Below are 144,179 nucleotides of genomic sequence, written 5' to 3' on the forward strand. Positions count from 1 at the left end.
AATATTTTTTTTTCTTCTGTGGCATGTTACATCATCATTAATTACTGATACTCTTACGCAAGAATGGCCACACGGTTAAAACTATATATTCAGTTTATTCACACACTGCTTTCCAATGTAATGAAACAGAAATGCATTGCAAGAAGAAAGTACCGTATGAAAAACTTCATACATGTAGTGTGCGTTTGTAAGTAACGTCTCGTTTTGATATACATGTTTTAAAAAAGGATTTGCTGAATACACTACTATTTATTACATTTACGCTGAAAGACAAGCAAAACACTCTCCCCTACTAAAGGCCTCTTTCAAATTGCAAAAACGGGAACAAAGTTGCTGAACTTGTCAGGGAGGGTACCGTTTTGTAAGATAAAGAATACCGTAAAACCGAATTTTCATTAGAATTCACTGGCATGTGATATTGATGAGAAGGCATTGGTGTTCCTTTTAACCAACATACAGTACAGAGGGTGCAAAAATAGATACGATTATCAGTTCTTGATTTCTTTATTAGTATTATGCAATGAGTTCTTGGTTATGAAGTCACAATCAAGATGATATAGAAATTGTAAGTTAGTACAATCTCAAAGTACCGGTCTTTCACTAAGCACATTTCTACAGAGTAGTTTCTACACTCAAGCACACTTTGGCACAGAAGTTTTTGTTTAAAATTCCTAAGCACGCAAAAATTATGAAGTTCGTCAAGACATCAATTGTATGTAATTTCCTCGAAACTCCTTTATCCTTGATAACATCCCAAAAGAAAAAGTAAATGGGTTGAAGTCTGGTGATTGTGGTGGTCATTCAACTGTACCTCGTCAATCTATCTAACGACTGGGTAATTCGTTATCAAACTCGCGCACTGTTACAACATAGTACGGACGAGCTCCATCTTCCTGTGAATAAAAATTATCATTATCATGTTGCCGTAATTGTGGAATAACAGTATCCCGTAGCATGTTAAGATAGATCCAATGACCCCTTTACCTGAAAGATTCACCCAAACTACTGTATAATCCCAGGTTGACTCAATTGTTATTTAAGAGTTACATGATCTTTTTTTTTTCTGTTGTGTAATAAACACAGTTATGCCTATTCACAGCGCCTGAAAATTTTGTCTGACCGAGACACTTTTCGAATAATGCAATCACCTTGTCTTTCTGCATTCAACTTTATTTCGCAGATACAAAATAATAATAACATAATTACCAGCCATAATATCCAAAAAATAATCAAGTGTATACTAACTTTTATACCTCCCTGCACATCTATCACTGTCACAAGAAATATTTGATTTTCTTCTAAAAGAAGTATTGATTACTGTTTATGCATTCAAAGATTAGATTTGTTTTATTCTTGAATTGAATTTATAGATATAAAAATTAAGAACTTTATCACATTAATTCTTACATTTAAGAACAGGGGAGGTTGTGAGGCAAACCAATTTTGACATTCCACAATGTACTTTTTTTTTTTTTGTTTGTTTCAAAGAAGGTAGTTTTTTCTATTAGAATACTTACTTTTCAGCAAACAAGCAAAGCCATGAATACACACACCTTGATTTCCACAATCAGTGGTGCACCCACGGGGGTAAGGGTCTACTAAGTCCGGACTGCCCCAAACTTCCTACCTCAACATATATTTGTACATTTTCTCAATAAAACTATACTTCTTTAACAGGGAAATGATTTATGTAGCATGAAAATTTGATCTTACATTTCATCTGAACTCTTTATCTTACAAAAACAACTTAGTTCTGCCATTATATATATATATATATATATATATATATATATATATATATATATGAAAATGTAGGTGGAAGTATTATACAATTACTTATCGTTATTTCGGGTGTGGAATAACACCGGTTCAATACTACATAGACGTAGTGGCTTATAGTATTGGACCCTCACAAAGCTTGGACTCCTCCTAATAATTTCTGGGTACGTGCCGGCACGCAATAGTACTACACGTAAAATTATAATCGATGCACACTGCATAACTATTAACTGCAGTAAAAATATATATATTAAATACTGTAGCGGGTGTGTATGGAAATTCAATATGTTTGAAGATATATTTCGAAAATACACGGGAGGGATAACCTTGTCTTGAACTCCGCTGCAGGCGCCCATGTGTAGCGTGTGTACAAAATGTCGTATGAATTTACAGGGTATAAATATTATATAGGCACAGTGCCAGTCCAATATAAATAAATATTTGCACTACAGAATATTGTAAGAAATTCTAATGTATATCAATTTGTTGCACATTGCATATTTAGTGTTCAACGCAATTGTTGCTAACCTTTATTTCACATTTCACTTTACTGAACGCCCACGGGAGGGGGGGAGCGATGGCTCAGTGGTAGAACGTTCACCTCCGGTGCTTGGGGTCCCTGGTTCGATCCCAGCTCGTGCCGTGTGAACTTTGTGGTGGACAAACACCGTGCTTGTGGGTTTTCCCGGGGTTCTCCTGTTTACTCCCACTTTCTTCATTCCTCCATTTCATTCATTTCTCATCATCACCATCTCCTTAGCCTAACTGGCAAACGTGGGACGTAAAACAAAGATTTCATTTCATTTTTTGAATGAACACGACATCGCAAAGCATCTGTTTCATTTTTAGACTTCCAAATTATGCTATACATAAGGTTGGAAGTATTATAGAATGACTTTGTCCGTCTCTCTTAACAGGTGTCAGAGCAAAAACTGTAAGAGATAGAGGTGCGGTTTCCTGGAATCGATTCAGCGCCCCAAGAATAGGTTCCATCTTCTTCATTAACTGTTTATTCAAACCGGAAGTGGTTCAAATCAACTATTTCCGGTTTTAACACTTATCGCCATAGAACAAAAATAGTAATAGATAGCGATTTTTTTGCAATCGATTTAGTATCTCAACAGAGCATATAATTACAACTTGCAACACACTAATCAAAGCCGGAAATTGATTTTTTGCTACTACTTCCGGTTTCAATACTGACTTCCATAGAGTAAAAATGGTAAGATATCGAGATGCAGTTTCTCCAATCGATTCAGGTTCCCAAGAGTAGGTTCTATCTCCTGCGTTAACACTCTCTATTCAATTCGGGATTGGTTTAAATTAATGAATTCCGGTTTTAACTGTTATCGCAATAGAACAAAAATAGTAAGCCAGAGTGAAATAATGGCTTTTTTGATATGGATTCACATCCGAGGAATAGTTTTTATCTTAGATCTTATTAATTTATTGCTACCAGAGATTATAGATACACTATTTCAGGTTTTAATATTGAATTTAGATAGATTGGAAGTCGACCATAGTTTCATGCCGTTAAACTAAACTTACTTTTTAATAAGTTTCTATAAAATAGTGACCATGCAGTGTTGAGTGGCTGCTGCCGCTGGGAGAGATGGTTGGAATATTCTATCTCAAAATTTATTTTAACTAATTATTATTGAATGCTTCATGTTTTTAAATTCTAAAATTTCTAGACACACTGATTGTTGGGAACCACTGGTTGAATGACAAGGATTCACGAGTTGTAGTTAAATAATAATTTAATGACAATAAATCATAAATAATAAGTTTAATACGAAAACATCTGTTTACTAAAAGGGTCAGAAGATGCAGGTTATTTGTAATCATTTGAAGTTGTCGTTATTATATTCCTGTACTCAGTATGCGAATTAGATAATCTATATTGGGGGAGGGGGGATAAAATTAGGCCAACAGGACGTCAAGTCTGAAGGTGAAAATTTCAAAATGAGACAATAATGCCTTAACCCCCATATTGTCTGACATACACCCCCCCACCTAACCGTTCTGAAGTGTTTAAATGTTGTACTCTTGTCCCCGTAGCTCAAATTTTGAGCTTGTGCTTCTACTACCCGCTAAAGCTGCACTCTTCACGCTTTTTCCTCCAAATATCGATTCCGTGATGGAGCTTAGGAAGTCAACTCTTACAATTACTTTACTGTTAGGTTACAGATGAGTTGATTCACTATGTGCTACGTTATCCAAATAAAGTAAAACATTACATTGAAGTTTTTCAAATAACATTATTGGCGTGGACAGCAAACTGTACAGTGAAAAGATGGAAAAATGAAAGGTTAACTTTAAAAAAACCCGCTCCACTTGAAGAGCTTATACAGACACGGACAATGACATGGAGAACTAGTCGTATTAACAAATGCTGAAACAAATCTTCAATTATGACCTTATTCACCTAAAAATCACCTTCACTAACATGTCTACTCACTAGGAGTGCATCCCCAGCGTGTACGTTAACATATCGTTACGAGAGAATACCTATATCTCAGATTTTGAGTACAGTTTCAAAATTTCATTTCCGTAAACTGTAAAAGGCAGTGATTACTATGCTGATTACCACAAATTAAATGCAACTTTTGAGTTGCATACACACGAACTATTAGCACTGGCGCAAATCCCGAGGGGATGAAGGGGACATGTCCCCTCCAATTTGAAACTGAGCGGGACTGTTCCTCCAATAATCCGATTTGAAATGTGCAGTTGGGGAGAAATTTAATGATTTTGTCCGATTGCCACAACGGAACGTAAGATGAAATTGCCCCCAGAAAAAGCCTCAAATCTGCCTCCCAACGTTGAAGACAACTCTTCTCTGATTCTCTACAACATTGTTTTTCAACTTCATAAATATTTTGGACATTACCAAAATAAATAAATAAATAAATAAAAATAAATAAATAAATGAATAAATTATGGGAACGGTCTAACCCCCCCCGCCAATGTTGAAGACAGATTTGCGCTGCTGACTACTAGAGAATGAGGACGGATAGGTGCTGACTGCCACGGGTGCTGACTGCCACAGCCAATTATCGGTGCTGACTGCCACGACTGTGGCTGATTGTAAATATGAAGGTGCTGACTGCCTCGACGGCGTGCTGACTGCCACGAGCCTGGGAGAAACTGTATTTGGAAAGAGAGGAATTAATCCCTCATACTAAATTTATGATTATTAATTAATTTAGTAGAGAATAATTAGGGATTAATTTAGTAATCATCACAGCAAATCTATGTGGCATCCTATAAGTTACAAAGTTGCTCACTAAGTGGAACGACATACGCTTGGATGTTTATAAAGGAATTGTCTTTTCTGTTATATGTACAATTTGCACATTTCATTGTTTATATTAATTGTTTTATTGAATTATTTAATGGATATGAGGGTCTGAAGCCAGCTGACAAGGGAAGTTTGGGAGAAGCACTCGCCTGCAGAGAAATAAGCATGTCATTCGAAGGACCAATTCATGCTGATTACAACAGGTAATAAAACTCCTGTACGTTGAGAATTGTTCGAGATATTCAGCTTAGAAGTTTATATGAGAAAATGAGTGGATGCACGTTTCAATGCGTTAAGTATTTTCTCCCATGGCGAAGCCTGATGGTTTGAACTTGCTATTGCTTGATCACTGGGGTTCATTCACAGACAAATTGTCAATTACAAGTTGCATGACGGATGGCAAAGACCTAATGGTTGAGAAGATACCAAAGAATTGCCCACAATTTGTGCAACCATTTGATGTGTTTTGATTCCGATCAATCAAAGATTATGGCAGATTTGTACATAATATGAAACTTCTTCATCTGGACGCCAGGCCCGTATCCACGGGGGGCAAGACGGGGCCGGTCCCCCCTAAATTTTGGCTGGCCCCCATAAAATTTCACGGTAGGCTTTCAAATGAACTTTAATATGGTGATGAAGTGTAATATGATTGGGTCGGGCCCCCCCTAACTTCTACCGGGTCCCCCCTAATTTTTTAGGCTGGCTACGGGCCTGCTGGACGCTATAATGTACCAATGAAACAATCAAATAAAGTTCGTGTCCATACGAAACACTTCCAATCACCGCTATACATTGCATTGTTTCAGTTTGCGTTCTACAAGGCAGGTTACGAACAAATTATAGGCCTATAACTTTTGAATTACTTGTCGAATTTGCTTTGGTCTGCGAACTGTTCCTTTGACGGATGCAACGCAATTGCACATATAAAATGTTCATAGTGCAAGAGAGTCTTTTGCCTGCGTCATTTCTTCATAAAACAGAAGAACAACAGTGATCAATTTTCATCTCTAACCTATGATTATTGTGAACAATGTAATGACTAATTGTATCTAACAAACCCGTTAGTTATTGCGAAACACTTTTTTTTCTGTTACTTCCGATAGCTTTCAATTCGTATGTCAATATTCGTTACTAATTATGTTGTACTTAACGCGCATAAATGCGTACATCCTCATTTTCTCATGTAAACTTCCAAGTTGAATATCTCGAACCGTTCTCAACCGTACAGAAATTTTATTAGCTTGTTGTAATCAGCATGAATTGGGACTTTAAATGGTATGCTTAGTATCTCTGCAGGCGAGTGCTTTATCCTGAACTTCCCTTGAGAGGGACAGCCAGCAGTGCTTTTTTGATGGAACTTTCAAGAGCTGCTCGAAACAATTTGCGCAGCTGTACACAGTTCATGCTGACATAGGGAGTTTAAGTGTGAATACATAAATCGTACCAATTTTGTACGCACCGCTCCCTTACAAAACTGAAGTACACTCATGTCCAAAATTATTGTCGCATATCTATAATTGTCTTCTTGTAAGAATATAATTTGACAATTTTGCAGAGTACTTTTAATACTGATATGTGTATAATCAGGAAATGTATATTTGTGGTAAATTTCATAGGGAAAGAATTATAAATGCGACAATCATAATGAGTAAAATAAAATGTAACTAATAGACAAGAAAAAAATATTTTCGTTTTATTGTTCTTATTTACTGCTCTTTTGACATGAAATTTACCATATACTTGTCTTTGCCGATTATACACATACTAACATTATAAGAAATATCGGGCGAATTTGTTATCAAATTATATTACTAGAATAACATATTTATAGTCATGCGACAATAATTTTGGACATGAGTGTACATACAGAGACCTGTTTACCTTTGTTAGGTGTTGGTCTGAACAACACTATCCTAAAGTTCGTCTAGTTTCTTTCATGCTTCTTGGCGTCCGGTAATGTTACGTCTAGCAACTTTCTCTCAGGCTCGTGGCAGTCAGCACCTTGATATTGGCAATCAGCGCCAGTCGTGGCAATCAGCACCAATAATTGGCTGTGGCAGTCAGCACCCCACCATAAGGACCATGTGCTAACAAAGAATACACTGGAAAATGAAATAACATGTTATAACAAAAATTAAAATAAGATGATAATTGATACAAATGTAGAGGATGAATATGACATGTCCAATCTTCGCCAAGTATGGTGGAAGAAGCTATTTGTTTACTTCTTCTTGGCCAACCGCTAAGAACATTTATAAATCCATATGTAACTTTGTTAAATGCAATTAGTACATTCAAATTCACGAACGATGACGAACTGAAGGGTATGAAGGTAGAGTTGCAAGTAACAACTGTAGTCATAATAATATATTAAATAGTTCACCTAAACAACGTTTAAAATAGTGGGTAATTAGGTGGTAAGTAGAAATGACCAAAAGTGAATAGTTTACATCGCTCGTTTCGAAATACAGCTGGAAGATTAACCTTACAAGAAATGATAAAAATCAGTGAAATTTGGAGTTACATTAAGCATAGATTGGAGGGGAAAGCGAACTTCCCCGGTGGGGATACTTCAGCTGACTTCTTTGGGGGGGGGGGAGAAAATGTGATTGAGGGGTAAAATCCCCCTCATCCTCCCCGGTAATTCGCACCCTGACTGTAGTTACTTCACCTGTGCAGATTGTACTTAGTTTTAAAATTTGCTTTCATGAGCTCGTGTTCATATGAAATTATTATATGAATACTGTTTAAGCCCACTTCTAAATCCAACTCTGTCATCACTTGTCATTCCAACAGCGCCTCACAACCCCTGTATACAAAAGAAACTATAAATTCACAACCACACTGAAAGAGGTATTACTTATCTAAATAATACAGATTAATGCAATAAAGTGCTTAAAATGTACACTCATGTCCAAAATGATTGTCGCATATCTATAACTGTCTATCTGTAAGAATATAATTTGATAATGAATTTGCAGGGTACTTTTAATACTGATACTATTGTATAATCGGTAAATGTATTTTATATTTGTGGTAAATTTCATAGGAAAAGAATTATAAATACGAAAATTAGAATAAGTAAAACAAAATGTTGCTAAATGGACAAGAAAGTTTTATTTTCGTTTTATTGTTCTTATTTATTGCTCTTTTGACATGATATTTTCCACATACAAGTCTTTGCTGTTTATACACATACTAACATTATAAGAGATACCGGGAGAATTCGTTATGAAATTATATTCCTACAACAACACATTTATAGACATGCGACAATTCTTTTGGACATGAGTGTACATGAATGTTATTACGAAAGTTACACTTTCGGATACATCTAAACATTCATGTGTGGAGATTGATGATGATAGAACACAAATATTTACTTTATCGGAGGTCGTGAGAGTGGAGTGAGGGACAAAGTTTGTTTTCACTAGATTCGGTGGATTAAATAGTAGATTATGTGTTAATTCTCTGTCCCAGTAGAAGAGTGAAATCATTCTTACTCATCACCACTCTGAAGTCGTTGTGTCTAGGAACTTAAAAGTTTGTATAAATGCTCTTAAATCCTAGTTACTGGACAAGGTGAGGTTTTAGCAAAAATCGATTCCTGATGGAAGAATGGGATTACGAATTTTATCGACCTTCACCAGAACTGCGAAGTCGTTAGACCCACGTACGTAAAATTTTGTTCAAATGTCTCTTCTTTTTGACACAACGTATTTAAGATTAAAATCCTGAGACAATATTCAGACACGGAATGGGGGGGTTGAAACTTTATGGGGGATGGTTGAAACTTTATATTGAGAAACGGCATAATTTATACCGTTTATCAAACATTGTTAGGGTTATCAAATCTAGGAGTCTCAGGTGGGGAGGTCATGTAGCCAGAATGGAAGAGTAGGAACACTTTCTAAGTTTTAACTGGAAATCCAATGGGAATGGATAAGCTTGCATATGTGCATTATTTTTATTCATATTAATTTCATTTTTTGTATATAGTTTAGTGGTTTAGTGAATTCTTTGTCATTCTTTTAGTGATTTTTCTGGTGAGTTTTAGTGAGTTGTGTTTGCATTGGATGGCAACAGTGCCTTCAGTGTTCTATTCAAGTTGTGTCTGTGCATTCGACAATGTGCTGCGAAGTGCAACTAGGCAAGCATATTCACTCATAGTTTTAGAAAAGCATATTTATTCACAGTTTTTAGAGAAACACTCATGTTCATTAATATACAAGATTTACATGTTCTTAACGGTGTTTTAGAGTGCTACTCAGTTTATGTGTGACCGAAGACAAAATATGATGGTTTAGCAAGCAACCATGTGGTTTAGCAGCAAGCAAGCAACAATTACTGCAGAAAGAAGTTAAGATAAGTAATTCATTGTACTAATATTTAAGTATTATATAATTATATTAACATATGAACAAAGCATGTCATATTTATCATATTAACGCATGTACCTTTAAATAAGAATTGAATCAAGTAACATCTAAAATATTCGTCAAGTCTTATGTCTCGTTCCTCCATGATATCTGGGTGAATCAGTAAAATGGGTTTAATCACACAGTTCATTAGCTGTGGATGTGATATGCGTGATTTGTAAATAAAGTACATAAACATATCACCCCTTTATACATCATGAGGGAAAGCGTCCATTAGGAGGATCTAGGTGCAGATGGGGGACAATATTTATCAAAATGGATCTCTCAGAAACAGGAATACAAAGTACAAAGTGGATCCAGTTCGCTAAGGATAGAATTGAATGGGAAACTTTCGTACTGCGCACATTTCACGTTTCGTGCGTAGACATCACCGAAATTACGAACTTCCAGAATTTGGGGCTACGATATGAAGATTTATAGGACGCAGCAATATACATATCATCTGGGCTGTATTATAAATGAAATTTGTGTGAACAATCTGTTCACAGGATTGTGAGAGCATTCTGAGAAGCAATCTACAATCGGAAACCATTAATGAAACTTTGGGAATGCATCTTCACAAGAAAAGACGAGGAAAATACCAGACTAACATGAGAGTACATACATTTCAGAATCACAGCACGCCGAAAATTTGTTAAAACGATAAAATGAACAGTTGTAAGTGTGGGAACGAAAAATAACATGAAGAACGGGTGAAAAAAGAAAGGAATGTGCTCATTTCGAGCGTAGATACCAGTGAATGCGGAAATAGGACTAGCGGCGAGATTAGCCTCAAAGCATATATGAGATGCACGAGGCCTTCTAAAAACGAAAAATGATAGATCCGGGACGGAGAAACGGTACACATTTCTTATCAGTTGGTACATTCATGGAATTTAGGCGTAAAGTAGTAACTGGGCATACTATGACCTTTTATCTGACCTCCATTCGGTATTTCATTCTCAAGCTATTATTTTTTTTCTATCATTCCGATTAATTTTCCGTAAGACAGAAGTAGAAAATAACACACTTTTGCATCTATGAGTATAATTTTCCTTATATTTTCAAGCGAGAATTGATTTCCCAAAGAGTAAGTCGAAAATTATCCGCAATTTTGACAACTCTTCTTATACTGTTTGTACTGACTTGTGTCCTCGTTTATTTTATCGTACGCTGTTGTGGTCGTTCTATGGAAGATGGATCTTAATTCCTTCATTTGTCTTCCTTCTGTTGCAGATAGATCATAACCTTTCGATTAGAAGTTTGCACCAGAGAGGAACAACGGGCAGCGATCTGGTTTTGTGGTCGGAAGGTGTATCAGGGTTCGCAATGCATCAAACACTTTCGGCACAACACGGGAACAGTGTCTTGCCGCAACGGAGTGTCTACGAATGGACTGAGGAATATAAAAATTGTCGCACAAGCGTTACGCACGAGGAAGGAGCCGGATGACTATCTACGGCCAGAAATGATGACAGCATGAGAGCGTGCACGTAACATGCTTCTGTTAGACGGACGAGTGACTATTGATGAAGTGGCACATCTGGAAACTAGTCATGGTTCCTGATACACCTTCCGACCACAAAAACCGGATCATTGCTCGTTATTTGTCTTTGTTGCAAATTTGTAATGGAGCAGCCATGATCTATCTGCATTAAAAGGAAGACAAATGGAGAAATTAAGATCAAACTTTCATAGGATGATCACAACAGCATAACAATAAAATAAACGAGGACAGAGGTCCGTATGAACAATGTAACAAGTTTCATCAAAATTGCAGATAATTTTTGACTTACCCTCGTATTTTGGTATTGTTTCCAAACATGATACCTTGTATATAACAATGCCATGGCATGTGAAAGATGATTTTAAAGATAGAGGATAGAATTTCACAATAGTGAGCGTACGGAGAGTGACGTAACTCAAAGAAACAACTTTTCTTTTAATCTGTTGTGAAGCTAACTGATGTGTTTTATCCCTTTGTCTTACGCAATCAAATCCCTTCAAAAGAGATTCGAGAAAAAAAAAAAACACATTTTCTGGTTCCACAAGCTACAAAGCAAAGGCCAAACAATAAGAAGAGGACGTGGGAGCATACACAATCTCTGGCTGTTGTGTATATATAGTTAGTATATGGGGAAAAGAATGTATATAAAAGCAGTGGCAGAGAACAGTCCGAAGAAAGGAAAAGGCTAAAAGGAAAGAGCTCGCAGGCGAATGACCACTGAAAAGGATTGGAAATGCTATTGGTTTTTCTGTGTTGAAAGTGGTCCACGTGGAAGCTAGTGTTTCAGAAGAGAGATAAGAGAAAAACGAGAAACGTCGCCTGAGAGTAGATGGCAGCACAGTGGATTGATTATCCGATTGGATTGGATGTTTGCTTATCACGTAGTACTTGCCTTCATCCCCCGTAAGGCTACCGTGTTATTTAATCAATCTCCGCTCTATGTTGTGTGCACAAACTATAGCTAGTGTACTTTGTTGCGTAATTACAATATTAGTAGATGGTTCTAGTCACACATTCTATTTCTGAAAGTAACTGGAAAGTAGTACGCCTCTGTTTGAAATATAACTGATCCACAAACTTTTAAAGCATTAATCTCAACAAAGAAAATCTTTGATGTCTTCGAGATAATAGTTCTTGTTGAGAAACTTCTCTCGAGGGAAGGACAATGTTCAGACACTAAGACTACATTAGAGATGGCGTGGGTCAATGAAAACTTGACCCACCACCCTGTATGACTCATTCCGACCCACCACCCACCAAAACCCATAGTCATCAAGTCTGACCCATGATCCAAGCTCTTTTCTCAACTGAATAGAGTTTACGCTTGTAATAAAACAAGGCTGTGAAATTATCACTAATCGGAATCAGAATTTCTACGATCAATCGTTCAAGCACCGCCATGTTACGGTGGATCTAACTTTCACGATGTAAATTAGTAAAATGTTTGAAATTTATCGTAATACGACCCATGACAATTTAAATAATCATATACAATTATTTCATTTTCTTATTGAATAACGGACATTTTCGCTGAAAAATAGGATGAAATTTGAGTCTCAAATCAACGTAAAGTAGACCAACGTAAACGTAAAAAAAAAAAAAAAAAAAACTAAAATTCGACTATGTATCAAAAGTCCAGTAGTAAGTCCTATTGCTATTATTACAAATACCAATATCCAAAAGTGACTAAAGTTCTTTTTTCACTTAAATATACTCATCTCAGGTAAGTGAATAGAAACAAATTAAAAAGGAGTTCAGAAGATGATGTTTACAATGCAATGAGCAGGGGGATCACGGTGGGTGGTGGGTTTCAGTGGGTCTCTGGCCTGTTGACTTACGACCCAATGATCCACTCACAAATCTTGACCCACGACTCACTCCATCTTTGGAAGACACAACGAAACGAATTATTGTTATCACATTGACTCTTTCTCAACACGGTGACACTGTATGAAATAAATTCTTTCATTCTGCTTTTCAGTGCAACAAAACATAGTTCCACTTAATTTATATTATATATATATATATATATATATATATATATATATATATATATATATATATATATATATATGAAGTTTTTATACTTCCAAACTGTCCTATCCATATGAATGGGAAGTCTCACAGAGCAGTCATGTCCGCTTGTGTCTGTCGGTAAGTATTAGGGCCAAATTTGTAAGAAATAGTAAGAAGAGGATTCCGAAATCGATTCAACGCTTCAAGCACAAGTTCCATTTCCTCCATTAAAAAAAAAAAATCCAAAATGGAAGTGATCAAAATTAAATAATTCTGGTTTCAACCTTGATCCTCAATAGAGGAAAGAAAGGTAATACATAGCGAGAAGCTGTTTTCTGATATAGATTCAGCATCGCGAAAATAGGTACAAACTCCAACTTTACAATTTTACGGTAGCAAGAGAGGAACAGAATAGACATCTACTATGATTTCCGGTTCCAGTATAAATGCCCTAGAGCGAAAACAACGATACACTTTTTTAAAATACGAATTTACAATTCCAAAAATAGAGTTAGTTTCTGCTTTTCAGCAGTTAGCACTGAACTGGAAATAGTTAACATTAGTACAACTCCAAACTTCAATATTGATTCCTCTGTAGTAATAATCTTAAAGAGATGGCCAAATTTGTTTTTGGTACTGGTTCTTTGTCCAAATGACGAATTTTATCTTTGAATTTATTAATACGAGAAACTGTGTGTCATGCGACTGGTGATCACTTTCTTAACCGTAGAGGCGGAGGCAGAAGGTGAAAGCTGAGGAGGCCACCAAATAGGTATATTAGATTTGTCACTAAAAATCTGGGGGAGGGGGTTTCTAGGCCTCCCCGGGAGTAGATTCGCCAGTGCTTAACCTGGAGATGCTATGTGTGGAACGAGCCCACGGTGGGTGCTTCACCACGACAACGCACCAGCTAACGCTTCATTTTTTTACTTTGTATTTTTTCGGGCCTAAAACAACACCTGTCATTCCCCTCCGATCTTACTCATTTAACCTTGCGATTTCAGTTAATTGCAGAGACAACAAAATTAGATGAGGTTACTAGGGCAAATCCAGTTAATTTTGTTTTAAGAAGTGTTTCACTAATGAAAGACATTGCTAGCACTCTGTAGCTAGTAGAGGGCCTGCTTTGAAGTGGACAAGATTGATTAACATGTCACTTATCAATACAGATTTTGCGCCACCACTCCGGTCTTTTATTGAATTTGGTTTAGTATTCTCCCGATGTTTAAGTAATTTCAGATAATTACGTCACTTGGCAAAATTTACAGGAAAATAGCGTAATTACATTCAAAACTAGTGAAATTAGGATTCTGTGTCTAAAGTATGGAATATCCAGATCCTGTTTTTATCAGCAGGGGCTGATAATTTTCTCAAAACCAAAATATATACTTTACACAAACATCTTGAAAGAGACAGTTTTATGCTGTATTTACAACTTAATTTTTTCCCCGTTATCTCCTACCTACGGAAGTCAACAAGGTACTAGGACATATAATCACTTTAGCTAGAAGACGAACAAAGGAAACAATAGAAGAGGCGCCTTGTTGAAAGCACAATCAATTCAATTTAAGCTTGTTGCTTGAACACCCACTTTTTACCCAGTACACTATAAACCTACCACTTAACGCACAATTCAAACTACATGAGCTATACCCGAGAATCGGACCCGGTTCTCCCTTACCGAAAACTCATGCTAACTTAGAATCACGAGGAAGCCCAGAGCCAATCAAATCTCTGTACTTAATTGAAAATTAAGTGTTGAGGTGCTCTTCACAAAAATAATTTACAAGGAAGAACAAAACTACATTTGACTCCAAATACTTTCGTGTCGCATTTACTTCAAGAGTAATCATAAATTCAAAGGGTATTGGTAACAATACGGTATAACCTCAATTTTACGTTTCTACATTTAAACAAAGATTAGTTTGGTACCGAAATGCAACGCAATACTCATAATACTTATAAATCCCTACTTAAGTGAAAAACAAATGTTCGTTTTTTTTTTTAACGAAAAACGCGGGAAAATATCACAGTAACTAGAAAGTATTCAAATACAGGCATGTAGGCAGGTACACTGAGAAAAATCCGTTCTCCGGACAGCGGTATATTGTACAAATATACGGTATCCTCTTGCTTACTATAGAAATCAATACGGAGCATACGTTATCCGTATGATACATAGGCACTGCCGTTTGATGTTACATCATGCCGTTGCAGGATGTATGACATCTAACAGTTTTCCGTATATCACATGTATATACTTATGTTACCTTCGTCAGCTATATGCTATATACGTCCATTTATATGTGAGATCCTGACCGCCTACATTGTTTCATACAGAAAGTACGTATAGATGGAACACTTATACAGAAAGTATTATAAAACATGCGTTTTCAGTTATACGTCTGGTGTACGTTAAGTCCAAAAACTACAGGAATTACGCATGTAACCTATCTTTTTAAGTATGCCACCTACAATTTTTTTTCTCAGTGTATTTATTTTGGGAGAAGTCCAATGCTTTTGGGAGGTCCAGACTCAATATCAAGATAACTACTTTAAAATTTGCAAAATCACCCCTAAAAATATACTAAATTTACAGAAAAGTTGGAATTTCCGAGGGTCAGGACCCTCTGGGCAACTCCTATGCAGTCCCTGTTCTTATAGGGTCTACATAGCTCAAGGGACGTCACGTCATACTTACTATGATCAGTAAGTCCTGTTATATATAGGTATTTTGGTAACCATCTATATATATAAAAGAGAACGTACAAAATCCTTTGTCCGCTCATCACGCTAATACGGCTGAACCAATTTCTTTCATTTTTGGGGGGTTATTAGGATTTGGACCCTAGATGGTTTTTATCATATCACTTTAATTTTCAATTACCAGTGTCTTGAGATAATTGACCATTCAGGTGTCCACAAATCCTTTGTTAGTTCATCATAGGTAAAAATAAACGTATTTATATGCAACCCACATGACCGTGTCACTCGGCGGGTTAACATAAATGACAGGCGATGTCCATTGAATTACTATGGGACCGAAATACCATTGTTGCAGCAAAGCGCGAGCGCGTGCAAGTATATCTCATTGTTGCATTGTTGATCATTACGATTCACACATTTCATAATTTTCATAATAAATAAAAACTTTTTAACTTTTTGTAGTCTATGCTTGATTAATAGATATTTAACGCAACTTTCGATGCTAAATCGTTTGGTGACCCAGGGCCAGAGGGGCAGTTTCGCGCTCAAATTTCAAAGCGAAAAAGTAAAAATTATCTAATTAACAAGGTTTATTGCGTTCCGGGGTGACCCCAGCGAAGCGGGGTGAACGCTGCTAGTTGATAATAAGTGGATCAATATTTTCATTACTGGCACTTGGATTTATATTCTTCTGAGCTCAGAAATATTACATTTAGCAATTATTTTTCTTCAGATTACCGCAGTTTTTACTTTATATTTTTGGTACGGTACTGTTCCTTCTTGGGAAGGTAACAGTACTGATACTGCAGCTATTTTCAGAAAAAAGAAGGTTAGATTCAAAAATTTCCCATTTAATCATGAACGTAATGGGGCGTATATGAGAGTACACGATGTATACCAACCTAATACTTTATGGTCCAGCGTATACTCATCTTACAAAACTAGCATATATGGAGTGTATATAAGCACCATGGTATCCATATGAAGATGAAATGTCCCTGATTACAAATATTAATTGCACGGAAACTATTAATGCCAGAGAATAACTGTTTGCGGCATCTTGAAGAGCAACTCAAATAGTTTTTTGTTGTTGTTGTTGATTGTTAATTATTGTTATTTGTTGCAGGTGTTCATGAACGAAGATGACAACAGCACAAGAGCGCAGTGTGTGGTGTGGATGGTTGCGACCGAATGACCAATTACCGTAAAAAAGGAACTTCAGATGAAAGCAATACCGTGCCGTGCCGTGGAAAAATCAGCGCCCGGGGCGAGTATACGAAGAGGACCCCATACATTTATTCTAAGTAATTTTTCCTCTTTTTCATTTTCTCCCGAATTTTGCGCCCGGGGCACGGTACTGGATGAAAGTACCAACGGGACCCACCAGATGTCAAAACCATTAAAACATGGTCTGAGAAGTTTTTAGTCACAGTGTCAACCGACAGCCTGGCTCGGGCAAAGCACAAACGTCTGAGGAAACTGTGGATAAGGTCAGGGAGGCCTTCACTAGAAGCCGAACAAAGTCAGTTCGCAGAGCGTCACGAGAGCTGAACATCTCACGTTCAATGGTCCATAAGGTGTTCCATAAAAGACTGTGTTTGTATGAATATAATGTGCAAATCGTTCAGGCGCTACAGCCCGATGACCTAGCGAAGTGAACCAGATTTGCAATGGAGATTCTGGAATGGATTGAGGATGACCCCGATTACTTTGGGAGGGTAATTCTCAGTGATGAGGCAACCTTCCACACATCAAGCAAGGTGACTCGTCACAATGTGCGCATTTGGGGATCCAAACCCCCATACTTCGTTTGTGAATCTGTGACAGATAACGAAAAAAGTGAATGTGTGGTGTGCTTTGGGACGCAACGGAATTTCGGACCATTTTTCTTCATGGAGCACACAAGAACTGGTACCGTTTATCTGGGCGTGCTTGAATACTGCTTTTCCACAGCTAGTCACTTTGCAACCAAATGTGATATTCCAACAGGATGATGTCCCACCGCACTGGAGTTTAGATGTTCGTAGAGTTTCACAGCGATGGATTGGACGCGATGGACCCACTCCTTGGCCATCGCGATTTCCCGACATAACTCCTATGGATTTCTTCCTATGAGCCTATGTCAAAAAGAGTCTACGCCACACCTGTACTTGATATTCCTGCTCTTAGACACAAAATTGAAGAATTCATAAACTCGATAACACCGGACATTCTACACAACACATGGCGGGAGATTGAATATCGACCGGACATTCTGAGAGCTACTAATGGGGCCCATATTGAAGTGCATATATAGGCAAAAAATTGTGAGTTGCTCTTCAAGATGCCGCAAATCGTTATTCTCTCACTAACAGTTTCCATGCAATCAATATTTGTAATGAGGGAAGTTTCATGTGGACACCCTGTATATTTTTGGAAACTGTCGAGCGTATAAATAACAATTTTCTTTTTATCATTACATCACTGCATATGAGAACTAGTTTGAAGCAAAATATTTTATATGCTTATTTAAAAAAAGTGTTTTTATGTAATATTTTTAAATGAACAATTCTTAAAGACTCAAATTAAAATCATTCATATTTAACATTAATATCTCATTCAATGACGACGCTAGAAGAGGCAAGAGGGGAGCCGGATCCCCGGAGGCATTATCTGCCTCCAACCGCTTCCCAGACATAAGGTAGGACAAGTAATATAGAACTACTATTTTCGATTATTATTTATATTGTAAGGATTCCCACATTACAGCATGAGCACATATTTACAGACAAGTGCTATTGTTTATAAACAAGCAATCGATACACAGACCAGGAAGACAACAATCAACACGATGAGAATCGAAAGAGGACGAGACACCTGAAAAGAGCCTATAATAGAGGAATCAAAGAAGGAGTCAGCCATCAGTTAACCTTAACAGCTCTGGAGGTCGCATTGGACGAAGGGGCTCTACCTTTCCTAAAATCCGTGGAGGTTGCCTCGAAGCAAAGGGGATTGCTCAACACAAACCGTACCTCGCGAGGGTGCCATGAACGGAGGATGTTACCTAAGGACCATAACTAAGTCGTTACAAGACAAGGATTCCCATATAAAACATTACTTTGTTCACTCTGGTCGTAAGGAAGAATAAGATACATCTACTTTGTAGACACTAAGACTATTTTGTATTTTTTGTAAAATAAATAGGTGAAGGGCTAGAATCATTGTCTCTACCTACACAAATTATTACAATACTTTACATTATATATATATAAGCTCCTTCCCCGAGAAATTATATATGAAGTCATCATTGTTATTGGTGATTATTTAAATGATGTGTACTTCTTTTCTACCAAAGCCATATTTACTGCACCCACCCACAATTAAAAAATAGCCTCAGCAACTAGTTAAATCGGAGTTATGCTGTAGTTGGGTTACAGTCTTCTGAATTCAGGGCCGAAGAAATTACTGCGTTTTAGTCCCTATGGCATCATTGAAAACGAAATGAAATGGACTGTCTATGAAACCAATATCAGAATTGTTAGGTATTAAGCATGCACACCAATACAGCCATATATCATAGTGATTAATCCCTTTTGGGTAATTTTTGTGAAGAGGGACTCCTTCGAAACAAAAGTTGGTATAACGTAAATGCACCAAATCTATATTTCTATGGTTGAAAAAGAGAGCTATTATCATGAGAACTGTTTTCATGTAAGCATTTATTCCCAACAAAACGAGCGAACTGTAGAGCGCACTTGACACAATGCGCCTATTTTCCCTCCTTTTAGATGATCCCCACAGCCAAAAACAATACCCACTAGACTTGTCAACGTTACTTAATGGTTGGTTAGCAGAAACGTAATTGTTGTGGTCAACGTGGTAGGAAAGGACAGAAATAGCTCTCGGCTAGAGCATTTGTAAAGTTTTCCCTTTTTTCCTTCCTATTTTTCAATGAGAGACGCCCTTGTACCGCCCGTTGCGAGGGTGTAATTAGTGTACAAAATGGGTACAGAATGACTCCCAAAAAGGTAATTCCATGGCTTTTATTGGGAAATTGCTAACACAAGAGAAATTCTAACAATAGTTTCCTTTCGCCATCCATTACAGCAACCACAAATCTCTTCTTCACAAGAACCCTAATTGTGCGTAGATAACAAATGTATTGATTCAACAGTACTTATACGAGAAAAAAAAAAAAAAAAAAAAAAATACAGCATATCCAATGCCACTAAAATTGATGCAGAATTATTCCCATCTACTCACAATCTCACATTGGTTCTATCAAAATTAATACGTGTGGGCTGCTATTATAAGACTGCCTGACAACACTGAAGCAATGTTGCCAATATCAGAAAAAAGTCTAGTAAGAGACTTAATCCGTTTCTTACCTACAACTGCCGTTTTTATATTATACATACATACCGGGTGTTAATAAACTGACTGAAAGAGGTGATTCCTTACACCAAAGTAAGTTCAGATGAACCTATGAGGAAAAGTGCATAGTTTAAGTTAGGGCCGTCCTTGAGCATGCAAAAACTAGATTAATACATTATTTGTAACTCGAAAAACCGTGGAGTAGCGATCCATATTAGCATTAAGGAAGCCACTACGCCATCCAAAAATGCATGTTTAAATAAGGTGCAATGGCTGCACAATGAATTCCTCTAGAAGGCACAATTATCAGACATGCTCCGACAGGAATTCTCAGATATGTTCTGATTTCAATGTTGGTTCAAAGTAGGCAGAAGATAAACCTTGACAGCAGTGACATGGAATGCTTTGATGAGACGTCACAAGTGTTAGGAATTGCCAGCTCCACTTTTACTCGTATTCCAAATAACGTGTAGTGTGATGTATTTTGTCACGGTATATTTCAAGTTTCCTTTTTCACATGTAAGTGTGAAACAAAAAATTACAACATGCGTTATTCCGAACACGAGGGACCGTGTAGCTGGCGATTCCTAACATTTCCGATTTCCCGCTAAAGCATTCCATATTTACTGCTGTCAAGGTCTACGTTTTGTCTACTTTGGACTCATTTTTAAGTCAGGACATATCTGAGAATTCTGTTGGGAGCATACTTGCGAACTAATTTCTTGCGCACCCATTACACATGGCTGAAATTGCGTTTCTGGATGTCATGTGTGAGATTTCATTTACATTTATATGGACCACTACTCCATGGGTTATCAAATTCAAAATAACGCGTGCTGAAATGTAGCTTTCCAGAATTTTGGGCAGCTCTAGCTCTGAAATTATGACTTTCCCCAAACGGGTCAGTATGAACTTTTCTTATTTTGATGTGAGGAACCACCTATTACAGTTTGTCCTTACAGGTCACTAAGACTGTAGTATATTATGTCATGTGACAGTGTAGGCCATGGACACTGAAGTAGACATCAGGACTCGATAACTGCACATCTATTCGTAGGAAGTTTCTTCCGGTTCATGGTGTTCACATATTGGATCGTGCCAGTATCCAACGTTTAAGAGCCCTTGACTTTTCAGATCAGGCCACAAAATGATGGACTCCTTTTTCGGGATCGGTGCAGTGTCATTTTCATAGATTCCTTGGAATATGGCTCCACAATTAACAAGGAGCGTTATTGTATATCACTGGATAAGGTACGGCGTCTTCTCCAGACCAAGAGACCGAAGCTGTAAGGTAATCAAACTGGATCATGACAACGCCAGTCCTCACATAGCCATGGTGACACAGCAGACAATTATGAGGAACGACTTCCTATCCTATTTTCAGACTTCCTATAGTCCGAACCTGACTCCTTCGGATTTCTTCCTGTTTGGCCGTCTGAAGGCCCGGAAAGAAAACATTCGACAGTGTATCCATCTGCAAGGAAAAGAACATTCGACAGTGACAAAGCTCTCATTTTTTGCATGAAACAATGATGTAAACGTCAGCCACCTGAATTTTACCAGAATGGACTCAAGGCATGATAAGAACGTTGGACCAGATACATCACAGCAGACGAAAGCTACATTGAGTGACAGTCTTGTAGTGAAAAATTCAAAGTATGTTCACTTACAATTTCATAATCATATTGCAACTAATAATAATAACCATCTGTGCAAAAATTACTGAACGCTACTGGCACAAGTTTATATTAAACTGTATTAAATTACATTATCAATCGTGTAAGTACCGTCGTGGTAGGTTAAGAAAAGCCCAGTTTATGAAAATGAAATGAAATCTAAGTTTAACGCCCCACGATTATGCCGGTTAGGCTAAAGGAGACGGACCCAGTTTATGAAAGTGGCAACGTAAGAACTGAGAACATTTTCACTGGTAACATCACAGGAATTTAGAAACAGGAATGAGTAAGACTGTAAAACTCAATTTATTTGTGATAAATCTTTCTTTCCATCGGCGATTTGGGAGTACCAATACATATGTTTTGCTGAAGTTCAACAGAAGAGTAAGGACATTTTCTTGATACACTTTAAAAATTCTATCCATTTTTCTTCTTTCAAGGTATCCAAATAGAACTTTATTTTGTTGGCTTACTTCTTCTTGAAAGATTTTTTGTGTAAGCGAAAAAAGAAGAAATTCTAAGAGACGTTCAACACAAAGTTATCAATTACCGAAACAACTTCGATCAATCAACTGCAAAACTGGTTACAACAAGAAACTTAGTCAAAAGCATAAAGAAACTTTCTTCGAAGATGTCCCAACTTTGTCATTGCCTCAAGTGTGTAAAACCATAGCGGCTTCGAACAATGGGAACTTTCTTCAAGTGCCCAATTGATCCTCACAAAACAACGCCTTACTCTCGCGGTTTACCAAACAGCTAAAAATCAAAATTCTTCTCACCTTTTCTTATTCAAGGTATTGTTCTGCTTCATTAACAAGTACAAGGAATGTAGACTTTACGCCAAAGTATCCTTGCACTCTTTCAACAGGATTAATTAGGCGTTTATTTGACTACAATGATAGTAATTCTAATTATTTTGTTTACACTGGGCTTAAAAGGGGAAATACTGATCACTATCACTAGCATTGAAGGCTATGTATATTAGTAAAGAAAGTGATTACCAAAGTGTTTGTTAATCAGAAATCAACAGAAACGCTTTCTCATTGTTTAATGGAAAAAAGTAATTTTCTCACTTCCGATTTCAACTAAAGTGTAAAGATTAAGAAGTGGTATTTTTTCGGATCCTAATAGTTGCATTGTCCTATGCTTTGTTTCATCGAGAGAATATAATAATGTCTACAAGTCTGATTCTACAAAAAACCTATATGCACCTCACTCTCTTCCGATCGCACGCTATGGCATAAGTTTGCACGAATGGGTTGATCTGTTTATACACATCAAATCAGTGGTTCTCAACCGATGTGTCGCGACACAATGGTGTGTTGAGCAATTCCATAGGTTATTTTGCGGAATTATAGAACTTAAAAATCATGAAGAATTTAATAATAATCAGTTAAAATCGAGACAGGACAGTACCAGTCAACATCTCAAACAGTAGTAACAGTGCTCAGTGCTATATCAAGTCATAAGAACTAATTAGTTTCATCAACATAGTATTATTATTATTATTATTATATTATTTACAATAAAAATATGAATAAATGTATCGCAATGTCCCGGACGTTCAGTAAACTGGGTAGTCAGTCAAAAAGGTTGAGAACCACTGCATTAAATTAATAGAGACCAGAAAATGCTTAATGGGTATACTACCTTCCTTTTATTAAATACATTGTCATAATCACACGAGTGACATTTTTGGCTATACATTTTTCTCCAACTGCCTTGGATTAACTTTCAGTGTAGCCATAAGAAACAAAGTTTTGTTACTTCTTTACTTTTGAGCGATGAAAAGTGAGAAGTATGATGATCGTGGAAAAAAACTACTTCGAGATTTCAACGGATTTATACATTTCATGACCCCTAAATGCGGAAAATGCGAATTTTCGACATCTGTCTGTCTGTTCGTTCGTCCTGATGTACCAGTACATTCACCTAAAGGCCCTACTGTTCAACATATCGAGAACAAATTTTAAACTTAAGGTTTTTATGTAATTCTCCATGGCTATTTTCTAATTTTTTTCCTACTTCTAAAAATAAAAAGGTAGTATACTTAAGTTCAGAATCAAAAATTCCAATTTTCTCAAAACCGGCTCTAACTCTTTTGTTTATATTTCATAGACCAATTTCTAAATAACAACATTCTGTGGTGTAAGTCAGTTGTCTGTAAAATGATCGACAAGGGGTACTTTCTTGGAGTGAGTTTTTAAAGTCGATTTTCTCAAAAATATCTCAGGCGATTTAGTTCATATTCCATAAATGAATGTTTCATTAAACACCCTAACATATAACATAAGTAATTTTCTTATGGAAAAAATCAAGAGAGAGTTTAATTCTGACTTCGGGTGAGTTTTCTTTGGACAAATTTTTCCGAAATTGCCTTACAATTTAGTTCATGTTTCACAAGAAAATGTTTCATTAATAACTGCAGCGCAATGTTGTCAGTTCCATATTAAAATAAAACTGTCCTTTTTCTTGACATTCGCCTCGTAGAAACGGGCAGAACTAGGTGAAACCATAGGTGAAACTATGTACTAAATATAAATTGTGATAATTTGAATCTCTTAGACCATAGACCGCATAAACAAACAAACTAACTAAAGGAGGACACCTGGCAGGTGACAAGTGGAAATTACCGGAAAGAGAGGTCTGTGTGAATACCTGTATGACACGAGTAAGCAATGATCAATTTTCTGTTGACTGCAAGCCTCCAGTTAGCACTATAATTTCACTCTACAGAGTAAAACGTTTTGCCAAAATTGTTGAGTTGTTGCAGTTATGTGATTGTTGGAGTACTCTACAGATATTTAAGGTGTAAATGTGTAGTTGAAATGAGGTAATTTTCATGAGTATAACATATTACTCTTCTAAGACTAGGAAATTCCCTCAACTTCACAGAAAGGACACACATAAGATGGAAATCTATATTCAGGGCAAGCATTCAGGGATACGGCTATGTTTACTGGTACACTGACCTACCATGCACACAGGGTGGCTAAGACTGGAAACCTCAATAGTAATGTTAACAATATTAGTTTCCAAGTTGAATGAATTCCAATACCGATATTTATCAACATAATGGAAAAATCCTATGTACTACGAAACGCACTTTTGTTGGGTTAGTAACAAACATTCAGGAACTGTAATTTTCGTGTGCTAATCAGTATTAGAGATACTGAGTAGTATGCGAGGCAGTGTAGTACAGATTCGTGCATCCAAAAAGCTGGACAGTAGTACAAGATTGGAAACCTCTCAAGACAGCAAATTGTGATTGGGCAGTTAGTTGGAGCAGGGTATACACAAAACATAAAATGGTATGTATACTCATGTCCAAAATTATTCTCGCATGTCTATAAATATGTTGTTGTAGGAATATATTTTTTTCACGAATTCGTCCGGTATTTCTTATAATGTTAGTATGTGCATAATCAGCAGAGACATGTATGTGGTAAATTTCATATCAAAAGTGCAGTAAATAAGAACAATAAAATGAAAATAAAACTTTCCTGTCCATATAGTAACATTTTGTTTTACTCATTCTAATTTTCATATTTATAACTCTTTTCCTATGAAATTTACCACAAATATAAATTTCCCGATTATACACATACAGTGGTGCCCACCCCCCCTCATGTCCATGACGCACCCCCCCTCAATTGTCTATCCGTAGGTGTTCTTCCATGAAAAAAAATCTTTTCGATTAATTTTTACACACCCTCAAACATATTTATATAGATTTCCCCCCCCCAAATATTTCAATGACGCAGTTTGCGTCATAGCCCCCCCTTGTGGGCACCCCTGTACACATAGTATAAGTATTAAAAGTACCCTGCAAAATCATCAATTTATATTCTTACAAGAAGACAGTTTTAGATACGCGACAATCATTTTGGACACGACTGTACATCAAAAGAAACATTGCTCAAAGTGGTGATAACATACAGAAAACATTACAAGACATCATTACAGAGGAGGAATAGTGAACAGAAAATGAGTCTAGGTGAAAGTAGATGCAAACCATTGAAGATTGTTGAAATGAACCATGGACTTAATGTGGCACAATCAACATGTGAAACGACGTGCTGGTACAGCGGTGGACACTTCTAAATGGTACACCTTAGCCGTAAATCTCCATATGGCTGTACCATTTAGAAGTGTCCACCGCTGTACAATCATAGCTAGATGACTAATGTTCAACATCCATGGTCAGGCTGCCGTTTCAAAAATTCTGATCTAGGGATGGCCCTAATTGTCCGGTGTTTTCCGGAATCCGGAAAATTTACTTTCCGGATTTCAGAAAAATTTCGGAATTCAGAAAAATTTCGGAATTCAGAAAAATTTCGGAATTCAGAAAAATTTCGGAATTCAGAAAAATTTCGGAATTCAGAAAAATTTCGGAATTCAGAAAAATTTCGGAATTCAGAAAAATTCCGACATTCGGAAAAATCCGGAATTTAGAAAAAAAACAGAATTTTTCCGATTTTACTTTCCGGATTGCGGAAAGTAAAAATTCTGGAATTGGCCATCCCTAGCTAATAGCTGTTAAAAGAAAAACACAATAATGACTTGTAGTTGGATATGTCTATCACTTACGTAGACAATTGCTATTGCAGTTATTTACTGCTTTATGAGGAAGGTCTTATTTTCACACACAAAAAAGTCGCCGGTATGTCTCCAACATTATCGTGTTCCCACCTGCAGTTGCTCCAAAGCACTGCAAACTACTTTTTAAGCAGACGAAAGCAGTGACGACGCCAGCCGTAAGTTCCTAGGGGGGCAAAGGAGGGGCAGATACATTTTCGGAAGAGGGCGGCTATTTTCCACACCAAAAATGTCATTTATTATGCTTGACTACATTGTGTATTTCGTTGTTGTCTTTATATTAGGCCTATATGATAAACTTATTTCAAGTAAAATTCATCTAGTACTATATGCAACGTATATTATATATATATATATATATATATATATATATATATATATATATATATATATATATATATATATAATTTACGAGGGGCTGCTGAAAATCTCGTAATCCAACCCAGAAGGAGTATAGGTACTAGGTGGAAAGATGAAACTGTAGTTTTGAAAAACATGTTTTCAACAAATTTTCATATTAATAATGAAATTCTTATTGCTTTTTCAGGCCTCTGAAGTGATTATGTGCGCCCAAACAGCGAATTTCACGAACATCGAGATCACAAATATTATAATATTTTTGTTCCAACAAGGATAGTCACCAAAGTAAATTAATGAGAAAATCAGTGAAACACTACGGGACTCTCCCCCATTATATACAGTGGTGAAGAAGTGATAGCTTAGTTCAAACGTGGCGATTTCTCAACAAATTATGCTTTACATCCAGGATGACTTTACATCTAGTGACTGTTCGCGAAATCATGGATGCAATTTGTGACATTATTCTTGAAAATTGCAGCATTTCAGCCAGTGGTAGATATAACCTGGGGCTGGGGTTCCTACGCCACCCCAGTTTTTGACTGTCAAAAAGAATTTAAGCTATTATTTATACACTTTTTAAAGTGTATAGTAAACTCACGATATACTTATTATAATCTGAGGTTTGGCTGCAACCACCTTCCCCAGTTTTTACCGTCTCAGTAAAACTTGTGTCAGAGATTGTGGGCATTTCTTTGGAACGCGTCGGTAGTATAATTCAGAATGGCTTGGGTATGCGCAAGTTCTTAACACAATGGGTTCCCAAAAATCTGTCAGGAGAATAAAAAAGTGACGGCATTAAGAGAAGTCTTCTTCCAATTTGAATGTAATGCTGATAATTTCGCTCACGAATAGTAACCATGAACGAAATATGGTTGTACCACTATGATCCTGGAAAGAAACAACAGTCAATGGAGTAGTAGCACTCATTTCTCCCTCGCCCCAAGAAGTTCAAGATATAGAAGTAGGTTGAAAAACTGTTTGCAACATTCTTCTGGGATAAGTATGGAGTCGTACTCATAGACTACCTCCACAACGGTCAGATATTTAATTCAGAATCTCTACATTACTCACAAAACTGACAGAAAAATTCAAAGTTCAACACCGCGGTAAATTAAAAAAGGAATTGTGTTCCTTTAAGGGAATACACGTGTCCATTTAACCCCTGCGAACACAATTAGCATTGCATAATCTAGGATTTCAATATCTAGATCATCCTTATTCCCCAGATTTAGCTCCGTCTAACTATTACGTGTACTTGTTTCCCAAACTTAAAAGGACGCCATTTTAGATCTGATAGGGGTAGTGCTACGAACAGTGGTACGAGGAAATCTTCAGATTTTTTAACTTTTCTGCAAAAACTGGAGCACTGTACAAGTTAGTATATTGACTCTCGAGGGAAATGTAGAAGTAAAACTTCACCATTCCACGTGCACTCCTGGGCTGGGCTACGAATTTTTCAGCAGCTCCACGTACATTTCTAGTCAATATGGTCGACGTCATGTGAGTACTTTGAAACAAAATAAGTAAGGGAGCACTAGTGCATACCAATTACTAACTAAAGATGAACACTCTGACAATACGTTTTATTGCGAGCTAAATAAATAATCGATTTAATTCCATACATTTATTATTATTATCATTTGCAGGAAGGGAAAAAAACAACCTTTTTTTTTTTAGAACCTTTAACCTTTAAGTAAAACAAAATATGAAACTGAAAACTTCAAAACTGGATAAATACAAACAAGGTATGTAATTAGTTTTACCTTTCTTTTGTTTCTAATCGAAGCTGATCCAATGAGAAGAAAACAAGTCGACCAAATCTACTATTGTTCGCTAGGAACAGTAATTAAAATTCATAAGAAAGAACTGTAACTAAAATTCACCGGAAAAGGCGCTAAATTATAAAATAGAAATATGCGTGCATACCCAGACGCTCAAAGAAGAAAGCTTGAGGACTAATCTGGCACATAGTAAATGTATAGATAGTACGATCTGACAATGAGATTGGTTATGATACTGATATAAAATACTATATGTAGAATGTTTTATGATTGTAGGAGTCTGGGGGGGGGCAGTCTGGATGGCAGTCAGGGGGGCAGGAGTAGTCACCAGGGGGACGCTCGCCCCCTTGCCCCCCCCTCTGGCGTCGTCACTGGACGAAAGGCAGTGAAGGAAAAGAAATCTCAACAAATATTCTAGCATTCGCTTATTGTCCACATACCTATGTACAGTATATACAAATTTATAATTTTTGACTTTACGAAGTATACAATGTGATTGTTCAATAATTAACATAAGCAGGCATTCATTAATTTATATTAATATAATAATTAATAAAACTAATAAGCGGGTGATTGATGACTCAGTGGTAGAGTTTTCATCTATGGTATTCTAACCCAGAACATGTGGGTTTTCGATAGCTAATTTGGTGTTCGAAAATTTTCCCGGTTGTACTCTTGTTCCCTTTCTTGTATTTGTTCCATCATCACTCATTAACGAATTTAGTTTATCAAAACTCTATAGCCATATATTCATTCTGTCCGTCAGTGAAACAAACAGTCTCAAGACCTATCTGATGGATTACCATCAATTTTGGCCACGATGTACAGAGTCAATAGTTAAGAATCGAGTTCCCTGATGAATGTAATATTCAAACAGGAAGCGGTACAAATCAACCATTTCCGGTTTTAACGGTAATCATTATACAGTAATTATGGTAATCGATAGCGAGAAGCGGTTTCCAGTAATCGACATATATAACATTCATGTAGATAGAATGTTACCCAATTTGTGCATCTGCTGAAAATAATGAGCTTAGGTATTTAGAGAGCATTTTCCGCTTTAGAAAATATGTGCTTGGTAAAGAATGTAGAGAATTAGCTGAGTCAGGCACGTAGCTAGAATATGGTAATAGGAAGAGGGGGTCTGTCACGAAATACTGTGGTTATTTACCAGGGGCTCAATCATTCTAAACTATTTTATTGGCAACATATATTGGTTCGTTTAGCCAATATTTCTAATGGGGGGATGACATGAAATACTGTGGTTACACACCAGGGGCTCGATCAATCTAAATATTTTACTGACAACATACCCATATTGATTGGTTAGGACAATAAAATGAGGATATGTTAGTAAGTATTTTAATAAGAAGCTATGAAGAAATCTCGGGTAAAAGAATATAAAAAAGTATTGAAAAATATATAGCCTTCCGAGGTCATTCGAACGGTGTCGAGAATTTTGCGTCTGGGAAATTTGCGCCCTACCTCAAGAACAGGGAAAATTGCGCCTGCGATGTATCTCCACCGGGAAGTTTGAGCCCTGAGAAATAAAATAACCTATTGGAGCTTACGCATTTGCTCGGAGGGGCTGACATTACAGCATAGATAATCCTCCCCCCACAACCATGCCATTTGTGATTTATTTTCATTGTGGCTATATAAGGGGAGAATAAACTTCAATATAAGCCAAAAGAAAACAACGAATCAACCCAATCACTGCTTCTTCCAGAGATGAATTTGGGGGAAACACTGGCCTCCCCAGAGCTCTCAGAGTGCCCCTCGGAGGAGACCAAAATAATACGTCTATAATATAATAATAAATAGAATAGTACCAGCAGTGACCCCTCCGGAATACTAAGTGTGCCCCCCGGAACATTTTTCTGAAAGAACGACTGAACGCAATTGTGTGTTTGAAGTGTAATTCCAGCAAGTAAACACATTGTACATAGTTTTCTTGATAATATTACTGAACTGATTTTACATTCACTTTACATTTTCTTTTCTATATTTTGTGCCCTAAAAAGCCAAACAACCCGCAAGGATTACGAACAGAGATATCTGGGTAGAGCCAAACAGCCTTTTGTAGATTAAATTATACTCTTTGATTATATTAATACATAATTATATATCAGTCATTTATACTTTTATTGTAAATTTTGTAGTATAGTGAAAAATTGTATTTGTATGGATTGCCCTTTAGTGAACTAAAATGTTTTTTTTTTCATTTGTTCGGAATATTATAACGGATGGAGTAACTCACTGAGACGATGAGAGGCAAGCCTAGTTCAAGTGTGAGTGGAAGTTACTTTACACAATACAAAAATAAGTTGAATTGTAGGGCGCAAACATCCCAGTGCAAATATATAGCCGGCGCATTTTTTTCTCTTTTTGTGGTAGGGCGCAAATTTCCCTGGCGCATAATTCTCGCATTCAAGGAAAATATAATGTCCGTAGTTGACAAGCCACTTATGTCAGTCCCCAATTTCGACTTTAAACGTCGCTAGTGCTACGTTAGTGTTCGATAGTGACGCAAATCTTTAGTACTCCGCAGATAACGTCTGCTTTTTAAATAATGGATATAGGTCTTCTGACTGCATGCCAACACGCCCACTTTTAAGAATAATCTCAAAAATGAGGTTAACCGTTAGAGCAAGTAAGTGCTCATTAGTGCCATTAATATTAACATTAATGCCTCCATCGTACGGCTCTTGGAGTAATAATATGACTTTAACAACTTTATACATCAGGCTCACCTTATTAAAATTAGCCAAACGAACATGATAACACCACGCTCTTTGCTAGAGTCTCAATGCGTCCCTATATTCTCGCGAACATAATGCGCGATGTGGATGTCCCCTGACGTGCCCAACTTAGTTACTTTTTTTTTTTTGCAACTATTGTTTTTCTGTTATTTATTGCTAGTCTGCAGAGTAGTCCTTACATTAATATGCCAGTGTCCTTGATAATCATTGCGTATTTACAAGCAGTTTGTTATTACTGTTAGAAGATATCAAAAAACAACAGATAAAATATACTACTTAACGGTTCATATTTTTCCTTTACAGTACATAAACGATTAATAATAAGACTATTCCAGCATAAAAGTTATCAATTGCATCACAGTGGCTTCAAGCGACGCATATTTTAACTTCATAAAAATTCGTTTCTCACGATTTTCTGGAAAACTACGTATGACAACATCTTCATTATGCCAAGTTGTTTATCTCAGTGTGATATATATTTCTTACCTCTGGACAATATCACAGTAAAACAAAAATTAAATATTAGGAGCACATCGTACTTTTGGACTACATCTCAATTAACCATGGAAAGATTGAGTAGTGTATACTTTAGGATGTAAGTTTCAGCTTAACTTGCATCATACATTCTTAGGATTACAAAAAGGAAATTTGTTCGTTTGCATTTGAACAAAATTCTTAGGATTACAAAAAGAAGAAAATATTTTTTCCGAAATCCGGATTTTTCCGAAATCCGGAATTTTCCGATTTTACTTTCCGGATTCCGGAAAGTAAAAATTCCGGAATTGGCCATCCCTATTCTGATCACAGTCAACAAGGCAACGAAAAAATAAAGATGCCGGAAAGAAGAACCATGGACTGTTCATGGTTGACCACTTTAGGATTGATTTACATAAGGTATTGAAGTACGAGGGCAGTTTGAAAAATAACCTGATTTGTGCACTGATAGATGGCGCTAATCCATCTGTATATGCAGTAAAGTTTCGTTTCAGTGAGTGAAGTATCTATGGTCTCAAGTCATTCTAACAGTAAATCGTTGTTTGGCAATTTTTCAACTGGAGTGTTTCCAGCAACAGTGAAAACATGATAAAATTGGAATTCGTGGTATGATTTCTTTTTCTGGAAGGGAAAACTACGAAGGAAATTCATGAGAGGATCTTACCTACATTGCGAAACTCATGTTCTATGGAACTGTTCGATTTTGGATAAATTAATTTAAGCGTGGCAGAATAAGCAATGAAGATGCATTACACGTCATGGAGCTCCGAATTCAGCGGAGACACCGAAAATCTGAGATGAAATCCGCGATTTGATTTTAGTTGATGGACAAGTCAAGGTGCGCAACTTAGCAGAAGTCGCAAATATCTCAACCGTGCGGGCTGTTTATTTTGCACAATGAATTGAATATCAAAAACTCTGCGCTTGATGTGTGTAGCGTTTACTAACTCCAGAGCAGAGGAAGCCATATCGTTGAGCAAAAATTTGGCCGAACTGCGATTTGAATTGCTTTCGCATCTTCACTAGAGGTAATAGATTCCTCTAGATAACTGGAATAAGCAGTTATCGAATTTCTTCGCACAGAAGGAGTAAATGCTTAAGAAATTTATCGTAAGATGCACGAGGTGTACCTCGTACATTGCACTATAATTCATTAATGTCATTGTTACGAAGGGAGTTTCCTCCCAAAAATTCAGGAGTTTCTCTATACTGAAACTATCCACTCCCTTCCAACGCACTAGTATCGATACATCAAGAACAATTACAATTATCTGTAGGTGTCATGTTACACATTAACTGTACTTCACATATTCTGAAAGTAACTTCTGCAATAAACTATTCTTATACATAACAGTATTATCCTTTTCATTTGGGCAAACTTCATACATGATAGGGATTAATACTGAAACCGGATGTTTCAACAGAGGAATAATGAAGGAGACTGAAAAATAATGTGGAGGTTTGATATGATAGAGAAAAAATTGAATTTTTGAATACTAACATCTGATTACGAAACGCTTGCCAGTAGATTGTGATTTCTGACGCAGCATTATGAAAATACGCTAATTACTTTTGAACTTTAATTTTGATAACACCCGTCATATACAGCTACACAGAAGAAAAAAAAGCTGGTTGTGAAAAGGGAGGCAGAGAAACTTACTTTTAACATGTGTTAATTGGTAATCGTGTCTCATTCTTTCACACGTACACATTATGTACTGTTCACAAGCTAGACGTTAGATTGAATGAATGGACGAAACTTTATGCCAAGTCACAATTCAACATGCCATCTACGCCTATGAAATAAATTCAGCACAGTAGGCACGTGCCTCGCTACGCTGATGAGCAAAGTTACGCTTTTGCATAGAAATAACGGGCTTTTGTAATACGGATACTCATACAGCACCTGAAGAATGAGCTTGTTCGGTAATGAAGTTAAGCAAAGTTGGTAACAAGTTCTCCCCGGCCTTCTCCCTTGATTAAGAGCGAAGAAAGAAAAAGAAATATAAGAGGAATGCCACATTATTCTCACGAGAGTTGTACATTCAATTCCACAAGCCTCGATGTCGACATTCTTGTAGAGGAAAAGTTTTCTACAAATAGAAGAAAAAAATGAGGTAATACGAGGAGAGGGGAAAGAAGCAGAGTAGAGGAGGAGGTTGAGGTAACGGAACGGAAAGCCTTGGTGAATTGAAACGTTTCCTCATTTGCTGAATTCCTTGTGAAGCAATTCTCTAACAAATTTAAAGCAGACTTGGGACACAACCTCTCTTTTCACATGCTGACGAAAGCCCTTTTCAAGATACTTTTAGACATCTTTTCAAATTCTGATCACTAAGTACAATGAAAGCCTTTCCTTGAAAACCACATTGCTTCAGTTCTCGAATTGAAAAAAAAAAATCATTAAGTTAACACGGGATACAACAGGGCGAGAAATTTCAGGTCTGAATTCAACACAACCAGATCAGACAGTAGTGTAGTCTCCATTCTTTCTCTGCAATTCAAAGATAAAGTAAAAATTAAATATGCCTATGGCCAAACTAAAATATTTGGCCACCAATGGTGACCTAATGACTGGAAAATTCGAGCCCTGAAATATTAAAATACATTCATAATCGACATTATTATTATGTTATACCGATAAGTAGCTTGGGATCTACCGGGTTGTGGTCATGCCGTGAGATTCGGTGCCTTAAGGTGTTTTGATACCAAAATAATGTGGAGAGAGCTTGGCTTAACGCTTCGAAACTGATGCTGGAAATAATGGTGGAGTATTCGCTATGGGAGTTTCCTCAATCAGTAGGTGTAACTGAGAGATGAACAATGGTTCATCACTCTAATTAGCATACCCAATTTTCTTTTCGTTACGTAGTGGGGGCACATCTTGGAACGAGCATACCACTACAGGCCCTTGGCAACTACAAGCCGGGTCTCCACTTCATTCTACCATGCAAGAACTGAACTGAGAACCGCACTTCCTCGAAGTAAGATGTCATTATTTAGGTAAGTTTGCCTATGAGACAAGACAATTACAGTGACGAGATATGATACGACACGAAACTAGGTGAGACTAGACAGCTAATCCAATAGAAATATACGAGGAGCGTTCAAGTCAATCCGGGACATTTCGTATTAAAAAAAAACTTTTCGTAAACAGCAAACTGAATTGATTTTTCCTATATAATCTTGTAGGAATCTCATTTTAATTTTTCTCAGTGTTAATTTTTTTAACAATATCTTTTGTTGTAATTTTGTATAAGAGAGCGAGGGGTAAAACCGAACGGCGGGTAATTCCGAACACTGCGATTTCCAGGAACTGGCAACACTGCAAAGTGGACTGAAGTGCTCATTTGTTTCTTCACTTGACGAATTTGTAAGAAAAATGATTAAGTGTGAGGACGCTCTGCATGTGTCCGAAAAAAATTCACAAAAAAACAATTTGACACCTTCGTCCGTAGCCACATAGCACAATAATATTTTATGATTGACATTGCTGAGATAGTTACTAATTTGTAACATCATATCCATATTGCTCTGCTTTGTTCAGGCGGGAAGTGGAATATTCCACAGAAGTACAGAGTGGGGTAAAGTCGAACAGAAGGCTTCCAGTCCGTTCGGATTTCCCCCACTACAAAAGTCGATATTGAGTTCGTATTTTAAAAAATGAAATGACGCAATAATCTAAGCGTTACAAACATTAGGACAACAGATTTACGTATATTAAATAATTTAGTAGCAAGTGCCATGGTGTAACCTGTTTTTCATTCACATGTTAATATAGGCATTTGTCAGTCATATTCGTATTCCTATTGTCAGTCATATTTATAATTTGTCACTGTCCTATTCTATACAGTATCATTGTATAGTGTAAGTGTCATTTTCAATAAACTACATTACTATAAGTAGGTCGGTCGGACTTACCCCACTAGTGGGGTAAATCCTAAGTTTGGTATGTCTTCTATATCATGTACTCTCTACTATTTAGAATAATGATCAAACATTATGTCCGTTTAAAGTACAAAAGACTATTCTTTCATTTACCCTAGAAAAATTTTGTTCGTGATTTACGGTCTTCCAGAAAAAGGTCGAAATTCTTAAGTGTTCGGTATTCCCTCTCTCTCCCTTACTAATAATAATTATTTAATTTTTCTAAGTATTCGTTTACGTCAATCAGTCGAAGTTATGTAACAAGCTTACATGTAGGTGTAGTGACACTAATCATCAAGTTCGTTACCTATCAAAATGCAGATATTTAGGCAAAACTCTTTTAAATTATGTGAATTTATATAATTTTAGCATTGTCGTACTCTAAATATTGGAGTTCATTAATAATCATAAATATTTTCACAATTATTCACTCACAAACTTTGATGATCACTAAAAATAGGCGAATTATATTCATTGTCTCGTGCATGTTTACATTTCCATGTGTTTCAATGTAACGTTGCCATAAAAACGGGCGTGTGAACTCTCGATTTGCTGAATGTCACGAGTTGAGACTAAGTAGCTGATGATGGTTTTAAACAGAGGTTGGTAGTATGTAATTTTTGTTCCTGTTGACATCTTGCAATTTTACTGATTTTAGCTAAAGTAAGGTATGTTAGATACCTGAAGTTTACCTGGGTAATTAATAAAGCCCAAAAACAAATATGGAACTGAAATTGTAAGATAATAACTACTAAATAAAGTAACTGGAAAAATACGGTATCTCAAGTATCAAATTACATCTACATTATTGTGAGCAAATAGGCTTTCATTTCAGGGACTTGTTTCATATGCTTGATGATCAGTAAATGTTGGGCAGTACCGTAAGCTGAAACATTAATTTTGAAGAAACTCGCAACAAAAATAATGTAAAACTGGATGTAACAACGTTCTGGAGGTTTTAATAAGGGGCAGCTCAAATTACTTTTGCTGGGCAGAAGCTGAATTTTGAGAGCATGATCAAGGTAACGAACATGATTTGAGACTAGTTTTATATTAGTCCCTCCTTCTAGAGTAAAATGACTATTTCCGAGTATTACACAATATTTTACTACGTATTTAAATTATTAATTTTGGGCATAATGAAAAGTCTTGGTGAATATTATATATCATTTCAATGACTTCAAATTTATAGTACTGACAAGATTCTTCAAACCAGTTTTGTTCCCTAGAATACTCGTAGTACTTATTATTGCGAATCTAATCTCAGCAGATAAATATTAATGGAATAAGTACAGTTTAATGGATACTTTTATTTTATTTAGGATTGTTCTTTGCTGGTGTTTACAAAACTAATTCCAACAAATATTTAGATTTGATTACCTTTCAATTTTGATTCTGGTACAGATGCATGCTTAGTGGCCCAGAAATGATGGTTAGATTGTGTTTTAAAAATAATTGTTAAAAATAATACGACCATTGTTATCGTAAATAGTGAATTGTGAATTACACAAGATGAACAGTACACGAGATTTCTATTTACGTATGGGCCAATATTAAAGTAGCGATGTATGTTCTAATACGTGTAGAAGCATGCAAGGCTATTACCATATTTTTGATATTATATAAATTTATTATTAACATTGCATGTACAGAAAATAATTAAATATTTAACAAAATATGCATGTACATAAATACCTAAGCACATTGTATGAAAATGTGTATTTTTTAATTTAAAATTTAAGAATTACGTAACTGTTGAAAACAGATTACAGCAACAACTATTAAAACAAAATTGTGAATCAATTCAGATCAGTTACCATTAGTAGTTCGTTGCAAATTTTCTATTTCTTCTAAAATGTCCATAAATGATATGCTGTGAATAAAGATTAATCTAACTACTACGCAAATCAGTTTGTTCAGCTCAGTAAGATGTACCGATTGATATAAAGTTCGTCTTTGGATATTTTTTTCTTTATTCGCCAACAGTATTGAATCATTTCAAGATCGTGTGCAGAGGTGGATCTAGAAGGTGAAGACTGGAAAAGGGGGGGGGGCAGAATACAGATTATGGTATGTATATCATGAGCTTACTATAAACTTCTAAATATATATACATAATATCTTTAATTTTGTCACTCAAAAAAACTGGGGGGCCTAGGCTCCCCAGGCTAGAGCCGCCAATAATGATATTGCAGAGGAATTTGCTATTTTAATTCGGTTTATAGTAATGGCAGAGCGCATTATGATACAAATAGATTTATGCCTGATGGGACAGCTTACGAAATATTAGATATGTTTAAAAAAAATGAAATAGCTCTAGAGGATGTTGAGGAAGCCATAAGAATGTTGAAACCCAAAAGATCTTGCGGATCGGATGGTATACCACCGTACATTCTTAAGGGTTGTATAGACATTCTTAAGCATCCTCTGCGTACAATTATAAATATGTCATTAAAAACAAGCGTGTTTCCGGACAAGTGGAAAGAAGCCATAGTTTGTCCTATCCCTAAATCTTGTGATGCGAAGAATATACAGAATTTTAGGCCTATTTCTATTTTATCAGTATTTGCCAAGGTGTTTGAGCAAGTAATATTCAATAGGATGTGTCATGTAAAACCAGTCATGTCAGTATATCAGCATGACTTCTTAAAAAATAGATCAAAATTCACTAATTTAGCCATTATTACAGATTTTATTGCAAATGAATTGAATAGAGGGGGTCAAGTGGACATGATCTATATTGACTTTTCAAAAGCCTTTGATTTGGTAGACCATGATGTACTGTTGCAAAAACTAACGACTTTTCATTTCCCTATGCAAGCAAATAGTTTTTTCGCATCCTATTTGCAAAATCGTCAACAGGCAGTCATGTACAAAGAATATGTATCTAAAAAATTCAAAGCCTTGTTTGGAGTCCCTCAAGGTTCAAATCTTGGTCCACTCTTATTTCTATTAGTGATAAATAACATACCGACTTATATTCATTATTCTGACATTCTTCTATTCGCTGACGACCTTAAAATATTCTCCAAAGTTAATTCGCTTGAAGACTGTGCAAAACTGCAAATAGACTTGTGTAATATTAAGAACTGGTGTGACAATAACAATTTTAAGTTGAACATAAATAAATGCAAAACTCTTTCCTTTACCCGCAAAGAAAACGTCATTAAATATGACTATTCTATTGAAGGAACTATTTTAGAGACACCTACTTTAATTGAATATCTAGGACTGCTATTTGATCCTAAATTAAGTTTTACTTATCATATTGAAACAATTGTTAATTCATACAGAAATCTTTGCTTTGTTATGAGAATAGGTAAGGAGTTTCAAAACGATGCTACGTTAATGAAACTCTACTTTTGTTTTGTGAGATCGCAATTAGAATATGCGACTGGCTTGGTCACCAAAAGGACAAAAACACATAGATATGATTGAAAGAATACAATCAAAATTCTTGAGATTACTTGCTTATAGAAAAACTGGGATGTATTCAAAATACGAATCGTACTCACAAATAGTACAAAACTTCAATATGAACACGTTGAAACAACGGGGAGAACATACGGATCTTTTAGTTTTATACAAATTACTACATGGTAAAATTGATAGTTTTAATCTTATTTCGAAGGTTCAATTGCATGTCCCATCAGGTAAAACCCGCGTAGGAAATATCAGTACATTTTACTGCAGAAAAGCAAGAACAAATATCCTCGCTAAGTGTCCTATATGGAGAATGTGTGCTTCCTACAATGCAATTGAAAGGATAACGGCTATAGATGTTTTTGGAATGTCGGAGACAGTATACAAGAATAGTATTAAAAATATGTGATAACGAAAATATATAAATGTATTTGTAAGAAACAACACTGTAACTGGGCCTAGAGCCTATTGTGTTGAATAAATAAATAAAGTAAATAATGGTGTGATAAAAAACAGCATTCTCGTTTGAAATCGGAAGGTTAGAATGTTCAAATACGATTACTACATTGATTAGTTCATAGTGTGTTTGAGTCCTTCCGTTTTGTTATCATGGGAATCTGAACACCATACTGGAGTCCAACACGCTTTGGATAATTGTTGAACGGTAGTACAACTGTAGAATCAAATAGTTACAGTAACATTAATCAAGAATACATACAGAATTCCAGAATTGTTTCGTAGTACGTAACTTTAGTTGTGGTAATCTTATGCTCAGCTTAGGAATGATGCTTAATGTTTGTAGCATTTTACATCAGTTTATATCGTTGCTGTTATCGAACCAATGTATATAAAGCATCTTAAAAATTTACTAGGTTAATTAGTGAAGCTAGGTAGTAAAGAGGGAGCGAGTAGGCACTGATTGACAGTGTTTGGACGCTGATGCCACTGATATAAAAAAAAATGACCGGTCTTCTGCAAATTTCTAATTTCACTAGTACTAATTTGAGGGCGCGTCGCTCATTTGGGTCACGAGAACAACAATCTCAAAAGTTTGGATCTTTCAATTACTGCTTATGTCAATGGTAAGTAAACACGATTAGCACATGCATTTCTAACTGCGCCTTTTATACTAACGTAAGGATGCTGAATCCAGTAAAACTATATTTAAACATATCCGTCCATGGGATCATGAGAAAAACAACCTCAAAATAGGAATATTTGAGGATCCGCTTATGCCAATAGAAAAAGTATCCACGCTAGGATACATTTCTACTTGTGCTTTTTATACTAATTTGAGGATGCTGAACCCGACAAAACCATTTCTAAACATATTTGTTCACGATGTCATGAGAAAAATGTCAAATCTGATATATAAATAAATATCCCAGCTTCGAGGACATTTTTGTCGTGACCCCATGGACGATTATGTTTAAAAGCAGTTTTACTGGATTCAGCATCCTCAAATTAGTACACAAAGCGCAATTAGAAATGTATCCAAGCGTGAGCACTTTTTTCCGCCAGTGGCATTACCATTAGTTCTGTGATAAGTCTACTTTTGTTAGTACACCAGAGTCTATAAAATTTCAGTTGTTTTCTCCCTTTTTCATTTCTCCATATACCCTGTATCACTTCCCTCAGTATACAGTTGTTTCTCAGACAGTGTTCTTAACCAGTTGCTCTTCCCCTTTTTAATTTACATTCAATATTTCCTTTTAGATTTTATTTTTGGATCTCATTTACAATTATCTTTAGCACTTCCTCATTAATTTTCTGTTTTGACTCAGTTAAGGACTGTGCCTGAGCTTACGAACCAAAGCCTCACGGTTCTGCTTACACTGGATTAAGAAGGTTGGAAACGCCTACTTAATTATCGATGAGTGGGGAGCAAGACAAAAGAAACTTTCACGAGAGATTATGAGAGTACGCGAAATATTTTAACGAAGGCAACTCCAAGAATGCGGAACAATTACTTCTTGAGTTCTAAAGAGATAATGAATACACAAAACTTCTTATTCTACTATAGTATTTTAGATTAACATTATTGTGTTAAGAAAACTAACATTTTACCCATAACATTTTTCCGTCGTGACGAAAGTGATTATTTCCAGCATTATTTTATAAAACCAATATGAAATTGCTGAAATCTCCGAAGAAATTCTATATTTTAATTATATCAATTTAACAGCCACAATTACGTAGTTATAACAAAAATAATACTCAATGTTTCCGCGGATTTTTTTGGGGGGTGGGGAAGCAGGTAATTAAGTCTGTTACGAAGGAAACAATTAGTATCATGAGAAAAGTAAAATCTCTGCGGAAATAACATTAAAGAATAACTATATTGTTAGCAGGACTACTATGGACGCGAATACCAAATTTGCCTTTGTGGATGTTCTAGAGCAGTGGCTGCCAACCTTGTTTATCTTACGTCTTTCATAAACCTTGCATACTTCACGCCCCTCTTCCTTGTCCCTTTTGCTCGTTGTTAAAACTTAATTTTCGGCTGACCCATTCTGCAACTGAAACTTCGAATTTTCAAATCTTCAATAATAATAATAATAATAATAATAATAAATAATATCCTGTTCTCACGAGTTTTATGTTTGCTTCCACTTCTGCATACCGCTGTAGAGCAGTATTATTAGTATTACCAAATTTCGTCTTTATGAAAGCACACTTCTTACTCAATAATTATTTTGCGTTTATATTACATTTAAGATCACTAGGTGTTCTCTTGTCTTCTTCACCGTTATCGGTGTTATTTAATGGAGCATCAACTTTAAGCCAAGTATGCTAAAAATGTATTTAAATTGAATTACTTGTATTGACATTGTAACTAATATTACAAATGGCGGAAGCCGCCATTTACATTTTTTGGTCGATTTTCTAGTCGTATTACCTGTTATATATAGTAATAAATATGTATTTAAACATAAATTGTTAGTTATATGGTTTGAAGTATAGAAAAACCTCCTCGATTTTGACCATTTTCACACCTGATCAAGACCTTACAATTTTTTACCTGGATTTGACTAATTGGAGTTCCAGCGGGAAGAAGAGGGCCAGTTACCGAGATGTTCCGGGCTAAAATGTTGGATAAAGTGAAAAATAAATGAAATGAGTACGTGTAGAGTAATTGTGAATGTGTGTAAATATTTTCAAAATTACGTGTAAAGTGTGTAAATGGTGAACGATGAATATTTTCCACTTTAACCTTTTCCTCTCCGGCAGCTCACTATCGGAGATGTTTACATTCAGAACCCCCCTTGGTGTTCTCGGTGATATGCTAAACGCTGCTTGCATAGTGTGGCGTTGCCAGATAGTGTCGCGTGTTTACTTATGCCAGATAATAAAAGAAATTATCATGGAATTCTGCTTGGATACTTACTGGAGAAATTAATTTTCGACTCTTACCGGAATTCACAGCTAAGTTTCACTTCTCGAACTGCAACGCAATCAAGGATTTTTTTTTATTGTGACTATCACAGTAAACGTACAAATTTGGCAACAACGCATTATGGCGTTCTGCACAAGTTTCTTCTCAAAATTTCTTCCTTAAATGTAAATTAATATTTAAATAAAATGTGAAACATAATATGAGAAACGGTCAAACAATATATCTATTTCGTAATAAGATTGTTACTTTAGCATACTTTACATTATATATACACAAATAAACGTTTCATAAAAATGAGCACTTCTAGTAAGATCTAACAGCAAGTGCCACTTTGTTTGCTCATTGTAAAACGAATTTAATATTTTCTCTTATATCAGAAGACACAACTAAGTGAATCCTGTATTGTAGTTGAAACAACTATCTTGTAGCACAATATTTATAATATGTAACTTTTCATTGCGAAGTAGTTAAGGAAATGAGCTAAAATATGTACCGACTTCCGGGTGGTGATCCACCTTAACGCCGGCTCGTTACATTTTCAAACAAAACAACCATTTCGAAAAAGAAAATAATGTAATTGTTAAACAGCTTTATAAACGAAGAGTTGCTGGTAATGCCAAAAGAAAGCAGAGCAGTACTTATTTTCGGCACTGTTAGTAAAATCACTCAGTTTGAAGCTGATCAATGATCGACTGATAACAGGCTCTCTTTCTTTCTTGTTTCAACAGAGTCACTGTTGTGCTTCTGAATAATAAACCTAGCGTGGACTGTTTACGTTTGCAATGTGGAACCATTCATAAGCTATTGTTAGTTTCATTAATTTTTCAGGCTGGTGTTCAGATCTGGAAGTTTATTCTGTGGTGTTGTGAATGTTGTATTGACTTTGTAATTTCTGTTATATTATATTATACAGTATGGCGCTAAATTCGTTGCACAAAAGCAGAGGAGTGACTCCTAGGAGTAAAACAAACAAAAAAGTTCCAATAAACATAGGTCGAAAACCCCATCGTTTACGTGTTATAGGCTGCCGAAATGATGAAAAAATGAATTTTAAAGGTCCATAGCTCCAAAACTATGGCACCTACCTTGGTCGGGTCAAGACTTCACTTAGGAACTAGTATGTGCTCTATCCAAAAATACATGTTTTAGAATCCTGAAGTGCTTCCACAACAATTTTTATAGAGGGAGTTTGACTACGGGCCTATGATAATAAGTACTCTTCAACTACCTCCAAACAGAAATGCCACTGTTCATCTCAGCGACCCCGAAAATTACGGACTTGATACGAATATTGGTCATTTTGTATCGTTTGAAATATATTCTCCTCCTCTAAATTGCACAGTCAAAGGAAAACGATAAAAGCCATCCCAGGCTAGCAGCTCCTCTAAGTTGAAAATTTGATCGAGATCGGTCATGTGGTTCAAGAGTTAAAGTCACAACCGTAGTGACTTACATATTAGGGTTATTCAAAAAGCGCGCCGTATTTGGATCCTCTGGCAAATGTTTGTTTCTATCTACAAACATTCCGATTGTCGCCTTAGTCTGAATTTCTCGCATTTCTCTGGTCTATATCTAGCCGTGAAGCAGTTCACTATAGCGCAACATGTGCTAATTGTGAAAACTTTTTATCAGAACGGAGCAAGTTATGCAGCAACTGTCAGGTGGCTTCGAGCGATTCTAAGGTGAAATGAGGCACAGAATAAATTAACAGTTCGCTGACTTAAGTTAATTAAAACGGGTTCAACAGTGAGCATTAGAAGTTCTGGGCATCGTCGTAATGGTCCGCGAAATCCAAGTGGAAATTTGTCAGGCAGTCATAGTGAATTTCACGAACAGAGTTATTGCATGCCAGCACAACAGAGGTCATATGCCCAGTAGGTTAGACTGCATATATGTCCTAAATGTGTTGCCAACCCCTAAAATAAAATTATCTGTTTTTGCACTATTTTATTAAAATTTTACTAATTTTATCCTATTTTATGGTACAAATTATGGTGATTTTATACAATTTATGGTGATTTTATGATAATATTATAGTTTTTGGTGATTTTTATCATATTTTTGCCATATTTATAGTGATTTTCAGTGTTGCCATACAACAAAAAATTATTGTAAAATATTTTTGATAATATACTTTGATATCTAAGTTGGTAACCCTTGATGGAAACACACAAATGGTTGAGAATACAAAGTTAACTTCCTAAGCCTCTAAAGAAACTTGTTCCTTCCCTTTTTTGTCCTTCCCTTAAGCGATGAAGAACAGGTGAATGAACTTGAAGAAACTACCTGGAAAGGGAGGGAGGAAGGAGACCAAGGTGCATGAAAGAATGCTAGGAATTCCTTTGTTCAAGGAGTAGTGGTTTCTCGCAAAGGTAGTTTAGCCAATCAGAGACCGAGTTGATTCATTAGTGTTAAGACAAGGTTATTTGACAATAGGTCTTTTGTTAAGAGGAATGTGGTTTATCCTTGAGGGTTCACGTACGCAGGTGGGAACAATGGATGCCGCAGATGTGTGTATATGTAATAAATTAGAGTCATTGACATGACGGCTTCCTTTATCCTTTGTGACAGAAAAGTAGTTCAACCTTGAATAGTCACGTACGCAGAGGTTTGTTTTGGAATTTCTAAGAAAAGCTTGTTGTTTGGGGGAGAGGAAGAACACAGGTGTGCGTTAAAATTTTTTATTGTGACAGAAGTAGTTGGAGTGCGTACGTGACTGGATGCACGTACGCAAGGGTTTAATGTTTTGATAGACGAAATTTTTGATAATAGGGTAAAGAGATAAAATATTTCAATCATTGTAGGTTGTGTGGGATTGCCTCTTAACAGATAGTTGAAAGAACAAAGTGTCCTTGTTGTGTTGTAGTATTGGTTATTGATATTTTTATTGATAGGTAGATAAAATATTTATATTATGTCTAGAGACCATATTGATTGAATAGAGGATGAAAATCTAATCAAGTATGTTAATTTGTATTATGTTTAAATTTGCATGAATTATAAGCTGTTTTTGGTTCTTAGGAGATAGGAGAATATAGCATGGTAAGAGGTAGTTCTTTCTGTTGTAACTTGTTTGAGCTTTGAGGCAGGAGGTGGAGCTTGTTAACTTGTATAGAAAGACTCCAGCAAATGAAAAACCAGACTTGGAGAATGGATTTACAACTTTTTATTCCAACCCAAAACTTGTAGGAACCAATAATAAAAGGAAAGAGGAGGGACTAGGCAAGAACGAAGAACGAATGATAATTTGATTCCCATTGCTTGAAGGAGGTCCTTTGCAGCTTAAAGATCCCTTTTCAATTGGCCTGTCCCCTGTCAACCAGCTTGTTTTATGATCCTGCCACTCGAGGATAAGGAAGATCGTCCCTTCTCTACCTGAGTTTATTTTTATTGCAGGGTGCAATAAACCTGTTACCTGTTTTTAGGTTTATGAAGGGTACAATAAAATCTTTACCTGACCAGAGTCTTCTTTCCTTCTTTGCAGCCAAACAAGATTTCTTTAAAATATTTTTGCATAAATTAGGTTAATGAATTAATTATTCATGAATATTAATTAGCTGGTAATGAAAGGGTTAGAAAGAATGATTTTTCGTATTTAGCGTTTATTTAGCGGTATATTATGTATCGTATAGATTAGTATATATTGTACATACATACCCAGATATTGTGGAAGGAAACGGAGGCAACTCTAAGAAAAGTATCTTAAGCATTTATACGGTGTTTTCACTGATTAATATGGGATTTTATCGATCTTGTAATGATGTTTAGGTGTATGAAACACACATGAATTACAAATGGCGTATGTATATAAGTACTTTTTGGTAATGGTTGTATGTATACGTGTTTGGCCTGATATGCGGACAGGAATATATGTGCATGCATATTATGTTTTGTATGAATGTAAGTGTTTTATAGTCACCTTTAACGTAATGTAGGGTTGCATAACTTCTTCTTTGGTGACATGCTTGGTGAATGCAAACACCTGAAGTGTTTGTATTGTATTAATATTGGATTGTATTGTAGCCTTATATATTATGACTCTTTATGCATGTACCCTTATCTTCAACGTAATGTAGGTTTTTTTGGTGGTATGCTAGGTGAATACAAACATCTGAAGTGTTTGTATTGTATTAATATTGATTTGTATTGTAGACTTATATATAGTGACTCTTTATGCATGTGCATTATCTTCAACGTAATGTTGGGTTCCCTAACGTCTCCTATTGGTATAATGATGGACGCATAGCTTCTACCTTATCGATTGTACTGTAGACATATATTATGCCTCATTATACATGTAACCTTACCTTGACACGATTGTTAGGATTTTTTGTTATGATTTTAATGCTGCCTTGCATAACCTTAACTTTTTGTTTGTTTTGTATGGTTATATATTGTGGTGCCTGACGTATGTACATGATCTAACCATGTCTTAAATGTAATGTTGAGATATATATTGTGACTTTTTACGTATGTAAGTGCTTGTTAGACATATCTTGGTTGTATTTTAACCACATATGATACCATTTTAATTGGTGTTTTAACTGAAGTCTAATTTGCAAATAATTTATTTGTACGCCCTTGCAGAGCACATTATGATGTCATCAGGGTTTGCAGTACATATTGATTTATTGTATACTGTTACATAAATAACCTTATATGAACCATATGTATTCTTTTCCTTTATCTTATATAGAATACCATATTTATTTATAAGATACCAATATTTTGTATAAAGGTTTGAACGTCACAGAAAGTATTATTAAAACCATGTAAAACTGATCGGTAATTACTTGATATGACACAGTATATGTATTTTCTTTTTCTTATATAGAATACACATACTTCTTAATATGATACCTATTATTGGGTGTATAAAATAAAACATGGATTTGAAATTTGTGTTATTTGTTGATTAGTATTAATTCTTGTTCTACAGTAGCAGGCTGTTATTGATTAGAGATATTATTTACATATATTTAGGTGATTGATATATTTATAAGTATTCAATATAATAAATAATTATGTATTTGCAATTGTGATATTTCAATCGTATATTTCCTATAATTGTAGTTTTCTATTTACGTTTTTTCAATATTGATATTATTAATTGTATGTTTTCAGTATTGATGTTTTCATTTATATATTAGAATATTTACATATTTACATATTTACAATATACTATTTACATACTTATAATATTTACAATATTTACATTATTTACAATATGATATATACATATTTATAATATTTACAATATTTATATATTTACATTATTTACAATAACAATATACTATTTACGTATACACATATATACACGTAGGGAAGTGCCAATTGACGAGTGCTGTGAAAATATTTATGAAATTTGTTTCTGTCCGAGATTATTATGATTATGTCACTATGTTAGGACATATTTAACATAACATATATACAAATATTTATCAAACACTTATAACAATAATATCAATTATTCGACACACATATTACTTTGATACCCGTACGGTAATGTTCTAAACTCGGTCATACTGTGAGGATCAAGTCGACGTCTTTTAGTTTCAACTTTTTGATGTGTATTAGTTTCTGGACTGGATACAATGACAAACCCCGGCTTTCGAACAATCCTCCCTGGATTGTTTAACTGTTTACTGTCAACTTTATCGTGACTTAGATTATAAAAATGATCAAAATTAATTTCCTGGCGCGTACGATGATTTAAAGTTATACCCCTAATTTTAAATACATAATCTACATTGTCCGTACCAACCTCTTTTAAACGGTACGCATAATTCTTTGGCCCTATTCCTATAAATGCATTAATTTCCCACCCTTCAGGAACTTCGTTAGTTAGTTCACCCAGGTATGAACCCAAAGAAAGCGGAGGTTTTTCATTACGTGGATGTACAAACATAATACTGTCCGTATCACAGTAAAGTGCTCGTTCAGGCCCTACTGTTGTTAATAATTCATAAAGTTTTAGACGCGCCCATGAGGTGATAAACGCAGCAAGGACAACATTTGAGAACTTCCATGGTTTGTTTTTGTTCTCAATGTTTTTATACGTTACAATGAGATGCCGCTCTCCAATAGGTAATACAGTTTGCACCTCGTATTGTGGTGCCCGTAGATAAGTCAAATTTTTCCGGAGTATCGACAATTACAGATTGCGATAAATCCGTTCGCTGTCCCCATTTTCCATATAGCGAATTGAGGAATATTTTAGAAATATACCTCAATCCCGGGTTTTTCCTTATATTATTATAATTTAATTTAATGCCTTCATGGGTATAATAGTCTGCAATATATTTTTGCTGGTCTTCTTCGGTTTTGCAAGAAGCAGGAAATCCCGAAGATTCCTGCTTCATTTGAAGAAAGGAATTCACATAGTCTTCAAACAGACCATTTGAATTATCCTCCTCGCCGCCAACCAGGTTAAATTCCCAGATTTCAATTACTTGCAAAATTTTGTATCCCAGCTGTAAAGCTACGTGGAGTTCAGGGGTACAGTATGTGCCCGTTAAAGTTCGCTCGGAATCGCTATGCACGCAATTGTCAATACTTTTATCTATACACGTACGACACAACCCAAAAAAAGACGCCCATTACATGCATATGGTAACACCGGAAAATACAAATCATTAGGGGGTAAAACAGTGCATTTCACTAACCCATGAATACTTTCCACGTTTGGAAAGTCTGGCCCCTTGTATATTTTTGGCTTACCTACAGGCAATGGTTTACGTGCCATCACCCAACGGTATAACGATGTTACATCATAATATGCCACGGTTTCCTCGCTGGTACACTCGTACAAAGCATTAAAGCATTCTGTACGACCACCATGGAAACTATCTTTTGGTATTAGATGATCAACAAGATCCTTACAGTGAGTTTGAATAAACTCCTGCATGGATTTATCAGTTTTCACCCAATGATCCCATTCGCATTCCCACATTTGAACAACATTAAGATTTAATTTTTTCAGGAATGCTATTTTCGTGGTGGTTCTTTCATATCGGTCTTGTAAGGATATACCTTGCTTAGAGGTGGAATCCAAAGACACGTGTCGAAGTGTAGGATAGCAGGTCAAGCACCCGTGGAAAAAACACCCATGAAATTCGAAAACTGTATTCGTTCGAGGTTCAAACCCATCGACCTTATACCTCCCAAATCGTTTTTCCAAGCCATTCCCGGAATGTTGGATTTTATTACCCCTGATACGTTCTAAATACCGTAACCAGTACATTGCCTTAAGGCTTTGTCGGTCACGATGGTCGAACCCATAGGGTGGAATAATTGGAATAATTTCATTAGGTAAATATAAGGCACGATAGGTCAGTATGGCCAAACTAGCAATAGTAGGCGCGACGATAAAACATTGAATGCCATTCGTTTTTTCCTCAATTAAGTTTGAAAATTTAATTACAGCTTCTGCTAAAATTTTGACATCATTTCGACAATACTCCACCATCTCCTTTTGGAGATCATACTCCTCGCCACTTGCAGCACGTTCTTGGTGCCAGGCGATTAGTTGTTGCCTTTCTTCCGTGTTTCTCGAGTCAGAATCAAAATATTCAAGAGCGGGGACCGGACCTACATAATTTTGATTTTCCAAAGTGTTAAATAAATATGGGAAATCTCCTTTTTCAAATTTCCAGATAGACCTAAAGTTGTAGGGAGTTTTTATAATTTTACTCCCATATACAAATGTGTCACTGAAGTAAATCTTTTGTCCTAAACGCATTTCAACAATTTTTTGCCCTGACATTATTACTTCAGGTGTATGATGATGGCTCGTTATCAAAGTTTTAGCACAGAACTGCATATCATAATTACTCCCATTATGGGAAAGTACAATGATTTTTTAAACATTGGTCGAGTTATTATTACATGATTAACAAATCCATCAATGTCTTGGAAATCAAACGAACGGATACCATTTTTATCTCCGCATACAAAGCAAGGATCATCCAGCTTTCCATCTTTACACTTGTAACAGGCATGAATACAATTTACGAAATTCACGTAATGTTCTTGTTCTCCCTGTTCATTTTTAGGAAGTAACATTGTTTCTACATCAAAGATGATGTATAAAAAGGCCTCTACATGTTGCAAAGTAGCAGCCTGAACAAAACAAATGTGGTCATCGTTCACATACGTATAACACGTTTTACAATAACGTTCACCGCATTCGTGTTCAGACTTACGACCTCGCATGTCAACCATATAACCACATTGGACACATTCTTTTTGTTTCGCATAAAGTCTTTCCGCGAACAATCACCGTTTTATGATTGGCAAAACATTCTTCTGAAGAAAACAGTCTGCGGCAATCACTACATTCGCGTTTAATATCATTATTAGCATTAGAAACATCGTGATACTTCTCGCACATCCTACATTTAAAGTTACACTTATGGTCTTCTGTATGATAATATCCTTCCAAACAATACTGACAATACCCATTTTTGTTCAATAGAGTTCTAATGTTTGTAATTAATTCATAGTGTCCTTCAGTATACAAAATGAAAATTTTCTTTGATGCATATATTCCAGGATAAATTACAGTGTAGTCTCGAGTCGATCGGTTCCTTTCGTAAATAACAATTTGGCAATGAGGCATTAGCTTATTTTGGAACTTTTTCGCATCATCAATAGTACATCCATCACGGATTTCAATGTCAACTTTAGCATTGACACACATATCCTTTGCCTGATTTAACAATCGTTTAGGATGATTTTTTAACTTGTAAGCTTGGATATGACGATGATCAGCCCTAGCCATCCCAAGGACAATGCTCTTGGGAAGACAATACACATCCTTTTCCATTGGGATAGTACACTGTTCCAGGTGTGTTACAAGACTGCTATATTTTGCTGAATCCATAGATCGACCCCTACCTTTACGTGAATCAACAATATGAATTTTGAAAGTTACTTTGTCCCCAAATAAATAATTTTCATTACTATTTAAAACATTTTCAATACTCTGAAACTAAACCTCGTGACTTAATTTTGACTTTTGACGCCATGATATGTATATTGGCTTTTTGATCGTGGAAGCAGAACTTTCTATTTTCATGCCAACGTACATGTGTTCGTCGACCTCGTTTAACGTGTGCTCCTTTACAAATTCAAATAATGAATGAATGTATTTTTCTGGATCATAAATCCCATTAGTGCGCATACGTTCGATGGTAACTTCCTTTCCTGTTAGTCCAAAATAAGTATAATGTTTGGTTGTACTATTAACAATACGAAAATATTCATCCGTTCCAACACCATACATTACAGGTTCTGGTGCAGAATTATTGCTACGCTCAGGAAGAATACCGAGGAACTCATTGGACTCATCTGCAATTAAACCGGATGTTTTCCCTGAAGACACAAGTTCCATAAACTTTTCACGAGCTAAATTCCTCGTATTATCTTGGCGAAAGAAGCCTACATGATATAAATCAATAATATCTTTTGCAGACTTACATTTCTCCAAAACAACATGAGGATTACAGCCAAAATGCATGAACAATGCTTGCAATAGCTTGGAATAAGCTTCATTGCTTACCCTTGCACCCGTAGCATGGCATTGCGTCAACACTTCCCATGTAAATAAAACATCGTTTGGATTATCGTATCCACGCGCTTCTTGTTCTGCCAGCATGGTACAAATCACATTACGGCCATCCATTGTATCACTGTTTAAGTAAAATACTCACGTTTTAGTTTTCAATTACTATTTGTTAAAACACTATAATTATTTCTTATTTATCAAAGGTGCACTTAAAAGTTTTTTGAAATTACAATGTCACCAAAGGTTTAACTCCTCTTGAAAATGATAATGTCCCGCAACTTTTACAGTATAACGACGATTCAGCTGAAAGTTTATCGGCAATTGCATTAATACTTTCCGATAACTATACTGATAAAATTATCGTAACTTTTTCAATTTAGCGTAGATGTTATTCTAAGATTATTGGTAAATCCTTAACTGCTTTCCAGTAATTGTAATTTATAATCTACTGTAATAAACTTTTCTTCAAGTTAATTGTTTGAAGTTACGTAAAACCAGGGAACGTCTTCAGCATACAACTTCTTTTATACTAATTTGTGATGCCACTGTTATATACATGCAGACTATTTGATATATTCCACTATGTTTTTCTCGAAAATGGCAAACTCTTGTAACTTCAGTATAGAGATGATGCAGTTAAAAGTTTGACAAACCTTCCGATAACTGTAAATGTCAATGTCCCGTAATTTTTATCTAGCTGTTGTGTGTTTACAATTGCAACTCGTAGTGTTTAATCAGAAACGTCTTCACTGCAGCAGTACTTCTTCTAAAGTGAAGCAGCGCCGATTTCGCACACCTTATATAGATGCAAAACGTACTCTCGTCACCAGACGCAATCAGTTTGTAATCTCGTACCCAGGCTCATTTATTTTATAGTTTCGTACACAGATACTTTAAAATGTACGTGATTTTTTCTAAATTAGTATTAGTAATATTACGGACAGTGTTAATTTTATTACATTATAACAAACACAAAATAATTTCATGATCATTACATAACTTATAAATATCTTGCATCACTTTCACAATTTTAATCGGCACGCTTCATATTGAAACTGAACAATCTTTGATTGTGATCTTATAAATGGTATTTTGACGGATCGCTTCATATTTTTTCCGCAACATTTCTAATAGAAACTCGTTAACTTTTGTTCGTTCAATTTCTGTTGGAATCTCATCAGAACAGCTACGCTGTGATCCTACAAATAATTTCGAAAATATTAACATGTATGATCCTACTAAAGAGTTGTTTGTTAAAAATAGTTCTGATCTGTTATCTTATTTCATTATATGAAACTTAATATTACGAATGTAAGTTTATAAAACTAAAAAATACAAAAAAAGTAAAATATAAAAAATACAAGAAACAATAACGTAAAACTCAAAATGAAAATGCAGAAAGAAAAAAATTAAAACAATGTTGCAAACTAAAATACAAAAGTAAAATGTAAAAGCACAACTTAAAAAGTGCAAAACTAAAAATGAAAATACAAAAGAAAAAATTAAAACAGTGTTGCAACTGAAACACAGAAAGTAAATATATAAAAGTACAAGTTAAGAAAATAATAATGTAAAACGAAAAATGAAATTGCAGAAAGTAAAAATTTTAAAAAACATTGTTGCAAACTAAAATACAGAAAGTAAAACAAAAGTGCACATTAAAAAAACAAATTGTAAAACTGAAAATGTAATTGCAGAAGGTAAAAATTTAAAATACATTGTTTCAAACTAAAATACAAAAGAAAAAATGTAAAAGTACAAATTAAACAAAAACGATGTGAAACTGAAAATGAAAATTGTGAAAAAATTAAAACAGTGTTGCAACTGAAATACAAAAGTAAAATGTAAGAGCATAAGTTAAGAAACAAATTCTAACACTGAAAATGCAAAATGGTGAAAGAAAAAATTAAAACATACTTGCAAACTAAAATACAAAAGTAAAATGTAAAAATACAAGTTAAGAAACAATAATGTAATACTGAAAATGAAAATGCAGAAAATAAAAATTTAAAAAACATTGTTGCAAACTAAAATACAAAAATGAAAAAGTACAAGTTAAGAAACAAATTGTAAAACTGAAAATAAAAATGCAAAAAGTAAAAAGTTTAAAAACAGTGTTGCAAGTGAAATACAAAAGTAAATTTAAAAATACCAGTTAACAAACAAACATGTAAACTAAAAATTTTAAAAAATGCATAAGCAAAATTTTGAAAACACAATGTTGCAAACTAAAACACAAAAAGAAATTGTAAAAGTACAAATTAAAAGCAATCATGCAGTCTAAAAATTAACACACACAAGTAAAATTTTTAAAACAAAATGTTGGGTTTTCAAATACAAAAAGTAGAATTTAAAAGTACAAGTTAAGAAACAAAAATAAAAAACTAAAAATGAAAATGCAAAATCAAACTACCAGTTAAACAAAATATGCAAACTAAAAAAATAAAAGTGCAAAAGTAAAATTCTAAACACAGTGTTGCAAGGGAAAAGGAAGAAACTAAAAATAATGAAATGCAAACACATATTATGCATGAAATACAGCACGTATTAGGTTAGACTGCATAGCTTTCCCAATTACGTTGCCAGTGCCTACAAAATTTTGGGAAAGCTCACTACGTTTCCAAATGCAGTCTAACCTACTACGTGCTGTATTTCATGCATAATATGTGTTTGCATTTCATTATTTTTAGTTTCTTCATTTTCCCTTGCAACACTGTGTTTAGAATTTTACTTTTGCAGTTTTATTTTTTTAGTTTGCATAGTTTGTTTAACTGGTAGTTTGATTTGGTTTTCATTTTTAGTTTTGAATTTTGGTTTCTTAATTTGTACTTTAAAATTCTACTTTTTGTATTTGAAAACCCAACATTTTGTTTTAAAAATTTTACTTGTGTGTGTTAATTTTTAGACTGCATGATTGCTTTTAACTTGTACTTTTACAATTTCTTTTTGTGTTTTAGTTTGCAACATTGTGTTTTCAAAATTTTACTTATGCATTTTTTTTAAATTTTTAGTTTACATGTTTGTTTGTTAACTGGTATTTTTAAATTTTCTTTTGTATTTCACTTGCAACACTGTTTTTAAACTTTTTATTTTCTGCATTTTCATTTTCAGTTTAAAATTTGTTTCTTAACTTGTACTTTTTCATTTTTGTATTTTAGTTTGCAACAATGTTTCTCACATCGTTTTTCTTTAATTTGTACTTTTACATTTTTGTATTTCAGTTGCAACACTGTTTTTAAACTTTTTACTTTTTGCATTTTTATTTTCAGTTTTACAATTTGTTTCTTAACTTGTACCTTTTCATTTTTGTATTTTAGTTTGCAACAATGTTTTTTAAATTTTTATTTTCTGCATTTTCATTTTCAGTATTACATTATTGTTTCTTAACTTGTATTTTTGCATTTTACTTTTGTATTTTAGTTTGCAAGTATGTTTTAATTTTTTCTTTCACCATTTTGCATTTTCAGTGTTAGAATTTGTTTCTTAACTTATGCTCTTACATTTTACTTTTGTATTTCAGTTGCAACACTGTTTTAATTTTTTCACAATTTTCATTTTCAGTTTCACATCGTTTTTGTTTAATTTGTACTTTTACATTTTTTCTTTTGTATTTTAGTTTGAAACAATGTATTTTAAATTTTTACCTTCTGCAATTACATTTTCAGTTTTACAATTTGTTTTTTTAATGTGCACTTTTGTTTTACTTTCTGTATTTTAGTTTGCAACAATGTTTTTTAAAATTTTTACTTTCTGCAATTTCATTTTTCGTTTTACATTATTATTTTCTTAACTTGTACTTTTACATATTTACTTTCTGTATTTCAGTTGCAACACTGTTTTAATTTTTTCTTTTGTATTTTCATTTTTAGTTTTGCACTTTTTAAGTTGTGCTTTTACATTTTACTTTTGTATTTGTTTGCAACATTGTTTTAATTTTTTTCTTTCTGCATTTTCATTTTGAGTTTTACGTTATTGTTTCTTGTATTTTTTATATTTTACTTTTTTTGTATTTTTTAGTTTTATAAACTTACATTCGTAATATTAAGTTTCATATAATGAAATAAGATAAGAGATCAGAACTATTTTTAAGAAACAACTCTTTAGTAGGATCATACATGTTAATATTTTCGAAATTATTTGTAGGATCACAGCGTAGCTGTTCTGATGAGATTCCAACAGAAATTGAACGAACAAAAGTTAACGAGTTTCTATTAGAAATGTTGCGGAAAAAATATGAAGCGATCCGTCAAAATACCATTTATAAGATCACAATCAAAGATTGTTCAGTTTCAATATGAAGCGTGCCGATTAAAATTGTGAAAGTGATGCAAGATATTTATAAGTTATGTAATGATCATGAAATTATTTTGTGTTTGTTATAATGTAATATAATTAACACTGTCCGTAATATTACTAATACTAATTTAGAAAAAATCACGTACATTTTAAAGTATCTGTGTACGAAACTATAAAATAAATGAGCCTGGGTACGAGATTACAAACTAAATGCACCTGGGTGCGAGATTACAAACTGATTGCGTCTGGTGACGAGAGTACGTTTTGCATCTATATAAGGTGTGCGAAATCGGCGCTGCTTCACTTTAGAAGAAGTACTGCTGCAGTGAAGACGTTTCTGATTAAACACTACGAGTTGCAATTGTAAACACACAACAGCTAGATAAAAATTACGGGACATTGACATTTACAGTTATCGGAAGGTTTGTCAAACTTTTAACTGCATCATCTCTATACTGAAGTTACAAGAGTTTGCCATTTTCGAGAAAAACAGTGGAATATATCAAATAGTCTGCACGTATATAACAGTGGCATCACAAATTAGTATAAAAGAAGAAGTTGTATGCTGAAGACGTTCCCTGGTTTTACGTAACTTGAAACAATTAACTTGAAGAAAAGTTTATTACAGTAGATTATAAATTACAATTACTGGAAAGCAGTTAAGGATTTACTAATAATCTTAGAATAACATCTACGCTAAATTGAAAAAGTTACGATAATTTTATCAGTATAGTTATCGGAAAGTATTAATGCAATTGCCGATAAACTTTCAGCTGAATCGTCGTTATACTGTAAAAGTTGCGGGACATTATCATTTTCAAGAGGAGTTAAACCTTTGGTGACATTGTAATTTCAAAAAACTTTTAAGTGCACCTTTGATAAATAAGAAATAATTAGTGTTCTAACAAATAGTAATTGAAAACTAAAACGTGAGTATTTTACTTAAACAGTGATACAATGGATGGCCGTAATGTGATTTGTACCATGCTGGCAGCACAAGAAGCGCGTGGATACGATAATCCAAACGATGTTTTATTTACATGGGAAGTGTTGACGCAATGCCATGCTACGGGTGCAAGGGTAAGCAATGAAGCTTATTCCAAGCTATTGCAAGCATTGTTCATGCATTTTGGCTGTAATCCTCATGTTGTTTTGGAGAAATGTAAGTCTGCAAAAGATATTATTGATTTATATCATGTAGGCTTCTTTCGCCAAGATAATACGAGGAATTTAGCTCGTGAAAAGTTTATGGAACTTGTGTCTTCAGGGAAAACATCCGGTTTAATTGCAGATGAGTCCAATGAGTTCCTCGGTATTCTTCCTGAACGTAGCAATAATTCTGCACCAGAACCTGTAATGTATGGTGTTGGAACGGATGAATATTTTCGTATTGTTAATAGTACAACCAAACATTATACTTATTTTGGACTAACAGGAAAGGAAGTTACCATCGAACGTATGCGCACTAATGGGATTTATGATCCAGAAAAATACATTCATTCATTATTTGAATTTGTAAAGGAGCACACGTTAAACGAGGTCGACGAACACATGTACGTTGGCATGAAAATAGAAAGTTCTGCTTCCACGATCAAAAAGCCAATACACATATCATGGCGTCAAAAGTCAAAATTAAGTCACGAGGTTTAGTTTCAGAGTATTGAAAATGTTTTAAATAGTAATGAAAATTATTTATTTGGGGACAAAGTAACTTTCAAAATTCATATTGTTGATTCACGTAAAGGTAGGGGTCGATCTATGGATTCAGCAAAATATAGCAGTCTTGTAACACACCTGGAACAGTGTACTATCCCAATGGAAAAGGATGTGTATTGTCTTCCCAAGAGCATTGTCCTTGGGATGGCTAGGGCTGATCATCGTCATATCCAAGCTTACAAGTTAAAAAATCATCCTAAACGATTGTTAAATCAGGCAAAGGATTTGTGTGTCAATGCTAAAGTTGACATTGAAATCCGTGATGGATGTACTATTGATGATGCGAAAAAGTTCCAAAATAAGCTAATGCCTCATTACCAAATTGTTATTTACGAAAGGAACCGATCGACTCGAGACTACACTGTAATTTATCCTGGAATATATGCATCAAAGAAAATTTTCATTTTGTATACTGAAGGACACTATGAATTAATTACAAACATTAGAACTCTATTGAACAAACATGGGTATTGTAAATATTGTTTGGAAGGATATTATCATACAGAAGACCATAAGTGTAACTTTAAATGTAGGATGTGCGAGAAGTATCACGATGTTACTAATGCTAATAATGATATTAAACGCGAATGTAGTGATTGCCGCAGACTGTTTTCTTCAGAAGAATGTTTTGCCAATCATAAAACGGTGATTGTTCGCGGAAAGACTTTATGCGAAACAAAAAGAATTTGTGTCCAATGTGGTGATATGGTTGACATGCGAGGTCGTAAGTCTGAACACGAATGCGGTGAACGTTATTGTAAAACGTGTTATACGTATGTGAACGATGACCACATTTGTTTTGTTCAGGCTGCTACTTTGCAACATGTAGAGGCCTTTTTATACATCATCTTTGATGTAGAAACAATGTTACTTCCTAAAAATGAACAGGGAGAACAAGAACATTACGTGAATTTCGTAAATTGTATTCATGCCTGTTACAAGTGTAAAGATGGAAAGCTGGATGATCCTTGCTTTGTATGCGGAGATAAAAATGGTATCCGTTCGTTTGATTTCCAAGACATTGATGGATTTGTTAATCATGTAATAATAACTCGACCAATGTTTAAAAAATCATTGTACTTTCACATAATGGGAGTAATTATGATATGCAGTTCTGTGCTAAAACTTTGATAACGAGCCATCATCATACACCTGAAGTAATAATGTCAGGGCAAAAAATTGTTGAAATGCGTTTAGGACAAAAGATTTACTTCCGTGACACATATTTGTATATGGGAGTAAAATTATCAAAACTCCCTACAACTTTAGGTCTATCTGGAAATTTGAAAAAGGGAGATTTCCCATATTCATTTAACACTTTGGAAAATCAAAATTATGTAGGTCCGGTCCCCGCTCTTGAATATTTTGATTCTGACTCGAGAAACACGGAAGAAAGGCAACAACTAATCGCCTGGCACCAAGAACGTGCTGCAAGTGGCGAGGAGTATGATCTCCAAAAGGAGATGGTGGAGTATTGTCGAAATGATGTCAAAATTTTAGCAGAAGCTGTAATTAAATTTTCAAACTTAATTGAGGAAAAAACGAATGGCATTCAATGTTTTATCGTCGCGCCTACTATTGCTAGTTTGGCCATACTGACCTATCGTGCCTTATATTTACCTAATGAAATTATTCCAATTATTCCACCCTATGGGTTCGACCATCGTGACCGACAAAGCCTTAAGGCAATGTACTGGTTACGGTATTTAGAACGTATCAGGGGTAATAAAATCCAACATTCCGGGAATGGCTTGGAAAAACGATTTGGGAGGTATAAGGTCGATGGGTTTGAACCTCGAACGAATACAGTTTTCGAATTTCATGGGTGTTTTTTCCACGGATGCTTGACCTGCTATCGCTCAGTAGTAGAGCGTTCACCTCTGGTGCTAAGGGCCTCGGGTTCAAACCCTGCTCCCGCCAAGTGAACTTTGTGGTGGACAAACACCGTGTGCGTGGGTTTTCTCGGGGTTCTCCCGTTTCCTCCCACTTTCTTCATTCCACCATTTCATTCATTACTCATCATTACCGTCTCCTTTAGCCTAACCGGCATACCCGTGGGACGTAAAACTCAAAAATTTTATTTCATTTCATTTTGACCTGCTATCCTACACTTCGACACGTGTCTTTGGATTCCACCTCTAAGCAAGGTATATCCTTACAAGACCGATATGAAAGAACCACCACGAAAATAGCATTCCTGAAAAAATTAAATCTTAATGTTGTTCAAATGTGGGAATGCGAATGGGATCATTGGGTGAAAACTGATAAATCCATGCAGGAGTTTATTCAAACTCACTGTAAGGATCTTGTTGATCATCTAATACCAAAAGATAGTTTCCATGGTGGTCGTACAGAATGCTTTAATGCTTTGTACGAGTGTACCAGCGAGGAAACCGTGGCATATTATGATGTAACATCGTTATACCGTTGGGTGATGGCACGTAAACCATTGCCTGTAGGTAAGCGAAAAATATACAAGGGGCCAGACTTTCCAAACGTGGAAAGTATTCATGGGTTAGTGAAATGCACTGTTTTACCCCCTAATGATTTGTATTTTCCGGTGTTACCATATGCATGTAATGGGCGTCTTTTGTTTGGGTTGTGTCGTACGTGTATAGAAAAAAGTATTGACAATTGCGTGCATAGCGATTCCGAGCGAACTTTAACGGGCACATACTGTACCCCTGAACTCCACGTAGCTTTACAGCTGGGATACAAAATTTTGCAAGTAATTGAAATCTGGGAATTTAACCTGGTTGGCGGCGAGGAGGATAATTCAAATGGTCTGTTTGAAGACTATGTGAATTCCTTTCTTCAAATGAAGCAGGAATCTTCGGGATTTCCTGCTTCTTGCAAAACCGAAGAAGACCAGCAAAAATATATTGCAGACTATTATACCCATGAAGGCATTAAATTAAATTATAATAATATAAGGAAAAACCCGGGATTGAGGTATATTTCTAAAATATTCCTCAATTCGCTATATGGAAAATGGGGACAGCGAACGGATTTATCGCAATCTGTAATTGTCGATACTCCGGAAAAATTTGACTTATCTACGGGCACCACAATACGAGGTGCAAACTGTATTACCTATTGGAGAGCGGCATCTCATTGTAACGTATAAAAACATTGAGAACAAAAACAAACCATGGAAGTTCTCAAATGTTGTCCTTGCTGCGTTTATCACCTCATGGGCGCGTCTAAAACTTTATGAATTATTAACAACAGTAGGGCCTGAACGAGCACTTTACTGTGATACGGACAGTATTATGTTTGTACATCCACGTGATGAAAAACCTCCGCTTTCTTTGGGTTCATACCTGGGTGAACTAACTAACGAAGTTCCTGAAGGGTGGGAAATTAATGCATTTATAGGAATAGGGCCAAAGAATTATGCGTACCGTTTAAAAGAAGTTGGTACGGACAATGTAGATTATGTATTTAAAATTAGGGGTATAACTTAATCATCGTACGCGCCAGGAAATTAATTTTGATCATTTTTATAATCTAATTCACGATAAAGTTGATAGTAAACAGTTAAACAATCCAGGGAGGATTGTTCGAAAGCCGGGGTTTGTCATTGTATCCAGGCCTGAAACTAAAACACATCAAAAAGTTGAAACTAAAAGACGTCGACTTGATCCTCACAGTATGACCGAGTTTAGAACATTACCGTACGGGTATCAAAGTAATATGTGTGTCGAATAATTGATATTATTGTTATAAGTGTTTGATAAATATTTGTATATATGTTATGTTAAATATGTCCTAACATAGTGACAATCATAATAATCTCGGACAGAAACAAATTTCATAAATATTTTCACAGCACTCGTCAATTGGCACTTCCCTACGTGTATATATGTGTATACGTAAATAGTATATTGTTATTGTCAATAATGTAAATATGTAAATATTGTAAATATTATAAATATGTATATAGCATATTGTAAATAATGTAAATATTGTAAATATTATAAGTATGTAAATAGTATATTGTAAATATGTAAATATGTAAATATTCTAATATATAAATGAAAACATCAATACTGAAAACATACAATTAATAATATCAATATTGAAAAAACGTAAATAGAAAACTACAATTATAGGAAATATACGATTGAAATATCACAATTGCAAATACATAATTATTTATTATATTGAATACTTATAAATATATCAATCACCTAAATATATGTAAATAATATCTCTAATCAATAACAGCCTGCTACTGTAGAACAAGAATTAATACTAATAAATAACACAAATTAAATCCATGTTTTATTTTATACACCCAATAATAGGTATCATATTAAGAAGTATGTGTATTCTATATAAGATAAAGGAAGAATACATATACTGTGTCATATCAAGTAATTACCGATCAGTTTTACATGGTTTTAATAATACTTTCTGTGACGTTCAAACCTTTATACAAAATATTGGTATCTTATAAATAAATATGGTATTCTATATAAGATAAAGGAAAAGAATACATATGGTTCATATAAGGTTATTTATGTAACAGTATACAATAAATCAATATGTACTGCAAACCCTGATGACGTCATAATGTGCTCTGCAAGGGCGTACAAATAAATTATTTGCAAATTAGACTTCAGTTAAAACACCAATTAAAATGGTATCATATGTGGTTAAAATACAACCAAGATATGTCTAACAAGCACTTACATACGTAAAAAGTCACAATATATATCTCAACATTACATTTAAGACATGGTTAGATCATGTACATACGTCAGGCACCACAATATATAACCATACAAAACAAACAAAAAATTAAGGTTATGCAAGGCAGCATTAAAATCATAACAAAAAATCCTAACAATCGTGTCAAGGTAAGGTTACATGTATAATGAGGCATAATATATGTCTACAGTACAATCGATAAGGTAGAAGCTATGCGTCCATCATTATACCAATAGGAGACGTTAGGGAACCCAACATTACGTTGAAGATAATGCACATGCATAAAGAGTCACTATATATAAGTCTACAATACAAATCAATATTAATACAATACAAACACTTCAGATGTTTGTATTCACCTAGCATACCACCAAAAAAAACCTACATTACGTTGAAGATAAGGGTACATGCATAAAGAGTCATAATATATAAGGCTACAATACAATCCAATATTAATACAATACAAACACTTCAGGTGTTTGCATTCACCAAGCATGTCACCAAAGAAGAAGTTATGCAACCCTACATTACGTTAAAGGTGACTATAAAACACTTACATGCATACAAAACATAATATGCATGCACATATATTCCTGTCCGCATATCAGGCCAAACACGTATACATACAACCATTACCAAAAAGTACTTATATACATACGTCATTTGTAATTCATGTGTGTTTCGTACACCTAAACATCATTACAAGATCGATAAAATCCCATATTATTCAGTGAAAACACCGTATAAATGCTTAAGATACTTTTCTTAGAGTTGCCTCCGTTTCCTTCCACAATATCTGGGTATGTGTGTACAATATATACTAATCTATACGATACATAATATACCGCTAAATAAACGCTAAATACGAAAAAATCATTCTTTCTAACCCTTTCATTACCAGCTAATTAATATTCATGAATAATTAATTCATTAACCTAATTTATGCAAAAATATTTTAAAGAAATCTTGTTTGGCTGCAAAGAAGGAAAGAAGACTCTGGTCAGGTAAAGATTTTATTGTACCCCTCATAAACCTAAACGCAGGTACCAGGTTTATTGCACCCTGCAATAAAAATAAACTCAGGTAAAGAAGGGACGATCTTCCTTATCCTCGAGTGGCAGGATCATAAAACAAGCTGGTTGACAGGGGACAGGCCAATTGAAAAGGGATCTTTAAGCTGCAAAGGACCTCCTTCAAGCAATGGGAATCAAATTATCATTCGTTCTTCGTTCTTGCCTAGTCCCTCCTCTTTCCTTTTATTATTGGTTCCTACAAGTTTTGGGTTGGAATAAAAAGTTGTAAATCCATTCTCCAAGTCTGGTTTTTCATTTGCTGGAGTCTTTCTATACAAGTTAACAAGCTCCACCTCCTGCCTCAAAGCTCAAACAAGTTACAACAGAAAGAACTACCTCTTACCAGGCTATATTCTCCTATCTCCTAAGAACCAAAAACAGCTTATAATTCATGCAAATTTAAACATAATACAAATTAACATACTTGATTAGATTTTCATCCTCTATTCAATCAATATGGTCTCTAGACATAATATAAATATTTTATCTACCTATCAATAAAAATATCAATAACCAATACTACAACACAACAAGGACACTTTGTTCTTTCAACTATCTGTTAAGAGGCAATCCCACACAACCTACAATGATTGAAATATTTTACCCCTTTACCCTATTATCAAAAATTTCGTCTATCAAAACATTAAACCCTTGCGTACGTGCATCCAGTCACGTACGCACTCCAACTACTTCTGTCACAATAAAAAATTTTAACGCACACCTGTGTTCTTCCTCTCCCCCAAACAACAAGCTTTTCTTAGAAATTCCAAAACAAACCTCTGCGTACGTGACTATTCAAGGTTGAACTACTTTTCTGTCACAAAGGATAAAGGAAGCCGTCATGTCAATGACTCTAATTTATTACATATACACACATCTGCGGCATCCATTGTTCCCACCTGCGTACGTGAACCCTCAAGGATAAACCACATTCCTCTTAACAAAGACCTATTGCCAACACTCACCCTAATTTGCATAACAAAGAACTACTTGTTGGTCCTACTTCTACTCCGTGAACAAAGGAATTCCTAGCATTCTTTCATGCACCTTGGTCTCCTTCCTCCCTCCCTTTCCAGGTAGTTTCTTCAAGTTCATTCACCTGTTCTTCATCGCTTGAGGGAAGGACAAAAAAGGGAAGGAACAAGTTTCTTTAGAGGCTTAGGAAGTTAACTTTGTATTCTCAACCATTTGTGTGTTTCCATCAAGGGTTACCAACTTAGATATCAAAGTATATTATCAAAAATATTTTACAATAATTTTTTGTTGTATGGCAACACTGAAAATCACTATAAATATGGCAAAAATATGATAAAAATCACTAAAAACTATAATATTATCATAAAATCACCATAAATTGTATAAAATCACCATAATTTGTACCATAAAATAGGATAAAATTAGTAAAATTTTAATAAAATAGTGTAAAAACAAATAATTTTATTTTAGGGGTTGGCAACACATTTAGGACATATATGCAGTCTAACCTACTATGCCCGACGTCATTCACCATACCTGAAATCGGAATGTGTGATGAACATATTAATGAATTTTGTTAGTGTTTTTTAAAAAAAGTAAAAAAGTTCATAATTTGATGTAAGAAAACCGGCGCGCTTTTTGAATAACCCTATCTAATCTATATTTCATGAACATCAATGTGTGTGAGAACAGTAATGAGCCTGCAACACTGCGGGCGATCTGGGAACGTTGTGTCTACCGGCCTGTGCTAGACCGGTTTGTTTATCCTTTCCACTTACTCAACTCAGTCCGAGTTACAACTACGTACAGCTAACACATTTTTGACAGCACCATCAGTGAAGTTGTGTTTTTCTTGTGTGTTACAGAAATGGAGCATCAAAATTTAGAGCAACGTTGTTGCAATAAGGCTTTGTGTTAAACTTTGTGAATCCGCGAGTATGACTTTTGGAAAGTTGAAACAGGCCTGTGGGGAACATTGCTTATCAAGAGCACAAGTTTTCCGCTGGCACAAATAATTTTTGGAAGACCGAGAACACATTGAAGATTAACCTCTCTCAGGGAGATCTTCGACTTCAAAAACTGACGAGAACGTTGAAGGTGTGAGGGCTCTTGTGAGATCAGACCGTCGTTTAACAATAAATTTAACTGTTCACTCATCATTCTTAAACACTTTCACTGTACATCAAATTTCGACAGATGATTTGAACATGCGAAAGATTTGTGTGAAAATGGTACCGAAAAACCTCACAACTGAACAGAATATAACGAGATTGTATGTCTAATCTATAAATTACTTCCATTTTTAATTGTATCTATTTTGGGCAACGGTGCTTAAAAGTGCAAAATATGTTATGGAGAAGAAGAAAAAAAGGTAGAATATATGTTGATATAGATTGATGATAATGAAATAGTAGTGGCTATAACTATTAGATAATTGTTCCGTGTTGCTATGACAACAAAAAGATTATTATTCATGGAATTTTGAGAATAAAAGTTAGTTGTTCTATATATTTGACGAGCCTAATTTCCAAGGTATGCGATTGTTTTTGCAATTAAGTGTATAAATAAAAGTACCGAATCGTGTTGACTTACTTGAACTGGGGGCAAAAATATATGTAACGAAAGGAATAACGTTACGTATCATTATATATATATTTAGATGGTGGTTTCCGCTCGGGAACCTTGAGATTTGTGTGAAGTATAGTAAGCAAGCTCATAAACCACACTTTACTGAGAAGTAAAAGGAAATTTATAGAAATATTAAAATGGATTTACCCGGAGTCGAAAGTAACAATAATGAAGTTGGTGATGTTGGAACACCAGGATCGGATGTCAACGAATGTGGCTGACCTTATAAAACAGCTAGGTCAATCTTTGTCACAGCAAATGAATACTAAATTTGAGCAACTGACACAGAAAACACAGCAACTGACTCAGCAAACAACAGATAGATATTAGGTTGCAACAAATGGATAGCAAATTTGAACAACTTACGTAGCAAATGAACACTAAACTGGAACGAACAGACTGTAGAATGGAACAAATTTTACACCGATTTACAATTGTACAAAGTTCAGTGGAGATGGTTGAAACACAAGTTAGTGAGCATAGTAATCAAATTAAAGTATTACAGAAAGAAATAAACCTATGAAGGAAAGGATCATTACCATAAATAATAATCCTGATCAGATCACCAATAATGACCATAGGCCGAATGAACCCAGGTTAGCTTTGGAAGAAAGTGATATACCGGAAAGTTGTACTAGTGCTTCTAGCACCGGGAAAGAAGAAAATACCGTATTCATCTCATCACCGGAAAAACAGATACGTAAAATCTAATCATTTGGAACAGTCTCATAATCATCACCATTTCAGATTTAGTGAAATAAGGTGTTTAACGAAATTTAGTGGAAGATCAGAAGACATACCTGCCAGAGTATATTTTAAGAAAAGTTCGAAGAATGCGATTTAATTTGGGTAGACAAGTCTAAAGTTCTTAAGATTTTACCACACGTTTTACTACCATCCTGTTCTGTTTGGTTCAAAGCGATCAGGGGGAGTTTTCGCAATTATTTAGATTTTAAGAACGCACTGCTTTCCAATTTTGAGAATGATTTTATGTTGGCAAATCGAGACGCTTTGGTTCGAAACAGACGGTACAATCCCAAAATTGATAAGAATCGTACTGAATTTATGATTTCTGTATACAAATCATATCTGTATTCTGTATATTGTATATAATGAGTTGAAATTAATCCATACCAATAGGAATCACGAATCATAGCATCGATCCGGATATTGTTTCTTTTTAGATTGCAGCAAATATTGATTTCTGCACAATGCATTAATTTCTATCATCTAATTATGATAGTGCAAAATTTTGAAAATCAATCAATGGTGCAAAGTAACACTAATCGAAACCAAACTATAACAATCGAAACCAAGCCAACCATATTCCAATTTGAAATATCAATGTGCGTGAAGAATGTAGCCCTAATGTAAGAAATAATAATAGATTCAATTATACCGGTAATAGAACCGACCCTAATTTCAGAAGAAATAGAAATAGTAATCGTGCAACATTTATAAATCAGGTAAACAGTACATCTAATTTTTCTCGAAATGGACTTCGTAACAATTTCATAGGTGGAAGAAATTCTCAAAATAGAAACCAAGATACCGTGGAAGAAAATAATAGGCAGAACTGTATACAAGATTGTGGCATGCAATGTTATTTAAGCTAATGTTGTGGCGTCCGAGAAAACATATTCAATTGATTTTTGCTTTATTTCACTTTAAATATCGTAATGATTTCATTTGTCATCCGTACTTTGTTTGAATTCTATACAGATAATATAAATAATGTTCTTAATGTAAATTAATACGAAGTCTTGATTTGTTTCACTTTGAGTATTCTGATTTCTTTGTAATTCGCTTCACTTATCAATATTGTGTTTTCAAAAACTTTTATAATTATCTTAAGTATGCCCAAATGGAAGAAATACGCAATGCAACATTCCAATATACTTTAATTTGTCTATGAGCTCCGACGATATTGAATTAAAGAATCTATTTTAGGACATAAATAATCAGCAAAAGGATCGTATTTTGAATAAGTCCTCTTCGTCGATAATATAATAAAATTAAAATGAAATTGATTATTAAATGAATGTAAGATTATTGTTAAAATGAAATTAATATTTATTTATTTATTTATTTATTTGTGAGGGCTATTCGGAAAGTAAAGTAACCACGTCTGTAAGATATGTAACGGTCCAGGACTCTTTCTTCAATTGTAACCAATTTAAGAAGGCCTTGTCGGGAGCCATATATACAACGAGATTGTATATCTGATTTATAAAGTACTTCCATTTCTAATTGTAGCTATTTTGGGCAACGGTGCTTAAAAGTGCAAAATGTACCGTGTTATGCAAAAGTGAACTAAGCGCCAAATTTTGAAAATCCACGTAAATGCGACGATTGGCTCCTGATAAGCATTAGAACGTTTTGCACAATCGAAAAGAGAGGAAAACCAACACCTTTCCAAAAAAAGAAACATAATTTAACTTTAGATTACGGCTACCTTAATATTTTTCTTAAAAGTATGAAATTGGCGCTTTGTTTTCGCATGACACGGTACAAATATGTTATGAAGAAGAAAAATGTCAAATATATGTTGATATAGATTGATGTTCATGAAATGGTAGTGGCGATAACTAGAAATAATTGTTTGTTTCGTGTTGCTATGACAACAAAAATATTATTATTCATGGAATTTTGAGAATAAAAGTTAGCTGTTCTATATATTTGACGAGCCTAATTTCCAAGGTATGCAATTGTTAGTTTTTGTAATTAAGTGTATAAGTAAAAGTATCGAATCGTGTTGACTTACTTGAACTGTGGGCAAAATATATGTAACAAAAGGAATAACGTTACACATCATTATAAGAAAGACAAAAGAAAAAACTTGTGCGTTGATCATCTTGAGAGGATTGCCAATGACAAGAATTCTTGATTTGAGTCCTTGTTACTTTTCCCTTTCCTAAAATTGAAACATGTCCTAAAAGGACGTCATTTTGGAACTCTGGAGAACATTTAAAAAGACTGTGACCGACCAGTTCAAAGCCATACCAGTTGAAGACTTCCAGCTCTGCTATCAAGAGTGGGAACAACGACTCCGCCGGTGTATAGCTGCCCAAGAGAACTACTTCGAAGGGGATAATATTGTTGTTTGAAAGACAAAAGCTTTAGTTAGTACAAAATCAGTCTCATATTATATTATATATATATATATATATATATATATATATATAAATGTCAAACTAAAACTTACTATCCCCCATTTACTATTCAGTCCTACAAACTAAAGATCACAAACATAAAGCAACCGAAAACCGAACTTTGGAGGCTTCTATAGTATAACAATAATAACCAAAGTAATACGGACGGGGCAATGCACATCCAAAGTACGTTAGTGTCGAATACTACGATCATGATATGACGTATTTCGAATTTACAGAAACAGTCATAAAAAACTGAAAATTTTATTTTTATCAAAGAACTAATTCAAATCACATAGATTGTTTTGAATAGATATAGATCATAATGACTTTATAGCAATTTCGTATCTCATATCGTTCCGGAAATATGAAAATATTAGTGAAGACTGTTATACAGCTTGTCTTTGCTTCTGTAACATTAGACAATAGTTTTTAGTAGTTGTAATTACAAGTTGTTCTCGGATTTACATAATTTTAAGCAGTGTCGCAAACTTTATCATTGTTTACGACATCTGCAGAAAGTCTAAGCTATTGAATTACTGTAAAGAGCATTATCATTTTTACATATACTGAAAAATAACTAAGCAAATTTTTCCAAGTAAAACAGTTTAAGAAAAATGAACGTCGGGCCCGAAATACATGATTTTCCGTCGGGAATCGTCACGCCGCTTCTCCCACGCCATCCTATTCTTAATCTCCGTGTTGAATAAGAGCGTAAAAAACTTAAAAACACATGCATAATTTCTTTGCCACCATTACCTGTGCTTTTATTACAATTTTTAACCGACTTGAAAGAAAAGCAGAAGATTCTTAAATCAAGCCGTTTATTATACAGTCTGTACACTGGCCCCGATACGTATTGCAAATAAAACTTTTGTTTGTGTATTTTCTGTACTTTCTTTTCCATTCTTGCATTTGAAATGGAGGGGGAGAGTATTCTAGTTCCTAAATCGGTAGGGAAAAGAAAGGGAAAGAAAAAAAACAGGTGAGGGAGGGAGGGAAGGAAGCGTAGGTTTCCGTGAGTAACTAGAATCAGTCTTAAAATGTACGCACTATAATATTATATATATATAGACTGTTCCATAATTCGTGTAATTTTCTAGAGCACTGGCAGATGATGAAATTTTCACACTATTAATGTGAAATTTGGCACTCTTATTGGAAAATGTCTGAATTTTTCAAATTTCAAAAGTAAATTAGAGAAAATGACTGTTTAGTCCCTCTTTTGAGGCCGTAAACACAAGTTATTTTTTCTTACGGGAGATTCAATGTTAAATTTTGGAGGCAGTTTTCAACAATAACTATTGCTAAGGATTTTGGTACAAATGAGTGTTATTTGATACAAAACTGCAGTGACACTCATCCTTAATGCTAGTGGAGTCGTCTCAAACATTATTTTGGGTAAGGCTTCCCCTTTGAGGGCAAGGGGCTAAAAAAAGTGGTGGGTAGAGTGTTACTAAAATCTCAATATTTACTTTAGAAACGCCAGTAAGCGTAAGATTAATCACAAATACCATAGAACTAATATTCTGATGCTCCTTGCATGTGCCAGTAACATATGGCGCTACAGCCCCCACCCAAAGTCACATTAAAAATTCAGCGTAATTACTTTTTGGACGGACACACGGGATTCTTTTTGTCAATTAATGTGAATTTTTTTGTTATTGTAGTAGAAAGGTAAGGTTTTGAAACCTGGTATGTTATTTTGTTAAAGCACTACCTGAGGGAGGGGGGGGGGCACAAGGAACGTAGGATAAGATAGTGGATCTTTATAAAAATTCCAAATTTTGTTGTGGAAATGCCAGTGAGCGTCAGATTAATTACAAATACCACAGAATTTATATTCCGATGCTCCTTGTATGTGCCAGTGACATATGGGGCTGTAGCCCCCTCTTCAAAAACTACATAAAAATGACCATAAATGTCCTTAGCAGTGACATTCGGAAATACATTTTTTGATCAATTATTGTGAAATTTGATGTAATTGTGGTAAAAAGGGATGCGTTCTGAAATCTGGAATGTTAGTTTGGTAACATGCTGCCTTAGGGGGGGGCACATTGGGCGTAGCATAAGATGGTGGATCTTTACAAAAATTCCAAATTTCGTTCTGGAAATGCCAGTGAGGTTAGATTAATCACAAAAGTTACAGAATTAATGCTCCGACGCTCCTTGTATGTGCCAGTAACTGATATAGGGCTGCCCCCTCCTAAAATCACATATAAATTCACGGTAAGTATCCTCAGCAGCGACATGCCGGAAGAAGCTATTTTTTTAAAATCAAGCAATGTGAACTTTGGCGCTATCATTTTAAAAAGGTATAAATTTTTCAAATCTGGAATGTTAGTTTATTAATGCACGGCCTTAGGGGTGCATAATACTTGAGGGGGGTACTTGAGGCAAAGACTAAGATGGTGGATCTTTATTAAGAATATCCAAATTTTATTCTGAAAATGCCAATGAGTGTCAGATTAATCACAAATGTTACATAATTAGTGTTCCGATGCTCCTTGCATGCTTCAGTGATTGATATCAGGAAACAGCCCCCTTTACAAAAATCACAGAAAAAAAATCACGATAAATATCCTTAGCACGAACGTACGTGAAGAAGGTAGATGTATCTTACAATTAATATGTAATTTGTCATTATTGCAGGAAAATATTTTGATTTTTTAAAAATTTCAAATCTACTGTAAATGAATATCTTCTGTCAGTGTAACAGCTTTGTTGTTATGGGGTAATGCAATATAATGAAATAATTTTGCCTTTTTTTAATGAATTAGGATTCTTACGTATTTTCTGCACACAAGCAAAACCCAGTTCGAAATAGAACAGAAATATGGCAGTAGAACATATCGTACTTAGAGGAACCACAGAAAAAAATATCTTAATGAAAAGTAAGATTTTAAAAATGAAAAATCTGGTCTAGCTTTACATTTCAAAAATATTATTAACCTAATGTAAGACAGATAAAATAAACTTACTTTTATTCAGCATGCCCTCCTGAACAAGACATAAATTAATGCAATTAACTAAAGCCACTGTGAACACCTTCTCCAACATATCTGGAGTAATCATCTGTACACTCTGGAGAATCCTCTGTTTCTGGTTATCTACATTGTTACATGATTTTTGATAGACAATTTGATTTAGGAATCTCCACAAGAAAAAAAATTATGGTGTAAGATCTATACTTCTCGATGGCCATTCGACACTTGACCCCATAGAAATAAGGCGTTCCCCAAATTTTTTTCTCAAAAGATTTATAGCCGTACTTGAGCAATGCTGTGGTGCTCCATCTTGTATGAACAATAATTCATCAATTTGACCTAAATTTAACCTATCAAGTTCGGCAAATATCTTCCCCCTTAGTAGTTTTTGATATGATGCCGTTGTCACATTTTCATCAAAAAACAGAGGTCCTATCACCTCAGTAGCAGTTATGCCACACCAAACCATTATTCCTCGTTTGTCCATTGATACTTCTGATCTCACGTTCGGCTGTATCGATGACCAATCCCATGTGATGAGGACACTGAACCATTTAAGAAGAATTTGGCTTCGTCAGAAAACATGACTTGAAACAAGAACATAGGGTTTTCAATTAACTTCTCAATGAACCAAATACAGAAATAAACACAATCACCATCATCCCTTGCACACAACTCAGAAACCATTCGGACCATGTATGTTTTATCTTCAAGTTTCTTAAAATTCTTTGTAGCGTCGAGCAAGGGATTTCCGCGGTGAACTAGTAACAAAAGTCTTTTTGTTTCTTCTGTAGATACGCTTGGAAATCTTTCACTTTTCGAGATGCAAGACGGACAGTGTAAAAACAATTGCTGCGGAACTGTTTGTACACTCCACATCAAAAAAATTGTGACAGCTAACGCCCTGCAGTTAGGCCACAAAATATACACCTTCTTATCTCATAATCGCGTCAGGTAAAGACACCCCCTTCTCTCTCCTTTTTTCTCCCCTATACTAAAATTAGCAAAAAAATGTGCGCAATTCTTATTTCAAACCAAACATGTATCAGTTTCGATAAAATGAAATAACAAAACAGAGACGAAACAAGATTCATAGGTTGATGTAGGGAGAAACTGAAACACACATAATGAAAAATTGAAACCAGTAGATGTCTATTGCACAGAGATTCATAAACGAGGCAGAGAGAGAGAGAGAGAAGAGAAGAAGAAAAAGGAAAGGGGGAACAGATAAACTGTGGAATTCAAACGTAGTAAGAAAAGAACTTAACATTATAAAGTTCCGTTTCCACAAATCCGACAATAATATAGAAATAACGTTTGCTTTTACATATTTTTTCAGAACTATTAGAATATATAGAGGATGCTTTAAACATTCATTATGTCACTTTCATAATGGATAGCATACTCAATTTCAAGTAGAACTGTAGATCTCCGAGACACATCTAGGATAATGTCAAAAGTTTAACACACATGCTTTGTTTCCGCGTGGTTCGATTGCAAATTCGGTAGTGTTTATTGGACGTACTTTTCCAAAATACATTCTAATAAATCCAGTAGATAGCATTGGTCATATCCTCCATTTCAGACTACTAATGCAAACTAAACAAAAAAGCAAAAAGGAAAGAAAGAGAAAATAGAAGACAGTTCTATTTTACTATTAAATTTTTATCAGAAATACCCTATATTAAAAGTCCAAACTGTATCGTAATGAAAAGTTACAAACGTTGGAAAGGAAAAGTTTATATTCGTTATAGATGTAGCATTTTCTAATTTCAACGTGAAAAAGACATTAAATTATAGGATGGGAACAAATTTTGTGTTGAATTAGTATAAATAAAATTTTGTTTTCAAATAACCAAAGAGGTTACCATTTTCTAGTCTTTTCCGAAGATTTATCTGTTCCGAACATCCAGCATTGATTTCATGTCTTCCGGATATAACATAATTTGCACAGATAGAATGAGCACGCTAAGAGCTCAAACGGATCATCGTGTCAGTCGGATGTTGTTGGTTAGGTTATAGACCACCACTGGGTCGAGGATTCAAACCCGTAGTGACCCGGTAATTCGCCTGAGACTCGGTAATCCAGATGATAATAAAAGATATTTTGATTATTTCCTTGCGTTTTACAGTATTTCTTTCAGAGATGATTAGGGCTGGAGACTGGGGATGTTGTGTCCAGAGCCAGATGAGATTGTTATTATTATTATTGATGTACTTTTGAATTTGCACGGCAAAATTACTGCATAGTATATTTTTATTTCTATACTTTTTCCTGGATTGAATGTGTTTTCCTTTATTAGTGGGCACTAATTTCTCTCTAGGTCGTCGGGGGCGCGGTGGCTCAGTGGTAGAGCGTTCACCTCCGGTGCTTGGGGTCCCTGGTTCGATCCCAGCTCGTGCCGTGTGGACTTCGTGGTGGACAAACACCGTGCTTGTGGGTTTTCTCGGGGTTCTCCCGTTTCCTCCCACTTTCTTCATTCCACCATTTCACTCATTTCTCATTATCATTGTCTCCTTTAGCCTAACCGGCATAACCGTGGGACGTTAAACTTAGATTTCATTTCATTTTTCTCTAGGTCGTCGAATAAATGAATTTCGTTGTGCACTTATGTGCAAATAAACTTACAGGAAGAAGCTTGATCGTTTTAATAATCAAGGCTGAAGTAAGTAATGTTTGGCTTCTAGTTTCATGTGGCATGGTAGTGAAGCGGTAACGTAATGGAGATACGATTAATAAAGCTGTACAGCATAGGTTCAAATCCTGGTCATGCCAAACTTGCATTTTTTTACAAAGTGACAATGACGAATCGATTTCTCGTATTATACGTGCAAGGCTTAAGAATGTGGAAGCAAACACCTTTATCAAGATAGAGACAATTTACAAATGTTGGTTGGGAAAGGGCAAGGGATTTACCAGGACATTCGAAACACTTCATTGATCTGCAGTAAACACTTTTCGTGTTATCGTTATCAGAAAGAAATATTACAGCATTTATTGAACAAATTTTGGGTATAGCAACCGGTGGTGTAGTGGTAAAGTACCAGACTTCCAAGCGGAAAATCTGGGTTCGATTCCCCACAGGTAGTATAACTTTTTCGCATAAAATAATGGCTGCAGAGATTTATCTTCTATTGGAGAAGTTACAAAGCATCACTGGCGAGAATTCGAATAATCAGTGTGCGCGTTCTTCATTATACACTGTAATGATAAATACTTATGTTTCATATTTATATTCGTCTCTGTCTCTGTCTCTCTCTCTCTCTCTCTCTCTCTCTCTCTGTTTCTTGACGTTTCCCTATCGTATCGTTGCAACTTTCACTTCTCCCCCTCCGTGTTCCCAAGTTAAAACGGAGCAAGAGACCGATAGACCTGGTCTGGAGAATGTAATTAACTGGCAACTTCAGCGTCGAGTGTTTCGTGCTCTGGACACATCATCTCCAGTCTCTAGCCCTGGTTATCTCTGAAAGAAATACTGTCTAAACGCAAGGGAATAAGCAGAATATTTTTTTAACATCTGGGTTACCGAGTCGCAGTCCAATTACCACGTCACAACGGGTTTGAATCCTGGATTCAGTGGTGGTTCATAAGCTAACCAACATCATCCGACTGACACGATGATCCGTTTGAGCTCTAGCGTGTTCATTCTGTGTGCAAATTACAACGTTATATTCGCAAGAGATGAAAGTGATGCTGGATGTTCGGTACAGATAAATCTTCGGAAAAGACTAGAAAATGGCAACCTCTTTGGTTATTTGGAAACAATTTATTTATACTAGTTCGACACAAATTTGTTTCCATCTTATAATTCAATGTGTTTATTCACGTTGAAATTTGAAACTTGCAAAGTCTGCTACATCTATAAGGAACATACAATTTTCCATTTGAACATTTGTAACTTTTCATTATGATACGGTTTGGACTTTTAATATAGGATATTTCTGATAAAAATTTACCAGTAAAATAGTACTCATTCAATTTTATCTTTCTTTCTTCCTTTTTCTTTTCGTTTTTTCTTTTTTGTTCACTTTGCATTAGTAGTCTGGAATGGAAGATATGACCTACGCTACCTACTGGGTTTATTAGAATGTAGTTTGCATTAGTACGTCCAATGAACATTACCGTATTTACAACGGAACCACGCGAAAACAAAGCATGGGTTAAACTGTTGACAGTATCTTATATGTCTCTGTAAGATCTACAGTTCTACTGGAAATTGAGTATGCTATCCTTTTTGAAAGTGACTTAATGAATGTTTCAATTATCCTCTATATATTTGAATAGTCCTGAAAAAAATATAATAAACAAACGTTATTTCTATATTACTATTTGATTTCTGTTAACTGAACTTTATAATTTTAGATTCTTTTCTTACTAAGTTTAAATTTCACACTTTTATCTGTTTTCCCTTTTCTTTTTCTTCTTCTCTCGCCTTCTCTCTCTCTCTTTCTGCTTCATTTCTGAAGCTCTCTGAAATAGGCATCCCTTGGTTTCAATTTTTCATTATGTGTGTTTCAGTTTCTCTCTAAATTAACTTATTAATCTTATTTGGTCTCGGTTTTGTTATTTCATTTTATCGATACTAATACATATGTAGTTTGAAATAAGAATTGCTTTCATGTTATTAGCTAATTTTAGTATGGAAGGGAAGAAAGGAGGAGAGAGAGGAAGGGAGTCTCTCTACCAGACACGATTATGGGATAAGAAGGTGTATATTGGGTGGCCTAGCTGCACGGCATTAGCTGTCGCAATTTTTTGATGCGGAGTGTACAAACGGTCAATTTGCACGTCGCACACTTTTGGTCCCAGTTCTTTAACTATACGGGATTTTGTTGCTTTTGTAGATTTTTCTGATAAAATATACACCATTCAATTATATCAGCATGCTGATCCTGAGTTAAAGATTGCATGATCGAAAAACACCACAGTATCAATGTACTCTTAAAATGTAGTGGAAACGACAAGCAATTCACGAACGATTAATCCAGTCTACCCCCTAGATTCACGTGTATGTAACTTGCATTTCCGAAAAAATGAAATGAAATGAAATCTGAGTTTTACGTCCCACGGTTATGCCGGTTAGGCTAAAGGAGACGGTGATGATGAGTAATGAATGAAATGGTGGAATGAAGAAAGTGGGAGGAAACGGGAGAACCCCCAGAAAACCCACGCACACGGTGTTTTGCATTTCCGAAGGAATCGATCTAAGCCAGGTGTTGATTACAGACATGAACTCCTATTGAACTGTCAACAGGTAAGTCGTAAATCGTTGGTGTATTGCTACAAGAAATCTGGAACTGTTGTCAGTGCAGATGAACAAGAAGCTAAGCCAGGAATTAGAGGGTGTTTTACAAAACAAAGGGTTGACGACATTGTTTGAAATCAATTTAGAGTAGGACGCCAACGTATGATAAAGACATGGAAATTGAGTGTTTCAATGCTTAAGGTTGGTGTAAACGGAAAAGTATTGTCAATAGATGCCACTACAGTATTCATATCTCTCATGTATTTTCTACCTTTTAAGAAAATTTACAATTTATCTTACAAATTTCAACCTGGAAACTTGAAAATTTTAGAAAAGAAACTTCATAACCTATCGAAAGCAACAATTTGTGCAGATTTTTTTATTTAGAATTTTCTTCGTTGTTGAAACAGTTCCATTGTTAAAGATTTGAATATCCATTTCTACAATCAATCCATTTCAACAATAAAGGAAATTCTAAATAAAAAAAAATCGGCACGGAATCTTGCTTTCCATAGGTTATGAAGTTTCTTCTCTAAACGTTTGAAGTCTCTATGTTGAAATTTGTAAGAGAAATTGTAAATTTTCGTAAAAGGTAAAAAATACATGCGAGAGATACGAAGACTGTAGTGCCATCTATCAGTAAAACTGGTCCCTTTAAATCAACCTTAAACACACGGCTCTTAGCCTGCATTCTGAATGGGCAAAAGAAGAGCATGGAAGAAAATAAAAGTGCTTTCATCTTAATGGGCCAAAACGAGCATGGAAGATAATACGAGAAGGTGGTGTGGTTTTTTAAAGTGATTTTGGGACTTGGGAGGGGGAATTGAAGCCACAAAATGGCCACTGGCACATAGAAGTAGCTTCTGGGCATTAATTTTATATTTCCGATTATTTTGACGCTCATAGCGAATAAAGAAAAGTTTTAACTTTTCTTGCCAGCTTTGTTCCTCAATGAGAAGGAGAAGCTATAATAAAATTAGAGACACATGTACCATCATAGGTGCAAGGGAAGGAACAAAGGGAGGAACGTTGTGTTTTCCAATCAAAATCGATGATTTTCCAACCAAAACAATAATTAGAGAAAACTGCTTCCCACATTTCACATTAAAACTCCAATTAAATCAATGAAATTTTGAGTTCAAGCCTCTAAAAGAGATCCATACATGTGTAATATCCTATTGTCGCTTGAGCTTTTCTTCTGAACAAACATTTTTTTGACAATAATGCCAAATTTCATATTAATTATGAAAAATACTTAGCTTCTGCCAGCAGGTCCTTGCGTAAGGACATTCATCATGAATTTCTATCGCTTTAGGTTGTTGTAGCCCCATATCACTCACTACTACATGGAAGTAGCAATGGTTGATTGTGTGCGTCATGAGATTAATTTTACGCTCATTGGCACACCCAAAATAAAACCTAGAATTTTAATGCCCCACCCCCTGTACTCTACAGAACCACCAAATTACCCTTCGCACTCTTTACCCCTATTACCAAAATAACATTATAGAACTGAAAAACATGTACCTTTCAACTAGAATAAAGCCAAATTTCACATTACGTGACGAACAAAAAAAAGTTTCTTCCAGTATGTACCGCTAAAGAAATAAAGGTAATTTCTTTTGTGATTTTTGGAAGGGGTTGTAGCCCCATATCAATCACTAACAAATGCAAGGAGCGTCGGAAATGAATTTTGTGACATTTGTTATTAATCTAACGTTCACTGGTATTTCCAGAGTAAAATTTGAAATTTTTATGAACTTTCAAATGCTTATGTTACGCTTTCTGTGCCCCCCCTTCCTAAGACAGTGCGTTACTAAACTAACATTCCAGATTTCAGAAGGTATATCTTTTTACTACAATTACACTAAACTTCACATTAATTTACCAAAAAATTGTATTCCCGTATGTTCTCACTAAGGATATTTATGTTCATTTTTGTGATTTTTGTAGAGGGGCTACAGCCCCATATCACTCATTGGTACATGCAAGGAGCATCGGAATATAAATTCTGTGGCATTTGTGATTTATCAGACGCTCACTGGCATTTCCATAACAAAATTTGGAATTTTATAAAAGATCCACCATCTTATGCTACGTCCCCTGTCCCCCCCTGAGGTGGTGCGTTACCAAAATAACATTCCAGATTTTAAAACCTTACCTTTTTACTACAATAACAAATTTTACATTGACAAAAACAAAATATTTTTTCCCGTATGTCCGTCCAAAAAATAATTACGTTGAATTTTTAATGTGACTTTTGGATGGGGAGCTGTAACCCCCATATGAGTTACTGGCACATGCAAGGAGCATCAGAATATTAGATTGTGACATTTGTGATGAATCTAACGCTTACTGGCGTTCCTAAAATAAAAATTGAAATTTTGCTAACACTCCACCCACCACTATTTTATGCTCCTTGCCCCCCAAAGGTGGAGCTTTACCCAAAATAATGCTTCAGACTGCTCCACTAGCATTACGGATGAGTGTCATTGCATTTTGTACCAAATAACACTCATTTGTACCAAAATCCTTACCAATAGTTATTGGAGAAAACTGCCTCCAAAATTCAACATTGAATCTCCCGTAAGGAAAATTAACTTGTGTTTACGGCCCCAAAAGAGGGACTAAACAGTAATTTTCTCTAATTTACTTTTGAAATTAAAAAAAAAAAATCAGACATTTTCCAATAAGAATGCCAAATTTCACATTAACAGTGTGAAAACTTCATCTTCTGCCATTGCTCTAAAAAATTACACGAATTATGGAACAGTCTGATACATATAAAGTGGATAGTTTCAAATTTCTAGAATCAATATTAACAGACGAAAATCATATTCACGGAGAAATTAAATGTCGACTAAAAGCAGGGAATTTATGTTACTATTCGGTTCAAAATCTCTTGTTGTCGCGAATTCTGTCGAGGAATTTGAAGCTTAAAATCTATAAAACGATAATCATGCCTGTTGTTCTGTATGGCTGCGAAACATGGTCACTTACTCTGAGCGAAGAACATAGACTGAAAATATTTGAGAACAAGATCCTGAGACGAATATCGGACCTAAAAGGAACGGGAAAGGCGGAAACTTCATAACGAGGAACTACATAATTTATATGGTTTACCCAACATTGTTAGGCTTAGGCGAGCGGGTCATGTAGCTAGAATGGAGAAAAGTAGAAACGCTTTCAAAGTCTTGACTGAAAGACCAATCGGAAAACGACCATTAGGAAGACCTAGGCACAGATGGGAGGACAATATTAAGATGGATCTCGCAGAGATTGGAATACAAAGTAGAAACTGGATGCATTTAGCTAAGGATAGAAGTCAGTGGAGAGCTTGTATGAACGCGGCATTGAACCTCCGGGTTCCCTAGGTCATAGAGTTAGTTAGTATATTATATCTATTAGTATACTATAGTTAGTATAGTATATTAGTTAGTATTAGTATATTATTAGTTAGTTAGTATGAATATATATAGTGGTATGTTCATGCATACGTTCGACATAGGCATACCGATTAGGGTTATTTCTTTTTGTTTGAAGGTGTATATCTTTCCGATGGTCTCATATAAATTACTTTAGGACCTGATGGCAATCTTTGAAGATAGACTGTGACACATCTCAACGGATGCTGTGTTAAAGATTTTTGTTGCAAAAATGTTTTACAATTGTGAAAACCTTAAGTAAGAATGCGCTTGACCGTAACAAGTGGAGATTCATACAACATTCTACTATCTGTATAAATGAAGTGAGCGTAACACTTGAAGGAACGTCAGACAATACGGAGGATTCCGAATGAAATTAAGAAGAGTAATGAAATGTAATTTCCTCGGTAGAGTAAAGCAAAGATTTTATGTATTAGTAGTACGAAGGACTGAAGTAGTAAGCTCGAAAACCGATTTGTTTTCATCATGTTGATCCCACTAATGCGTTTGGAAAGGATTAGGCGAAAGGACATCGTCAACCAACAGTACTTACACAGACAATTCGAGCGTTCCAAAGTCAGAACTATTCCCGCCTCCCCACTCTCTCTTGACAATTTCACAGTTTGCTAATTAAAAAAAAAAAAAAAAAAAAAAGGAGTTTGAACTCTTCGAGTGAAATCCATCCGATCAATAAAAAAAGTCTTATATCAGCAAGGGATATTGCCTCACTATTGCGAAACGCACTCAAGAAAGGAGATTGTGATAATAAAATTTGTTGTAGGACATAAAATGACAAAGACAGAACAGTGACAAAACCGACGCAATATTAAACGTGAAGTAAGAAAAGGGAACTAATAAAACGTTGACGAAATAAAAAGCAACATGGAATAAAGAAAAAAATATAAAAAGAACACAGAAAACTATACAAGAATCAAAGGGAAAGAAACAAGTTAAATGAAAAACGAAAAGTCAAGAAAAAAAGAAATAGAAAAGTAACGCAATTTGGAAAGAAACAAAAAGAAAAAGAAAATACGAATGAAGTATAGAAAGAATTATCGAGAACGAAGAAATACAAGGTACGATTCCAACATACGTTCGCACTAACTCACATGATATTTATCTATAAACACTATTGACATAGATTTTTTTTTTCATACGAGAAAAGCGTAAGTAAACCGTCAATGTTACTGTTTCACAAATACAATAGTGTCGAGTTTGAATAACTTTTTCTGATACTTTCGAGATATTTCAGGGATTCGTTTCAGTTTCAGTAGGTAAATAGTGGGAAACAAGTACTTTCTCCTAAAATGTTTTTTTTAGTATGTTGAACCATTATTGCTGCATAAAGGATTTCCAGAAATAGTTACACAGATACTGATACACCAAAAAACTACCCATGTTGAAGGAATGAAGAGACTATGACAAGAAATCAAACTACCATAAAAGACACCACTGGACGTCCGCATCATACCCATTTCATATCCGTGCATATTTGGGAAGATAAAAGAGCATTTATTTGTCGTCGATTTCAAGGATGGTCAACTATGGACATAAAATTGATATCTATCAACAGCCAACGAAGATGTTAACAAAAAACAATAATAAGGTCTTCATCCATTGAACACTGTACAGCTATACTGTTTCTCATGTAAGACAGAGTTTCGGGAACACTTGTGTTTTCATCAAAGAAATACTGAATCTTTTAAAAGTCATTTTAAAGCTTGAATTCAATATACAAGCATTTTCTTTACACAAATGACTACGTGAGTAAAGTAGAAAAAGATCGGAAAAACATTCAATAGGTGATAGCGGGAATAAGAATATTAAAGAAAGAACAATATAAATCATAGTATTGTCCATTAGAAGAGAAATTTATTGTCATTTCGTCTCTATTATAGTATTGCAAATAAGACGAGATAAGCTCAATTTTAAATTCAAGAAACATACTCGATTCTTGTTTTAGAGACAAGCATAGTAATTTTATGAGTTTCATGAGAACATAGTATACGTAAGAAGTTTAATCAGTCTTTATTTTATTATATCCTCCAAAAATTTATCTTGCTCAGGTAACTTCCTAATAAGTTCTATGTTGTAAAAAAAAATTACGTTCATCTGGATTTAAGCTATTAATTACTACTAATCATACAACAGTTACTCCCCTACATCGCATTTAATTTCCTATTACAAAGCGTAAAATTTTACCAAGATTTTTTTCAGAAATGCAACCCATAAACTTACAAAACTAGAAGAGAAATTATGAGACGATATGAAAAGCTTTTCACGTACTTAGACGAAACTTCTAATAAATTTTACGAGGAGAGACGAGTGAACATTATTTCTCGTCTCGTGTTAACATTCCTGCGGGTTAATTACATAATGTATTATACTCAGACCAAATTAAGAAAGAAAAAAAAACATTTAGAGAAGAACTTTTCACACTGTTGTCATATCGCAAGTATTCCACTATGGAGTCTGCTATTATTACGCTTTCAAAACGGAAGAGTAGTTATAAAGGATGCTTCAGTGGAATACGCAGAATGTAGCAACAGAGACGTTTCCCCCTAAATATTTATTCCTTACTTATTTTGTTTTCCGAGTATATAATATTTCAATAGTTTGGCAAGTTTATCATAGTGTAAAGAAAAAAATCCTTTTATAATTTCACCGAAACAGATACAAAACAGGAATTGAATTGGATAAAAGTGAGCGGAAACCCAATACAAAGCACACCATAAAACGATGCAGAACAAAGCTTGGGAGAAAAAGCAGAAGCGAAAGAAGTACGAAAACAAAGATTCTTAAAACAGAGTGAAAGACAAAATCGTAGTACGTGTTGGCATTACAGAGAACTAAAAGTGATTCCGAACCTAGGGGGAGAGGGAGGAGGAAGCTCAAAAATTAAATTAAATACTGTGAAAACAAAAGTAACTATTGAATAAGAAGTGTGGTTCCATTAAGAATTGCACAACAATAATATGAAAAAAATTGCTGAAAATAAATGATTTATTATTATTATTATTATATTATTATTACTAGCAGCGTTCACCCCGCTTCGCTGCGGTCACCCCGGAACGCAATAAACTTTGTTACTTAGATAATTTTTACTTTTTCGCTTTCAAATTGCAGTAAATGTTAACATTATAGCGCCTGTCATTTATGTTAACCCGCCGAGTGACACGGTCATGCGGGTTGCATATAAATACGTTTATTTTTATACCTATGATGAACTAAGAAAGGATTTGTACGTTATGGACACTTGAATGGTCAATTATCTCAAGACACTGGTAATTAAAAATTAAAGTGATATGATAAAAACCATCTAGGGTCCAAATCCTAATAACCCCCCAAAAATGAAAGAAATTGGTTCAGCCGTATTAGCGTGATGAGCTAACAAAGGATTTGTGCGTTCTCTTTTATATAATAGATTAATAATTATTATTATTGACGATTTGAGGAATTATCCTACATTTAAAATCTCAGGAGTAATCAGATGAATGAGCGGTATGGAGGGGCGTGACGTATGCAGGTTTCATGAAGGGGACGCCAGGTAAACAAAGTTGCGAACCACTGTTCTAACAAAATATCTTCGGGAATGCTTAGTAACGCCTACGAGTTATACAACCCAACTCACACTTAGAGAAATATCCGAATTATAGAAAGGAAAAACGTTTCTTTTCACCGTTCTCTGTGTTACGTTAATTCTTAATAGTAAACAGTCATGCTAATAGGTGACACTAGCATGCAGGGAATTTGTCTATTTAAAAACTATTGTGACCATTTTATTGTTACTTAGAAAGTATACTGTTTAATTACTTAAAAAAAAAAAAGCATTAATATCAGGTTGTCTACAAAATGTTATGCCTTTGGATTAGATCGGATTCAATTTGAGTTTAGCGTTCCGCTCATTAATAAGGCAATATGAGAAGTGTATCTAAAGCTTAACGTATGAGAAGTGTATCTAAAGCTTAACGTATAATCAGAACCATATGAACTTCCATCGAGAATCGAGCTTACATTTCCAAAGCAAAGGCGCGTACGCTATCAATATATTCACGAGGGAGCTCTGTTGAAACTTTGGGGATCAAAAGTAATATATTTATTGTGATTTATGAAACCACGTATGAACCATTTTGATCGATGATCTGCTGTTTTCCCGGCAATTGTATAATTCAGTTGCTATCAAATTTCTGTGGTTTCATTTCATAAAACTGACATATGGTTTTCCCAGGTTCGTTTTGAAACTACCCTAACATCGTTAAGGAAATTCTGCAGACATGCAACAAATGATATTCTGATAGTGCCAGATTCGGGCTATACGGTGGATGTATTAAAAGCTCTAAGCCCAATTATTTCGATTTTTGACGTGTTGTTCAAGATATGTGTGTGATGATGTTAGCGCGGTATGCGACAGCCCTTCGTTCACCAGTTCCGGCCGTACTAGTACCAATTATCGATAGTAGATTGTTGTTTTATGTTATCCGCTTTTCATCCGTCGTGAATTCGAGTTTTTATTGAAATAAAATTGTATAATATAGCGCAGTTTTGTGGAAAGTTTACTCATTTTCACGGTGCAATACTTTACATTTAATTAAGAATTCCAACACTTGTTGGCACACCTACTAGCTGACACTATCAGATGTCAAACCGCTGTAGTCCTGATTCACTGCAACATTCTAAGACTTGCGACAATATCGCCATCTTGCGCATAAAAGGTTCAATACTTTTTAGACTTCCTAATTTGTGGATTTCTACAATAGTATTAGTAAGTATTAATTTGTGACGATTTACAATAACTGCAACTTAAAGTGCATTGTTTTATTTTAGAATATTGAACACTAAGATGTATTGCTGTTTACTGTTAGAACAAGTGATGAATTAAAGAGTTTTTAATTAATTATAATTTTAATCTATAGTGAAAACGGCTAAAGACTCGGGTTCAAGTAGCTTTTTGGTTTTTGACACAATGTTATGGTCAGCGGCGCAAGTCTCCCTTCAACATTGCGGAGGGGGGGGGATAGGACCTTTTTTTTTAAGCGATGTTCAAAATATTTATGAAGTTGAAAGACAATGCAGTGGAGGATCAGATTTGTCTTCAACATTGGGAGGCGGGGAGATTTGAGGTATATTCTTGGGAACATCACTTTCCTTTGTGACAATCGGACACAAATCATTACATTTCTCTCCCCCCCCCCAAAAAAAACACATTTCAAATCGGATTATTGAGGGGACATGTCCAATAATCCGATTGCCACCAAATCCTCGCAGTTCCAAGATTGGAGGGGACATGTCCCCTTCATCCCCCCGGCATTTGCGCCAGTGGTTATAGTACTTAAAGAAACTAAGCAATACAATACATACATCCAGCAAACATAATACGGACGTCCATTGAACGCATTATCCCCGCATCTCTCAGAGATTTCAATTCTCGTCGGTAATTCAATTTGTAATTTTAGTTTTTTATGTATAAAAAGTACTACGTTCACTGTGTATGACCGTGCGACTTTTAACTTTTATACTTAAGGTCATATAGAAGTGTGATACACGTAAGCGTCAGAACAAGTGGAATTAGAATAATGGTGAATGCGATACCAGCGTCAATGAAACCAAAATGGACTTCTCTTAAGTGATCAACAAAAGAAGATACAAGAGAGGAATGGATAGTAGTTTTCTTAAAGAGTTTGACGAAAAAAATCTTATGTATTTACTCTGTCTGTCTATCCGTCTGGGAGACGGAATCTCAAGAGCACTTGAGAATCATCAGTTTTTTTTTTTGGGGGGGGGGAGGGTGTTGAGGGTCAACTTAAAATGGAGTTCGTTCACTGAAGAGATACATCCGATTAATTCCAAGATCTGCACGATTGAAAATCGGTTCTCCATATATCCCTATGGGAATAACTATGGATATCATCCTCGCTTAATAGACTACCTACAGTACTATTGAGATTTGCGGGTTAGTATAATGCTCAGGATAAAAAACCCTAATCTGTCCGTGAAATACAAAGCTAAAATGAAACTTAACAACTTTCCACTCGACAAATCTAAAAGTTCAAGTATTTTCAATTTTTAAGTATTCATTTAAGCAAAGTTAATTTAATTTGAGGCATAATTCTTTATTTAAGCATAACCTTGGTAAAATTTAGCATGTTAAGGAGTTTGGTGTACCAAAAGTCGAACCAAACTCCTACACATGGAGTACACCATGACATCGGTACTTGTTTCTACATTTCCTTGGAAAAAAAGAAGAGGGAGAGAAAGAAATACTCACTAAGAACAATTTTAAATATCAACTAGTTTCTTTATTTTAAACTTATAATCCAGTATTTCGTTTTTTTTTTTTTTTTTTTTTTTTTTTTTAAATATTTGTAGGATCTCAGCAGGATAAATGTTATTTTCCATAGTAGCCATATACATTTACATATGCATTTAAATTACAATTGATTAATTCGAAATACTTCCACTGTCCACTCCGATACAGTTTTGATCGAACCCGGTGGATGCGTTGCAGCAGACGTTTTAAAACTTTCTAGTAAACCTTCGCGTTGACAGTTTGACCTCCGGGTAGAAATTCATGATAGATCAAGCCCTTGCTATCGAAAAAGACGATCATCATCATCTTAATCTTGGATTTTGTCAGACAACTTTTTCTGGAGAGGCGGGGAAAATTGTTGTTTGGTCTCCGGATCGTATTGGTAGCATCAAGTTTTTATCTCCTGTAATGATGGTTTCCAAAAACTGCGGATTCCGGTTAGGCGTATCAATGAAATCTCCAGAGGTTTCCATCCAAGTTTGTTTCTGCTCGTCTGTCACTGTGTGCGGTAAAGTGCTTACACTGTCTTTGCTTATTTTCAACTCTTCTGCTATCATTCTTAAAGACAGCCGCCGAACATCCCCAAGCATCCGTCGCACTCGTTCAATGTTGTCTGGGATTGTGCCTGATGATGGTCGAACCAAACGCGGTTCATCTTCGAACCTTTCTTTCCATTTCTAAAGCATTTAAATCACTCAAACACACACTTTCTACTCACTGCTTCAACACCACATTTCCACTAAAATTTCGTGAGTCTTCGTCCCAGTTTTCCTAATTTGAAGCAAAACTTCATGTTAACATGTTGCTCAATTTTGCAATGACACGAGTTCTCACACTGATTGCGTCAGCTTGGTCGCAGGTGCACCATTGATTCACTTCAGTGATTTGCACGATAGGGGAGCTTGTTGACATGCCTCACAATGCGTATGCGTGGGCGCTTCATCCTAACCAGCACTGTTTTTAACATTTGCGACAATTCACCGATACTTTCCAGATGCACATTGTATAGAATTAAGATATCATGAAAGTAGTTTTTATTACCCCCCCCCCACAAGTAGAAGGTGCGCTTCAAATGAAATAATCCTGGCTAGGAGATGGATACGGGGGAAGGGGGCGAACGATGCTATTAGAGGGCACCCGTCTCCTTGTCACTCTAGCATCGTCATTGGTTCGAAATCGTTACAAAATATCAAAGTTCTTCATTAAGTGTGGTTACACTAAGCAGTTAAGCAAGAATATTAACTTAAAGAAGGCTAATTTTATTACATGAGTTGTTTACAAAGTCAAATCTTAAATTAATAATGCAAAGTTTTTGAAAACAAGAAAGCAAATACCGAGACACACGTACCGTGCTCCAGAGAAAGTGTAGGCCAATGAAAACTTTATCCATGACTCACTGATCCACCATCCACCGTAATCCATTTTGACCTACTATGACCCATTCTGATCCGCTTTGACATACTCCGACCCACCGTCCACTATGACCCACCCACTCTGACTCACCAAAACCCATCAACTCTGACTCATGATCCACGCCCTCCTCTTCACTGACTAAAGAGTTTACACTTGTAATAAAACAAGGCTGTGAAATTATCACTAACAGGAGTTTGAGATTCTACGGTCAATCGCTCAAACACTGCTCTCAAACAACACCGGTGGATCTGACCTTTACGATATAAAACAGTAAAGTGTGTGTCATAGGAAATATTACGATTAATTTAAAATTATCATATACCTACTATAATTACTCCTAATTCAATTACGGATATTTTTCAGTGGAAAGTATGATAAAATTTGAAAGTCTCAAATCGAAGTGAAGTAGGTCAACGTAAAGGGGGAAAAAAATAATGAAAGTATAAAATACGACTGTCTCTCAAAAGTCAAGTACTAAGTCGTATTGCTATTATTACAATTACAAATATCAGCATTCAAAAGTGCTTGAAGTTCTTTTTCACCTAGATAATACTCATCTCAGGTAAGTAAAGAGAAAAAATGAAAAAAAGAAAAATGGAGACTTCGGAAGCGAAACAAACAAGTTCACTAGTGTTCAGAAGATGCTGTCTACAATGCACTGAGCAGAGTGGGTCGGTGGTTCAGAGTAGGTCACGTCCTGTTGACCCACGACCCACTCAATTTCTACCGTGCTCCAATCACCTACTACTAGCTCAGAGTATTATTTGACGGTTTCGTAACTGAGATGGAAAGGAAATGCGCTCTCTGTTGCACACACCGATACCATTCAGGTATAGGAATAACATGTTTGCTACGGTTTTAGACTAAAGAAAAGGGATATAAAGTAAAGGAAAGAAAGGAATGTTATATATAAATCAAGAATTAATAAAATAAAGTATTTCTAAACGTCGACTATCATGTCCAGTGAATACAAGGTTAGAGAAACTGCTAAGTTAGCGCGGCGTGCGGAATTTCTGTGTACTATTGGCGTGTTATTATGAACGACAGGTGGCAAGCTGTCTGTTAAGATCAACCAACGGCACTAAATTCAACAAATTCGTCACACGAGGTAAATGCAATCTACCGCAATCAGGCAAAGGACTCCGCAAGAGAACCAGGCAGTTCTGTAAATTATGATACCCACCACACTGACAAGCATGAAGCTACTAATGTGAAGTCTAGCACATACTTTTCCGGTACGTCTTGGCATTTTTCGCTTTTCTGTCTGTGACACCCATGCTGCCCTGACTGGCTCACCCTAGATATCCCTCTATGTTCATATTTTATAAATGTTTATATAGTAACTGCATTCAACATAAGTTATTCAATTTAAAAAAAATGGAAACTGAAAAGTTATTGCGGTAACCCGTACCTTTTATTTAATATATCTACCTTTAGAACTACCACGAAAATTACCGTTGCAACGTTGCCTTCATCTGCTTTCTGAGTTGTATGAGAGCTTCCCTTCCTCTCTTGTATTACGCAAGCTTGAAAAACAACACCGTCTAAATGACACCCAAAGTAAAGCACTAAAGCAACTGAAGTAATTTCATCAACAACTCCCCCGTTATGTCTTCCGTTTATGATGTGTGCATCCACGTGTGAAGATTACAGCATGCGAGAACAGTGTGCTTTCTTCACATAACCTAAGGCACACTTTTCTCCTGTCACAATCAGGCTCACTCCGTCACTCTTACCCATATATACAAGTGGTACGGAACGGAAGTTACGGCGAAATGCCAACAGCTGAAAATTATGACGGCTGTATTTCCCTCCGTATGGAATATAAATGACTTACGACTGAACCACATCGCGGAGAGGAATGAGCCATTCAAGTTTCCTTCCAATGTTCGTTTCGAAATTATCTGCACGTGCTAAGTAATTCAGATAAGAGGTTTTTCATTAAACAGCACACTAAAGAGATTATTTTATACTGGCTAAAATAATGTAATTCACCAATAAACGAAGTGATACTTAAGGGTCCTCACTTTTTAGAGTTCCAACTAAGATGTTTATGTATGGAAATTCTTATAATGCGGCTATGTCAGTCTGTCTGTCAACAGATATCAGAGAAAAAACGGCGTAAGATATCTAAAACTGATTCAGCCCCAAGAATAGGTGCTATCTTTTCCGTTAACTCACTGTTCAAACCGAGAGTGGGAAAATTGATGAATTTCCGGTCATAATGTGGATCACTAGGTGTTCTCGGTGCTATGCTAAACGCTACCTGAATAGTGCGGCGTTGCCAGATAGTGTCGAGTGTTTACTGATGCTAGATATTAAAGGAAGTAATCATGGAATTCTGCTTGGATACTTACTGGAGAAATTAGTTTTCGAGCCTTATTGCAATTCAGAGCTAAGTTCCGCTTCTCGAACTGCAACGCTACAATCCAGGAATTTTCTTATTGTGACTACCACAGTAAACTTACAAATTTGGCAACAACGCATTATGGTTTCTGCGCAAGTTTTTTTCTTAAATCTAAACCTATTTCCTTAAATGTAAATGAATTTTTAAATAAAATGTTAAACATAAAACGAAATAGGTCAAACAATGTATATAGTTCGTAATAAGATTGTTACTTTAAAAACACTTTACACACACAAAAACATTTTATAAAAACTGAACACTTCTAGTAAGATCTAACAGCAAGTGCCATCTTGTGGGCTCGTTGTAAAATGAATCAAATACGAGTATGGTCTTTAATTTGTTACCTTTTTCGATAGTAGGAGACAGAACTAAATGAATCAGTGTCTTGAGTTGTACTTGAAACATAACCCTATCTTATAGTTTAATATTTATAATATGTAACGTTTCATTGCGCAGTAGTTAAGAGAAGGAGGTAAAATGTGTACTGACTTTCGGGTGGTGATCCACCTTAACGCTGTAATAACCATAGTACAAAAATAGTAACATAACTATTTGTTACCCTAATTAGTGTATCAAGGAATGATACTACTTTTATCCGCATCTTTCTACTGAAACCGGAAATTGTATAAATTTATCATTTCTGTTTCATGGAGATAAATACTGAAACAGGAAGTAGTAAATTTCTACCACTTCCAGTTTTAGTAGAGATGCTGGTGAAGAAGGTATCTCATTATTTCAGATGAAATATTTCAATTTAATGTCCGATGATTATACCATTTAGGGTAAGGGAGACAATGAATAAGGCAACTGATGGAAGAATTGGTGCAATGAGAAAGTGGGAGGAAATGGGAAAACCCCGAGAAAACTCACGGACACGATGTCTACCACAAACTTATTTGGGCGGGGATAGAACAAGGGACCCTACACACCAGAAGTAAGCGTTCTAACACTGAGCCACCATGCCCCCTATTTCAGATGTTAAATAGATCAGAAGAAATTGCTTTCCACTATCTCAGATTTTTTCTGTATGGAGACCAATAATAAAACCGGAAGTAGAAATAAGAGGCAGCGAGAAGAGGTTTCTTGGACATATTCAGCACCCCAACAATACGTTGCATCTCTTTCGTTCAGCCCCTATTCAAACGGAAGTGATATAAATTAACCACTTCCGGTTTCAAGATCGATCGCGATAGAGCATAAACAAGAAGAGAACCAACAGTGATGTTTTGGAGTCTATTCAGTATCGCAAGAGTACATCTTCCTTTAACTTTCACTTAAATAGAGATTAAGAGACACGGTGGCTATCAGGGATTAGTGAAAGCGTTCACCTCTGGGCATGGAGTCCATGGTTCGATCCCAGCTCGTGTCAAGTGGATTTTGTGGTGGACAAACACCGTGTTTGTGGGTTTTCTCGGAGTTCTCCCATTTCCTCGCACTTTCTTCATTCCACCATTTCATTCATTTCTCATCATCACCGCCTCCTTTAGCCTAGTCAACATAATCATGGGACGTGAAACTCAAAGATTTCATTTCAAGTTAAAAGTGGTATAGTTGACCATTTTTGGTATCAGTGTTGTTCAGCATAGAACAAGAACTGCGAGAAAACGAGAAGCAATCTTTTTGGGAATCGATTCAAATTCTGAAGAAAATGTAGGATCCGCCTATCTATCTTTACTAAAACCGGAAGTAGTAGAAACGTACAACTACTTCCGGTTTCAATGTTGAATTAACGTAGTTCGGAAGTACCGTCGTCTCACAATTTGAAACTAAACCTACTTTTTATTTCGTAAATATGTAACCGTAATGTAACAATTAAATATATGTATCACATCTTTCTAATGTAAGCCAATTACAAAATGCTAATTAATATACATAAACTAATAATTATTTTCAAGATCTTCCATAGTGTGAATGCTTGATGATACTGACGTCAAACTGTGCACCCAGACTTTTGGCGTGGAAGAAAATTTAGTAGTACTAAACACTTAGAGTATTTGATAGCATATTGAAGATATTGTATGGTTTAGTTTCTAAGTTTTTAGTTTTTTTAAAAACTAACGTCACTAAAATTCAAACAAGTGGTGGTGGGAAGATACTTGAGAGTAGTTCCAACTAACGTAAACGCAAATTATTTTTCTATTTGTTTTAAATATCAGATGATTGGAAAAATCATCCTTAAGTTAAAATCGGGAATTATCTCTGTTTTTAATTCTTACAGAACTTAAAATCCCGATGGCAATCTTCAATTATTTTGTTTAAACCACGAATTTGCACCTTTTGTTGTCTGATACCACTAATTATATTTATAGCATTAAGATGGTAGCGTAGCGCCACGCTGATTATCGCTTTTGCAATGAGTCAGTGTTGCCAGACCTACTGATTTTGCAGGAGATCTCCTGCTTTTTCTACGTTCTACTGATCTACTGTGAAAGAAAATAAAAAGTGAACAATCTCCTGCTTTTTCCTAACTTCGAGAAGTTACAGAAATATATTATTCATATTGATTATTTTCATTTTTCTTACATAAAAAGAGGAAATTTCTCTGTATCCATACACAAAGCTCTGTAGTGCAAATAGTTAGAGAGTTTTGATGTATATAATATGAATACAAGAGTACGTAATCTTCTCTGTGCATAATGGTTGGCGATCATGTGTAAAATTTACGAGTAAGTGTTGTTTAGATTGGGACTTGGGTTGGAAGCAGGGTAAAAGTGAGGGGTATGCTGGGGGGACGTCGTTACCTCACTTCCGATAATATCTATGGCGTCCCCCACTTCCTAAAAAATAACAGTAAATAAACATAGGCAAGGAGGATGGCCTACGGCGTATCATGCGTCATCCTACTATTTCAGAACCACTTTTACCCCTGGTTGGAAGAGTAGCTTAGATCACTTCTCCACGATCGTCAGCTTTTATTTTGAAGTAATTAAAATTCAAATTTGTTTTGTATGTATTGTTTTATTTTGAAATTAAAGTAATAATGAATTCTGGACCTATTGTTTTGGCCGCTGTCCCCTTAATAATGGCAATTTTTTGGTCCCCCTGCATTTGCACTAAAATGCCGCAACTTTATGTGTTTACTGCTTTCTCCTGTTTTTTAATGTTCGAATCTTCTGTTTTCCCAACTGACCGATCTGCCAACACTGCAATGAGCTGGTAGCTGGTTATAGCTAAGTCCAAACGTTACGAGCGGAAAGTAGATTGATTGCTAATCGTTAACTGTGCTCCCTAATGTATTTTTCTCAATTGTTTGAAAGAATTTTAGTTTTATTTATATAGATCTAGTGTCAGTGGATCAGAAAGTGACTTCTGTCAGCCACAGTGAGAATATGAATATATCCGGAATTTAAAGTAACTCATCTTAAAGCATTGTAAATGGCCTGAAATGTGTATTTTCCTTGTTCGAATATTCCTGTACAGTTTGTTTTCGGTGGTAATTTACTGTGAAATGCAGGGTTTACTTGAAGTCTGTATACTCACATTTTATCATAACTAATACATTCAGGGTTTTAAAGTCATTAATTTGAAGTGACTAACAACTAGCATTGTTGGGGGTAATCTCGAAAATTACAATAAACAATAATATTCACTGACATTATTTATTGATAACATGTTAATGATTGTTAAGTTCAGTTTTAATGACATGAAAAATAAATGGTGAGTTAAATGGTTAAAAATTGGCAGTCATATTTTTCTAACAAATCGCAATAACGTAGCGTACCAATCTGAATGCCAGAAGCTGTAGTTCATATTGGTGTAATTGTAGGGCTATCAAATGTCCTCTTTTACCCAGTGATATACTATTTTCCGGACAAGAAAAATTATCCGGGTGTTTTTGTTTTAAATAAAGAAATGTTTCCTTTTGGGTCGAGTACACAGTTTCTTCCACTTCAATACAGATTTGTAAATAATGGTTAATGCAGGGGCGGATCCACCCCCAGAAGAGGAAACTTTCTTATTTTATATATAAATAAAACACATCCCAGAGTTTGGAGCTCTTAAAAGTAGCTCTAAGTAGCAGTATTACAACCCCCCCAGAAGTCCGTCTGGATCCGCCCCTGGGTTAATGTTAATATTGTTGGAATGTTCGAATTTCAAGAAATACAACAGCCTGCTCTCATCACGAAGAAAAGAAACCTAATATTTCAATAATCGAACTTGTATCTGTAAAACTTTAGTTGTATAAATATTTTCTTGCTGTACCATTCGGAGATTTTTCACTTCAGCCTCTGCTTCGAGGAAGAACAGTCTCAACCGATATGATTGGTGTCACTTTTTTCATTAGTATTTTTACTAATTATTAAAATTTTGACATCTCAAGCTCACGAGAGCAGCTGGTTTCAGGTTTGTCTCCTCGTATCGTAATCCTCCTTAATGAGAACCTTACAAATAATATACAGTAGAGCGTCGATAATCCGAAGTGATTAGGGGACATGGGTGTTCGGAAAAGTGGTTTGTTCGGATAATCGAACTGTACATGTTTATTTGCCATGCGCGGAGCGGCACGCCTCAACTCTAAGCTGGCGCAGCTGTTGCTGTGAACAGCTTTGATACTGCCGCTACTTCTACAGCCAGTGCCAAACCGACAGAAGTGTGCTGATTGTTGAAACACAGCGACTGGCGGCTTGGCCGGTCAGCAGCGCCTTATGAAGGCCCCATTAGAAGCAATGTTCCACTAGCGGTGGCTCAGTGCAGCGACTACTGTGGAAAACGTGGTTTGGGAGTGAGGGGGATGATGGACGGTAGGGTGGGAGAGTAACAGGTGCGAGCGAGTACACAGTTCGGTTAAGCGGTCGTTCGGTTGACCGACGTTCGGATAATCGACGCTCTACTGTACTCCTAAATTTATTATTTTTAAGTAAGTCTGTCATGTGATAACTCTACGCAGCTGGTAATTTGCGCATGTATTCCTGCAACTGGAGATTTAAATGGAGACAGATATGGCGGGCATATTATTTGTTATTTAGTTCTTCCGGAGAAATTCCGTGATTACTGCTTAACTCTCTTAAGATCTTTCGTAGAAACTACGATAGGGTAGTATCTTCATAATTCGATTAAAAAGTACTAATGAAACTTTCTAGATCGGGTTTTGTGTAGGTATTGTGATCGGGAAGGACGCATTGAAGAACACGTTACATATGGTTTCACACCTCTCTGCGTCGACCATTGTAGGTGATGAGTTACAACTTATTTTTTGTTAGGCCTATTTTATTATTTTTTGGTGAACTTACTTCTGCACCTAGAAGATTGAAATTTTGCACACACATTGAGTGTACTCCTGATTTTTTCCCCAGGTCTTTGCGTTACCGCAGGGGATCCAGAGGGGCAAGAAGTAAAATAAAAGGATACTTTTTAACAAAAAAATACCTTTTTTCGCGATTTTCTCGCCTTGGATACAAGATGGAGACATGTGAATGATAGAGTTTTAAAGTCTGTTCTATTCTGAAGAGAATGATGTACAAACGATGACTTTAGGATAAACAAAGATGTCTCAGGAAATTTTTATAATACATCCGGATCTTTTGTAGTAATCTGGGGTACTGTGGAGATATTCTTAGCATATTGGTAAATACTTCTTCCCGCCCTTACTATTAAAGATGGAAGCTTGAAATTTAGTACTCTTTACTATTTTCAGTTTGAGATCTGTGTGTTAACACGAGGGTGGCACGAGGGCTGAAAATTATATTCTAATCTATTTCCCTCAAAAGTTTCGCCCCAGGGACATGATAGGGAAATGTGAATGATAGCGTTTGAAAGGTTGCTATAGTGGGGAAAAAAACTAGCTATAAACCAAAACTGCGCCATACAGTGCTGCAAACGAGGAATTTGTGAATGGTTTCCGGCGTTCTGTGAGTAAATCAACTGTTCATGCATTAATCAGGAGATTTCGCGGACATGGCAGTGTGCCTGATAAGCCGCGTAGTGGGCGCCCTACAGTTTTGACGAATGATGTTTTAGAAGACATCGCCGCACGATTGCAACAATCACCACAGAAAGGGCTTCGACGGCGCCAGGCCCGTATCCAGAGGGGGTCTAGGGGGGCCGGGTCCCCCCTAAATTTTGGCTGGCCCCCTAAAATTTTCACGGTAGGCTGGCAAATGGACTATAATATGGTGATGAACTATAATATGGTTGGATCGGGCCCCCCTAACTTCAGCCGCTCCCCCTACATTTTTGGGCTGGCTACAGGCCTGGACGGCGCCCACAACTAGTGGGCGTATTATATGGCTCCGAACAAAACGCAACAAAACAAAACGGTTAAAATTACGACCATATCACGTGAAAGTCGATCAGGAGCTGCGACCATTTTTCGATGCGAAAGATATTGGGAATTCGAACTAGACTGCACACCTAAAAGAAGTTTGAAGTTCAACTAGACTTCAAGGGATATGTTTATATCCGCAATATACTGATTCTGCGTTGTTTTGAGGCGCGATATAACATGTTTCTACTGTATTAACTTTTGTAGACGGCAATTTTTGTAGGACTGTTGCATGCAAGAAAGGAAGCATTTAACAACCGGTAAAACTGAATTCATTATCTGCAGGGAACAGCAGCAAACTCCGAGAACAAAAAAGAACAGTGCAAGTGGAATTTTAAAAACAGAAAGAAACCTTCTGAATGCACGGCATTTGAAAGAAATTGGAAAACTTACGGCAGTGGCTACTGTATTTATTAATACAGAAGCAATAAAGTCATATATAATAGGAACTCAATAGTTGCATTGGTATGTTGAAAGCATGTGACCATTCAACGAAATTAGTTTTCCTTTCTGTTGGGATGTAGTACGTTTCTGTACTGAAATACAGAACTATGACGTTGTCAAATTGTAGATTTTTTTTTTTAAAAAAAAAATGGATGACTAGTTGATGTGAAACTGAATATACCTTCCCAGCACAGAGTATGAGATGAGAAATTTCAACTTAATGTGGAATTCTAATCAGACGAGTTATCACCAGCAATCCAAGCCAAAACTCCTATCCTGAAGATATGCATACTAACCACATAACCACAAGGAAAACACAGTTTTCAAATCTCCATGAATAAAGGGAGAATTTGGAGAAAATATATACCTAGCTTTTACAAAATACTATAAAACAAGAGTAAACATTGGATATGTTCTTCGGAACTGATAAAAAAGGCATGAATATAAGTTACAACTAAAACTGACTAACTTCTCAGTTATATCTATATATTAAAATTCTAGGTTTTTATGTTTGTCTTCAAAGAAAGTTTATACGTTTGTCTCCAATCCTTTAGACAATGAGATCTGGAAAACCAGAAGTGCTAGAAACGTGCCGTTTTCGCTGGTCGATTCCAAATTTTGTGTAGTGTCCAGTTCTCATTCAAATTTTCAAAAACTGTGTCGTGTTATTGTTCTATTCAACATTTTATGGGCCGTTTTGAGTCCATAAGATAAACATTGTTGCAGGCCGAAACTACAGTTAGGCAACCAGTAGATAAGTTACGTATGGCGGGTTGACGGACATTGCAGGTGTCATTTGAATGGCAAAACCTATTGAAATGCTGGCAATTTCAAAGGCCTCCAGAGACTCAATCAGGCGTACTCGGACGGATATTGATTTATTAGAAAAAATATTTCCACTTGATATCGTGCTACTTTTACAAATTTGCTACAAACTCACTACAACATCTATACATAGCAATTCATTTCCTTTGTGAGTCTCTTATTCTTTACTTGTGTAAGGATACTTACACAGTGGGAACGAGATTCATGGTCATAACAGAAAGATGCGTCGAGTAGACAGTGCAGGTTCAGCTAGTATATAAAGTTCACTCCACTTCCAGAAGCTTATATATAAGCCTTTCGACAAGAATGTAGTAGTTGTAGGCGCATATTTTACGTCCGTTTGAATTCTTTGCAAGTTTATATATTAATCGTACGCAGAAAGGTTTGAAAAAAAACTTCTAAAAAAGGAAAGTGAAACTTCTTTCGAAAGTAAAATTACTAGCCAACTTCCAAATAAAGCCAATTTCATAGTATACTCTTCAAGTATCATGTAACTAAGCTATAGGGTTGAGGTCGGTGGTGACCACAGCCGTAAACTACGCCCTCTTTCTTCAATTTGTAACTTTATATGGAATGAAAAATGTTTCTACCTTTTAAAACTTTTTCTTGTATCATGTTCCAGGAAAGGCTGAGTTTGTAAATCTGTGATATTGTAGTCGTAGGTAATACTAGTATAAAACTTGGTAAGTGTTAGGATTAATATGGGAAAACAGCATATAACTTTCACGTTAGACTTACGAAGTTACACGTTGACTTTAATGTCTAAGCCCTATTATGACGATCTTTCGTCGCTGTTATATAAACGCTATTCAATACTGGATCTCTGTTTCTACTACAAATAATATTGGGCCTTATGCAGAGCCATTCTGATGCGTGAATAGTGCCATACTAAAGAGTTCAACTAACATATGTTACCTGCAGTAGTCGGGTCTTTAGTATGACGCTAATCATACGTTAAAACAACTCTGAATAAGACTTTTTATCTCTAGGACTGGTCTTCAACAGCTGGTTGTACACACCGAAGTGCATACAACACCAGGTCTGACAATTAAGTTCACAAACTCCGTCCATAAAATGTTATATACCTTATTCTTGCAAACTGATGTGATCACTTTCGAAGTACTTCCCGTGAAATGTTATACACTAATACCAGCGCCTATTCCACCCTTCGAAGATTTTTTTTGTGTTTATTTCTGGAATGGCCTTAAGAGCTGCCGTCGTATTAGCCTTAATGTTATCAAAATGCTCTCCGAAGGATCAAAATATTGTTCAAAGAAAAAAAATCATTGTAAGCGAGATCAAGTGAGTACGGGGGATGGTCAACCACAGTTATTTATTTCCTGGTCAAAAACTCTCATATGAACACAGTCGTCTGGGCAGGAGCATTGTCATGACAGAAAAACCATTAGTTTTCGCGAAAAATTCTGGTTGTTCGGGTCTCACCTTCTCAGGCAATCTTTTTTAGCACTCCCAAATAGTGTACTTACAAGGGACCTTGTTCTGGTGTCACACGAAATGTGGAACGAGACTATGGTCAATTGATTTGTGTTAGTGAACAAGAAAATCCATAAGTGGGAAAAACTCTCGATCGCAACCGTTCCGTACTTATCGGGGGTGGGGGTGGAGACACTGGCAACACAAAACGTTGTGGGTAATGTGACGAAATATGGAGTGAGTTCGATGAAAATATGCATAGAAGCGCAGTTAAACATATACTACAATAGGACCTGACATTATATTCGACAATTCTCTGACAAGTGAGGGCAGAGGCGTGGCACATAACAACAGAGGAGGGGGCGGGTAAGCGTAAGTAAAAATGGTCATATAATTGAGGAAAGTGTAGAAGCAAGACGTTAGGAGAATGGTACGGTAATAATAAATGATCACGTAATCAATTACAAAGTATAGACAGCCTGTAGACGACACCGTGAAGCAAAAATGGGAGAGAGAGAGCTACGCAGGGAACTGTCCGTAGCGTCCGAATCCCCTTCCCTCGTAACGTCCGACGTGTATAGACTGTTTTTACATGTAGGCATTAATTTTCATATTTTCGCACGTGATACTGTCTGTGCATCCCCTCAACATTGCTAGGATCCTCCTTTCCCCCCTAAAGTCCTGACTTAGTACGTGCCTTGTTGGAAGTGTACGCTGAACATGAATAAGAATGATCGAGAAGTATGACTAAAATATATAGGGTACAAAGAAATGTAGTACAACATAATGGACTGACCACGATAGATGTTTGTGGAGAGACCCTCATCCAGGAGTTGATCGACAATAATTTATTATGATGGTGGTGATTATGACAAAGGTATGTCCTCACCAGGAGGGCAAGGCAGTGAAAGTCCAATACATCACTATACATCGAAAGATCAGTTCAGGAAGGTGGGGAAAAGAGCGTTGCCTTCTTGCTTTTCTACTCTCCACTCCATGTACTTGACCATGTCCATGATATATTACTATGCTATTCACCTAGAGTCAGACTCGTATGTGTTCATACATTCTATGGAACTTTTCCAATACGCTATATCCCACGCTTACCCGGCCTCCATCTCTGTAGTTACGTGCTACGCCTTTGCCCTTACTTGTGAGAGAATTGTCGAATGTAATGTCACATAGTAGTATACGTTTCACTGCGCTTCTATGCATATTTTCATCGAACTCGCTCAATATTGTCTCATTATCAGCAGTGTGTTGTGTTACGAGCCGCCATAAGTACGGAACGGTTGCGATTGAAGGTTTTTTCCGCTTATGGGTTTTCTTGTTCACTATAGCAGGGCCAACAAGAGATGGTTTCTGATGTTTCTTACCACATGCGGAGGGACAATGCAGCTCCTACTTTGGTACTAGTGTTACCAACCACGGCACTCTGTTTTACACTATTAAGTTACCACTAGGCTATAGATGCACCGAAAAAAGTTTTGACACGTGAGTAGTGGCAACGTCACTGCTAGCTGTCAAATACCTTTTGCTGGTTCCCCTATAACACACATCGAATGACCATAATTTCGTTCCACGCTTCGTGAGACACCAGAACAAGGGCCTTGTTAGTAGACTGTTTAATCCCTGGTACAAACTTATGGTATACGATCCCAGTTACCAAAAATGTTATCAACATAGTTTTGATTTGTGATTTTCATTGTGGATACTTTTTCGGTCATGAGGAATCAACTGTCTTCCAGAGGACACTTTGTCGCTTTGTTTCAGGAACATACGCGTGGACCTAGGTTTCATCGCATAAATTGATCGGCCCAAAACTTCGCCCTGCCTCGCCAATAGATCTGTGCATACTTTCACCCTCCTTTGCTCCTTTTCTCCATTGTTCACTTCGACTGTTATGAATCGAATTCAGTCAGTCGTCGATTTGCACGCACAGTTTGGCGAATTTCGACAATGTCTTCAGCTGTTTGACTCGTTATAGGCCGCTACACCATTTCGTCATCAGTCACTTGTTAACTTCCCTCCGAAAATCGTTTAGTCTATTTGTACATTGCCGTATTCTTCATGGCATTCTCGCAGTACACCTGCTCTAGCATTTCCTGTGTTTCACTGTCCTTCTTCCACAGTTTCTCCACTCCTTCTGCTCCCACCCCCAAATTTACGTTTGTTCATTGCTCCAATTCCAACTCATTCATGATAGAATATGCATGCAAGCAGAAATATACATATACGTCATTCAGCACGGAACTATCGCGCGTGTACGCAAATACTGCTGTAAGACACTGAAATAGGCTTCTGGAAAATATGTACAACTGCTTGTATAGTGCTGCCTTCAGTCATACAGTGGCGAGTTCGCAAACTTAATTGTCAGACCTACGCTGAAACGAAACTTGTTGGCAGTGCAACATACGAAAGATTGTAATTAGTTGATGTTCGATCAACACTTACTGCTTTCTTGACATACATATGTAATCTCAATGCAGCAATAACAAGAAAAAGAACAAATTCAATGGCTTTACAGCTCAAGATGGAATCTGTCCATTAAACAGCACGCGTGTTAAACGAGAATGGGTTGTGAGAGAATAGTGTTTGTATGCTATTATATCTCGCTTTTCAAACCAAAAATTGTCATCTTTTAATTCACATACAGTGAAACTTCAAATATCGGATTAATCAGTTTTAATTGTAATTTCAGATATGCAGATATTGGAGAAACCGTAAAGAAAAGGTGATGTTATGAGAAGGAACACTAAAATCCCTTTTGTTTAATAAAAAGATAGACAGGTAAAGTTAAATATATATTCAAAACAGAAAACGTTTATCACAAACAGTTTAGAAAATACAGCTTATCCTAAAGAATTAATGCTTATGCACTTATAAAATGTGCCCAAGCTTTGATACAATTCTAAATGCGTTTTGTATACTAATATCAAGACCTTGAATCCAATGGAACGAGTTTTAAGCGTATGCGACCATGGAATTGAGAGAGAGAAGTCATCTCTATGTTACGTTATACACAAACATCTCAACTAGGAGCTCATTTTTCTCGTAAAGTGTATCTCTGAAAGAAGAAAAAAAACTTCATTGAATTCAGTGTGCTCAAATTGTATAAAAAGAGCAATTAGAAATGTATGCTAGTGTAGACACTCCTACTATTGGCATAAAAAGGTACTTCAAAAGAGTAAGTTTCAAATCACTTTTTTCGTGACTTTAAGGACATTGGTGGATCTAGCCCAGGGCCGGGAAGCCCTAGGTCCCCTCATCAGTTTGAGTGATAAATAAAACCATCTATAATTTGTATTTTTTTGAAAGATTATAGTAAACTCATTATATACAACTACCTATCATAGTCTGGGTTCAGGTTGTCCCCCTAGATTTAACTTTCTAGATCCGTCAATGTGCAAGGACAAATAGTTAGGTTTAAGAATGATTCCACTGGTTTCAGTGCCCTCAAATTAGTATGAAGAGCGCCATCAGAAATTTATTCAAGCTTGGATACTTATCACTGGTATAGGGGATACTTCAAAGACTTTACTGATATCACTTACGTCGTGACTCCATGAACGGATATGTTTAAAAATAGTTCAAACGCTGGTTTAACTAGGAGTTAAGAATTTTTCTATTAATAAATACTTATTGTTCCGATTTTAGTAAGGTCTTCTTTTTTCTTTTATTTGAAATTTCATTCCAGCGATCCAGATTTTGGCAATCGGATGACTGGAGTTTGAACAACTGAAGTTACTTCGTATTTTGTTGATTACGGCATGATGATCGGTAAACATAGTAATTAGAGCTAAGATTGACACGCTAGGCACGAAACTACCCAATTAAATGAAACACCGAAAAAATAACATTTTATGAAAGTTTAACAAATATTAATTCATTTTCTTTTTCTTTCTTTCTTCCTTTTTTAAAAGAACTTTTGATATAGTTATTTAGAAACAAGAAATGATATCTTAAATTAACAAAATGAAGCTAACACGAAATTCAACTTGTTCCTCTCCGCTTGCCCTGATCCAAGAAAAAGAAAATCCGTTGTTCGAGTGGAAATTTCCCTATGTTCTCTATAAAAAATGACCAGCACACGGGGAAGGGGACCAGGAAGATCAATAGAAAAACTTGTAGTGTTGCGCACAGAGTTATAGCGGCGATGGTACGGGTTCTGGGAAAGAAATAGACGCACACACTAACGCATATACACCCATACTGAGAAGTACAAAAGATGTTCCAGGAAAATTCTTCATTCACATTAAAGGCGCCTAAAGGCATTTTTTTAAAAATAATTCAAATGTACTGGTAGTTATTGGTACACCTCCGTCAGAAAATTCTGGGCGGGTTCTGTCTGTTGCCAGAGAGATTTAAAAAGAAATAACCAAGTTACAACTTGAATTATAAAGCTATATTTTTAAACATTTCTTAACTACTTTTACTGCTTTTTTTTTTTTTTTTTTTTTTTTGTAACTCTGAAGTCTGTGATTTCCATTTTTAAAGCATATGACAAAGTTTTATGCAAAATTTCGCAAAAGTATCATCATCACAAACTCAGGACAGAAAACCTGGACTGAATGTGTAACACGAAGTCTATTACCGTGCCAAGAAGACGTGTTGCATGAAAACCCTATTGTCGATACTTCAGGCCAACTATAGCCTTTGTTACCCGTTCATTCATAGGAGTGTTATTCTGCTGAGGAATTGTCGCCTCGTTTTCTTATGCCAGTACCTTCATACTCTAGTGAAGGAAGGAGAGGTATTCGACTTCCATTCTTGGAGGCCCAGGTTCAAGCATCTGCAAGACGAAGTGCCGATCGACGGGTGGTCCCATAAACAGAATTATTGTACTATTTCGCACCTATCTTATCTTGACAGCAGACCAATAGAGTGCTTGACTTCATCATGGTTGAGATAGAGTAAACTTTCCTTTTCCCTCATATCACATGTGCCTCTTTTTTCATGGTTCGTTGTGTGTTTTAATAATTGTTGTCCCCCTCAATCTTGTTTGCTTAAGTGTTGTACATATTGTCATGGACGCTCATCAACATCATTGTTAAACTTTGTCCGTAATTGTAATTTTAGTTCAATTTCTTCAACGAACAGTGAAAGGAAATGGAGGATATTTCAAAACTAAATTGTGATTGATTAATGAATTCTTTATCTGTAAAACTGCTATGTAATTCTGTCTTTGAAATCTTTGCCATGCACTGAAGTTATAGCTAGCCTTCGGGATTCAACGTGTAAGATCATGCATTGACAAATATGATAAATAGATTCATATGTACGCGTCCTTACGTATTCTACCATGCATACAGGAAGTTCCACACCTCGCCTCGAGTCGAGTATCAAAACTACTGGGCTTTTCCACATCGGTGGTGTAGTAATGCCGAAGACCGATCAGAGGAAACACCTTGTTATTAGTGTGTATTGTATCAATCAAGATTACATCAATAATCTGGAGGTAGGCCCTATGTACTGTACAGTCATGTCCAAAATGATTGTCGCATATCTATAACTGTCTTTTTGTAAGAATATAATTTGATAATGATTTTGCACGGTACTTTTAATACTGTTACTATGTGTATAATCGGGAAATGTATATTTGTGGTAAATTTCATAGGAAAAGAATTATAAGCACGAAAATTAGAATGAGTAAAACAAAATGTTGCTAAATGGACAAGAAAGTTTATATTCGTTTTGTTGTTCTTATTTACTGTTCTTTTGACATGAAATTTGACCCATATATATCTCTGCCGATTATACACACACACAAACATAAGAAATACCGGGCGACTTTGTTATCAAATTATATTCCTACAACAACATATTTATAGACATGAGACAATCATTTTGGGCATGAGTGTACCTGTTTCATATTTGTCAATGCCTAGTCATGAGTCAGTGCTTCCAAAGTTTCAAACAGACAACTGGACTAAAAATTACACTCATTAAAAATATTTCCCCACAAATCCTGTTCTTTCATTTTAACAGAAAATATGAATATTAGTGTACGAAATTATCGATGTCTACATTACTAAGAAAGTTGATTATTGCTATGATACGATACCTCTTGCATACTTCTTTCTATGTAATCTATAGATTACTCATAGCTTAACTGCAATATTACAAATTTCACACAACTTTCTCTCGAAATGCTGAGTACCATCTCACCATTCTTCCAGCATAGCAACTCACTTTCAGATGGTGATCTTAGAGTTTTTATTTTAAATTGTAGTGCAACAAGAATGTGTACTACTGATAGGAGTACATATGTGGTACTATAAGCAATGTCCTACTATTAGCAGTAGCCAAACTGAAAAACATACATTCTGCTAGTTAATAGTCTATTTTTCGTTTTACATCCACAGTACACAAACAATCTAAAATCCGAACCACTTGGCGTTACAGCCTTTTTTTGGGCCTGAGAAATCCAATCCCATCTATTAGCGAGAGGGTTAACTAACAGGGTATCAGGAGCTTTCTAGACCTAGTGGCTGTCATGTCTTATTCGCCTGACTCCCCAGTTTGCCTCACAACACTGGGTGGACACCGAAAATTGGGAAGCTCCTGGAGGGAATTGAACACGGGACCACGCGGACGTGAGTGCAGCCCACTAGACTACGGTTGTCTAGTGGCGCTTACAAACAAAGTCCATTAAAATAGAAAAAAACTTTTGGCGACGAACAACATATTTATAGAGCCATAAAAGTAGTTTTTCTCAGTATTCTTGAAAAACTACCAATGGAGATTTACATTCACCCATTATGATTTTGTTCAGTCCAATGAGGTCTGCCGAATTGTGTGTGTTTCACCTTTGTACATTTTTTTCGTAGCACGTTAATAATGTCGGAGAATTTGTGACTGTAAGGAGTTAGAATTTTGCAGAAAGCCACACGACTCCAAAGGGATCTACTAATTTCACTTTTAGGATTTGCTAAAGCAGTTTTACAGCAGAGATTTAGGATTTAGGAATTAGATTTTTGGCTGTCAGCATCTAAGGCCATTTATCCCGTCACGTTTGAGGGATGACGTTCCTCGGCGAAAACACTATTCGGGGAAAGGGAACGAAGAAAGGGTTAGGGAAGGAAGGAAGCAGCCTGGGACCTATAAGTTACGTACCACCCCGACATTTGCCTGGTGTGAATGAGGAAAACCTCATTCAGGGTGGCTGGTCTCAAAAAAACGTTTTACACTTTTTCGACCGAGTGCCCCCACCGGGAAGCGAACCCGGGACCGCTCGCACCGAAGGAGAGAGCGTTAGCGGTTACACTACGCGGGGCCATTTTACAGCAGAGAGTATTGATCTGCGAATTTTACTTTGAAATTTAAAAAAAAAATCTTAAAAACATTTGAAAAAGCAGTTGAATCCTTCCTTCCCCAATCCTTTCTTCCTTCCCTTTCCCCGGTAAGTGAAAAAGCAACAGAACCATTATGATAGTTGAGTTCTATTTATAAAATTTTACATATTTTGTGCCCTTATATGTAGAATCTATCTTCAATAAAGCATTTATATCAGCTTTGCGTTGAATGACCATAACTAAGAAAAAAAAGATCACCCGTATTTCAATTTCTTTAAAAAGTTCGAATTAAGCGACCATGTCACAAAATATGATTTCTATACTTCATCACTTAACCCGAGATGATACTGGTAATAAATTTGGATATTAGTAGCGTGGAGTCATCCATTACGCGATCTTCGTAACGCATAAGTGAATAAATAGTTAATGCCTGGTGCAACGATCGGGCTATCAATTACCTCTAATTCACACAGGGCCATTTTACCGCTTAAGCATTAAACACAGCATATTACTCACTCACTAGTCAGCCAGAAAACTGTTCGTGACAAGATATGGCAAAACAGGGGGCGAATATTACATGACACTGCATGAAGGGCTGCAGTATATTTCATTGACAGAAAAAAATAGTTTTATATATTTCAACCACGTAAGTAACTGTCACAGCTTGAAAAAAAAAAAAAAATAGAGGTAAAGTATATCAGAAATTGAAGCTCTCTCTTTGAAATAAGAACCCTCCGAGCTCATCTAGTGGCTAATGCATGCCTTATGATTCAATTTCCGATGAGAGAGACTTCAGATTTCAACGGATTACGTTCGTTCGGATTTCACTTTCAACTATGGGCCCATGTTTCATATAGCTTCGGTGCTAAAAATGGAAGAAACTTGCACTAGGAAAACAAATGAACAAAACTGACTTAATCATAGCTATCATTAATTAAGTAAATGTCCTTATACTGTGTGGTGTAGTCTTGGTAAACTTGCATGAAGTAATTGTCTTGTACCTGGATGCTTTTTTTTAAATAGACATTACTATTGTGTGAAAAAATGAAATCTTTTAGTTTAACGTCCCACGATTATGTCCTTTAGGCTAAGGGAGACGATGATTAATGGACGTGAATGATAATGGAAGAATTGGTGGAATAAGAAAGTGGGAGGAAACGGGAGTACCGCGAGGAAACTCACGAACAGAATGTTGTCCACCACCGACTTTCTCAGCCGGGGATCGAACTAGGGACCCCTCACAATAGAGGTAAGCGCTCAACCACCAAGCAACTGTGCTCGCTACTGATGTGTGATAGTAATTGAAATAAAAATGTTTAAAATGATATATGATTATGAAACATGGCGGATGAATCTCGACCCAAATCATTGAAGCTCTAATTACCAGGAGTCGAAATATACAAGGCAACAGACTACTCTTACACTGAAACAGGTTATGTGCACAAAAATATTTTTTAAACCTACCCAACAATTATTTCTTTTGTCGAAGAAGTGTACAATCTAAAAAAAAAAAAGTTATTTCTGTAACTTATTTATCATTTATCACTTGCTTAGTCTACCATTTCAAATACTTCCATTTAATTTCCTAAAATGATCCACATTAGGCGAGACTGCAGCCCTTATGTTTGTAGTTGTAATGCGTGTCTTTGTTCTACAAGGCTTTATTAACAACTCGATATAGACATCTTTAAATCTAGTTTTCAGTAATTGAGACACTCACTATATAGCAATGGTACGCGAAGGTTCATCGCTCCAGAAACAAGAGCCTTTCAGTGGGTCCTAGTCTGTTCTAAAGAAGCCAATCCGGATACTCATTACTCACTGCATTAAGAATACACTTTTTAAACGTCCCCTCTTCTTGAAGTATACAAAGATTTTTCTCTCATGATTTTTAAACTAAAACTATAAGAATCCACACGTTTCCCATTTTAGTGATGTCCAGCCCACCTTAACATATCAATTTAGTAATTAGTATTATATACATTAATAGCTTTGACCTACACATAATCGAATTTCATATATTTTCTTTATTCGCAAGTTTCTCTCTTTCTTCCTTTCTTTGCGCCGCATTCCTCAAAACTTTATTCGAAAAGTTAGCTTAAGTTCATATGTAGACAGTATAACAAGCAAAATTATGCTTTACAAGCATGTTATTACTGTCTGAAAGCCTATTCTTCGTACGGGAAGAATTGATTTACGAAAAATAATAGAAAGGTAGATTTGGACCCCCCTTTCTCCGATTGGGATGCATATTTGGGTCAAATTGAAAGAACAAAAAAAAAAAAAAAAAAAAAAACCTTATCCTAGTGCTATGTCCAAAAATTCATTTCGCACAACGTTATTCTTCTCGAAAATTAAAACACTACTTCCTTCTTAAAATGTGATTTTCAATGTAATTGTATGATGAAAATTCAGGTCAACCTACGTGCTAATTCATTCGAAAATTAAATAGTTTGGCAGTTTCCTCACTTTCGTCACTTTATCGAACACAACATGGAAAATTATAAATCTTAAAGAAATTGCTATCTCTTTACAAATTTCTTTATTTACAAACGGAATTCTCCAAAACGCTAGGACAAGGGGCAACTTATTTTCAACAAAAAGTTTACAGACCGAGTTCCATCTTCGTAACTTCAGAAGCCATTCAAATACTATCTTGAGATATTATATATACACATATTCAACACGAGGCTTATCCATCTATGATCCGTAACCAATCTTCCCCAAATACTCCAAACATGTCACACCCTCCTAAAAGAATAGGGATATCATTTAAAAATACTGAAAGACTCTAAACAACTTCACTCAGTTACAATCTTATTGAAACATTTTGACCCATAAATTATATTAGGGTTTCAAGAGACTTTTAGATTTTGAATGCCGATAACTACATTGACTTTTACTTTTCAGATTGAATTTAATTTATCTCAATTGAAGTTATATAGCCCTATCTATGGTATCTCCTTCAGAAGAACAGTATACTGGAATATCTAAAACTTGTTACGGATATGGATGGTTAACTGAAGAAACCTCACTCAAGTCGTGATTTATTTGGTATAGGTATGTAATCATCTTTAAGAAACAATTCGAAATTAGTAATAAGCTGGCGCATTGGGTGGGAAGAAGATAATCAAATTATTCACTAATTAGCATTTCAAGCACAAAAATGCATGGTTTTGTGTGATTTATGGTCTAGAGGAGTGATGAACCAATGGCAGCCCGTGGGCTACATAGGGGCCACAAATAAAATGTACGATTTGTTCCTTCTTTTAACTTCAGGCTTAACAGGAAGTAGGTCCGCAACCAGAGGGGGGACTGGCCCCCCTAAACTTTTCATGGCCCCTCCAGATCACAATACAAAATGCACAATTTAAAAATGTTTAAGAATTTTTAATGACTTGCCCCCCCTAACATATCCACGGCCCCCCAAACCTCTGTGGCTGGTTTCGGGCCTGACAGGATGAGTGTTACTAATCATAATAATATACTTGAATCGCGCCTTATTTTGTTTATTTATTTATTACAGTGAAAATATTTTCTTAACCTTTTGGTTACCAGGCACACACTGCAAGGTGACGCCATTAGTACTGTGCAAACTTTGAAATGTTTGTAGCTCGGCCCTAACTGGCCTAGACACGTGAAAAAGAAGCAAGAAATAATAGCTAGAACTATTATTTAGAAAACGTATGGCGTACGCACATCCACTGAATCGTCGCCTTGGGGAAAGGGAATGGCATTCAACTTCGATTTTTGTAGTCTTCTGATTCAGGGCAGGTCATAAATTACCCATCACTGGTTTGAAATTCACCGGACCAGTTTTCTCCGAAGATTAAAGTGGCAATGTTCGTTATGATGAAACCACAGCTGTATAATGGGATAATCTGAAAATTGTTGTAGCTTCAGCATAATTAAGTTAACATCCGTATGTTCAATACGGTGAAATAAACTACACGAGCGAATATAGTGTCGCTACGCACGACGTCTAATTTTCACGAAATGGTGATATGAACTGGACAACAACAACTTATGACTTGACACCTTGGACCTTTCCCTTAGGACCTACTTGAAACATGAAGTGTACATTGACAAACCAGAAATCATTCCAGAGTTAAAAGAGAACACACAAGCCACCACGAGAGATTTATGTTCCATAATTGAAAATGTCATACAAAATATATTGATATCTGTTAACGTAGCCGTGGTGGATATTTAAATGACAAATTTCAAATTAAATTGTAATCGATGGTACTTTCATTTAAAATACAGAAATCAATATCATTCCATTTATTTGTGTTTTCATTAAAACAATGAAACTCTTAAAGGCCTCTTTTTGGAAAACTACACGATTTTGGATGCACAAAAAGTCTGGTCTCATAGCAAATCACAATATACATATATTAAGTAGAATGTAACTATTACAGCCATTGTTTCACGTATGAAAAGCATTACGGAGACATGTGCTCAAACTGATGCTCCTCCTAAGCCTTGCAGATATCAATACGAGAGAGAAAGCTCGTTGTATATGGCATAAAATGGTTTGTATGCTGGTGTGAAAAAAAACTTTACTGTCTAAATGAACTGTCTGTATTCTAAATTTGAAACAAGTTACTATTCCTTATGAGGCCAAACTTTTGGGACGCTCTGTATATACACATTTTCAGTTGCTAAGTGGCTTAGGTCTTTCCACTAATTTTTTCTCGATAATCCTTTAGAAGTTTCCACGACTTACATTGCGTTATGATACCTTTTGTTGGCACCCTTTGATTTCAGCAACTTCCACAAAATCATACTGGGTATATAGCACAAAAAATTGCAGTCTCCTTTTGTCAAATTTTCTCAAAAATAATAAGTAGTGAAGGCACGCTATTTAAGTGGACAGCTCAAATTACAAGATTGACAATTTCTCTTAGTTTTAAAGACTATGTGATAGACTTACCTCATCCGACGGAATAAAGGCGCTAGGTCCGTGCACTGCAGGGCGAGGCACTGGAAGACCCCTCTCCTGAAATTAAAATAGTTGTTAAGTAAGTTCTTTGTTATTGCAATTTGATGATAAAATTAAGCCAGGAAAAGCACACAAAAAGAATTTTGATGAAAACGTACATTTTAATATGGAAACAGTTTTTCAAAGAAAACTGAATGAAATAAAAAGTTAGACAATTATGCCCTGTACCCCACAGAAGACGGGTTATTAATGAAAATTGGCGACTACACAAGAACTGGTGAAATCAGAACATAAGAAGCTCGAGAAAACTCACGGACAGGGTGTTGTTCACCTCAAATTCTCAGACTGAAATCGAACAAGTCTCTCTCGTCCATCAGAAGAGCGCTCTACCACTGAGCCATTAGGTTCTTTATTTTAAAGTTTTACTTTTCACTGTACTTAGCGCTGGATCAACACATTTTTGTGTGGCACAGTTGGAAGGGAAACTATGCACTCTACTTACTTATTCGACTTTGCTCTGTATCTACACTTCCCAGTAACTTAGGAACAGATGACGTAAGTGACAAAATACCCAAACAGTGGGTATGCACTTCTTTTGGTGATTGTATTTATATGTTAAATACTCAATGCATCAATAGAGTACTGTGTTGTCGATTGGTTTGTGTCTCATTGTTAAATGATAATATTATAGAACTTAAAACAAAATGAAAACAACCGGACAGGTGGTTCTTGAAAGAACGTATATTCATACTCCTCTTGTAATTATTTTTTATTCTCGGAAGAGACTATTATTAGCATTAAAATCAACTACTTTCGTTCAAACAGTCCTCGGTAACAACTCTGATTGCATATATTTATAGATTTCCTACAATGAATACCATATTTTAGTACTTACTTCCTCATATGCATTATTATTATTATTATTATTATTATTATTATTATTATTATTATTATTATTATTATTATATACCGGTACGAGAAAGAAAATACAAATATTCGTTTAACATTTCATGATGGGTACAAATACAAATACGGTATCTATCTATCTCCAGTTTTCCTTTGAAGAGTTTACATTTAATATCTGGATTCGAAATAGATCTATATATGAGTGTTTGTTTTTACTGGAGTTTCGTAAACAGTAAATATATTCGAGAAATGACAAATACTTATTCGGTTAGAAACGCATAAAATGTAGAGCTAACAAAAATGAAAATGAATACACTCACTGATACGGTTTTCAGTTAGCTACCAATATTGTATTCGTATTGTTTAAGTATAGGTATAAACAGAGGAAAAATTGAAACCGTATTTACAAAAGCTTGATTAAAACTCTACATTTCTTTTTTCGAAAATAAATTACTTACGAAGCCTGATTATTTGACAGATCAAAGCCATGTAATGCTTAGCAGATGATATATGTATAAATATAAAATTTGTATTTTTTTCTTTTTTTTTTTTTAAAAAAAAGATCCAAGCTAAAGAGGGAAATACGTCACACACACACACGATGACGTATTCTCGAACTTGGAAAGGATAAGATTTGGATCGTTAATATCAGGTATATTATACGACGCCAATTTCTGAACTTATTTGCGGGGAGAAAAGAGGTTCAAGTATCTATGTTCCGTTCTCTGATACAATCTAACAAGATATAAGTGACTATTCCAACCTTTATTTTGACGTAGTAAGACAGCTAACGACTTCTCCAGGTATTATACAAGAAGGTAATGCCTAGTTCTCCAGGTATTTATAACATGAAATAAGTTCATTATTATATCATGCTAAATTCTAATAAAAACAAACTCTCTTCAGTTACAAGATGATAAATACCACTATTCAATGCGTGAGCAGATAGATAGCTAGCTTTTCCAACATTGTTCTCTCTACGAATTTTCAAGTTTCACAAGATCTTCCACATTAATTCGATCAAGTATGTCCTTACGTACGTGACACAACGGTGCTGCTTTAAGGCACCATTACGACATAGTATTTCTTAGTCAAGTCTTGACGCACCACAGAGAACTAAAAGTACGTTCAACTCGAGTAAACATTGAGGAAGCACTGATCTGCTTCCATGATCGGCACCTGTGGGTATATCTACTGTTGAAGACTAGAAGAAAACGTTTGAAATATCGTTGAAATTTTTCAACGATCATATTTCCTGATAAACATCACGTGTTGAATTTGGTTGGTGCTCATTTTCCGTTCTTTATTAAGTAAAAACCGTGTACGTAGCTAAACGATTCCTTTGAGTTTCTTCATTCCACCATTTTATGATCATTACTATCCGAATCATAGTTTCGGAGCATAATCGAGGATCGTAAAACTAAAAGATCGCAGCATTTACAAACAACAGTTGGAAAGTAAGTGGAGAGAAGTCTGTCAGTTCCTATATTTAAAATAGTACAATGCCGCGATTCGCCTAGTACGATTGACGAAACGTTCCTAACTCAGTAATGATTTGAAGGGTGGCTCTGAGGGAGAATCCTTCCGGAGCATTTTTCCGATTGTGCTCAACTCTCAAATAATTTTCACTCGCTTTATTCAAATTCCCTCCGGGGGAAATTTCTGAAATCATCCCTACCTGAAATAACTTCAATTATGATGGATAGTCTTCTGGATTCGAACTCAGGATATTCCGATTTCGAAGGAGACACTCCGATCACTAGCCTACTGGCACTCGACTTTTGTTTATTTACCAGGGAATTGCCATGAGAAGGATAAAATATTCCCTTCTGCTTTGGAAATTGAAAATCTCAACTGCTTTCTTTCCTTTTTCTTAGGAGAGAAAGAGATAAAAACGAAACTAACCCCACGATTTCTTCCATTTCAAAAAATAATAATGGGAACTTGAGGATGACTTCTTTCCATGAATCTTCTCTCGTATCCACCTTTCCAATTTTAGCTATCGAAAAGTTTCGTTTTCTTTCTTCTATTTTCATCTACTGATATGAAGGAAATTTGAGTCTATTCTCTTTTTTTTCTGTTCTTTTCTCTGCCTCTTTCTTCTCTTTTTAGGAAAAACCAAGTGTGTTGGCGTAGAACGCTGAGCAGAATACGGAAAAGATGAAGCAATTTATTTCCATGGAAGACACACACAACGCTACGGAAGATGGCCTACAAACGGTACATCTATCTCAAAAGTAAAAAAATGAGTGTTCTTAAACTTTGTGCTGAAGGAAAGAAAACAGGTTTCATTTATCTAAGACGGCCTTATTTATTGAAGTTTACACTATTAAATCGTAGTTTCTTCGTTATTTTGGTTCTCTTACATGTTTCATGCCACATCTCAGAAGGATGATGTCCCGCTACCAGAACTTTCCAGGATAAAGAATGGTATAGCTTCGACCTGTTAAATGATTTATTGCCGTGCCAACTCTCATCATAGCTCAATAGTGATACAAACAGTTTCCGTGAGGAAAGTTTGCCGTATCCACTACGGAACGGTCATTTATGACTACTAACAATGTCCATACGAAATACTGTACATTATTTTCCCAAAAAAAAAAAAAAAAAAAGGCACACAAAATCGATTAGAAAACAGAATGGAGGCTTTGGAAATACGAATGTAAAGAATGATGGGATGTTAGAATAGTTGGAGAGAAAAGAATTTTAAATGTTATTAAAAGGAGAAAAACTGGTTGTGATATTGTCTGAAAAGAACGATGTCATGAGGGGCGTACTAAAGGGGGCCCGGGACTTCACTAAAGGGGCTAGCCGTTGTACAAGTCGTTGGTCGGCTACGAGACGTATGCCCCTTAATTCTATAGCGAATTAAACGAACGTGTTGGCTAAATCAACCTGCGAAAAAAAATCCTAGAGTTGAGGTGTTCCAGGTGTGAGCTGGGTTGACCGACTGGTCAATGTTGGCAGTTCATTTTAAAATGTAATCTTATTAAGCCACCTGTATGAATATGCAATTTAAATGTTATAACAATTTTTTTCCAAAATATACAGAGCGTCCACAAAAATTACTTACATAACCTGGTGACGGTTCTAGCTTATCGGTCGCGATGTCACTTCAGTATCTTTTAAAATGTATAAACAAACAAAAAATTCTCTGCGGGTATTTAGAAAATAAAGGGTGCCCGAGAAGTCCCTATCCATTTCTAGAAAGAATACTTGAATTCAAATGAAGTATTTATAATATCAAAGAAGATATGTCAATGAAATCACCTCAGTTCGACATGACCGCCCTACATATCTACACAGAGTTGTCATGTCTTCGCGGTACACCTGAATACACGCTGTAACATTGATGGGATACCGAAATGAGTTCCTGAGATGCACCAAATCCCTAACGTTCACCTTCTATCTTTGATTGCATTCCTACTTTCTCCACGAAAGACTTAATCGTAAGAACCAATCAAGTCATCTCTACAATGGAGGTCGAACATTTTCAAATGACATCACACTTGTGTGGAAACATGTGCTAGAGAGATGATAATATTCTGGAGCGCTAAAGCTCTTTTACAGAAGAAAGCATGTCTCTTAATGTTGGAATAAGAAGCTACTATACTAAACAGTATGTTTCTGATACTCTACAAGGTGAATTTACTCATTGTCTTCGGAAACCAACTGTTTATGGTACTGTTATTCTCAGATTATGTGAGTAGCAACTTTCAGGGAAGCTTTCAACAGTTCGCGAAACTAAGAATCAAAATTAGATCACGTGAGTTTTTAATCATCTTCATTCGTTTTAGTGCACTGCAGCAGGCCCGTAGCCAGCCCTAAAACTTAGGGGGGGCCTGGCTGAAGTTAGGGGGGGCCCGATCCAACCATATTATAGTTCTTTTGCAAGCCTACTGTAAAACTTTTAGGGGGCCAGCAAAAATTTAGGGGGGGCCCGGCCCCCCCTAGACCCCCCCTGGATACGGGCCTGCACTGCAGACATCGATTCAATTTTCAATTGACAATCCGAGCTGAAATGAAAGACGGCGTTCCTATGTATTTAAAATAAATAAAACTTTTCTTGAATGTTTACCAGATAGTAAAGGCCTCAAGCTGATTCCAATTGTTTGCAGCTCTTGACTATGTTTGTGCATCACGTGTATCTCACCACCTCGTTTCAAAGCATTTTCATTCTCGTGTTCTACGAATCTGGTTTCAATTCTTTGCTTTTTTTTTTTTTTTGCCTTAAGGGGGCAGACTACTAAATATTTTTGAAAAACTAATAATTATTCTTTTGCCCGTTTTTCGTAAGTGGAAAGAGGCAATAAAATGTAAATTACCACAATAAGAAATAATGTTGTTCTACACCAGAAAATGAGAATCGGAAGAATTTTCAGTGTTGCCATCAATAGAAATTACAGTGTGACCAGAATTTGAATTACCCAAAAATCTAGGTTAAGGCAGCGACTAGAAAAATGAACTTAACGGTAATTGATGACTTATCATGCTGTCTATGTTCCTGGTTTACTACGTTTTAAATAATATTTGTATTTATTTTGTAAGAACTTATTTATTTTGTAATTATTTGTGTAAGTTTTATAAAATAAATAGAAATATTATTTAAAAAGTAGTAAACTAGGAACATAGCATAGTAAGTCATCAATTACCGTTGAGTTCATTTTTCTAGTCGCTGCCTTAACCTAGATTTTTGAGTAATTCAAATTCTAGCCACACTGTAATTTTTATGGATGGCAACACTGAAAATTCTTCCGATTCGTATTTTCTGTTGTAGAATAACATTATCTATTATTGTGGTAAGTTACATTTTATTACCTCTTTCCACTTACGAAAAACGGGCAAAAGAAAAAAATATTAGTTTTTCAAAAATATTTAGTAGTCTGCCGCCTTAAAGGTACGATTTCTTTTAACCATAAGAAGTATTAGGAAATTTGCACTCATTTGTTTTCGGGTAAGACCGACCTAAATATTTTTGGTGTTTCTCTGTTACAACTTTACTCTCTTCACACGAAAATGTAGATTTTCTAAAAATTGCGGGAAAAGCTAAATCCCATCAGCTCCCCCCTCTGAGTGCACCACTGGACATTTGTTTAGGTTCTGAACAGAATAAAGAAAACTCCTTGTCAATATATATTACCATACTAGTTCAACGGCAATCAATATTGAAAAGGGAATAGTAATAACTTCTGGTTTGAAAAGAATGTTAATGAAGTAGAATGAACACGTTGAGACGCTGATTAGATTTCAAAAAATCGCTTGCCACTATGTCTTTATTTTTTTTTTCCTATGGACATCAATACTGAAACCAAATTAATATTTCTAGCAGTTCCGAGTTTATAGGGAGGTGCGGGAGAAGATGTTATCCTATTTGTTCTATTCTGATCAAAGGTAAAACCAAAAATTACTCAATATCTACCACTTCCGTGAATACAGAGCAATAGAATAAGATGGAATCAATTCTTGGGACGTTGAATAGATTACAGAAGGCAGCTTTTCGATATCTTCTCCAGTTTTTGCTCTGACACCTGTCGATACACAGACAGACGGATATAGCAGTTATGTAGGACTTCCGATACTTAATGCATAGCGCTTTGGTAGAGCGCTTACAACTGGTGCGTGCGGTCTCCGTTTCGATCCGCGGCAGAAGAATTTTCTGATGGACAACATCGCTCCGTGGATTTTGTTGGAGTACTTCCATTTTACTTGAAATGTTCATTGCACCGATTTTTCATCACTCATTTGCTTTCATTATCCTTCTCCCTTGAAGAGCATGATTCTGGGACGTTAAACTGATTTTTTTTTAGCGCCCAAATCTAGAAGTACTGGGTCAGTTAAATGTGAATTTACGGATTCCTCTAATATATGAAGTTGTACACTCATGTCCAAAATGATTGTCGCATATCTATAACTGTCTTCTTGTAAGAATATAATTTGATAATGATTTTGTAAGGTACTTTTAATACTGATACTATGTGTATAATCGGGAAACGTATATTTGTGGTAAATTTCATAGGAAAAGAACTATAAATACGAAAATTAAAGTAAGTAAATGAGACTTCCCCCTTGTTTTCGTGCGTGTTACCACGTAGTATACTTGTGCAAGCTACTTTGTATTCACCCACTCCTTCAATGGTAGATCCTTTTAAAGAAAAAATAAAATACTCTAAATACTGAAGGCGAAATAATATTGGTTGAAAGAATACAGCAGATGTATAAATAGAAAAGAAAAATAGTTTACGAAAAAATGCAATAAAGACAGAAAGAAAGAGAATATAGACCCTTCAGGGGCAGTACTGAGAAAGAGAGAGAGAGAAAGAAAGTAAAGGCGAGGGAGATATCGTGGGAAGAATAAAGAATCGTTGAGTTGCTGTGGAAGAGATAACAAGTGACAGAAATGAGTTTTCTTTTCAGAGGAAATATATATAAGAAAGGACGCACACACACATACAAAGAGAAAAGATGTTGGAACGTTGAAGTACAACGTGGGAAAAGCACGAAAGAAGATTCCAAAGAATATTTAATATGAATAAGGGAAACGAACACGCGTTTTCTTTTGTAAGAAGAACGCCAAAAATGGGATTATATGCATGAACTAGAAGTACAAGCGGAGGCAAAGGAATTTTCAAAAACAGAAAATTTCTGTTTCTTCTCGACAGAACAAGAAACAAGTGTTGCCAACTTTTTCATAAAAAAATTAACACTGGTTAAACATTGTGAAAAAGTTTGCTGAGCTGTGAATATTTCACTATTATAACAAAGTAAAGATTCTTTTGAGAACATTGCGCAAGACGGGAACAACTCATTTTTTTATTTTAACTGGGTTTAGTTAGTATGGTTGTCATTTCAATGACAAGCTCAAACGAGTTAGCTACCATTAACGCAGCTCAGACTTAACACACACACAATATATATATATATATATATATATATATATATTTATTGGCTACTTGCGACTTTTACATGTGAGAATCAATCATTAATCTTACAACAGATCATTATTAATTTACTAAAAGTAGAATACATATAAAGTAAAGAAAAAAAAGTTACAAAGAAGGAATAACTAGCAAAATAGAAATAGAGAAGTTAATAAATCTCAGAATAAAAATATTCCTGATTCACAGTAACTTTCTTTGTATAATCAAGTTAGGCCTAGCCCAAAGGTCGTAACTGAACTGAAAAAAAAAAGTCCTAGCTACTCAGATTACTTTCGTACTTGGCATGTGTACAATACGAAGCAAAAAACCTGCAACATGAAAGTTTAAGTTCATTGTGAAACTACGCCAACAACATAGGCAACCAACCTAACGTCTTTGTGGCACTGATCACGCCAGGATAACCTTCGGCTTCGTCCCCCTGCACACTTCGTTTGGAGCAAGAAATGCATAGACCACGTGACTACAAACCACAAATTTCTCACAAGATGGAGTAATAGATTGAGGTTCTTCTCATTTCTCTTCTCATTTTACATCTTCAGTTTTAAAGAGAGAGAAAGAGAAAAAGGCCAACGTGATAAAAACTAAATAAAGAGGAATATGTGAAATATAAAGGAAAAGAAAACGTGCGCATATATTGACAAATGACACATGCACTTCAAAGGAGACCATCTCAAATTTTGTTATGAACCATATATAATAACTGTGAGAATCAGCAAACCACAAAGACATAATTACACACAGTAAGTGTTATACAACACATATTTATTTAAACAAATAAAAATGCTTGCAGAAAGCTGAAAATGTCTTTAAAATCTCAACCATAACTGAAACAAGAAATTACTTCTCTATTGTTTTTCTTCGTAGCATCCATCTACATGGAGAAATGAGAAAGAGATAACATCTTAAGAGATTCGCACGTATACAATATCGGAAACTGCTAAATGGAAAAAAGTACAGTCTTTTGCTGGGATTCGAACCCAGAACCATAGTGTTAGAAATCCAACACTCTACCGATGTAGCTAGTCTGACAGTAATACCCTGTTCCTCCATCATTACCTATGAAAGATGGAATGGAGTCTGCAGAAAACTACGTCTAACATGTCCACGACAGACCAACTATAACCTATGTCTAATTGGTACTTAAAAAAGCTAGTTCTACACGTGCATAGAAAAGTAAAATTAAATGAGTAGTTAGTACACATCATTTTGTCTGTCTGTCTCACTCTATCTCTGACTATAGAAATAGAGAAAGAAGAAAAAAAATATAGAGGTGAGAACACACGAAGAACAAGCAAAAATATAAGTTGCAGGAAAATGAATATCAAGGAGAGAGAGAGAGACATAGAGACAGAGAGAAAAATAGAGGGAACGGAGCAAATGATTTAATATACATCGGAAAAGAAGATTCACAACTGTGCTATACATTTAATGTATTGAATACTCTGCAGGCCCGTATCCACGGGGGGCTAGAGGGGCCGCCCCCCCTAAACTTTGGCTGGCCCCAATAAAGGTTTCACGATAGGCTTGCAAATAAACTATAATATGGTGATGAAGTATAATATGATTGGGTCGGGCTCCCCCTAACTTCGGCCGCCCCCCCCCCTAAATTTGTGGGCTGGCTACGGGCCTGATACTCTGTTTCTTCTAAATTGCTTGCTAGATGACAAATATTAATTTGTAAAAACGTAGCAAATGCCCGCGTTGTCTTGTTTTCTTACTATTTCAGTAATAGTGGAAAACGTGGTTTATGCAACATAATAAATTACTAATTTTCCCACAACAACCATGTAGATGTTGTTGATGATTTTTAGTTTAACGTCCGTTCAGCAGCGAGATTATATGAGACGTTGACCTACTTATTAACGTGGAATTCGAACCATATGAGCTGCTGCCGGGAATCGAAGCAACCATGTACTGTTGGTAAGAAATTTCTAAGCAAAAGAAAAAACTGATCAGCAAAATACATAAAACGATAGTCCTGCAAACTATTACTTAAAGAGAATTTATTGTAAAATCAATACATCCATGTGGCGGTATACAGTAGTAAAGTGATTAGAAAACTTAATATTAAACTGTCGATCACATTGTTTTACTTATTTGAATTCAATGTCGTATAGATTCGGTTTTAGCTCTAGATTTCAGCGTTCTCACTTCGATTCTTAACTTGTTGGAAATATGCATTAATCGAAATTATAAAAACATACGAAATTTAACTAGCTAAAAGAAGAGAATAACATAAAAATCCGGATTAGAGTATTACAATAAACATGTGTATTTTCTTTAGGGTTTGCAAGTCATAGCTTATAGGAATTATAGAAAAAATGTTCGTTGTGAAAGCAGAAGAAAAAAAACAGAGAATAGACACAAACCTCAGGTGGGTTTGAACACGAGAAGGCGGAGGTAGTGGACTACTCTACTAAACCGCTCGGCTATATCTTAATCCTCTAGTACGTTTTGATAAATATTGTCTATAGTATTTGCACTTTACTTGTTTCTGTTTTGTTGTTTGTCATATAATGTATACGAGTGGCGAATAATAGAATAGAACTGTTTTAGACGAGTATAAACAAATTTCCCGGACAAGTTGTAATCTTATATGTATCTAAATTGCACAAATAAATCAGATTAAATCTGTAAAGTGCTTCGTGGGTTTTGATGGAAGTTAACTGTTGCATAGTTACGAGTTTTTGTTCATGCCCACCACTCGCTGGAAGTTATGTTCTTAAAAAATAGTAACTGCTACTGTATTCTAATGTATTGGATTTAAAAAAATGGAAAATATTTTGTTACTAACAGTGAGTGAGTATTTTTGCGTGCAACAACAGTTGATTACAGGCACATCTACTTCTTCTACGCATGCCTTTCATAATACGACGTCATGTATAGCAATATGTTGCATTATCCTATATTCAAAGACTTTCTAGCACTTTTACTTTGGTGTGTAAGGATGGCGCAATATGATCATTCTGTACGCGAGAGTGTTATCGCTCTAATTGAACATGCGGGATTGAGTGTTCCTGAAGCAGGCGCTCGATTAGGCGTGCATCGTGCAACAGCGTTCAGGTGGTGGAAAAAATATGAGGAAACTGGAAGCCTAACTCGAAAATCTGGAAGTGGTCGGCCACGAGTGTCCTCACCGACACAAGACCAACGATTAGTTGATCAATGCTGTCGACAGCCTTTCATGTGTGCCCGAAAACTGCAACAGTCTACCGCCTTTCCAGGTTATGTAACTACAGTCCGACGGCGAATTCGGGCCGCAGGCTTAAGGTCCTTCCGGGCTGCTGTTAAGGAGAGATTGACAGAAGATCACAAAGTCGATAGACTGGCGTTTGCAGAGCTAAATATTACTTGTCACTGGGACACTGTTGTCTTTACAGATGAAAAAATATTTTCCACTGGAAATTTTGGGCCAACACGTGTGTATCGCCCATCTGGAAGACGGTTTGATCCACAATATATGGCCCGTTCAGCGCGAATGGGTCATGTGACGATTCACTGTTGGGGATGGATATGCGAGACTGCAGGTTAGGTGGTATCCATCGAATTATAGGCCTATTTAATGGTAAAAAAAAATGTTGATCTTCTCGACTTTATGCTCCCTGAAATAAAAGCACATGTTGGCGACGACGTACTCTAATCCGGATTTTTATGTTATTCTCTTCTTTTAGCTAGTTAAATTTCGTATGTTTTTATAATTTCGATTAATGCATATTTCCAACAAGTTAAGAATCGAAGTGAGAACGCTGAAATCTAGAGCTAAAACCGAATCTATACGACATTGAATTCAAATAAGTAAAACAATGTGATCGACAGTTTAATATTAAGTTTTCTAATCACTTTACGACTATATACCGCCACATGGATGTATTGATTTTACAATAAATTCTCTTTAAGTAATAGTTTGCAGGACTATCGTTTTATGTATTTTGCTGATCAGTTTTTTCTTTTGCTTAGAAATTTCTTACCAACAGTACATGGTTGCTTCGATTCCCGGCAGCAGCTCATATGGTTCGGATTCCACGTTAATAAGTAGGTCAACGTCTCATATAATCTCGCTGCTGAACGGACGTTAAACTAAAAATCATCAACAACATCTACATGGTTGTTGTGGGAAAATTAGTAATTTATTATGTTGCATAAACCACGTTTTCCACTATTACTGAAATAGTAAGAAAACAAGACAACGCGGGCATTTGCTACGTTTTTACAAATTAATATTTGTCATCTAGCAAGCAATTTAGAAGAAACAGAGTATCAGGCCCGTAGCCAGCCCACAAATTTAGGGGGGGGGGCGGCCGAAGTTAGGGGGAGCCCGACCCAATCATATTATACTTCATCACCATATTATAGTTTATTTGCAAGCCTATCGTGAAACCTTTATTGGGGCCAGCCAAAGTTATGGGGGGGCGGCCCCCCTAGCCCCCCGTGGATACGGGCCTGCAGAGTATTCAATACATTAAATGTATAGCACAGTTGTGAATCTTCTTTTCCGATGTATATTAAATCATTTGCTCCGTTCCCTCTATTTTTCTCTCTGTCTCTATGTCTCTCTCTCTCTCCTTGATATTCATTTTCCTGCAACTTATATTTTTGCTTGTTCTTCGTGTGTTCTCACCTCTATATTTTTTTTCTTCTTTCTCTATTTCTATAGTCAGAGATAGAGTGAGACAGACAGACAAAATGATGTGTACTAACTACTCATTTAATTTTACTTTTCTATGCCCGAGTAGAACTAGCTTTTTTAAGTACCAATTAGACATAGGTTATAGGCGGTCTGTCGTGGACATGTTAGACGTAGTTTTCTGCAGACTCCATTCCATCTTTCATAGGTAATGATGGAGGAACAGGGTATTACTGTCAGACTAGCTACATCGGTAGAGTGTTGGATTTCTAACACTATGGTTCTGGGTTCGAATCCCAGCAAAAGACTGTACTTTTTTCCATTTAGCAGTTTCCGATATTGTATACGTGCGAATCTCTTAAGATGTTATCTCTTTCTCATTTCTCCATGTAGATGGATGCTACGAAGAAGAACAATAGAGAAGTAATCTCTTGTTTCACTTAAGGTTGAGATTTTAAAGACATTTTCAGCTTTCTGCAAGCATTTTTATTTGTTTAAATAAATATGTGTTGTATAACACTTACTGTGTGTAATTATGTCTTTGTGGTTTGCTGATTCTCACAGTTATTATATATGGTTCATAACAAAATTTGAGATGGTCTCCTTTGAAGTGCATGTGTCATTTGTCAATATATGCGCACGTTTTCTTTTCCTTTATATTTCACATATTCCTCTTTATTTAGTTTTTATCACGTTGGCCTTTTTCTCTTTCTCTCTCTTTAAAACTGAAGATGTAAAATGAGAAGAGAAATGAGAAGAACCTCAATCTATTACTCCATCTTGTGAGAAATTTGTGGTTTGTAGTCACGTGGTCTATGCATTTCTTGCTCCAAACGAAGTGTGCAGGGGGACGAAGCCGAAGGTTATCCTGGCGTGATCAGTGCCACAAAGACGTTAGGTTGGTTGCCTATGTTGTTGGCGTAGTTTCACAATGAACTTAAACTTTCATGTTGCAGGTTTTTTGCTTCGTATTGTACAATAATGCTATAAGTAACAAAATAATAATAATAATCATAATAATGTGTTAAGATTGGAGCTTTTTCAGAACAATATTTTCTGTTTCTTATTGGCTTAAAATTAATTTTCATCGTGCAATTTCTTTTTTTAAAATTGACCAAAAATAGTTACATAAAATGGTAACTTTGAGAAAAATTCAAGTTTTTTTTAACCCTTTCACTGTGGAAGGCGACGGAAAAAAATTTCCCCAACCTGCGAATGTCGATTATAGTCGACGTGTTAAAATTTGTCTGTATCTTGGGTTTGTCGATTGTAGTCGCCAAAGGTTTTCTGTGTGATTTCTATTGTTTATCGAAAACAATAGAACACAAACAAAAATGAACGGTACAACTTTGGCGACTACTCTCGACAAAGCCAAGATACGGACAAACAAATTTTAACACGTCGACTATAGTCGACATTCGCATGTTAAGGAAATTTGGTTCTGTCGACAAAAGTCGACTTCCTCTGTGAAAGGGTTAAATTCCAGGTTTTTCCATCCAGGTTGTAACACTGCACCGTCTAATTTGGCTCGACATCGTTACAAGGTACAAAAGTACATTCCAAGCTAATTCCAAGAGTTCAAGGTTTTCAGGTTAGCTGGCACCCTGATACTTGAACATCCTTAATTATTAAGTTAGGTTAGATTAGGGATACCGTTAACCGCTAGTTTATCAATTAGGCCTACATGTTAAATATATGTTAGAAACATGAATTACTGTAATTAATTTGCAAACTTCTGACAACAGTAGCATTTTATTCACCACCAGAGAGTTTTTAGTGAAGGGGAATTTTATTCCAAAAATATTAAGTGAGGGTCCCTCCGAAGGATTTCATACCTTGTCTAGAAGCTATGAAAAGAATGGAAGGTTAGACAAATAAAATACTTGGTATAATGTTCAACTATTATTCACAACAGTCTAAATAGCCCCTCGTGGATGTATGGTTACATTGCACACCTTCGATGCGAGACACTTGGGTTCAATCCCAGGTGGGACTTCATGTAGTTCGGATCCCAAGGTAAATTATTTGTCCAGGTTGCAACTAGCCTTGGTGTTGAATCTTGAAGTAAATCAAACACATTAATATACGAGGGGGTGCTTATAAAGATTGAGTCTCACCAAGAAAAAAAAAAGTAGGAAGCTGAAATTAGCAGGGTATATAGGGCAGGATCTGTAGAGACTATGTTGCAAAATGTAATCTTCTACGATATTAACACCCTTTTCATTTCAGAAGTGAACATTGCTACACCTCCAGCAAGCTTCAGTCCAAAGGAGCATAGGACCGTCATGAAGTTTCTCTTAATCCAAGGGAAGGGCGAGACGTAGATGTACGATGAAAAGAAACAAATTTTGGGGGATCTGGCCCTCATATGTGTAGGGAAATGAAATGTTTGGCAACGAGAAACTTAAGTTTTTAACACCAAGTATGTGATGTTTAAAAGAAGAAGAACTATGTTAGCATGTTGTTTATGGATAATTAAGAATGTAATGGCTAATAAGTTTAGGTGTTAGGAGCTGAGTAATTTAAGATAAGATGACGAAATAAGTGATTCTCAATTTAAGAGAGTTTAGTGCTTGTACAATCCGCGGCAAAAAAACCTGCAACATGAGGATGTAAGTTTATTGTGAAACTACGCCTAACAGCACAGGGAATGGACATAACGTCTAAGTGTAACGAATCACGCCAGGATAAACCTCGGCCTCCTCCCGTGCACACTTATTTTGGAGCAAAAGACTTCATCATTTCACAATAAACTTATATGCTCATGTTGCAGGTTTTTTGCTGCGGATTGTACAAGTGTTATTTGATAATTAAATGTGTGATATGATCGAAGGTTGAGTTTTAATTACAGATATACAATTTAGTAATTGTCCATTTTACAAGTTAAGCCTAACCCGCACTATAGTTGAATTTTCATCATTATCAATATGCAACTGTCAAACGCTGAGTGGCAAACTTCAGAACTGGCCATTTTGATGTTGAAAATTCGAAACCCAATGACAGACCTGTTTCTGTCTGTTCCCGAAAATGTGCAAGCCATCCAGGATATAATAATGGAAGATCGTCGAATATCAGCCAAAAGGATTGCTATATGTTTGGGTATATCACATGAAAGGATTCGTACAATTATTCGTAATGATCTGGGTATGAGGAAGGTTGCAGCAAAGTGGATCCCCAAACTTCTGACGAAGGAAAAAAAAAGGAGGAAAGAGTGAGAACTTCGCGGGCAGTTTAGGAACATTTTGCAAGAAGTTAGGTTGGTTTTCTGGAGAATCTCGTAACTGGTGATGAGACGTGGATCTACTGTAATGATCCCGAGACTAGAGAACAGACTAAGGAATAGTGCCGTGTGCACAGGTCTGCACAGAAATAAATGGCAACAATCTTTTGGGATAATGACTGAGTTCTGCTGATGGACTATCTTCCAGAGGGTGCAACCATTAATGCAACATATTACTGTAATCTCTTGAAGTTGGGCGAAAACATCAAGGACAAACATCGTGGTAAGCTCTCCAAAGATGTTCTGTTTTTGCATGACTATGCCTCCTCATAGAAGTATATGAAACACAGGACACATTGGCCACCCTAGGCTTTCAAGTGCTGTCTCATCCTCAAATTCACCTGACCTAGCTCCATTCGATTATCACTTGTTCCCGAATCTTAAAAAAAAAAAAAAAAACATATGAAAGGTCACCATTTTCAGTGTGTTCAACAGCAACTGATGTTACAGATGAGTGGTTACAGCAGCAGACAAATTAATTCTTTTACAAGGACTTAAAAAGCTGCAGGACAGATGTCGCAAATGCATTATCCTACTAGAAGAATATGTGTAATAATGTGCACGTTTCAGCTTTCAAGCTCATTTTTTTTTTTTTCTTGGTAAGGCTCAAGCTTTATCAGCACCCCTCGTATGAAGTTACTGACGAAATAAAGGTTAGAAAAAACGACATAAAAGAACTTTCAGTAAACCTATGAACAGGGACGTACGCATGAGTGAGGATCCTGGGGATCCGGACACACACAAATCCATACTTCTCTTTAGTCTAATTTCGGGGTGATTTTACTAATTTTAAATATAATGTATCCTCATATTCAATTCGGACCCCTTCCGAAATAAATTCCTACGTATGTGTCTTATGGATAAAATAGACTACTGTCGACTACAAAAGGGCCACAGTCTGGTATCGAAACAAGGAAGCTTTCATTAAAGCTGAGTTTTACGACTGAGCCATTGCGGCCTCGTGCAATAAATTAAGAAGTATATCTTCGAAGGTAGTAACTACGTGCTACAGAACCAAACGAAGTTTTACATTCCTTGAATGTTTTTAAAAGAGGGTATTTTGACAACTCAAAATCAACAATCTTTATTCCTCCTTGCATAATGAGACAAGCAGTAACAGTTCGTTTTCCATCCGTAGTGAATAAGTCTACTGTTTATTCCGACTCAAAAGCTTATGCGAATTCTGGTGCAATTTTTTTTTAAGCAAAAAGGATTCACCATTGAAATTTATTGGCTGTTGCATGACCTAGGGTCAGATTAACACATAGGCTGAGTACGCTGGAGGTTGGGGCGGTATATTTTATTTACTCTCCTCATTCGAAGCTTAAAAAAAAAAAAAAAAAAAAACTTCTGTTCTAACTGTTCTCTTAACAAGATCTGTCCTGTAGACAAGAACACTACAACATTGGCTCAGTCCCTACTTCTTGATGTTAATTAACATCAGCTTTAATAATTAATATCTATCAGATAAGTTCCCTCAAGAATTATTAATACTTTTTAAACTTCCACTCAAATTAAATAAATATGAAAAATTGCAAACACAAAGCTTCTGCTATATTATATATATATATATATATATATATATATATATATATATATATATATATGTATGTATGTACACATCCGGAATAAATACAGGCTCGCTACGTGTCTAAGAATATTCACAAAGAAATTAACTGAAAAAATTGAGAACTGAATTTGGAGATTAAATATTTATTTCTAAATAAAAACTCTAATTTAGGAGGTGATAGATAGGCTAGAATGTGAGGACTCCACTCCGTCCCTATATGCACTCTAATTTCCTGCTTGCATTCCCCCAATAATTAATGAGGAAAAGCAAGGAATAAACTAACTTCTGTTACTCATAGTTTCCTTACTTATTCATGACTTTTCTAATCAAATGGGAACTGTGGAAATACGGGTTACAATAAACACTCAACTCTGGTCCGTACTCCCTTACATTTTAAAGACTGGACCTTGATTCATAGGACACAGTCTGGCCTACGCCTAATTTCAGTAGACTCCAAAATAAGTCTACCATAAGGAAACTAACTAATTATACAATATGTTGGTCTTCGGGTTAGGTTGTCAGCCTTCACTCCTGACCCAGACTTCAATTTCCTTGCATTCAAGGAATGAGAAGTTAAGTAAACATTCACTCTTACACTTTCCTACATAAACGTTGCAGCGAAAAACTCGAACATTCAGAGCACCTAATTGTGCTTAAAAAAGTACACACACAGGAAATCGAACCCAAACGGATTCTAATCAAAGAAATTTAATCCAAGTAGCCTCCGCCTAGGCGTATCACTTTCTAAATACAACATCCTAAATCCCTATCTTGGAAAACGGTCTGACGGTCAAAGCCCATTTGCTTCTGCGGATATCTACAAGGGTTGGATTTTTAGTAATGGCAACAATGGTATATTTTAAGAGTAATTACAAGGTTCGAAGTCTTACAGGCCCTCATGTAATCACAACCATTGTGAATCACGCGTTCTCAGCAATGTAGAAGCCGCTGTATACCGTTGGCAGTGCCTAATCTCGCGATAGTGGGGATGGAGCGATCGGTTGCCTGGAGGAGATCATCAACTGTACGGAAGCGTGCCCCACGAAGTGGTTCTTTCATCTTCGGAAAGAGGTCGTAGTCGTAGGGACTTAAATCTGGAGAATACGGGGAATTATCTGGAGATACAGCATTTCCCAGCCCCAACGATGCATCAAACGAGAAATTGCACCTGCTTAATGTGCTCTTGCATTGTCATGCAGAATGACGGGTGGGTTAGTCAGGAAGTGGCGTTTTCGTCTTACAGCTGCTCGCAAATTGTTAAAAAAAATGCAGTAGTACTTTGCACTAACTATGTGCCCTTGGGGGACGGTATGGTTTATGATTACGCCATCCCAGTCGTATGCAATGATGAGCATAACTTTCACAATGGTTGGGGTATTCCGAACTGTTGTTTTTCTCAGTGACCCAAGATGAGACCACTCGTTTGATTGCCGTTTCAGCTATAGCTAGTACACTCTGGCCCCAGATCTCATCAATAGCAATGATCTGCCGTAAGAAGGCCTTACCTTAACGTTGATACCGCTCCAAGTGTGTTCGAGCGGCATCATATCGCAGCCACTTGTGTTGTTCAGTCAGATCATGTGGAACCCACCTTGAGGCGATTTTATTCAATCCCAGGTTCTTCAGAATTTTCAGCACAGTCGAATGAGCTAGTCCTGTATCCGATTGACGAATCGTGGCATTTCGATCCGTTAGCACTAACGCGATCACGTTCTGCACACCTTCACTTACAGGAGAATGGTCGGAGCGAGGCATGTCTGACATTTTGTTATCCGTTATTAAAGGCTTTGAATCACCTTGCTACTGTACGGTATGGTAATGCACATGCACCGGAAACATTTTGGAATACTTCGTAGCACTGTTTTGCATTCCTACCTCTAGCGCATTCAATTTTCCACCAGCTTCTCTGATCTTGTTTCGTAAACATGACTGTATACCGCGAGCACTCACGCAGCGTAACTGTAGTCCACAAACACTCACTCAGAATTGCCTTCTAACTGCTGGCGCTGCACGCGCATGGAGGTGAGGGCAGGGGAGTTCATGTGCTCTGAGGAAGTTCGGCATCTAACTTAACGCTGGTATGAATTATAATGGATTGCTTTGTTCCCGAGTAATATGTATAGCAGTGTTGCCATTACTAAAAATCCAACCCGTTGTATAATGCAACGGACTCGCTCAATTGACTACATAAGGGGATACTCTCTACAGCACTATTCACTTCCAGTGCTGAGATTGGCTGGCCAAGACCTTAACATAAGGACCCTTATAACGCACATCAACGAATAAAAGAGCTGGCTGCCTTTTAGTGTTTTGATCTATATATATATATATATATATATATATATATATATATATATATATATATATATATATATATATATATACAGTGAAACCTCCCTTAACGGACATCTCTACAATACGGATAGATTTTTATGTCCCGGCAAAAATATATTTTCTCTTACGGAACAAAACCCTCCCTTTTACGGACACTCTCACATACGGACGCGGACAGTCTTTTTTTTCTCTCCAAACGTTTTAATAACCTCTTCATAACGGGCAGGAATTATTCTCGATTCTGCGATATATTACAGTAGACAGAAAAGTATTTTCCCCACAAGTGTATTTATCATGAGTCTAGACCTGGTGAAGCATCAAACAGAACAGCTTCAAGCTAAACTTGAAATTCTTTTTCTGTCGCCCACAATGAACTGTTTTCTTCTGGAAATCCTAGAAAACCTTCAATAAGCAATAACACTCATACGGGTCAGTTGTATGACCAAGAATTCTATGCGAAAGATCTTCCCTTCCCTATTAGTCTTTTTTCCTCTGGGCGTTGCATCTTTCCCGACAATTTCATAGGTAACAAAACAAACATTGATTGTTTTACAATAACATTCTCAACGAGGAATGTTTCCTCTCGTACTTTTTTTTTTTTTTTTTTTTGAAAAGCAACATTTTTCTTTTACTTATGATACTGGAACAAGTCTGGGAAGAATTTTTTTCGGCTTCCTTTTAGGTCAATAAACATATACACTCCCAATAACTTATCTTTTCGTAGATTCTGTCAACGAATATACCACACGCCAATGCACAAACACACACATTCACACTAGAGACCTGCATGGGCCGGGATCGGCCCGAAGCCCGGCCCAGCCCGCGGTCCGACTTATTTCTTTGGGCCGGGCCGGGCTTAGGCGGGCCGACACTGATTTCTCTTGAGGTCGGGCCGGGCTGGGGCCGATTAACTGCAATTCTTTAATAATTATTGACTTTCCTTAAACGATAATTAGAATAAAGGCAAACGTTGAAGAAGTGTCCGTGAAAAATGTTGAAAAATGAAACTTTTAAAATTTATCTGGCCCGGGCTGGGCTTGGGCCAAGAATTTTAAAAAAACTTATCGGGCCGGGCCTAGGTACATTCGGGCTGGATTGGGCTCGGGCCGAAAAATTTGGCCCGTGCAGGTCTAATTCACACACACACATTTCTACTGAGGCTTCTCAGAGGACACTTGCTAATGAGTTTTGTTACCCTTGTAGAGGAAAAAGTATGCCCTTTTCGCTAAACAAAGGAGTTAAGCCGGTTAGTTGGTTCCTAACACATCTTTTGAGAAGGTTGAGAATTTGAAATAAATTAAAAACTCCCCCCCACTTTCCCCTCCCATGCATCTTTTGCAGTATACAAATATATTAATACATCCCCCAGCAATAATATTATTTAACAGAAATGAATCTCTCCTTCATCCCTCCCAGTAATTCAAATATGTACTAAATACACTATTTTCATATTGAATTTTACGTATTTACGTTCATACATAATGTATGTAACTTCTCTGAAACGGACACCTCTGAGTAACGGACAAAAATTCATGTCCCATTCAGAGGTTTCACTGTATATAAATTTCTTGAAAAAATTTAGGGGAATAACTTGGATGGAAAAATACTAGAGTAGAGAGGGAGAATACAATGGCATTCCACTTGACTAGTCTCTCGCCAGGCTTCTAAAAAGCAAAAACTAACATGTAAAAATTAACTTATGAGCTAGCTAACTGAGAAAGAAAATTTTGTATTCCTTAAATACGGGTTAAAATGTCTAATATACACACATTTATATACAACATAAGTAAATAGAACTATACAGTAATATTTTATATATATATATATATATATATATATATATATATATATATATATATATTACTCCAGGCCTGGATAGCTACATAATAATTAAACATAATTTATTTATTGTTTATGTTTATTTCATCACGGTCGCAAGAGGTACTTTGCATTATATATATATATTACAGAACAACTTATTGTACTGGAAACTTCTCATGTGAACGTTTCTGTGTAACTGGTTATAACATGCTTTTCCCTTATTGAGTGATCCTGCTGTATATTGAACACTTTATTTGAAAATACACATACACAGATTCATAACTAAAGTCTGGAATTAATGGCAAAATCTCAAATGCCATATATTGGAATTTTCATTATACGTATACTCTTATATTCAGGAAGAGTGGAATTTCAATATTTAGAAGCAATTAGTTTCCAATTTAATCTTTTTCTTCCACTTACATTATCTACACATGAACGACACTATACCAAAGATTTTGTTCGCAAATGTCAGGTCAAGCGATCGTAGTGTGATAATAACTACAGTCTATTGCCATTGGAGTGTGGCAATGGAGGGAGAACTGCAATGCATCTTCAATTCCTGGAACTTTGAATAACAAAGATAAACGAAGATGCTTACTTGAAAGAAACAGTCAGGTATGGACAGTTATTGTGAGTCGCTGCCGTGTGTAACACTTCACCTGCTGTTGGTGTACATTTCAGTGTTGTCAAGATTCCGAAAGTAGTTAAAGACGAAAAAATGATTGTGCTAACTGCTAAAAGAACTTCTTGTAAATATAGTAAAATTTTAGAGTGTATGGCAGTATTTTTGTATTTATAATTTTGTTTCATTCTGACTACTGAAGAATGATGAATGTATCGTTAAGATATCGTCCCAAGCTTGTAATTTGCAAGCTTACAGAAATTGAAAGTACAGACGTGTTCAAATTATTAGACTCACGCTCGAAAAATACAAATTTAATGTTGCAGTCCTAATTGCGGAGTTCCAGAACATGTAATTTAAGAGTTAAAACCACCAATATAGGAAGCTTTATTTGTTTACTGTAGTTGAAATGGTGATATAACCGAAGAACAGGAGATGGCATTAGTAGGGGGGGGAGAGATTCTGAAAATAGAAACTACAATAACTGTCTACAAGTGAAACACTATCAACATATTACAGTCTGAAGTGTTGTGGTTGCAGTTGTGAACAAAACGTTCAACAGTTCGAATAGGTCAATTTATAGTGATCGTCCGTGTTGTGTGTGTTAATCTTTTATTCTGAGAACTTCTGTAATCGTGGCACAATCGGAAAAGTCAAAGATCTTTCTCCGTGTTCTTACGTGGCCAAGCAATAGTCCCGATATGAACCAGATTGAAAACCTTTGGATTTCATGAAGGAAAAGCTGAAGAAGAATCTCCAAACATCAATTGATCGTGATGTCAACAATTTGTGGTATCATTATGTGCTAAACTCGTACATAGCATACCATAAAGCATAAAAGACTTAATAAAGAATAAGAGATTTTACACGAAATATTAATCTTTATGTGAAAGATTTTCTTGTAAGTATTCCATTTCATATTTTTTGTTTCCAATTTGGATATACACATTCGTATAGTAATTATATTTGTATAGCACGTACGCAATTGTTTTATTGATATTGAAAAACATGTGCCACACGGACTAGAAATTAGGACAGACTTACAAAGTAGTAATTTGGACTAAGTTCGAACGTATTTTCTCACGTAATATTGTAAGGAAAGTAAAATATTCAGAAACTGCATTTTGAGTCCAATAATTTGAACACGTCTCTACGAAGTGCGAAATAAAGTATTTTATTTCTTAGGATATTTTATATTAGTAAACAAATTATAGGTTATTATAGTTTTATATATTTTAGCAATTATTTTTATCCAAAAGCCCTTGTTTATTTCATTTTGCCATTTTACTTGCAAATTTCGAGTTATTTAGCAATTTTGCCAGGCATTTTAGGCTTTTTATTTTGCCATTAGTTCCGGGCTTTACCCATAACATGCTTTCTTAACTTACATAGATAATACTATAACAATATAGAGAAATATAGAAGTACGAGCTACGGCATTTTTCGCTCGAATTCCTTAAACTAAATCATGTAGTGCTGCACTTAATAATGCAAAATTTTCTTATGCAATACGAACAAAATTATAAAGGCATTCTCGGAAAACATCACCGAAGGAAAAAACATCCTCAAAAGTGAACTACTCTTGCAAATTTTTTCATTAGAAATAACTTATACCATATGTTCGGGTTAGTAATAAAAAAAAAATGTTCATGAAAGCGCATGAATGGCATTATTTTATTATATATATATATATATATATATATATATATATATATATATATATATATATATATATATATATATATATAAATCTTTTACAGAAGTTCATACACAGAAGACAGTTCGGAGGAACTTTCTTCAATCAACACGAAAGAAGAAATTACTTCAATTTCGGGTATTTCATGCATATAACTTATAAAAAATATCCATGCATCACTTAAATGCAAAAATGTTGATAGGACTTATTAAATTGCATCTTTAGTTTATATTTTTGACTTTACATTTGGAAATAAATATGAAAAATGATAATGTAATAACTCAAATATTTGCGTTCGTTTTCTTTCAACTTGTATTTATATATGAATATACGGAATTAAAATGAAATATGAAAAAAAAATCTACAATTAAGAATCACTAGTATGAAGCTACAAAGTTTTCGCCATACATTTACATCTAAAGCTAGCAAACAACTAGAAAATGTTTAAATACTATTAAAAAGGCGTAACGCAAGAACTGAACACACCTTTATACACTAAATAATTCGGTGCAAATGATGCTAGCCATTTAACTACTCTCGACGCCTTCTTTTGATTTGGTTTGATTTTGAGTTTAGTGTCCCTTTCAGCAGTGAGGTTGTATGAGACATAGACCTACAGCTTAACGTGGGATTCGAACCACATGAGCTCCCACCCGGAATCGAACCCGGATACGCTAACCGGTTAGCTACGGGAAAGGTTTCGACTCCTAAAATGGATGAAGAAAATTTTAATATGGTATATAGGAGACATTTTAGCACCGAATCATTATACCGGGTTTCCTTATTTTTTATACACTGCAATTTTAATAGTTCTATCCAATACGTTAATGTAAATACAAGTTCCAACCCTACCTGGAAATGAGCTTTAGATCTATATGTAACTATGTTACACTTCTTTCTGAAGTTTGATTTGACTATCTCAAAGACAAAATCCTCTTACTGTTAGTGCTTAAACACGATATTCTTAACAACGGTATTCGTCAGTAAAACCTCTGGGCTATTTTTCAGCAGGAGAGTAATACATAATTCAGAATGGAAGACCCGTAGGAGGACTTCTCATACGTGGGATTAAGTTCTGAGTCGCTGTTCGTATAACACGAAATTCGTGACTGAGGGACATTTTGTTCTAAAGAATATGAATGTATCATTCATTTTCACAAATTCAACACGGATGTCGCAAACAAATTGCTTATGTACAACCTGTTTTCAATGATGTGAAACCAAGGAAAATTGTTTATCGGAAATCTGAGTCGGGAACATCAAAAGATACGTGTGAAAGTCATGTGAAGACGCGACAAGTAGTAGTAGTAGTAGTAGTAGTAGTAGTAGTACTAGTAGTACTCACAGTACTATGAAACGAGTTCTCAGTATCATTTAGATATCGTTCGTGATTGCGCAATGAGTTCAACGTGGGGCTAAATTGTGCAATAAGAAAAACATTGAAGATCGGCTACTGTATTTGAAAGTGTCTCCTTATAATTAGACCACAGTGAGATTTCTGCTTACTGTTGATAGCTTTAAAATGATACTACGAATGGGGTTATTTCTATATAGCTTTAGCAGGATTAATGCCTCTCTTGTTTAGACCGAGTTAACTATCAGATAGAGCTCTATTTTATGCTGTTTAGTTTACTATTTCTTTAACCACTTTCAGTGATACTCAATACTCGAATAATATGCAATATTTTGTGCCATTAAAACCACATTGTATTTAAAAGTAAATTAAAATTTAATATTTTACATCACTTATAGTTCACAGGCTAATGTATAGAACCACAATTAACGTTTACTATGCATTAAACATTTTTCCAGTCTTTATTATCGCGTACTCAGGAAATTCACCTATAGTATTCTTGATTGAAAAACCTAATACTTACAAAAAACATACATGTCCTAATTTGAGATGAACATGGAATTAGTTCGATTTGTTTTCAACGATTATTGGAAATACTGAAACTCCTCGATAACTATATATAAAAGCGATCTTGCTTTTAGGGATGCACACGAGACAAGATTTGTGGCTGTCTCGTCTCGAATATGTGCTGTAAAAGTGATGTATCGACTCGAAAAATGTATATTTCTCTATTGGAAGAGCCGTGTCTCGACTCGAATTTTGTCAGGAAAATGTCTCGTCTCGTGCGCATCCCTATTTCCTTCATTAATTAACGCCTAAACCAAACTGCTTACGCTATAAATTTGAAATTTGGACAGTACGTAGAATATGAGACGAAGGATTTTTAGAAATTCGACATGGAAGGGTTAAGTAAGGCTGGCAACTACATATTATAAAATGTCCATAACTTGATAACCCTTACAGTTGTGAAATTTGATATTTGTATTTATTTAAAATGTGTTCTTTGATATTTAACCTAGAACGGTAGACAAGGTATTCAAATTCCGTGAGACTAAGTTCAAAGCAATTTTATATGAAAAACGCAGAAAGGAAAATGCCTAGTATTGCCGGTCGTAACACGTCGTGGCATATGGTAGACACACACACACACACACACACACACACACACACACACACACACACAACCACGCTACCTAATGTTTTGTTAGTGGAACAGGCTGATAAGCTAGCCATAAAACAGCGGAGTACATGAACATTTTACCGGTAAAATAACGTGAAAGTTAGAAACACTGTAGAAAGAGAAACTAACTCGTTCCAAAGGAATCCCAATGAAAGAACAAAAGAAAAACCTACATTAAGCGAAAGAAAGAATAGTATATGAAAAGGGAAGGAAAAGGATGTAAAAATTTCATATGCTGATATTTCCCTTTCCTTCAAAGAGCTTAACTTCTTTGTAGAGTGGTAAAGTCGTCACGCATAAAGGAAACACTATTCTCTCCAACAAGATTTCCCAACCATGCTCATCCAAGCAAAACGAACATCATCTTAAGAAAGAGAACGAAAAGCTGGCTTGTGTGTGTTTTACAGAACCAGCTCCGACAAATCAGTCAATTGCATATCGATTACCATGCATGAGTAAACAGAAGATTTCATAATAGCTTCCCATTTTATTGTTAATGCTCTTTCTTCATTTGTTTTTGTGTGAACGACGATGATATTGGTACTTCTGGTGTTTGGCAAATGTATGCTTGATTACGATCATGACTGATATACGGGATTCCATTTTGGCACAAAGCCTATATCTTGATTTTACGCACCGAAAAATTCTGGCTTATAGGACAGCCTTCTCTAGCTGAATCGCATCTGAACAGGCAGTACATTATCTGATAGTATTCCATAGGAAAATACGCAAGGGATCTCTCTCTAGCATTTGAAACCCTAACATCTAAGACATGAAAGGCCATTCCAGATTTTGCTAGCGGAGAACACTCTCCAGCGCTGATAGAATCTCGATTTCCACTAGTAATATGAATTAAATGTATCCATTATTTTAAAATCAGGAGAAGAACTGCCGCCTGACCTCCCCCAAATAACGTCCATGGTTTAGTGTCATTCTTTCAATTAGATGCTCCTACACATTTCAACTAATCTGGAGCTATCTTCTCTATGAAGACATACACACGTTCTAGACCGGAGATTACGTATTACCAAAATCAAGAAATGTTTCTGTAGATGATTCTAAATCAGGCTCGTCTGTGCTCGAGTTTTACTATCTTCAATGAGACACGCGCTCACCAATCTTAGGTCAGGTAGACTCAAGATTGTTCAGGTTCAGTATCTTTAGTGAGACACGAGCTCACTTATCTCAGTTAAGCTCACGATGGCTGAGTGACAATCCTTAATGAGGCACGCGCTCACTAATCTCAGTTAAGCTCACGATTGCTCGAGATCGCTATCGTCAAAAGACTCGCGCTAGCTCGATCTCGCGCACAACCTTATTGGGTTCACGCTCACTCAGAACTGAGATTCGTTATCGTCATTGAGCTTGCAATCACCCGAAATTCCGCTAGCTAAGACTCGGGCTCTAGTTGAACATGTCTTATAGGTTTCACGCTCAAATATTGAGCTAGAGGCCGATTTACCCTGAGAACCGGGCTCGGAAGTTTGAAATATGGAATCCACAAAGAAAGTTTTGTTTATTACGTACATCCATCAATCTATTTTCCTGAGTATATTGTGTATCCATCTATTTTAGTCATTAGGAAACTTCAACAGATACCATCGCTCCACCTCAACTTACGCACATATGAAAGGTGAATAGTCTATAATAATAATAATAATAATAATAATAATAATAATAATAATAATAATAATAATAATAATAATAATAATAATAATAATAATAAATGAGCAGTGCTGTGATAAAAGGCAAAAAGAAACGACCGAAGTGTACGAGCCACAGATAATATTCTCAGGAACCTTGCTAGGATTAAGCAACCGATTCAGATGGAGTTCTTTCCGCCTGATGAAACAAACAAGATTCCTCATTGGGCTTACTCATCCGCAGATTAAGGGTGCAAATAGCGACCAAAAATTCAAAACAAATCTCCCCTCGTACTAACTTTTGATTCTAAGTACGATTTAACCACGACGGCGATTCCCTTACGTATGCTGCTTGTTACTCGGTCTGCTCAACTTGATGGTTAGCACGGTATGGGCTGGGTGCCCAGTAGGGTGGTGCGAAATGAATCAGATTTTAGAGTATCGAATTCTAATTGGGCTCAAAAGTTGCGTATTCGCATGCTAATCAAGGGGAAAATAACACACACACACACACACACAAAAAAAAAAAAAACACCAAAATTTACTTTTACGCAAGAAATATACAAACTACTACTTTTATTCATTTCTACAGCGTCTAAGTACTTTATTTTAGTTGTGTGAAGTCATGTTTGTTAATTCGTTAATGTGAGTGATTTTATAAATTTTATTTTTCATAATGATTTTGCAGCTCTTCACACATTTATCAATGTTGTTTTCCTTGAAACAGTCCAGAACTCACCACGAGGAGGTGGCTACAATTCAAATTCCACCCACACTTTATCCAAACATCCTATCAATTATGGTGTGCTAAACTATGTTGATTTAGTCGAAAACTGTCTTAGATTTTTAAAATGAAATTTTGGCATTTTGAGTCTTGAGAGAAAATTTGCTCTAATGTAACCATCTCTGTTTTCTTGTCTGCACACTTTTCCTCCAAACTCTGTATCAAGTTTGACACTTTTCAATTTCCTGAGCATGGCATGGAAAATTTAAGATGGCATAAAAAATTTAAGAAGCCAAACTCATGAGCAGATTTGTCATGCATAAATGATAAGATTGACAATAGTTTCTGTTGTCAAGCTTTCGAGCACTGGAGGCTGAGATAGGTTACATTTTCTTCAATCTATCAGCTCACTGTAGTTCGTGGCATCAAAATTTATTGAAGGTGCTACAAAAGTTCTAACAATCTTATCATTTATGCATGACAAATCTGCTCATGAGTTTGACTTCTTAAATTTTCTATGCCATACTCAGGATGTTTAAAGGTATCAAACTTGATACAGAGTTTATAGGAAAAGTGTGCAGACAAGGAAACAGAGATGTCTACATTAGAGCAACATTGCTCTCAAGACTCACAATGCCAAAATTTGATTAAAAATCTGAATTTAAGACAACAGCCTTGACCAAATCAACATAATTTAGCATACCTTTATTGGTAGGAGACTTGGATAGGATGTGGGTGGAACTCGAATTGTAGCCATCTCCTCGTAGTGAGTTCTGAACCATTTCATTAAAAAAAAAAAACCGCTGAGAAATGAGAGAAGAGCTGCAAAATCATTAGGAAAATAAAATCACTCACATTAACGAATTAATAAGCATGACCTCACACAACTAAAATACTTAGACGCAATAGAAATGAAAACATGCAATCTACATATTCCTTGCGTAAAGGTAAATTTTGTCATTTTTATTCAAACTTTAAGTCGTTTGGGCGAACTGAACATCCAAAGTGATTTTCTTCATTAGTTTTCCATTGATTAGCATGTGTAAACGCAACTTTTGAGCCCAATTAGAATTCGATATTGGAAAATTTGATTTTTTCGCTTCACCGTAGTGCCCAGGCATACGCAGAAAACAGATTCGTACTAAGCGGACCTCGGGAATATCCAATCTGGTAAATAATGAATTGCAATAAAGACAGTAAGGGTGGTCGTTAATCCCCATTATCAAAAGAACCTTCAGTTCTATTCGGAACCTATTAAAAATTGTCAGGGTATACCTCCCTAGGTGTCTACTACTTAGTTAAGTCGTTAACCTCTTCGATCTGTGTTAATTCTCAGAGAGACACCTCCCTCAGGACTAAATGACAAGAGACTGGTGCCTTACCGCTCGGGTCTTTCCGAAACAGGGTGATCTGGATAATGAAGTAACTTATACAATCTCACGATGTTGTTAATTAATGATTAGAATGTAAATCAGTTCTGTACGTTGTATTTAGAAGTTTGTTAAATAAAACAATAATATTTGTCGTTCATACTCAATGATAAAATCGTGTATGCTTGAAGTTACTGCGTGCGAGAGAAGCTATTTAAATATTACATCTTGTGATAAATCAAAGTAGGTACAAAGAGGAAGGGAACGTAACGTTTCTATGAGAAACTAAATTAAACATTTAACAAGGATATTAATGACAAGCTTTTAGTGCAAAAAAAAAAGTACAATACATACGTTACATTTGAAGTGAAATCCTGAATGTCATCGAATGACAACATATTTTTAAAATGCCCAAATTTACGAATTCTCCCCTGTTACAATATGAGGATAAGTCAAATACATCTAGAGAACAAACTCTTGTTACCTTGTGTGCTGTATTACTAATGATATTGGTATATTGTCAACTTACGTAGTAGCACATTGCCTGTTTACCTACTCTTAGGCAACCCACATTACAGCAGTACGAAACGGTGTTGCATAACCTAAAGGAGAATACGCTTTGAAAAACATTAGGACATTTCGTAATTCGTTTGAATGTTTACTTCCAGAATACTCATGCCCATGCTGGGATAAATTTCGAATTACGATTTTCATAAGATAAAGTCGGGAGAGATCTCGCGGTTGGGAAGTTCGCGGGATCAGATAGGGATAGGAAAGGGATGAGTTTTAATGAACGGAGAATTTGAAACTTTGAAATTATGTTCCATGATTTTCGTGAATGGTGCAAAATAATTGCGTAAAATTTTCCAAACGTTCGGCATATATTCATAGGAAGGTTGTGGTGTGAAATACTAAGAAAGTGATGTATATTTGAGTTAGCTTATTGTCAAAAACTAGCATTGTACGTAGTTTACCGCCAGTCTGGAAATTTTCATTCAAATGATAGCGGTTTGTTATCCTCTACCTAAAGAGAACAGTTCGTGCAATAATCAAGTAAGAGATTGCACAGAGATTCATTGAACGCAATAATACAGAAGACCGTGCAGGCGGAGTAAGTAACATTGTCCACGAACGTCACAGTAGAGAGAGTGCTGAGAAAATATGAGAACTACAGTTGTTTCCTGTAGATATATCAGGCCTTAGCTAGGGGGTTGAACTCTTCAACCCCTAAAACTTTCAGTTGTTTGTTGGAATGTAGTCCTATGCATGAGCAGTGAAATCTAGGACAAGGGAAGCCCGATCCCCCCCAAAAATGATCTCTGCTCCCACTCTCACTGATCTGGTTACTGGTCTGAGGTATATGTTTGTTTCAATATGGTCTATTTCAATGTGGTTGGTTATTTTGGTAGCACAATTCATAATTTTGTTTTTATAGTACCGATGTTAACTAGTGCACCATACAGTAGCATGTAGTGTTAACTACTGTTTATGCC

The sequence above is a fragment of the Thermobia domestica genome, chromosome 1 (assembly GCF_964235325.1).
Source record: "Thermobia domestica chromosome 1, izTheDome1.hap1.1, whole genome shotgun sequence".
Lineage (NCBI taxonomy): Eukaryota > Metazoa > Arthropoda > Insecta > Zygentoma > Lepismatidae > Thermobia > Thermobia domestica.